Genomic DNA, 144179 nt, shown 5'->3' on the forward strand with positions numbered 1-144179 from the left:
ATGTCGAGGTTTTTTTGCTTGATATTAACACACAACAAAGTGTGGTTTGAATGAACTATATTTTTCAAAATCTGTAGCAAGAATGTCAAGTAGATTTTTCTGTAAGGAAGCTTAACAACTTCAGCAATAATATTTGCAGTATTATTAGCCAGTTTGGTCCAATGGTTCACCTACCGGTTCGGACTGGTTTGGACGAGTAAGGGTATGGCTAGCTGATGAGAGCTAAATAGCTTGAAATAGATCTATACTAGTCTCCCTTTATTTATTTATTTATCAGCACAAATGCAACACAAATGTAACAAAAAGGCAACATTAAAAATAATGGCTTTCTGTCGTGATGGTCTCTTGTGACGAGCCGATAGACAGAGAAAGGAAGCAGTATGCCTCCTCCCATATTTGGGCATACCAGGGGTTGTGACACAATACATACCTAATTCCCTGGCCTATCTGATAAAGGAAGAGAGGCTGTGGCTTAGTGGCTAATATAACTGCCTGATATATAATACAGCCCAGGTTCGAATCCCAGTAAGGGTATGGCTAGCTGATGAGAGCTAAATAGCTTGAAATAGATCTATACTAGTCTCCCTTTATTTATTTATTTATCAGCACAAATGCAACACAAATGTAACAAAAAGGCAACAGTAAAAATAATGGCTTTCTGTCGTGATGGTCTCTTGTGACGAGCCGATAGACAGAGAAAGGAAGCAGTCTGCTTCCTCCCATATTTGGGCATACCAGGGGTTGTGACACTAAATATATATATAAAATATTGTGCAGTGGAGTTGTTATTATCCACTAGCAATAAATCAGGGATGGTTACTCCTGTCCTGTGCTGGAAATTTCTTCCGTGAGCTTATAATTTCATTGGAATTGTTCCAAACAAGAATCAATAGGGAAGAAATAGCTGTAAGGCTGAAAGTAAATCCAGGCAGTCCTTGACTTACAACAGTTTGTTCAGTGACCATTTGAAGTAAAAAAGTGAGTTCTGACCACTTTTCACACTTAACAACCATTGCAGCACTCCCATGCGATGAAAATTTGAAATGCTTGCCAACTGACTCACATTATGAGGGTTGCAGTGTCCATGGGGGTCATGTGATCACCTTTTGTGAACTTCTGACCAGCAATGGGGAAAACCAGATTCACTGAACTGTATTACTAACTCAACAACCGCAGAGATTCACTTTACAACGCCGGCAAGAAAGGTCGTAAAATGGGGCAAACTCACGTAACAAACGTTTCACTTAGCAACATAAATTTTGGGTCCAATTGTGGTCATAAGTCAAAGACTGCCTGCGTCCGTAGCTTTTAAATTTTAAAAAACAAGGCAACGTTTTTTAAAAACAGGCTTTTGCATGATCAAAGCCACATCCAAACTAGGGATGCACTTATTTTGAAGAGGTTTGGCAAAAGCTGCAGAAATCTGCCACTCCTCACAGTTCATTGAAGCAGTCCGACTTTTTTCAAGCTTTGCCATGAACCTGGAAGAGAAAGAAAGACGAGAAGATAAGGCTCGAACTGCTGCTATATTCCAATTTGTTTCCGAATTTGCATCAACATCTGGATACTTGGCCTACAATTTAAGCTCAATTATGCCCCTGGGACAATAATAGCATTACCGTCTGGGCTGCCTTTTTCAGCTGCATCTATCTAGTTTGTGAAGTATGTAACATGGAAGAGCTGGAAGGAGAAGATTGGTAAATATATCCAGAACTGAATCCTATATCTACGTGAAAGTAGAATACATGGATTAATGCTAGGGGGAAAAAAAATATGAAAGGATATTAGTTCATTGCAAGGAACTAATTGTTCATTGCAGAGTTCATTGCATTGTTAGAGCTCTGTTGTGGCCCGGCAGGAACCGTTGGAGCTGCCACCAGACTCCGACAACGAGGGGCCCTATGAGTCGGCTCTGGAGGATGTGGAGGACCCTGGACAAGGTTCCGACTCCAAGCAGGGCGCAGAGAGACTGGTTGGCCACCAGGAGGCGCCTGAGCCTTGTACCAGTGGGGAGGAAACAAGGGAGAGTGAGCCGGAAACCAACAGTGAGTTGTTCTGGGATGCACGCCATCGAAGGGCTACTCGGCGTCAAGAACAACTACGTAATTACAGGAGGTAATTACACTCAGCTGATGGTCGTTAGGCTCCTCTCCAGACTATAAAAAAGACTGCTTGTGCCACGCCCTTCTTGCAGAAGTCAATGCTTTGACTAAAGAGAAACTAACTTGGCAGGCTGGATTGCTGCCAGAGTTTGTCTGAATTGCTGCCAAGGTTTGTCGGCCTTGCTGCCAAGGTCCTTATCTGTTTGTTTACTCGGCTTTCAGCCACCGAGAGTCTGGTCTTGTTATTAAAGGACATTCTCATTAAGCGTGTCTCGGCTTTCGTTACTGGACGGAGGAGGGGGTCAGAACAGAGCTCCATCATAAACAATTGTTAAAGCTGGAGAAATCTAGGTAGAAATAGAAATGACATGATGAAAATAGCAATAGCACTTGGACTTATATATTGCACAGCCTTTTCTGTGAAGACAGAGAGAGTCAGCCTATTGCCCCCAACAATCCGGGTCCTCATTTGACCAACCTCAGAAAGATGGAAGGCTGAGGTAACCTTGAGCCCGTGAAAATCGAACTTCTGGCAGTCGGCAGAATTAGCCTGCAATACTGCATTCTAACCAGTAGTGGGGTTCAGCCAGTTGGCACCACGTTGGGAGAACCGGTTGTTAACTTTCTGAGCAGTTTGGTGAACTGGTTGTTGGAAGAAATCATTAGGGCAGAGAACCGGTTGTTAAATTCTTTGAATCCCACCACTGATTCTAACCATTGTGCCACCACGGCTTAAAAAGCTTTTAAAGAGGTCGTTTTGCTAAGGAGTTTTATACAGCAGTTCCAAGGCTGCTTCTCTGATGAAGAAAGCCTCCTGTGGTGAGAAGGCAGAGTGAAGCATAAAGCCAAAAGATTATAATTGTGGCAATCTGCCAAGTGTTTTAAAGGCTTTGTCTGTATTATGACTTAAACTGGTTAAATAGTCATTAACCCTTCTACTCTTAGAATTGCATTTCAAGAGAGGAACTTGAGCTGTCTAAGTATCCAGTTTCAACCACAATTCTCAGCAGTTGTGTTTTGTTTATAAAAAAGCCAGCACCAAACATCCATCGATCCACCCACCCACTCTCTGGAGTGGGTATGAGGAGTGGGTGGAAGGGCAAGACTGGACAATATATACAGAGGTGAACCATATATATATATATATATATATATATATATATATATATATATATATATATATATATATATATATATATATATATATATATATATGTAGGTCTTTGGTTATTCGGGTTTTCTCCCGCGTAAAATTGGAGGTGTCTTGGCGACGTTTGGACGAAGTCTCATTCGTCATCTTCAGGCTTCGTGCTTCCAGGAGCAATGTGAGATCTCGGCTGTTTCTTCCTTTTAACTGCCAGTGGGGGTTTGAGCTGATTGGGTGGGAGCTTGGCTGTGTTCTGATTGGGTGGAGGTGTGTTCTGATTGGTTGGGGGTTTGTGTTTCATGTAAGGATAGGAGGGGTTTAAAGAGGCTAATTGTCCATTTGCAGTCTGGCTTCTGGTCCTTGGTCGTGCCTCCTCATCAGTGTGGGTTTTTGTCTGCTTTCTTTGTGGGTGTTTGGTGGTGACATCCTGTGTGGCTCTTGTGAGTGTGGGCCTGGTGTCATTCATCATGTTCGGGACTCGTTTATCAATAAGGGCAGGCTTCCAAATGGCTGGCAGGCGGGAGGTATCGTCCCGCCTGTTCATGCTGTGTTGATAAACGAAGCAGTGAACTTCCTCCCATATTTGGGCATACCAGGGGTTGTGACTTTAAATATATATAAAGTCACATACATACATACTACCTGTACCCGGCCACGCGTTGCTGTGGCCCAGTCTGGTTAAATGGAAAAGAAAGAAAAGAGAAAGTGTAAGTTTCTAATAAGTTTAATTTCACAATGCTTGTGGGTATACAATATTTTTTGTTGTTCCATTGTCTGTGCAGATATAGAGATTGTCTGGTTTGCCGACTCCAGAACACACAGCATATAATTGTCCATGTGAGAAACAATTTTCAATTGCTAGAAAGACGTTGGACCGGGCACATTTACCAACACTGTGCGAAGAAAGAAACATTCCCAGGGTGGTTCCCTCCAGGCAGGGTCATACCGTTTGCCAGCAGCAGCAAGGTTCATGAGGGTCTTGTCCACTCGCTGCACAGAAGTGAGCCACACATATGCATGTATATGTATGTATATAAGCAGGGGTTTGGACTAGAAGACCTCTAAGATCCCTTCCAACTCTGTTATTCTATTCTATTCTAAAATACAAAAATGCCTAGATCAATTCAGATTCATTTTCCCCCTTCGGATTAATCAAATGCATTCTACATTCTCTCTCTCTCTTTCTCTCTCTCTCTCTCTCTCTCTCACACACACACACGTTGGAAGGGACCTTGGAGGTCTTCTAGTCCAACCCCCTACTTAGGCAGGAAACCCCACATCACTTCAGACAAATGGCTATCCAACATCTTCTTAAAGACTTGCAGTGTTGGGGCATTCACAACTTCTGGAGGCAACTTCTGTTCCACTGATTAATTGTTCTTAACTGTCAGGAAATTTCTCCTCAGTTCTAAGTTGCTTCTCTCCTTCATTAATTTCCACCCATTGCTTCTTGTTCTGCCCTCAGGTGCCTTGGAGAATAGCTTGACTCCCTCTTCTTTGGGGCAACCCCTGAGATATCGGAAGACTTTTAAATATAGCTACTGATGCCGAAGACCAAAAACTGGCGATATTTCCATCTTTGCCCTGTCTACTTCCTTTTCGTACTCTCTCAGTAGTGTTAAGATCTGCCAAGATTGTTTTGACATTTATTATCACATCCCTCTTAACATGAAAGTGGGTCAGGAAATATTGCCATAAACTCCCAGAAATAGCTCCTTGTCAAGCCACAACTCCACTAGCATTAGGTAGGCACGCATGTTTGTGCACACTGAAACTATCTAAAAAAGGTAGCCATGGCATCGTAATTAGCGTTGCTCTTACCGTATTTACTGAGACAGACTGAGAAAATTAATTATTATGAAAGGGCAACGTAATGTCTCAGTGCTCTAATTGAAAGCAAAAGCAACTTCTTTTTATTTGGCTTCTATCTATTCATGTATACTTTACAAACACGCTCATCTTTAAATAACATTTATTCCTTCCCCTGAGGCATGCAAGTAAAAGCTTGACATGTTCTTGCTATTCTAGTGTTCTTTTGTTTCTCTCCATCTTATGCATAAATATGTCTTCTTTAGTGTCAATATTTTATTTTGGTAAGGCTGAGGAACTTTGCCGGAGATATTTTCTTTTCCCTTGTGGAACTCATCTCAAAGTTAATAAGAGTGAGTCTTTTTAGAAGTTTTGAACTTTGCTTTTTTTTTCTAAAAAGAAACTTATATTAGAGTTTACTGTGGGATGAAATGCAAATAGAAGCGAAAATAAAGGAAATTAAGGAGAGAATTTAGAATAACCAATTATTATTATTATTCTTCAATTGTATCACAGCGGCCAGTTGTTTCGCCGGATTTGGCACTGGTTACTAGTCGGGCCCCACCCAGGGGCCTAGGACTTCGTAACATATTTTCATAATGTGCGTGCAGATCCAAGCAGTGCGGCTTTTTGCATTTGACTGATGGTGATTTTGTCAATTTTTAACTGTTTTAAATGTAATTCCAGTGCTTTTGGAATAGCACCCAGTGTGCCAATTACCACTGGAATTACCACTGCTGGTTTGTGCCCATAATAGTTGAATTTCGATTTTTAAGTCCTGGTATTTTGCGATTTTTTCATGTTCCTTCTCAGCGACCCTGCTATCACCTGGTATTGCGATGTCTATGATTGTGACCTTGTTTTTCTCAACCAGTGTGATGTCTGGTGTGTTATGCGCCAGTATTTTGTCGGTTTGTATACGGAAATCCCACAAGATCTTGACCATCTGATTTTCGGTGACCTTTTCAGGCTGATGTTCCCACCAATTTGTTGCTGTTTTAATATTATATTTTTTGCACAAATTCCAATGGATCATTTGTGCTACTGAATTGTGCTGCAATTTATAATCAGTCTGCACGATTTTTTTTTACAGCAGCTGAGTATGTGATCCACAGTTTCATCAGCTTCTTTGCAAAGTCTGCAATTGGCATCATCAGAGGATTTTTCGATTTTGGCCTTAATGGCATTTGTGCGGATAGCTTGTTCTTGCGCAGCCAGGATTAGTGACTCTGTTTCTTTCTTTAATGTACCTGCTGTTAACCATAACCAAGTTTTTTCACTGTTCATTTTATCTTTTATTTTTTCCAGAAATTGGCCATGCAGTGCTTTGTTCTGCCAACTCTCCATTCTTGATTTTATCACATCTTTTCTGTATTCTTGTTTCGTTTGTTGGACCTTTAATAGATTTTTGCTCTTTACTTCGATTAATAGATGTTCTTGACTTTCTTTTAAATAATCAGCCAGTGCATGTTTTTCTTCTTCAACTATTTGCTTCACTTGTAATAATCCTCTGCCACCTGATTTTCGGGGCAGATATAGTCTATCAGTATCACCACGTGGATGTAAACTGTAGTGCATTGTCATTAGTTTCCTGGTTTTTCGGTCCAGAATGTCCAAATCAGCTTGTGTCCAGTTAACTATACCAGCTGTGTATCTTATAACTGGTATTGCCCAGGTATTTATGGCCTTGATTGTATTTCCACCATTCAATTTAGATTTCAAAATTTTCCTAACTCTCTTGGTGTACTCTCTCCTGACAATAGTTTTTACTTCTCCATGCTTGATGTTATCCAACTGCAGAATGCCCAAGTATTTGTAGGCTTCATTTTCGTTGCATTTAATTAGTTGGCCATTGGGCATTTCAATTCCCTCACATGCAGTGATTTTGCCCCTTTTTATGGATACAGTGGCGCATTTTTCCATGCCAAACTGCATTGAAATATCGGTGCTGAATACTCGGACTGTGTTTGTCAGTGATTGGATTTCTATTTCTGATTTTCCATAGAGCTTCAAATCATCCATATATAGTAAATGAGAAATTTTATCAGCTTCTTCATTGAATTTTATCAGTTTCTTCAGCATTGAACCTTCCGAGGTTCATAAAACCAGGACCTAGATAAGTGATCGCTAACCGTTTCCAGACCGAGTGCCCAAAGCACACACGAATGCGCCTGTGTGAGCCTGAACACCCAAAATGCAACGTGTGTGTGGCACCTGTGCAAGCACCCCACCCCCTGTGCATGTATGCACACATTGCCCCTGTGCATGTGCGTGCACCCCCTGCACGCAGCCCACCTCCGTGCATGCGTGGCAGAGACCCAACAACCAGCTGGCTGGTGGGAGGCACGCATGTGTGTATGGTGGAGCTGAACTAGGGCAACGGCTTGCAGGCCTACAGAAGGGGGCGCTGCATGCCACTTGTGGCACCCGTGCCATAGGTTCGCCATCATGGATTGTTGGGGGCGATATGCTGACTCTGTAAACTGCTTAGAGAGGGCTATAAAGTACTATGAAGCGGTATATAAGTCTAAGTGCTATTGCTATAAACTTAGATATACTGCTTCGCTGTAATAACTTGCCTATTGATCTGGGACAGATGGAATAACTGTTGCCACCCATATTGGTCAGTTCTTATGCATGGAATTTGGGAGAGAGATCTCACCCACATCATACAGCATGTTGCTGAACTGTGGGTTCAGATTTCCACATTTCAGGTAAATAGAATTTAAAGTCAAATTATCTGGTTCACCGATTAAGCGCGCCCGACAAAAGTGCACCCAACTAAACTGCGGTGCAAAATGGCGAGTTCTGAACCACGCCAATGAATGAGTGCTGAATCGCGCCGACAACAGCGCGCCGACAGAAGGGCGCTGTAACCCTAACCCTAACCCTAACCCTAACCCTTACCTTAACTTAAATTGCCCTTCTGCTGACGCGCTGTTGTAAATCGCCCTCCTGTCGACGTGCTGTTGTCGGCGTGTTGATGACGTCGCGGTTTTAGCGACGCGGTTTTGTCGGCACGCTTTTGTCGGGTCATGAAATTATCCGAGTGCTCATAACGGTTGAACTGACTTTCCAAAAGAATATCTCACCTGTTTTGCATCACTGGCTACAACGTATTTCTGCATAAAGTGTGCATAAGTCAGTTACTACCTGGATAACTTGCTGATGTGGGAGCTCCTGCGTGGTTATTACAAAATGAGCAATGCCAGGGGAGCCATAGAAGAAACTTGGATAGCATCTGAAGCTATTATCCAGAGGGGATGAAAGTAAGTAATTTGCAAAAGAGTCTTAACAATGTTTCAGCAAAGCTCATTTGCCCTTGGATCCATATGGAGGGATTTTAATTGTGGCCTCGGAAAGCAAGAGCGTTTTAAAGAAAATATGGGAAATGATTTGCACGATAAAATTGGCAAACCATTCGCAGCGAGCACCTTGAGTGAGAAACTTTCCAGAGAAGCTTGTTTGAGCATCTAATCTATGAAAGATAAATGTCATAAAGTTAGATTTGTGGATTTCGTGGAAATTGGGAAATATATATTATAAACCTATAATTGGAGGCACCCAGATTGCACCCGAGGACCAACAGAATTTCAGATTGTCAACGTTATATTTTGAAGGGCTGTAGAAAAGGAACATTGTTTTGCCTGCCAATAGACTAAAATTGATGTTTCCCCAATAAGAGCATGTTAAAAATTGGAGTGGTAAACAAGACAATGAAATAATTCATTTAAAACCATCAAAGGAGGGAGTCAGAACTGGATGTTTATTTCTGCTAGCCGAATAGAATGCATTAACCGAGCAAGCACTCTGCCATTAAGTAATTTGTTATTTTTATTAGAGCCTCAGTAAAGAAACATGTCTTCTTCCTACTTCCTTCACAGAAAATTTAAAAGCTCAGACTCACTAGTTTATATATATATTAATGAGGTTCTGAGGAAGAGAATAGAAATGTAATTCCAAAACAAACAACTCTCTTTTGGATAATAAAAATCTGAACTGGTAAATGGAAATTGTCTTGCTTCAAAACATCTTTTCTACCAGTGGTTTTTTTTAAAAAAAAAACACAACGAAACAAAACAGTAAGCACAACAAATAGATTTATAAAATCAGATCTCCCTTTAAAGTACAGAGCTTTCATAATTAATAACCTCAAACACTGTCCACTTATTTCAGTAAATAATTTTTATGCAGCTGACCTTTCTCTTTTCCATTGCTACATTATTAATGAAAACTAAAGCAATCAATCAGTTATTGTTTGAGCAAATCTGTCAGGGACTAAGGCTTCCCATTATTATGTTTTCTCATTTAATAATTCTAGCAAACAAGGTAATGTGCTAAGAGGGAAACTTATCATAAAAATTTCTGATGCTTTAGATATACAGTATGTATATATTTAAGGTAAATATTTGTTGAGGAAACTGGTAAAAATAAAATTAAGTAGTGATACCGTCCTATCAAACCTTCTAATATGAAAAGCTGAACTTCTATTGATTTGAATAAAAATCAAGACCACTTAACAATAAGATGCGGTGGTATTTCAGTATTCATTGTTAATTGTCTGTGGGAGGCGAGGTGAGTACCAAAAACAATGAGTACCAAACTACTTTTCCCCATAAGAAATGATGTGGTGAGTCACCAGGCAGCTGTCACCAACAAGTTGTAGCTTGTGTATTGAGTACCAAGCAAAGGCTGAGTACCAGGACAAAGTTTCACATCAAAATGCACTGAGTACCAAATTTGAGTTTCAAAGCAGCTGGGTACCAAGTAGAGGTGGTATTTAGCAGGTTCTGACCAGTTCTGGAGAACTGGTAGCGGAAATTTTGAGTAGTTCAGAGAACCAGTAAAAACCACTTCTGATTGGCCCCGCCCCCATCTATTCTCTGCCTCCCAAGTCCCAGCTGATCGGGAGGGAATGGGGATTTTGCAGAAACCTTCCCCTTGAGTGGGGAGGGAATGGAGATTTTACAATATCCTTCCCCTGGAGTAGGGAGAGAATGGAGATTTTGCAGTATCCTTCCCCTGGAGTGGGGAGACAATGGAGATTTTACAATATCCTTCCCCTGGAGTAGGGAGGGAATGGGGATTTTGCAGAAACCTTCCCCTTGAGTGGGGAGGGAATGGAGATTTTACAATATCCTTCCCCTGGAGTAGGGAGGGAATGGGGATTTTGCAGAAACCTTCCCCTTGAGTGGGGAGGGAATGGAGATTTTACAATATCCTTCCCCTGGAGTAGGGAGGGAATGGGGATTTTGCAGAAACCTTCCCCTGGAGTGGGGAGACAATGGAGATTTTACAATATCCTTCCCCTGGAGTAGGGAGGGAATGGGGATTTTGCAGAAACCTTCCCCTTGAGTGGGGAGGGAATGGAGATTTTACAATATCCTTCCCCTGGAGTAGGGAGAGAATGGAGATTTTGCAGTATCCTTCCCCTGGAGTAGGGAGAGAATGGAGATTTTGCAGTAACCTTCCCCTGGAATGGGGAGGGAATGGAGATTTTACAATATCCTTCCCCTGGAGTAGGGAGGGAATGGGGATTTTGCAGAAACCTTCCCCTGGAGTGGGGAGACAATGGAGATTTTACAATATCCTTCCCCTGGAGTAGGGAGGGAATGGGGATTTTGCAGAAACCTTCCCCTGGAGTGGGGAGACAATGGAGATTTTGCAGTATCCTTCCCCTGGAGTAGGGAGAGAATGGAGATTTTGCAGTATCCTTCCCCTGGAGTAGGGAGAGAATGGAGATTTTGCAGTATCCTTCCCCTGGAATGGGGAGGGAATGGAGATTTTACAGGGGAGGAAGATGGGCCAGTCCTGGAGTCTGGGGAAGGCTCGGATGAGGGCTCTGTGTCGGAGGCAGAGAGGGGGCAGAGGGCCATCTGACAGTTGTCAGCTGCCTTCAGAGTCAGACATCAGTGAGGCAGATGAACAGCGGGAGCCTGTTCCCAGTGTGTGCATGTGCAGAGTTGCCAGACGAAGGGAAGAGCTAAGGAACAAGGGTCGACTGGGGAGTAAAGCCACAAGTGGATGGCGAATGGCTCCACCCAGAGGAAATAAAAGAGGAGCAAAAGGGAAGGTGTGTTTGCAGGAGACAATTTAAGAGCCAAGGTGACGCAGTGGTTAGGGTGCAGTACTGCAGGCCACTTCAGCTGACTGTTATCTGCAGTTCGGCGGTTCTAATCTCACCGGCTCAAAGGTTGACTCAGCCTTCCATCCTTCCGAGGTGGGTGAAATGAGGACCCAGACTGTGGGGGCAATATGCTGACTCTGTAAACTGCTTAGAGAGGGCTGAAAGCCCTATGAAGTGGTATATAAGTCTAACTGCTATTGCTATCTCTCTCTCTCTCTTTCTCTCTCTCTCTCTCTCTCTCTCTCTCTCTATCTATCTATTCTATCTATATCTCTCTATATCTATCTCTCCCTCCCTCCATCTCTCTATATCTATCTATCTATCTATCTATCTATCTATCTATCTATCTATCTATCTATCTATTTATCTATCTATCTATCTATCTATCTATCTGGGTGAAATGAGGACCCAGACTGTGGGGGCGATGTGCTGACTCTGTAAACCACTTAGAGAGGGCTGAAAGCCCTATGAAGCGGTATATAAGTCTAACTGCTATTGCTAATTAGTTCAGTCCTGCATTCTTGCCAAGTATTGCAACGTCTGAAAGATATCGTTCTAGCCACTCTCCAAGCCAGATAAAGGTCGGTAATTGTGAACTATCTTGATAGACTGTGGGCCGGGACTTTGCCGGAGAGGAATTCACTGTAAATTAAATAAAAGGGATTTTTATTGGGATGAGGACTTGGCTTCGTGCTACTGGGGAAGCCTAGCTCAGAACAGAGAAATAGGCTTAGGTAGTAGCAGCTGAAATATTAAAAGACTCAGCTTATTTTCTCTCCCTCTGCTAAAAAACATCTTTGAAAGCGCGGGTGGAAGCAACCTTAAAAGTCTCATCTGACACATTCATTGTTTTTAAAATCCATACTCTCTTGGGATACGTAGTGCTTATTTCACCAGTAGTGTGTTCCTGCCTCCCCTTGTTCATTTTTCATATTCAAAAGTCATCATTCTAGATTGTCCATGTTGCCTTACCCCACTGCACAGGGCAATGCACCAGTTAGAAAATGTGCTGCCGAGCGTGAGAAAAATGTGCTGACTGTTATTTTCTATGTATGTAAATCCAGATAGATGTTTTAAGGTGAAAGAATGGATTATGGTACGCTCTTAACATTTCAGCTGAGCGTAGCTGGTGCCCAAACTGCATCAATATTCGGTGGAATGCGCATATCTGTTAGAGCTGCTCGACCCATCTCCTCTCCCCACACTTCTGACTTTCAGCATTGATTGGCACTCACAAAAAAATTTATGCATTCAGGAAGTTGCCATGATACCATTTGAAATGCTTGATTGGAAACGAATGCAATTTACGAGATCTGCCAAGGCAGCAAAAATAAAACGCCAGCCCTGTATTTTATGACTTCATATAAAACAGTGACAGATTGGCACGTTACATTTCATAAGCTTTAAGCTTTAAAGGCTTACAATATTGTGAATGGCTGCCAGGTACAGTTCTATTATTTACATGAACCTGTGGCTGGATTTCCAGCGAGTCAAAACTTAAGAACAGTGTTAGGTTTGGATAATAAAATATGGAATGGATTCCAGCGATAGGAAAAACTGCTTTGGAGATTTTCTTTAGCAACCAGATTTTACCTTTAACTGAAGCTGGACTTTCCTGCGTTAGAATACAATTATAGAATGCCATATGAACTATACACATTTCAGTCAACACTTCGTTCATTTGAGATTGGAGCGTCTGGCTTCCCTTGAGGAAACGTTTTCGCTTGAAGCTTGACAGCCCAATCAATTTCATGCCTCTTTACTTAAAAGTCAATCCCTCTGCATTTCATAGGGTTTACTTCTGGATGTCTGTGCGTAGAATTGCAAAGGAACAGAACAGTGTCCTACTTAACGTTATTGCACTCATTAACCAGCACAAGAGAACTGTGGTTTGACTATACAAGATACCCAAAACTAAATTGACAATGTCAGGATAAGAAAAAATACACACAGACAAAAATAAATAAATAGCCGAGAGCCGAGGTGGTGCAGTGGTTAGGGTGCAGTACTGCAGGCCACTTCAGCTGACTGTTATCTGCAGTTCAGCGGTTCTAATCTCACCGGCTCAAGGTTGACTCAGCCTTCCATCCTTCTGAGGTGGGTGAAATGAGGACCCGGATTGTTGTTGGGGACAATATGCTGACTCTGTAAACCGCTTAGAGAGGGCTGAAAGCCCTATGAAGCGGTATATAAGTCTAACTGCTATTGCTATTGCTATTGTATTTTAAAACAAATTAAAAGAGCACAGATTACAACTCAGATCTATGATATTAATCGTAGATCTAGATATAGATAATCCAAATCATACTTTAGAGCATAAAGAATTGCTAGAGGTTTTCTTGTTTGGAGACACACAGCTAGTGGCTGGTTGGAAAACAAGAAAGGTTTTGAATATTTTTCTATGGTAGCAAATATGTTTTTAAAAAATTTGTCTGCTGGAAATATTGACCAAACCCCTTTATCGATATTGCAATAATTTAGTCATTTAGATAGCTGGTTTACATCTATTATGCACAATAAAAGTATAATGGTACCCAGTTATAGGTTTCTGAGTAATTTGATTAAATAAGGTTATTTGTATTCTGCTTTCCTATTCCCTTCTTTGTATTCTAAATAGCATTAAATTAAGGAAATAAATATGAAAATAAAGATTGGGATAAGAAGATATGCCCTTGTTCTTCGCAATATTAAGTGATTCACTGCGTAGAAAGGACAATTATTTCTGGCAGAAAGGTTCATCTAATAGCTATAAGTCATAACCATCAATTAAATCTATGGCAGTGAGCTAGATTTTAACTTTCACAGCGGCTCCTGTCGGCAGGCATTTCTTAATTTCAATGGAAACAGAGGTGTCTGTGGGCTATGACACTTGCATCAAAATAACAAATGATATCACACTGCATGCACAAGAGAGGTGAAGGCTGTATCACGATGACATGATGTGACTTTCGTTGTTGCCCCCTTCAACAAAACCTTTCCCCGACACCTCTAAATGGTGGCTATTTCCAGCTTCGTGTGTGCACATCGGATTAGAGGCTAAATATAAACCCTCATATAAAGTACGGCATAAATAATCCAATTTACTTCAGCAGTAAATATATAACCTTGTGCATTTTAGGGTAGATTAACAGAAGCATACGGTGCGTTCTGAGAGTGAACAAATATGATATAAAGGACTGTTCTCATATTTCTGTTTTTTGTAAGGACTGTCTTCTGGTCATTGATCCCATGACATTTTAAGACGTGGCGCAGTGGTTAAATGCAGCACTGCAGGCTACTGCTAGATCAGCAGGTCAGCGGTTCAAATCTCACCGGCTCAGGGTTGACTCAGCCTTCCATCCTTCCGAGGTGGGTAAAATGAGGACCCAGATTGTTGGGGGCAATATGCTGACTCTCTGTAAACCGCTTAGAGAGGCCTGAAAGGCCTATGAAGCGGTATATAAGTCTACTGCTATTGCTATTGCTATTGTACTCTATGAATAGTATCTGAAATATAGGTTTTTAAAGTACAGTCTTTGAGTTAGGTCTAACATACCCATCCTGCATATCATATTCCAATTGAAACCTATCATTGCTGTATTTTTGAGATATTCTATTGAGTATATACCATTTTGGGAACATAGCAATAGCAATAGCAGTTAGACTTATATACCGCTTCATAGGGCTTCCAGCCCTCTCTAAGCGGTTTACAGAGTCAGCATATCGCCCCCAACAACAATCCGGGTCCTCATTTTACCCACCTCGGAAGGATGGAAGGCTGAGTCAACCTTGAACCGGTGAGATTTGAACAGCCGAACTGCAGAACTGCAGTCAGCTGAAGTAGCCCGCAGTGCTGCATTTAACCACTGCGCCACCTTGGCTCTATAAACTATGAATAGTAAATAAGGGGAATACTTGTGAATATTAAAGTCACGGTGCTTAATCTGCTTAATTTATAAAAGATCTGATTAGGGTTGAATATTTGCATCTAATTTCCTTCCACCCACCACCAGGAATTAAGTGACAAAGTGAAAGCTGAAACTTGTGTGATGAACATATTCTGAAATACTGCAGGAGGGTTTACTTTCAATTTACAGGGACTTTTTTTCCCCACATCTCCGGTTAATGCAAGCATTGAATGCCTTACCCACCTGAATTTTTGCTTTCTTTTCTCCTTCGCAAGGGAAAGAAGGATGACAAAGACATAGTATTTTACCTGGAAGCAAGCACAGAAATAGAAGAAGAGAATTTCCCCATTATGTAAGAGATGTGCACATTTCTGAATAATTTGCAAGTTTTGACAAATTATCACGCGCTATGAAAATAGTTTTTTTGAGCTCTTTCAACTTAATTTAATATAATAGGAGAGCGGGGACCCTCCCTCCAAATAATACTTTGCCAAATTCCCACTAAGTAAGGCAGGAATTTATTGAGTAATCCGTATTGAGTGATCCGTTTCATGTTGTATATTTGAGGCACTTTTGTATCTATTTAGATTTTCTGCTCGTCCTTTAAAACTTCTTTCACCACTTCAGAGAACACTTGGAAGATTCCCTCAAATCTTTAGCATGAATGGGCCCTGTAACAAGGTAGAAATTCCGGTCTCTGTGCATTTCAAGACATTATTTTGCAATGTGGTTAGTCAATTTATAAGAGTAGAGACCCAGTAATTGACACTTGTATTTAGATTTTGAAGTGTAAAATGAGCATCGTTATTGTTTGGGATTTGATGTTTATCTCTACTAAAAATGCTGACGGATAGAACAATAACAGAATTGGAAGGGATCTTGGAGGTCATCTAGTCCAACCCATGCTCGAGCAGGAGACCCCATACCATTTTTGACAAATGGCTCAACAATGTCTCCTTGAAAGCATCTAGTGTTGGGGCACCCACAACATCTGAAGGCAAGCTATTCCGCTGGTTGATCGTTCTCACTAATTTCTCCTTAGTTCTAGGGGAAGGAAGGAGGGAGGGAAGGAGGGAGGGAAGCAAGGAGGGAAGGAAGGAGAGAAGAAAGGAGGGAAGGAAGGAGAGAAGAAAGGAGGGAAGGAAGGAGGGAAGGAAGGAGGGAACGTAGGAGAGAAGGAAGGGGGGAAGGAAGGAGGAAAGGAAGGGGGAAAGGAAGGAGAGAAGGAGAAAAGAAAGGAGGGACGGAAGGAAGGAGGGAAGGAGAGAAGGAGGGAAGGGGAAGGAGGGAGGGAAGGAAGGGGAGTAGGAGAGAAGAAACGAGGGAAGGAAAGAGGGAGGGAGGGAAGAAAAAGTAGGACCGTTGTAAGATAAGATGGATCTATGGGATGATAAAAAGCAATCTTCAGGTATATTGTCAACAGTAGGGAAAAAATTGTTATAAATACATATTATTAATAACAGTTATGAGATTATATAATTGTGAATGTATATATGAAATTGATAAAATAAAAAAAATGAAAAAAAATTTTTCCTTAGTTCTAGGCTGCTTCTCTCCTCGATTAGTTTCCATCCATTGTTTCTTATCTTCCCTTCATGTGTTTTGGAAAATAGCTCAACCCCTTCATCTCTGTGGCAGCCCCTCAAATATTGGGACAGGATCTGCATAAATATATAGAATACTTATCCAGATGTAGAATCGGCATAAATTTCCTGTAAAACAATTATTGCCTTGTTGAAGACTCAGCCCCATTTTTTTCCCAAATATATCTTTTTAATAAAATACATGTTTTTTATTATGCTGCTTCAACTCGCTCTACGATAATGAGTAAAAATAAAACCAAATAATCACTTCTTTAAAGAAAGTGGCACATTTATGAGCTAATGGATGAAGAAAAGTTTGCCAGTAAAGTGCTGATACAATACGGTCCAATATCTCGAAAGGCAAAAGTAAGTCTTGCTTTTGGGAAACTACTAGCCAGGCAAGAAAGAAGGGTCAAGCGGGGAGTTAGCCTCGAATTGTTGCAGACCCACAAGAAAATTAGAACTGATCCCTCTTAAATTCTATGGGACTTTCCATCTTTGTTTCCAAGGAAGGGTGGAGCAGTTTGGGGACATTTAAGTATTATGGGTGGAATACAAACTGAATTAAATATCATCAATATGCGGACGATACACAGCTGTATCTGTCCGCCCCGTGCCAACTCAGTGAAGCACTAGAAGTGATGGGCCAGTGCCTGGAGGTTGTCAGGGTCTGGATGGGAACGAACAAGCTGGCGCTCAATCCCGACAAGACCGAGTGGTTCCCTCCGAAAGATGGTCCAGCTATTCCATCTCTCAGCCTGGGGGGGAGAAATTATACGCCCCTCAGAGAGGGCCCGCAATTTGAGAGTCCTCCTGGATCCGCAGCTGATTTTAGAACATCATCTGTCGGCTGTGACCAGGGGGACCTTTGCCCAGGTTCGCCTGGTGCACCAATTGCGTCCCTACCTGGACCGGGAGGCCCTTCGGATAGTCACTCACGCCCTCGTCACCTCAAGACTGGACTACTGTAACGCGCTCTACGTGGAGCAGCCCTTGAAGAGTGTTCGAACACTTCATCTTGTCCAGAACGCAGCCGCGCGAGCATTTGTGGGTGCACCTCGGTACACCCACGTTACACCTATCCTCCGCGAGCTGCACTGGCTGCCCATTGGTCTCCGGACACGCTTCAAGGTGCTAGTCGTTACTTTTAAAGCCCTACATGGTATCGGACCTGGGTACTTGAGAGACCGCCTCCTGCCAATTACCTACCATAGACCTATTAGATCCCACAGACTAGGCCTCCTCCGAATCCCATCTGCCGGCCAGTGTTGGCTGGCAACTCCCTGGGGGAGGGCCTTCTCTGTGGCTGCTCCGGCCCTCTGGAACGATCTCCCCGTTGAGATCCGGGCCCTCACCACCTTTCCGGCTTTCCGCAAAGCAATTAAGACCTGGCTGTTCCGGCAGGCCTGGGGCTGTTGAATCTCTCAGCCCCATTCGAGGGTATGACTGTTGTTGTTTTTTAAAATGTGTTTGTCTTTTTATTTTTTTATTCTGTACCCCCTTCCCTTTTTGATTGTTAGCCGCCCTGAGTCTCTCGGGAATAGGGCGGCATACAAACTTAATAAAATGAAATGAAATGAAATGCATGAAATCCATGGATCTGTTTGCTTGTGACGGAGACTTGCTGAGGTTCAGTGGGGTCCTTGGTAAAACAGTCATAGCAATTTCAGCCTTAGTCACAATAGGCCCATGCAGTTGAAAATGCAGTAGAGCTGTAAGTCCTATTCAAGGTGTTTCATATAACACTACATACATAACAAGGATGTTTACCTTTCACTATTTTTTTTTTTACTTGATTGCTGTTAATGAAAGCAGCTGTTAAATTGCAAAGCAGAAGGTCCTTTAAAGTGGCTGATTTATGTTGAGAATCAACATCTTTCTTCATATCTCATCATTTTGGAATATCATTTTGAATGGTATCCTTTCATATAAATCTCATTTTGATGCTTCTAAGAACTGGGGGGAGAAAAAAGGAACCAAGGAAGCATGGAATGAGACAGGAGATTTAGCTCATTTGGTAGCATTGGAGGATGAAGTTCTCCACTTGTTAGATTTTATCTTGTCTTCAGTTTGCGTGCATTTTGGTGGTCCTAATTTACTGGCATGTCTTCTTTGGTTACATGTCACACCAGCCAGTGAGCAAAGTGTAACTGTGTGTTTTATTTCTTCGATGGGGTCTGCTTAACTCCCAGAGGGATTAAACCCCAAAGAAGGGCCTAATAGCAATAGCAATTAGACTTATATACCGCTTCATAGGGTTTTCAGCCCTCTCTAAGCGGTTTACAGAGTCAGCATATTGCCCCCAACAATCTGGGTCCTCATTTCACCCACCTCGGAAGGATGGAAGGCTGAGGCAACCTTGAGCCGGTGAGATTAGAACTGCTGAACTGCAGATAACAGTCAGCTGAAGTGGCCTGCAGTACTGCACCCTAACCACTGCGCAACCTTGGCTCTATGACCAGCTGGGTAGGTGGTCATGTGACCATGTGGGCGTGGCCAACTCAACATCACTCAGGTCGATGGGCGCTTCGCCTTAGCTGTTATAATGTAATAAGGGTTAACCGGAGAGGCATTTTCTGTAAGCAGGGCAATAAAGATGAGGCTAGAAACAACACCAGAATGTTTCCTTCCTCCCTTCAGTAAAGGATGAGGCCTGTAGAGTGCAGTACTGCAGGCCACTTCAGCTGACTGTTATCTGCAGTTCAGCGGTTCAAATCTCACCGGCTCAAGGTTGACTCAGCCTTCCGTCCTTCCGAGGTGGGTGAAATGAGGACCCGGATTGTTGGGGGCAATAACAGTTCAGCGGTTCAGTCAGCTGAAGTGGCCTGCAGTACTACCACCCTAACCACTGCGCCACCTCGGCTCCTATTTAACAACTGCTTCACTCAACAACAGAAATTTGGGGGCTCCATTGTGGCCGTCAGTTGTATTAGCGGCACAATTCAGCTTTGCATCTCCAATGGGGAGGGGGAAAAAAGCCTTCTAAAAATAAGATGAAGGAAAAAAATTCAACATTCCCCCATTGCCCCAAAGGTGTATTGATCCACTTCAAGTTAGAGATAAAATACAGTACATCAAGCCTGTTTCGCAAGAAAGAGTGACAGGCAGGGAATAAGAAGAGCTCATCTGTCTCTGAAAACAGAGCCCGATTCCCACAGAAACCGTATGATTTTGTTCTTCCTTTTTTTCCCTAAACTTGTAATTGACAGGGGCAAGCAGACTGGACATGATGTAGACTTTCTGCTTACCGTTCCAGGATCAAGGCAGGAAGAGGAATTGTTACACACCGTGATTGATATCTGGAAGAAACAGGTAGGAAAAACTGTCCTGAGGTCACAGTGTTGACTAATTTTTGCTTGATGTATACCGTATATGTGAAGACAATATATTTGCCGGCTAAATACTTTATCTGCGCCAATCAACACCACAGCAGTTGTTTTTCAGTCTCACTTATTGGCTTCTGTTAATTTGTGAGTAGCTCTAGATAGGGGGGGGGGGAGAAAGGTGCTAATTACTTCCTTTTCATCTATTCCCAGGCCACAGACTCTTAATTGTCCTTTTGTTTGCTAGAATGACCGGGGGATTCTCCTTTGAGATTGACACATATTTATTATTCCTACCTGAAGTTAATTTTTCTGAACAAACTCCAGTTGTATATAACACTATGCCCTGATTCTGTTTTCCACGATTTAATGATTTCATGGATGGGTAGTCCTCAACTTATGACCCAAAAAATGTGAAGTGAGATATTCTTGAATTGAGTCTTGCCCCATTCAATGGCCTGGCTTCACGGGGTTGTTAAGTGAATCACTGCAGTTGTTACATTAGTAACACAGTTGTTAAGTGAATTTGGCTTCCCTGTTGACGTGGATTGTCAGAAGGTCGCAAAAGGAGGTCACGTGACCCCAGGTCACTGCAACCATCATAAATACGAGCCAGTTGCAAAACATTGGAATTTTGATCAGGTGACCATGGGGATGCTGCAAAAGTGGTAAGTATGGAAAATATTAAGTTAAATGCAGCACTGCAGGCTACTTTAGCTGACTGCAGTTCTGCAGTTCGGCTGTTCAAATCTCACCAGCTCAAGGTTGACTCAGCCTTCCATCCTTCCGAGGTGGGTAAAGTGAGGACCCAGACTGTGGGGGCGATATGCTGACTCTGTAAACCGCTTAGAGAGGGCTGAAAGCCCTATGAAGCAGTATATAAGTCGAACTGCTATTGCTATTGCTATAATTTTTTCACTACTGCACATGTGTGCATGGCACGCATCAAGCATGCATGTGCCCGAAGCACACATGTGCTCGAAGCACGTCCCTGAGCGAACTGGCAGTAACAGAAGCTGGAACTCACCCCTGACTCATACACATACTCACATCTGTGCACAATATGTTTATCTGTGCATGCATGGTAGGTCGAAGAAGAGTTACTCATAATATACTATTGGTTGAGTCTACGAAAGACTCAAGCAGCAGTAGTTCCTGAGAGAGAGGCAATAAATATAGAAATGAAAATTGCTATCGAAGTATATTTTCATTTACTGACCCATCGAATGAGGCTGCAGGATGCCTTGAATGTAAGTTGACCTGAACAGTTCCTGATCAGTGGCTAGTTGGCATCTTAGGTGAGGTCCCCCAGTCTTTGATTCTTTCACGGAAGAGAAAAATTCATTCATTTATAGGTCATTTCCGTCCTACATTTCATCCAGGTAGCGAACGTGATTCTTGCTTCCTGATTTATATCACGGCAAGCCTGTGAGATAGATGAGGCTGTGAAATGTATGATTGGCCCAAGTCAACTCAGTGAGCTTCAGGATAATAAGGGGATTTGAGCCCTAATACAGAGCTGTAACTCGGAGGAAAAAATAAATAAAGGTTGATGATAATCTGGTGCTTGTCAGCAAAAATATATTGCTCTTAGCAGTGGCCTGATATCATGGCATGGCTGCCTTTCTATTAGTGATAAATACTAAGTCAGCAGCGGTGGTATTCAGTCAGTTCTGACAGGTTCTGGAGAACCGATAGCAGAAATTTTGAGTAGTTTGGAGAACCAGCAAAGAGGCTGGCCCTGCCCCTGCTGCCTCCCAGCTGATCTTCTTTTGTTGCCCTGAACAGGAGAACGGAGCTGGAAAGCAGGTTAGTGGGGTGGGGAGGGAATGGGGATATTGCAGTATCCTTCCCCTGGAGTGGGGAAATCTCTATTCTCACCGCTCTCTGGGGCCAGCCAGAGGTGGTATCTGCCAGTTTTCTGAACTACTCAAAATTTCCACTCCAGAACCTGTGAAAATCTGCTGATTTGACTCCTGCACATGACCATGGAAATGGTTTTTGGACAATACTGGCTCCTTCAGCCAAGAAATGGAGATGAGCACCATGCTCTAGAGTCAGACATGACTGGATAGGGAAACCTTTACCTTTTTAAACCTTTTTATATGTTTAAACATATCCACAGGTGTTTGGAATCCTAGACTAACTGCACCTTTTACCAGCCAATGAAAACTAAACCATGCCATAATATCATGCATTAAAAATTCCAAAACCCTAAAGTAGTTAATTTCAAACTTCTGTTTATGCTAGATGTAATACATCCATTTCTCCTAGGGTTTTCTGGACTGCTATGAAAATGGCTGAGTCAACTTAATCATTTTGGACTATTGTTTCATAAAATTCTTCCCATTTTTCTTCAGCTTTGCTTCCCATTGTCTCTTAATTAATGGTTTATTTGATATAATTAACTGACACACTTTATCCTTCAAAATGAAAGTACAATGCCAAGCTGCTTTGAATGCAGGAAGAAAAGCAGGCTATATATTTTTTGAAGAGTGAACAAGGCACATGTGTTCAGATGAGTCAAATTATCTTTATGGCCTAAGAATGTATAGAATATTGTTGTAGTTGCTGTAAACCCCCACTTTTGTTGAGGATCCTGTATGCCTTATCAATAGTCAAGGATGTGTCTGTATGTATCATGTCACCTAACTAGAAGGAAATTCATATTGATAATTCTCCCTTCTCAAATACTTCCTTTTCTCAGTTTCCTGTTAGTGTCACTTTTTCCAATGTAGAGTATTTGGAGTACTGAAAGTTTCAACTTCCTTCAGAGACTTGGCTTCTCCATTTAAGGCTTACCACATCTGAGAAAAGCCAGCTACTTGTCTCAAGAGATGAAGCTGGCATTTCAGCTCTCTGGTCTCCAACTTTATCCTCACATTCCTTAATTTGAATCTGTCTACAGTGGATTCACTACTGGTGCTAAATCAACTCGCAAATCAGCCTTGTACTCCTTTAAAAAGTTGCTCGGAATTGTCATTATTCAGATCACTACAACTTTTTTTTGGGTATCTCAGCATCTTAGCTATCTTGGTGGTTTTTAACAAATTTCCCAACTGTTTTTTTTCCTGCTGAGCATGCACAGTTCCTGAGAAACAGAGAGAGCACTTAAGTAAGTCTCCCAAATTTTATTATGTCCTGAAGGTATCTTTCATTACCTAATATCACAGATCGATTTTTTTATTCTGAATCAGACTTTTTAGAACAGCTTGAATCCTGCTGTCCTCCTTGCTTCTTATTGCCAGTTTGGTCAAGTAGTTAAGGCACCCATTCGTCAATTTGTCAATCTTTAATAGATTTGTATGCCGCCCAATCCCGAAGGACTCCGGGCGGCCCACATAAAAGCAGTTTAAAAATATTTAAAAAGATTAAAACACAAGACAAAACGACTTAAAAACAGAAGCACAACATGCACTCAGTTGTAATGGGCCTGAAGATTAGTCAAGATCAACAGCCCCAGGCCTGCCGGAACAGCCAGGTCTTAACAGTGTGGCATGACAAAACCGCGCTCGACTAAGCCGCGCCTGATTAAACCGCGTCGCTGACGTCATCAACAGGGCGACAACAGCGAGCGCGGAGAAAGAAGGGCGCTTTAAATAGCGCTTTGAAAGCAAGCCGATTCAACTTAAGTTAAGGGTTAGGTTTAGGGTTAGCTTTAGGGTTAGGTTTAGGGTTAGGTTAAGGGTTAGGATTAGGGTTAGGTTTAGGGTTAGGTTAAGGGTTAGGGTTAGGTTTAGGGTTAGGTTTAGGGTTAGGTTAAGGGTTAGGTTTAGGGTTAGGTTTAGGATTAGGTTTAGGGGGGTTAGGTTTAGGGGGTAATTTTAGGTTTAGCGTTTACAGCGTGCTTCTGTCTCCGCGCTGTTGTCACGCTGTTGATGACGTCAGCTACGCGGTTTCGTCGAGCACGGTTTAGTCGAACGCGGTTTTGTGGTGGAACCCTTAACAGACTTACGGAAGGCCAAGAGAGTGGGGAGGGTCCGGATCTCAGGGGGTAGATCGTTCCAGAGGGCTGGGGCAGCTACAGAGATGGCTCTCCCCCGAGGAGCTGCCAGACGGCACTGCGTAGCCGACGCTACTCGGAGAAGGCCCACCCTGTGCGATCTTATTGGGCGCTGAGAGGTATATGGCAGGAGGCGGTCACGGAGATATCCAGGCTAGAAACGAAGCAGTTGTAGGTTCTAATGGACAGATGAGTGATCTTGGGCCAGTCAATTTCTCTCAAACCAGCTCACCTCACAGGGTGGGGACAATAAGAGGTGGAATTCAGCCAGTTCTCTCTGGTTCTGGCGAACCGGTAGCTGCGGGAGGCTCTGCCCACCCGCCATGATGTAATGTGTAATCTTCTGCTCATGCGCAGAAGGTGGTATGCATGGGCAGAAGGTGGCACACGCACACACATTTGTGAACTGGTAGGGAAGGTAAGTGAATCCCGCCACTGGGTGGAAGGTGTGTTGTATATGTTTGCCACCTTGAGTTATTTGTAAAAATAATATTGGCAAGGTATAAGGAAACAAATAAACACACCTGACTTCCTAGTGAGCATTATGGACATAATTTGTTTTCTTTTCAATCCTCATCCAGGGAAATGTTTTACATTTTTCAATATTAAAAAAAAAAAATGAACCATGCTGAAAAGTAATACTTAAGTCTTAGAGAACCGGTTTTTTTTTTATTTCCAACCTCAGCAAAAGAATCATTGTAATAAAATAGAAACGACAGATAGCTACAGCTACTCAAAATAAAGGAAAAGGCTAGTTGGAAAATGTAAGGGAACACTTTGGTAGAGGTGTATGAATGGAATAAATACCTGTGCCAGGTGGCAGGATGTTGGTGTTTTACAGAGGTGGTATTCAGCTGTTTCCAGTTCTGGAGAACCGGTAGCAGAAATTTGAGCCGAGGTAGCGCAGTGGTTAGGGGGCAGTACTGCAGCCACTTCAGCTGACTGTTATCTGCAGTTCAGCGGTTCTAATCTCACCGGCTCAAGGTTGACTCAGTCTTCCATACTTTCGAGGTGGGTAAAATGAGGACCCGGATTGTTGGGGGCGATAGGCTGACTCTGTAAACCGCTTAGAGAGGGCTGAAAGCCCTATGAAGCGGTATATAAGTCTAACTGCTATTGCTATTGCTATTTTGAGTAGTTCGGAGAACCGGTAAATGCCACCTCTGACTGGCCCCGCCTCTGGCTCCCAAGTCCCAGCTGATTGGGAGGGAATGGGGATTTTGCAGTTTCCTTCCCCTGGAGTGGGGAGGGAATGGAGATTTTACAATATCCTTCCCATGCCACGCCCACCAAGCCACTCCATGCCCACCAAGCCATGCCACGCCCACCAAAATCTCCATTCCCTCCCCACTCCAGGAGAAGGAAACTGCAAAATCTCCATTCCCTCCTCACTCCAGGGGAAGGAAACTGCAAAATCTCCATTCCCTCCTCACTCCAGGGGAAGGAAACTGCAAAATCTCCATTCCTTCCTCACTCCAGGGGAAGGAAACTGCAAAATCTCCATTCCCACCCCTCTCTGGGGCCAGTCAGATGAGGGTATTTACTGGTTCTCTGAACTACTCAAAATTTCTGCTACTGGTTTTCCAGAACTGGTCAGAACCTGCTGAATAACCACCTCTGAGTTAAAGGTGGTATAAAAACATCAATTAAAATGAGAGTAAATCAAGGTCTGTAACGAAGGTCTCTGAGTGAGATTGTTGTGAAAAACATATCCATTCAAAATCCATCTTGCAGTGATTCTACAGTTTGATCAGTCCTCAAAGGAAGAACCGTATATCTCCTGAACAACTAGGATACACACCAATTATACTGGAAGTGCATGCAAAACAACATTATAAGCTTCAAGGCCCATTTTCGGCATTCCCTAAGAGATAAACACACAACGATTGTTACATTTAATGTGACACAAGTGCACTACTTTCTCTACAATTCAGGTTTTTCTTCTTCCCATTGCATTGCCCACAAGTCTGCTGAGTTTGCCTTCTGAAAAACATGATCGAGTAACAGCCCATTATATGTTACCAGGAGAATAGCTCATTATGTTTTCAAACACAACAGAACAATAACAGAATAACAGAGTTGGAAGGGACTTGGGAGGTCTTCTAGTCCAATGATGGCTAACCTTTTTCTAAAAGTGTGCCAAAATTGTGTGCAGATGCACCATTGTGCATGCATGCATGCCCACCCACCTGTGCATGTGCACACAACCCCCCTGTGCATGCACGACCCCCCCCTGCATGTGTGTGCTCCCCCCTGCATGGGGGGAGTTTTCACCCTCCCCAGGATCTGGAGGCTTTCCTGAAGCCTGGGGAGGGCGAAAACTAGTGGTGGGTTTCAAATATTTTTAGAGCCTCTTCTGTAGGTGTGGCCTGCTTGGTGGGAGTGGCCTCCTGGCCATGTGACCGGGCGGGAGTGGCTTACCTGCCATGTGACTGAGTGGGAGTGGCTTGGAAGTCATGTGACTGGGTGGGCGTGGCTTGTAAACTTGTAAAATGTGGTGAAACTCACTTAACAACGCTTTTGCTTAGCAACCAAAATATTGGCTCAAAAAATCTGGCATTTGAAGCGTGCAAGTCTTAAAGCTGTCAAGTTACAAGACCCTCGCACCCCTAACCCTTTAGGAAAAAAAAACCCAGGGGTGTTCAAACTTGACAGATTTAAGACTTGTGGACTTCAACTCCCAGAATTCCTCCTCCACTCACCTTGGCTCAGGAACTCTGGCATTTGAAGCACGCAAGTCTTCAAGCTGTCAAGTTACAAGACCCTTGCACCCCTAACCCTTTAGAAAAAAAACCCCAGGGGTGTTCAAAGTTGACAGCTTTAAGACTTGTGGACTTCAACTCCCAGAATTCCTCTTCTCGCTCTTCATCTTGATGATATGCGGACGGGCAGGGGGAGGGAGCTGGAACCGGTTCTAAATGGCACTGTAGATTTGTGGAACCTCTTCTGTAGAAGAGGTTAGAACTGACAGGAACCCACCCCTGGTGAAAACGGCCGCCCACGGCCCTCCGTTTCCCCCCTCCCCAGTTTCCTGAACTCCTTGTTTGCCCATTGAGCCATTTTTGGCTTCAGGAAAGCCTCCAGGGCCTGGGGAGGAGAAAAACGACCCAATGGTCCAACCAGAACTTCGGGAAAGAACTTCAGGTGGCCTGTTGGGCCTGTTTTTCACTGTCCCTAGGCTCTGGAGGCTTTCTTGAAGCCTGGGGTGGGCGTAAACGGTCTTCTCTGGCCCTCCACAAGGCCGAAAATCAGCGGAGAGCTGCCATGACGGCAAACATGGCTCCACCTGTCACCTGTGGCATGTGTGTGCCATATGTTCGCCATCACAGTTCTAGTCCGACCCCCTGTTCAAGCAGGAAACTCTACATCCCTTCAGACAAATGTTTGCCCAATCTCTTATTAAAGATGGTTAAATTTTTTTCCACGGATAAATACGATCCAAAGGTGGAAATCCAGAATGTGCGATATCAAAACCAGATGGTAGACCATCCAAAACGGGGCATGAAAAAAAAATAAATAAGATGATACTCTTTTCACGTTGGGTTGTGATCTTCACAATTCCCATCATGTAATCCGGGGCCCAATTTTTAGTAACTTCATATGGATTTCTTTTTTTAAAAAAATCATCTCAGTCCTAAATAGCGTGGCTGAAAGTGTTTGCTTCGAGAACAATTTATTTAAAAAAAAACAAATCAAAAAGCGAAGCAAAGAAGAATACTTTTCTAGCCTTTTTGGGGAGCTGAAGAAAACAAAGCATCTTTCATGGAAAGCACTTTCATACTTTTGACAGCAAGCCTCTCTCTGTATTTAACTCTTCTTTTCTGCTTTTGTACAGCCGCTTCAAAGCCTAAAATGCATCAAAAAAAGTTCTGGCTGAGGTCACACGTTGACTTCCTTTCATCTGCTTTCTGGAGAAAGCATTCCACAGTATTTGATTTGTAAACGGCAGTTAAACCCCCCCCCAGCCCCCCCCCCCCCCACCTTCCCATGGGCCCAATAGTTTGGAAGAATTTATTCCTCTCAGTTGGAAGTTTAACATTACCAAACCCTCCTAAAGGCTGTTGAAAACAAATGGAGTAAGTCAACACTACGATGCATTTTGATGTAGCATCACTGGGGGAGAAGTGAGTCTGGGAAGACCCCCCCCCCTCCTTCTTTTAACTTAAAAGGGAAATAAATAAGATAAGTTGCATGGTAGTCCATAGAGTATTTTGTACAATAATCTTAAAGCCTGTTTCATGGGCCTTATCAGATGATTTTAATGTAGTTTGTAATGTTGAAATGAGACGTATGGATGTATGCATATATACAAACACACTCACACACACACACACACTCTCACACTCTCACACACTCACACACACTCTCTCTCTCTCACGCACACAGGGGGGAAAAAGAGATAGCACAGTTATTTATCTGATGTGATATTTCAATGTGCAGATGAAGATAGAATTAGAACGTTAGTGGAATCCTACTGCTGATAAATCACATCGCTTCCCTATTGGCTGTGCTGTTGTGCAATTTTTCCAACACATTGGAAATCTTCGAGGTGAAAAACTATACGTTTAAGAAAGACAGTGGACAGATCTTAGGTATATTCCAAAGGTGCTTTTACAAGAGGCAACTGGACTTTCTGGGTTTTTTTTTTTTGAAGGCGTTTTGCTTCTCATCCAAGAAGTTTCTTCAGCTCTGAGCTGGAAACTTCTTGGATGAGAAGTAAAACACCTTCAAAGAAAAAAACAGAAAGTCCAGTTGCCTCTTGTAAAAGCCTCTTTTGGGACAACCATGACCTGGATGACTGGGAATCTCCAAGGCAGCGAACAAACCTATTTCCCTTCCTCCTTCTGTTTTCCTCACTATAATAACTTGTGAGATGAATTGCGCTGAGAAACAGTGAATAGGAGAGGTGGGTTTCTGCTGGCATTACTGCCATTTCGGTGTGAGTGTGTGTGTATTTGCACATAATAGCAATAGCAGCTAGACTTATATACCGCTTCATAGGGCTTTCAGCCCTCTCTAAGCGGTTTACAGAGTCAGCATATCGCCCCCAACAACAATCCAGGTCCTCATTTTACCCACCTCGGAAGGATGGAAGGCTGAGTCAACCTTGAGCCCGTGAGATTAGAACCGCCGAACTGCAGATAACAGTCAGCTGAAGTGGCCTGCAGCACTGCACTCTAACCACTGCACCACCTTGGCTCTTGGAGGGGGGGCGGGTGGGCCAAACAAGCCACAGTTCCGGTACGGTGGCCGCTTCTCCCGGCTACTACCAGTACAGCCGTACTAGGCTGTACTTCCCAGAACCCACCACTACACCAAACTACTACTGGTTCAGCCGAACTGGTCCAAACCGGTAGGAACCCACCACTGGTGTCTAGTCTAAAATTAGGCAGTAGTCTTTCACACCTGTGGCAGGATTAGAACTCACAGTCTCTTGGTTTCTAGCTTGGTGCCTTAACCACTGGCCCAAACTGGCTACAGGTAGCCCTCAACTTATGACTACAGTTGAGCCAATATTTATGTTGCTAAATGAGAGATTTGTTATTGGCCCATTTTATAACCTTTCCGGCCACAGTTGTTAAGTCAATCACTGCAGTTGTTAAGCTAGTAACCTGGTTGTTAAGTGAATGTGGTATTCCCATTAACTTTGCTTGTCACAACAGTTGATCACAAGACTCCAAAACACCGCAACTGCCATACATATGAGCCAGTTGCCAAGTATCCAAATTTTGAACACGTGACCTTGGGGATGTTGCAATAATCGTCAGTGTGTGAAAAACAGCCATAAGTCACTTTTTTCAGCGCCATTGCAACTTTGAACTGTCATTAAATGAATGGTTGTAAGTCAAGGACTACCTGTATTTAGATCAAACTGGTTCTATGTATGAATGTTATTTATTCTAAGCCTAGTGGCAATATCATAATTTTAAATATATATTTTTTCCAAATATGTACAATATCATTTTAAAAAACCCAACACTCCTTTTTTTATTCAACTTTTCTTGCTGGTTTGGAATGGTTAGCAAATATATGAAAACAATCAAAACTATAGAACAATGCAAATGGTAATTTAACCTTTTGTTGTCAGAACATCTGAATACCTGCTATATTTAAACTGTTTTGTCCCAGGCCATCTGTGTTCTTCCAGTATTTTAATATTTCATATTAGATTAACTTGATTCTCAGTAAAAATGACTGCGTGGTTTTTTTAAAGCCACGAAAGGAAGAATAGATGTGGGCAAAATAAATTAACACACAGCTGCAACATAAAACACAACCACCATCACAAATATTATAATTTAACAGAGATATTTTCTCCGATCAATTGTTCAACTAGAACACTGTCTTTTTTGAATTGTGGGTTTGTATGCTAAAACATACAATATACTATATCTATATAGTAACCATCAAAAAGGTAGGCACTGTGTAAATAAACAATCATTCCAAAGTATCTGGCCAGGAAGGCCAATGATGGAAGGTCCAGAGCAATGAAATAACATTGAAATAAATCTCCAACTTTGAGCTTCTCCCATGACTAATTCAAGTTTTGGTCCTTAGGCTGAGCAACTTCCTTGTCAGAATCCCTGAATGATTCCCTTACCCTGCTTGTTTTGTTTTGTTCCCCCATTTCATCAACTGATCCCTAAATACTGGTTTAGCTTAATTAACACATTGCCTTGCTGCTTGTCAGCCCTGCTAAGCAAACCAGACAGAATAACAGAGTTGGAAGGAACTTTAGAGGTCCTCTAGACTGAGAGGACCTCTAGAATATCAGCATATCTTAAAGACCATTCAAACGAGAGATATAAACGAGACTGGAAAAAATGGATCGATTACATACAAAATAAATATGGGACTAAGAAATTCGAGATAGGACAGAACTTTACCTCCTCAGCAGTGGCTACGCTGTCTTGAGAACTTTAGCAATAGCAATAGCAATAGCAGTTAGACTTATATACCGCTTCATAGGGCTTTCAGCCCTCTCTAAGCGGTTTACAGAGTCAGCATATCGCCCCCCACAGTCTGGGTCCTCATTTCACCCACCTCGGAAGGATGGAAGGCTGAGTCAACCTTGAGCCGGTGAGATTTGAACAGCCGAACTGCAGAACTAGCAGTCAGCTGAAGTAGCCTGCAGTGCTGCATTTAACCACTGCGCCACCTCGGCTCTCTTAAAGTGGAAGTCCACACATTTGGAGACTTGGAAATTGTGGAAAGGAATGCCACGCAAAGGATCTACACATGGAAAAGGGGGCAGTTGATATAGCACAGGAGGAAAAAAAAAATGCACAATGAAATTACCCTATTGGCCTGTTTATCTGTATGGCTGTGCAATTAGCCTTTTCCTCCATTTCCCAGGCTTCATTTCTCAAAGGCAACATTGATTTGCATTCTTCAGCTGCATGCAAGCTTTTAGCTCTGAACAACAACAACAAAAAATATATGGAGCATAATATCAAATAATAGCCAATGAAAGTCAATGCCAGATCCAGATCTGCATAATGCCTTTCATTTTGTAAGCTCAGTCCTTGGCTCAGTCCAAATCAATATCCTGAATCCTATTGAAAAATCTATAGACTTTTAGCTATTGTCTTCAAAGTACTCCAGAACACAACATACACCCCCCCACTCCCCACCCCCACCCCCCACACCTCTTTAAGAGCTCTAAATTTCACCCTCCGAGTATCTTACATGAGAACACTACAGAAATGCAGGAAGGGTTTCTCTCATTCAAGGCAATTGTATTCAGTTGCAAAATATGTTATGTTCAGCAAGAAGGAAAGCTATTTTTTTTTTTTGCAATCCATTCATCCATCCATTATTTATTTATTAAAATCATGTTCATTACACCAATTCAAATGATCTACCTGGCTAATAAACTATACACATTGCAACACCCATAAAATCAACCAAATATTAAACTCTTTATTGAGTTTGCATTGTCTTCCATTAAATGCCCTGCATTAATCTGCTAGCTAGGCCTCGATGGGCAAATTGTAAATTCTCTCTTGGTTAAATTATATAGGTCAAGGCAGATTCGATTTGGAGAAGATAATAAGGACCCAGACAATATATCTCTTCATAGCTATATGAAATAGTACCTTGAACTGGACCACAACTCCTATAAGTAGACAATGAAGCTTTTGCAGAATAAGCCTCATTCTACTTTTCCTAGTTCCATCATAATAAAATAATTTCATTCGGTTGAGAGTATGTGGAATGTTGAGATCTAAGGTGTAATTCTGCACAATTCAATTCTTATTGTATTACGGTGGTCACCGATTGAAGTTGTTTTGTTCTTCTACGTAGTGGTGAGATTCGAATAATTTAACAACTGGTTCTCGGCCCTAATGACCAGTCGGGTAAGTGTGGCTCGGTGTTCATGTGACTGGGTGGGGGTGGCCAACTCAACATCACTCACGTCAATGGGAGCTTCGCTTAAGTTGTCACAATGTAATAAGGGTTAACCGGAGAGGCATTTTCTGTAATCAGGGCAATAAAGACCAGGCTAGAAACAACATTGTTTCTAACAATTGTAATGCGCTCTACATGGGGCTGCCCTTGAAGAGTGTTCGAAGACTCCAGTTAGTCCAGAATGCAGCCGCGCGAGCGATTGTGGGTGCACCAAGGTACACCCACGTTACACCTATCCTCCGCGAGCTGCACTGGCTACCTATTAGTCTCCGAATCCGCTTCAAGGTGCTGGTCGTTACCTATAAAGCCCTACATGGCATCGGACCTGGGTACCTGAGAGACCGCCTCCTGCCGATTACCGCTCTCAGACCAATTAGATCTCACAGGTTAGGTCTCCTCCGGATTCCATCCGCCAGCCAATGTCGGCTGGAGACTCCCCGGGGGAGAGCCTTCTCTGTTGCAGCTCCGGCCCTCTGGAACGATCTCCCTGTGGAGATCCGGACCCTTACTACCCTCCCGGCCTTCCGCAAAGCCACCAAGTCCTGGCTGTTCCAGCAGGCCGGGGGGTCTAAGAAACATCTACCTCCACGGAAATTGTGAATGTTGTCTTTGTTTTTAATATGTTGTCTTTGTCTCATTCCCCCCTTTCCCTTGTCTTTTGTGAGCCACCCGGAGTCCTCCGGGAGTGGGTGGCATACAAGATAGATAAATAAATAAATAAATAAATAAATAAATAAATAAATAAATAACACCAGAATGTTTCCTTCCTTCCTTCCTTCCTTCCTTCCTTCCTTACAGGATTAACCCTGTAAAGTGGGAAAAAAATGAAAATAGATTTCTTCCAACAACCAGTTCTCTGGATTGCTTAGAAAGTTAACAACCCATTCTCCTGAATAGGTGCGAACTGGCTGAATCCCACCACTAGGATAAGGATGGGCAATTATGGCAACTTTGCGACCTGTGGACTTCAACTCCCAGAATTCCCTAGGTTGTAAAGATGCCATACCTGCCCACTTCTCTTTGTAGGAAAAGATATATAAATTATTTTTATATACTTTACTAGAATGGAATCACACACACACACACATACACATCCTATCTGTATTATCGTGCTTCTGTCTCTCTGTCTCTCTCTCTCTCTCTCTCTCTTATCCATGTAGTTCACTACAACATATTTTAATTAGCCAAACAGGCTCCCAAACCACATTAGAAGTAAGACCGCCTCTACTTTCAAATTTATAGCCTGCATTAGAAAATTCCAAGGGAAGAAAAGGGGCTGAAAAAAAAGGAGGAAATACACTCAAGGGTCCGTTGTTAAAAGACAGAGCTCTTATGACCAATTGAAAGGTCAACAGTTCAGGTCACTGATGCTCTGCCTGCCAACTAGGTGGCAGTTGGAGAGAACTGGAGGCAGCCGATGATTTAGCAGAGGTAATGGCTTTTTTTCGTATTTCTTTCTGCTCTGCAGCCTGGTGGACTCACTGCCAGGGAGATCATATCTGCGGGGAGCCAAAGGCAGCTGATCAATCAGGAAAGTGATGAAATAGCTCGGCTGCCTCTGCAGCTGAAATGGTTGGTAGCCACAGGATGGTAATATGGAGCCTCAAGTAGGAGACGCTTCAGCTACCTTGCTGCGTTCCCACCAATCTGTAGCCAAAACACACAGACACACACACACTCACACACACACGACACATGCCTGCATTCAGCCTCACTGGAATCCCTGCACCCCCTTATTTGTGTTATAAATAGTTGTTCAGTTATTTGTCTGGAAACCTGCACTGCATATCGGACATTAATACAATCGAGAGAGTCCAGAGATATTTCACGAGAAGAGTCCTCCACTCCTCTGCTCACAACGGAATACCTTACGCCACCAAGCTTGAAATTTTGGGCTTGGACAACTTAGAACGATGCCACCTTCGGTCTGGCCTGAGCGTAGTACATAAAATTATCTGCTACAACGTCCTACCTGTCAATGACTACTTCAGCTTCAACCGCAACAATACACAAGCACACAATAGATACAAACTCAAGGTAAACCTCTCCAAACCTGATTGCAGAAAATACGACTTCAGCAACAGAGTGCTGGAATGCTCTACCTGACTCTGTGGTTTCATCCACAAACTCCCATAACTTTAGTTTGAGTTTGAGTTTCGTTTTATTTATATGCCGCCCTATTCCCTGCGGGACTCAGGGCGGTGCACAAACCCAAGGAGGGAAAGGGAAACACAAAAACTACAAATACAAGGCATTTAAAAACAACCAACAGCCACATGATTCGAGAGGGGAAGGGAACTCATCGACCCCAGGTCTGCCGACACAGCCAGGTTTTAACGGCTTTTTGGAAGGCCTGGAGAGAGGTGAGGGTCCGAATCTCTGCGGGGAGTTCGCTCCAAAGGGCCGGAGCTGCCACAGAGAAGGCCCTCCCCCGGGTAGTGGCCAGATGACATTGGCTGGTAGACGGAACCCGGAGGAGGCCAACCCTGTGTGATCTAATGGGTCTGTGGGAGGTAATTGGCAGCAGGCGGTCTCTCAGGTACCCAGGTCCAATACCATGAAGGGCTTTATAAGTTACAACTAGCACCTTGAAGTGTATCCGGAGACTGATCGGTAACCAGTGCAGCTCGCGGAGGATAGGTGTAACGTGGGTGTACCGAGGTGCACCCACAATTGCTTGCGTGGCTGCATTCTGGATGCGCTGAAGTCTCCGAATGCTCTTCAAGGGCTGCCCCATGTAGAGCGCATTGCAGTAGTCCAGTCTTCTTTAATCTTAGACTGTCTACTGTTGACCTCAACCCATTCCTAAGAGGTCTGTAAGGGGCGTGCACCAATGTGCCTACCTTCCCTGTCCTACTGTCCCCACTAATTCATATCCATTTCCTGTATTCATAATCACGTTTATACTTATATCTGTTATATTATACATGTTTGACAAAATAAAACAAACAAACAAATAAATAAATGGTAATACAGCCTCAAGTAGGAGATCCTTCAGTTAGTTACCTTGCTGCACTTTGTTCCCTCCAATCTGTAGCGCATACATGCACGCACATACACACACACACACACACAGACAGACACACACACACACATGACAGGAGACATGCCTGCATTCAGCCTCACTGGAATTCCTGCACCCCCTTATTTGTGCTATAAATAGTGGTTCAGTTATTGCTACATCAGAATTTTTAGCCTGGTGTGATTCCAATTGGGTTTCAAACCTTAACGTTTACAAAATTTGTGATAACCAAAACGTGGAATTTAGACAGATTTTTCTTAATTCTTCCTCTTCCTCACCTCAAATGAACATTGAGCCGAGGTGGCGCAGTGGGTAGAGTGCAAAAATGCAGGCTACTTCAGCTGACTGCTATCTGCAGTTCGGCGGTTCAAATCTCACCGGCTCAAGTTTGACTCAGCCTTCCATCCTTCCGAGGTGGGTAAAATGAGGACCCGGATTGTTGGGGCGATAAGCTGACTCTCTAAACCGCTTAGAGAGGGCTGAAAGCCCGATGAAGCGGTATATAAGTCTAACTGCTATTGCTATTGCTATCCTTGGAGATACTCAACATGAATACACATTAATCAGGCATTAACAAGAAGGAGGAGAAAATGTTTCCTGTCTGAAAAATCCAGCAATCACAAACATTGCTTTTCTAGTCATTTTAGTAGGATTGCTAATACCAACTGTAGTAGCCTTTCTCTTTTCTCTTTTCTTTTCTCTTTCTTTCCCCAATCTAAAAATGAAGTAACAGAAAATCAATTTTGAACAAGGCTGTGATTAGTCACTGAAAAAATATATATAATTGAAATGACATTTTTAAGCTTTTAAGATTTACACATTAGATGGACCCTGAAATTATGCCATTTGTAATTTTTCCAGCCTAATAATTTCCCCTTGTTCCTGTTGCTAGAACTGTAGTTTCCTGTTACATGTAACTAGTCTCACTCTTACCAACTGATTTAGCATCTGTCTAAAGATAAATACGTTTGTGCTCGTTAAGCTCAGCTAGAAGGCAGTTCTAGATTAGCTCTGCAGCTTGGCTTCAAAATAAGCAGAATTCAGACCTAAAAAATGGAAGCAAATCCAATTTGGATAGTGCAGGATAGCACACTAAAGTGTAGAATAGAATTGAATTGTTCAGAATCCTGGATAGAACAGAGTCTAAAATATTCTTCTCACCTGTTGCTTCAGTTAAGTATGCATTTTTTTTATTTTCTTGCATCAGCAAAATAGTATATATGTAGGAGATGATCAGGCTGAGCCTGAGGGAGGGGTTAAATGTGTCATCAGTCATGAGCCACTGCACACCCACAAGAGATTTAAGTCCAACCCACTTTGGATGCTTTCTTAATTCCCACTCATTTCCCTTGACTGCTAGTAGCTCAGGTTCTTGTAGAGAGCTTAAGTTCGCAATAAACCTTCATACTCATTTGCATTGCCTGAATCTCCTTGATTTCCCTGGCACTTGACATTATATAGGATATTGAGAATTAATCACAATCAGCCCAGAGACAAGAACTTTCGTTGCTAGAAGGTCAAGCGAAGTGCTCCGCCTGTTTGAATATACCACATACCTCCCAACGGCCAATAAGATCTCACAAGTTGGGCCTTCTCCGGGTGCCGTTGACCGGACAATGCCGGCTGGCGGCCCCTCAGCCCCCCCTGTAGCTGCTCCGGCCCTGTGGAACGATCTACCTGTAGAGATCCGGACCCTTCCCACTCTCTCGGCCTTCCGAAAAGCCACTAAAATCTGGCTGTTCCGGCAGGCCTGGGGCTGTTGACTTCATAGCAATAGCAATAGCAATAGCAGTTAGACTTATATACCGCTTCATAGGGCTTTCAGCCCTCTCTAAGCGGTTTACAGAGTCAGCATATTGCCCCCAACAGTCTGGGTGCTCATTTTACCCACCTCGGAAGGATGGAAGGCTGAGTCAACCTTGAGCCTGGTGAGATTTGAACCGCCGAACTGCAGATAACAGTCAGCTGAAGTAGCCTGCAGTACTGCACTCTACCCACTGCGCCACCTCGGCTTCATGAATGAGGTCCAGTCCCATCTAGACTGAATGTATGGTGTGTTATTTTAAACTTGTTCCTCTTTTCTATTCTTAACTTTTTATCTTTTATTTTGTTTTTGTAAGCCGCCCGGAGTCCTACGGGATAGGGCGGCACATAAATTTATTAAAATTCCAAAAAGTTCCAAGTTCAATCCCGACCTTCAGTGCATATATTCTCTACTATTGGAATAGCAAGTCCTTATCGACTCCCTGAATAGCAAAAGAAGAAAGGGCCATTCAAGTGTCCAAGGGTGTTAAACTTAAAGTTTGATGGCCAGATCTGGCCCACAGGGTGGGAACGCCCTGGAAACAGGAAATGACTGGCCCCTGGTTCCTCTGACAGTGAAAATGGAGCAGAAGGTTGCAGGAGGTCAGCCGTATGATCACATGCCTTCATGTAGAATGTCTGTCCAAATAATTTCTAGATTAAGGATGGCGCTAACTTGATGCTGGCAGGTGATTTTTTTTCTCTTCCATATATGACTTTGTTTTTACCATTGTGGACTGAATAACACCCAAGAATGCCGAATGAGAATGGCATGGTAACTTCATCGATACTGACCGATGAAGCCGAGGTGGTGCAGTGGTTAGAGTGCAGCACTGCAGGCTACTTTAGCTGACTGCTAGTTCGGCAGTTCGGCGGTTCAAATCTCACCGGCTCAGGGTTGACTCAGCCTTCCATCCTTCCGAGGTGGGTAAAATGAGGACCCGGATTGTTGTTGGGGGCGATATGCTGACTCTGTAAACTGCTTAGAGAGGGCTGAAACCCCTATGAAGCGGTATATAAGTCTAACTGCTATTGCTATTGCTATTGACTAATTTCTGTGTGTTCTGCTTTTCAAAGCATTCACTTTAGAAAGGCTTAACAGAAGGAAAAATAAGCATGTGCCGGAGGGGGGGGGGACACACTTCATATTTTCACTGTTCATTTTTAAATGCCTCAGACTGAAGGAACTTAAAATACTTGCATGAAATCAGAGGTGGAATTCAGCAGATTCTGACCAGTTCTGGAGAACCGGTAGCGGAAATTTTGAGTAGTTTGGAGAACCGGCAAATACCACCTCTGGCTGGCCCTGCCCTCATCTATTCTCTGCCTCCTGAGTCCCACCTGATCAGCAGGGAATGGGGATTTTGCAGTATCCTTCCCTTGCCGCGCCCACCAAGCCACGCCCACCAAGCCATGTCATGCCCACCAAGCCACGCCCACAGAACCGGCAGTAAAACTTTTTGAATCCTACCACTGCATGAAACCAAACTGAAGGAACGTTAGGTGATATAAATACAAAATTTAAATCCTTTAAACCAAAATAATTGTTATAAATAAGGAAAATGATTTCCCTTTCCCTCATAATGTTAAGAAGCAGTCTTAAGAGTCTAGGAAAAGACCTTTTGTCTTACAAAGAGCACTTGTATCTGACTCCTTCATCAACGCTGAAATAAATTAATAAATCCCTGCATGTTGCTTTATCCACCATCAAAAATAAGAGTTGATGCCTGCAAAATCAGCCGAGGGTGCTATTTATTTGATCCCCAGTAGCCTGCAACGTTCAGATTAGACCTTCTTACAATTTCCACAGCTAACTGCTTGGCTAAAAAGATCAAGAGTGCAGCTTGGGAATCGCCGTTTCAGCTGCATGAATGCAATACAAGGGACTTGTCCAGAGCCTCATCAAATCAGATTAATCAGAAAGGTTGTCCCAATGGATCTAGCCCTGGGCCTTGATTTCTATTTAAAAAACGGCATTTCAAGTTGGAGTCGAATTTTTATTACTTGCTGAAGTCAGCACCTGTGTCATTGCTGCTTAAGTGCAAAAAAGAAAACATTGATACCTCTGTCTGCAGTCTGCTGGTCTTTATGGGTCTCCCTACTTGCCTTCCCCAAGCTGCGGAGCCTTCTAATGGTGGGAAAGCTATAAAGAATAACTTAAGAGGTATTTTATTCCCGAAAATGGCCTCCCTCATCACATTTCCTACTTAGCACGAGCTGTTAATTCTGAAACCCTCCATGGGAGTCAGTGGTGAGTTTCAAAAAAATTTCGAACCTACTCTGTGGGTGTGGCCTCCTTTGTGGGAGTGGCTTGCTGGCCATGTGACCTGGTGGGAGTGGCTTGTCGGCCATGTGTGTTCTCTCTCTCTCTCTCTCTCTCTCTCTCTCCTTCGTTCCTTTTGTCTCTCTGTCCCTTTTTCCTTTTTTTCTTTCATCTCTCTCTCACTTTTTCCTTCTTTTTTCTTTTTTTTTCTTTCTTTCTTCCTTTCTTTCTCTTTCTCTGTGTGTGTGTGTGTTTGTGTGTGAGTGTGAGTGGTGGGTTTCAAAATTTTTTGGAACCTCTTCTGTAGGTGTGACCTGCTTTCCAGGTCCACTGGTGGAACCTCTTCTAACCGGTTCGGTAGATTTGACGAACCGGTTCTACTGAACTGGTGCGGACTGGTTGGAACCCACCTCTGATGGGAGTTGATCTTATTTAACCAGGAAGGGAAAGTTGAGTATTTCGTCTGAGCATTAATGCTAACTTACTTAATGGGCTATAATTACCTACAATGATCCAGCAGGAAAAGAATACTCTCTAGATAAACCCAAGTCACAAAACTAAAAGATTTGTGGAAAGAGCGAGCTCTATGTATGAAGGTTTTGATTTATCATTTTCTTGTGTGGATTGCATGATTTATACACCTCTAAGACACTGAGCTTGTTGATCAGAAAGGTTGGCAGTTTGGCGGTTCGAATCCCTAGGGCCACTTAATGGAGTGAGCTCCCATTATTTGTCCAACTTCTGCCAACCTAGCAGCTCCAAAGCATGTAAAAAATGCAAGTAGACAAATAGGAACCACCTTTGGTGGGAAGGTAACAGCGTTCCGTGCACCTTTGGCGTTTAGTCATGCCGGCCACATGACTACGGAGACGTCTTCGGACAGCGCTGGCTCTTCGGCTTTGATATTTCTGCACTGAAGACAAATGGAAAGAATTTGTTCAACCTTACACTGAGTTCTTATCTTTCTTTAATATCCATTTGCTTCTATTTTCATCCAATCATTTCTCTACTACTTCTGATACAATATTGTTCTTTGCTGAATTTAATAGTCTTAATGATATGCCTTTATGAAAATGATATGCCCTTATAAAAAATCCCCTTTTATATCACTATACCATTCAAGTAATATTTGTTCTTCTCCTTTCCATTATTTCAATAAAGCTTTCTTCTTTTTAATAGCTAGCTCCTTTAATGTAGCTTGTTCACCATTTTTAGTGACCTCTTGAAATTCACGCAAATGTGCATAAATTGTATTATTGTGGATTTAAATAATCTGAAGCATTCCGGAGAGATCTGACCTTGTTGATTTTCTCTTTCAACTTACATTTTACCAAACCTCTCGTTTGAAAGAAGATACCTCCTTCAAATCAAATAGAATTGCAATGGCTTCATTGCAGTTTTAATCCTGCGTATAAAATAAATTTGGTCGCTATAAAATAATTGCTTCTAATCAGTTTAACAATACTGATGTGGCCCACCAGCAAAGCTGGCAGCAGAATCAGACAGTGAGGAGGGTTGGGGAGGAACCTGGGCCAGTCCTGGAGTCTGGGGAAGGCTCGGATGAGGGCTCTGTGTCGGAGGCAGAGAGGGGGCCAGAGCCGTATGCCAGTTATCAGCTGCCTTGAGAGTCAGACATCAGTGAGGCAGACGAACAGCTGGAGCCTGTTCCCAGTGTGTGCATGTGCAGAGCTGCCAGATGAAGGGAACAGCTAAAGAACAGGGGTCAATTTGGGAGTAAGACCACAGGTGAATGAGGAATGGCCCCTCCCAGAGGAAATAAAAGAGGAGGGAAAGGGGAATGGAGTTTGCAGGAGACAATTAATTCACTTAATTGGTTTGTGACTCTCAGAGACTCCTTGCCAAGTTTTGCAGATCTCGGCCTGTCAGCTCTCCAAGCCAGATAAGGTCTGTGACTGTAAATGGTAAATGGTAAATGGTAAATTTATTTATAGGCCGCCCTTTTCCCTGGGGGGACTCAGGGCGGCTTACAACAGATAGGGCGGGAAGACACACAATGACATATATAAATAACATATAATTAAAATAAAAGCAACATTCATTCATCATTCGGGTGGGGACAGACTATAATCTTTAACCCCAGGCCTGACGGGATAGCCAGATCTTGAGGGCTGTGCGGAAGGTCTGGAGGGTGGTGAGAGTACGAATCTCCACAGGGAGATCGTTCCAAAGGGTCGGAGCTACTACTGAAAAGGCTCTCCTCCGCGTAGTTGCCAGTCGACACTGACTGGCAGATGGAACTCGGAGGAGGCCCAATCTGTGTGACCTAATAGGTCGCAGGGAGGTAATTGGTAAATCCTCCCTCGAAAGACTTTGCTGGATGTGAATGAGCAGAATGAGCAGTAAATTAATAAAAGGGATTTTTGTTGGGACAAGGAGTTGCTTCCTGCTCTTAGGAAGCCGAACAAATACTTATATATCAAAAAGGTATGGGTACCATTTACAGTTAAATCTAGGATTACCTGCTCGGTCAGTTTTATGACTAACCATTCTTAGGCAGAGTTGCTTACATATTTTTAATTTTACAACAAACGGAAAAAATAGGTATAAAGTATCTTTAAGTGTTAATGGACATTATAAATATCAACTTGAAATTCCTATGGTCATATCAGACCAACAGAATAGATTAGTGCTGTCATACTCGTGACCCACGGGCCGGGTGCGTCACACTCTGGCCATGCCGAGGTGGCGCAGTGGTTAGAGTGCAGTTCTGCAGGCCACTTCAGCTGATTGTTATCTGCAGTTCGGCTGTTCAAATCTCACCGGCTCAAGGTTGACTCAGCCTTCCATCCTTCCGAGGTGGGTGAAATGAGGACCCAGACTGTGGGGGCGATATGCTGACTCTGTAAACCGCTTAGAGAGGGCTGAAAGCCCTATGAAACGGTATATAAGTCTAACTGCTATTGCTATTGCTATTGCTATTGCTATTGCTATTGCTATTGCTATTGCTATTGCTATTGCTATTGCTATTGCTATCTATCTATCTATCTATCTATCTATCTATCTATCTATCTATCTATCTATCTATCTATCTATCATCTACCTATCTTCTATATCTATCTTATCTATTATCTATCCATCCAAGGCTCAAGGTTGACTCAGCCTTCCATCCTTCCGAGGTGGGTGAAATGAGGACCCAGACTGTGGGGGCGATATGCTGACTCTGTAAACCGCTTAGAGAGGGCTGAGAGATCTAGGAAGCGGTATATAAGTCTAACTGCTATTGCTATTGCTATGCCCACGTCCAGGGGGAAAAATCGTGAAACGTCATGTGATGCTGCTGTGATGCTGTGAGTTTGACACCACTGGAATAGATCCATTAAAATAGTAAAATACGTTGGCTTTCAACAGTTCTTTGCCTTTTGATTAATGAGATAAACAAACAGACAGACATATACACATACTGCGAATTCTTGCCTGCTTTTGCTCGATATCCCCAATTTTGCCAATTTTTAAAAATGTTTTCAACATTTTATGCTCGTGATATTGAGTTTCATGTATGCTTGCTCTGATCTGAACATAGTGATTGACTGGAAATGCACTTGTTACAAATTACACTGGAAATTACCTATAGTATTTTTCCCAACACCCTTAACACATTCATTCTTCCTTCATACAGTATATTGGGTTTGTGACTTGATCTTCATTCAAGTAACCTCTTTTGTCCTGAATCACTCATTGTTGTAATCAATCAACATACATTCAGAATCCAATCATTCTGGACTCTATCTCTGCTTTGTTTTATCGCATACTCTTCATAAGTATCATTTCTCATTATATACAACTGACTTTTATGTTTCTCTTGACTTATCCACCCCGATGTTTTTATATAACAGTAAGCAGAATGACATTTTTCCACCCACACATTTTCATCTATTTCGATAAACACTCATACCGTACAACCAATCGCCTACCGCCGAATCTCTTTTTTAATCACATTTACTGTGCATTTTTCCATTTTAATGATTTTTCCATCCACCTTTCCATTTTAATAAACGTTTTAGTAAAATATACAAAACCATCCACTGTTCTTGTTTTTCACCATCTGAATATAACTTTTCCCTGTCAAAAATATACAACCGCCTTGACTTTTGATACACCAACCTTCAAATTCATATTCCTAGTCACAGTAGGTACCTACCTATCTAATATTTGCAGCAAATCACCGAATCTCTCATCTAACAATGCAAATTATCTATATTCAAAAAGTAGACTCTTCCAACTTCACAAGTCCGTGATTCTCGCATCCATTTATTTCTCAATGGTCTGCTGAAGAGCAAAAATCTGGCTTGCAAATTTTCTGCCTGTCAGAAAAGCAGACTGCAATTCCAAATTTTGCACGCTGTCGCCTTCTGTAGCCTTTCAATCAGAAGTCTGGCTTGACCTTCCCAGGCACACTTAGCAAACTAATTCCTCTCACTTGTATATTCAATGTGTGTGTGTGTGTTATATGTGTGTGTATGTGTATATTTAGGCATGCATATGTCTGTGTGTGTATATGTTGTGAATGTATGTATAAAAGTAAAGGTTCCCCTCTCACATATGTGCTAGTCGTTCCTGACTCTAGGGGTGGTGCTCACCTCTGTTTGAAAGCCGAAGAGCCAGCGCTGTCCAAAGACATCTCCGTGGTCATGTGGCTGGTGTGACTAAATGCCAAAGGCACACGGAACACTGTTCCCTTCCCACCAAAGGTGGTCCTTATTTTTCTACTTGCATTTTTTTACATGCTTTTGAACTGCTAGGTTGGCAGAAGCTGTTACATGGCACTAGGGATTCGAACCGCTGAATTGCTGACCTTTCTAATCAATAAGCTCACCGCCTACATACATGTATGTACAGGGCGGGGCATAACCTTTTCCTAGGGGGTCACAGCAAGATCGACAGCAGTTTACAACTTCCGCGACACCTCATTTTAAAGCCCATAAAAAACTGAATTGAATGAGCTATTAAATGTTAAATTTGCTTTAAGAATGGCTGGAAAATTCGATTCGGAAGAACAAAGGATCATTGACAGAATAAAATGCATTGCCTTTCGAGAGGCTTGCGATGCTGGAGCCAGATCTCAATTCGCCAGATCTCAATCCGGCAGAGAACATTGGGGCCATAATTAAGGATGAAGTGGAAGCTCTGATGATTCAGGAGCAAGGTCAAAATCGATATTCGGTTGAAACTTTGAGAATGAATTTGGAAACTGTGTTGAAAAATCTGGAAAATCGAACGGAACTGTTTGAAGATTTGTTGTGTTCTTATCCACCTCGTTTGAATGCTGTTCGAAGGGCTAATGGTGGTCATACTGACTATTAAATCATGTCAATAAACTCAGTTTTTGATGGGCTTTCGAATGGTGTATGAATTATTTGTGTTGTTATTACAAGTGTTGCTGTGACCCCCTAGGAAAAGGTTATGCCCCGCCCTGTATGTATGTATATGTGTGTGTATGTATGTATATGTGTGTGTGTGTGTGTGTGTGTGTGTGTATGTATGTATGTATGTATGTATGTATATATATAGGATTTTTACAACCCCCGGTATGCCCAAATATGGGAGGAAGGTCACTACTTCCATTCTCTGTCCTTCGGCTCGTCATAAGAGACCATCCAGGCAGAAACCCAATATTTTTACTGTTGCCTTTTTGTTACATTTTGTTGTATTTGTGCTGATAAATAAATCTATTAAATCTAATAGATACCTTTCACCCTGGCCTGGCTGATAATGGATAAGAGCCTGTGGCCTAATGGCTAAGATGTCTGCCTAGTATGTAATATAGCCCAGGTTCAAATCCCAGTAAGGGTATGGCTAGCTGATGAGAGCTAAATAGCTTGAAATAGATCTATACTAGTCTCCCTTTATTTATTTATCAGCACAAATACAACAACATATATATATATATATATATATATATATATATATATATATATATATATATATATATATATATATACACACACACACACACACACACACACACACATATGTAGATAGATATATGTACATATAAATACATATATGTATGTGTGTGTGTGTATACACATACATACATGTATTGTGTCACAACCCCTGGTATGCCCAAATATGGGAGGAGGCATACTGCTTCCTTTCTCTGTCTATCGGCTCATCACAAGAGACCATCACGACAGAAAGCCAATATTTTTACTGTTGCCTTTTTTACATTTGTGTTGCATTTGTGCTGATAAATCAATAAAGGGAGACTAGTATAGATCTATTTCAAGCTATTTAGCTCTCATCAGCTAGCCATACCCTTACTGGGATTCGAACCTGGGCTGTATTATATATCAGGCAGTTATATTAGCCCTTAAGCCACAGCCTCTCCTCCTTTATCAGCTAGGCCAGGGAAATAGGTATGTATTGTGTCACAACCCCTGGTATGCCCAAACATGTATACACACACACAACCACACACACACAACCACAACCACACACACGCACACACACTGCATATCGTAGTGAGAGGAAATAGTTTTTTATATTTCTTGTTTTTATGTGTCTTTGAGTCGAAGTTGACTCCTGGTAACTGCCTGGATTCGTTCCCTGCGGTTCTTTTTCCATGGGGGGAAAAATTATCAGGCACAGATGCAGCCTTCAGAGATACATTAAACAAATTGCACAGCCACTCCATAAGCAAAACGTATTCATTTTCTTTTCTTTTTTTTTACTATTTCTCCAATTATTCTTTCTAAACCTGGAGCCCTATCATTTTTCAACGTTCTTGAGACTTTTATGACTTTATTTTCATAATTTTTTTTTCTTGGACACGAAGATTTATAGCATTCATTTCTGCTTCATTCCTCCACACATCCCGAGCATTCTCATACATATCTCCAAAATAGTCCTTCTAGCGTCCTCTTGCTTCAATTTTCATCCCCAATCATTCTGTCCTTTTTATTTTTTATTTTATTCATTCCGCTTAGAGGCTCCTGGCTTGTCTCTCTTCATCCACTTCCAAAATATTTCTTTTTTTTCCCCTCTCGCTTTTCATTGACATTGCTCTGCACTTTCTCTCTTTTAATTTTAACAGTCCCTTGCTCTTCTCTAACGACATTCTTTGCAATTATCTTCTTCCTTATATACACGTAGCGCAATATTGTTCTTTGATATTCATTTTTTTCCAGAAATCCTTCTTTTACGTGATTTTTTTCCCCCCATCCTCATTTACACCCATCTTTCATCCCCCTCCCACTATCAGTCTTCCAAGCATTCTTTTTCATATTTCACATCAGGGTAATTCCACACACTTCTTATTTTCCACTCTATTCTGGGTGTAATAGAGTACACATCTTCCCTTTATTCTATTGGAACTTTAACCTACCATCTACAATATCTGCATTTTTCCTCTATTTTTTCCAATTGTTCAGCATTCACTCTGTTTTTGTTAATTTCTTTCATATTTTTCCCCCCAAGTCTCATTCTTGACTCTACCAAAAATGATCTGTCCCAGATTCAGAATATCTCATCACCTTTGCAATCCTTCACTAATTCTCTCAGCCCTTTATCCTAAACTCTTAAATCAATCATGCCCTGTGTTCAATTCAGGGTGGTTGAAGGTTTTTCATCGTTGTTGTTGTGGTGGTATATGTATGAATAGATTGATGCTTAAACTATGGCATAAAACAAGCAGTCATTTTTTTTTAAATCACCATTCTCATTCATTCTTGGGTCTCTGCAAAATTCTTCTTTTCTTTTTCATCTAGCTCCAACTCATGCGTTTCTGTCAGCCTGCAAAATAATCTTTTCCCTAGATCTCATTCACTCAGAACGTTGCACCGTTTTCTGCAAAACTCACCCCCCTATTTTTCATTATTCATTAGAGTAAAACATGTAACTGATGTCAGCCTATGAATTCCGTCTTTCTTAATACAGGCAGTCCTCATTTTACAAGAGTTGATTTAGTGACTGTCCACAGTTAAAATGGCACTGAAAAACCATCTTTCACCCTTACAACCATTCCACTTTATGACGGTTGCAGTGTGCCAGGCTCATGTAGCAATAGCAATAGCAGTTAGACTTATATACCACTTCATAGGGCTTTCAGCCCTCTCTAAGCGGTTTACAGAGTCAGCAGATCGCCCCCCACAGTCTGGGTCCTCATTTCACCCACCTCGGAAGGATGGAAGGCTGAGACAACCTTGAGCCGGTGAGATTTGAACTGCCAAACTGCAGAACTGCAGTCAACTGAAATGGCTGCAGTACTGCACTCTAACCACTGCGCCACCTCGGCTCTTCTTCATGTGATCATCCTTTCTAACCTTCTGAAAAACAAAGTGAATGAGAAAAGCCAGAGTCATTTAATAACCGTGTTGCTAACTTAACAACTGCAGTGATTCATAACTTTGGCAAGGAAGGACATTAAATGTGGGAAAACTCACTTAACAATGGTGTCACTTAGGAACAGAGATTTTGGACACATTGTAAGTTAAGGACTACCTACACATGTTGTACCGACTCATACTTTGTGACATATGCTTTGGTTCTTTCATTTATAATCAAAACTTCACATCCACATCTGTTCTGACCCCCCTTCTTCGCTCATTAACAGACAACAGGCAGACAGACTTTATCAGTCTCGGCTCACGCTGGCTGTGAGCCCAAAATAAACATAAATAAAGTCTCTGGCAAAAAAAGGTTACGGAGCAGAATGCAAAAACAAAGAGCTCTTACAGCAAAACCAGGTTTACAGAAAGAAAGCAAATCACTTCTCCACGTGTCCCTTTGAATCAAGGTTACAGAAAGCAAATCACTTATCCAAGTGCCTCTCACAAACAAACCACGACCGATGAACGACAAACCACGAACGAACGAGTGAACATTGACTTCTGCAACCAGGGCGTGGCACCATCAGTCCTTTTGTCTCCAGAAGACGACACTAACAAGCCCCAGCTGCATTGTTACTCCTGCATCCCGACTCAACTCACAGCAAACTTCTGCTGAGTCACAACACACATCCATATTTTTATCATTAAATGCATCCCACAAATAAGGCTGCCTTTATTCAGATTTCTCCCCTTCTCCTACAATCAAATAAACAAGCTGATCTCCTTTCCTTTGTTAATTCGTATCTTCTCCTATATTCCTAGTTGGTTATCACAGACAATCCATAATATTGGCTTATCACCCATAAGTTAATCAACTCTGTCGCATAACACTTTTTAATGAAGTTGTAGTTTATAAACATGCTCATGCCACATTCAGCAGTCTCTGCTTTTGGTAAAAACAATTACTGTCATTTGCCGTAAAAGAATTAGGCTTAAGAAAAAAAGGAAGCCCAAATTTTGCCCCAAATATGTTCCTGCTATTCCATTCATGCTAGAATCTGTAACCTATACTCTCCTTTCAAGCCAACCCACTGTTGCCTGCAATCTAGCAACTAAACAGTTTGTGCAGTGTATTGACACACACTCAGGAAGTTCCAATGCAACAGAAGACAAGCATTAATTTTTAATTAATGTCCCCTGTCTAAGTATGACTACGTTTATACGGAAAGCTGTAAGTATTTGTAGAATGCAAACTTTGTAGGCCTTCTGTAACAGAATAGTGGCAAGCTATATTGTTTCTTCTAAATTTTAAATATGAAAAACATGGATAGAAGCTTTGGCTCAGGTATTAGAAAAATATACAGCTGCTTTTTGAATTGTGATATGTGGGAGTAACATGAATCTTAGCTATTAATATATAGTAACTTCACTTTCCACGTTTTTGCGTAAATAATCTTTGCCACCGTATTAAGGGCTTAAAACTCCAGGATGTCCTGCTTATAATCCCATAATGTGCTGGGTAACTTTGATGGTAAACTATGGACTTCATTTTTCGTCTTGTATATAAGCTCTACAAGATGATGTAGAAAAAAATACTGTATTTTCTTGACTGCTACATCAAAAGGTGTTCTCTTTTGTGATTGTAATGTTTGATCTGGAATGTGATCAGTTAGGATCACATCCCGCACCGTGAAGACATTTTCATATTTGCTCAAGTAGAAATCTTCTACTCATCAAAACATGAAAGGCGATACGTGAATAATTTCTGAAAAACCATTTTAGCATAGTTATAAACTCTCAAGTTACTAAAGCTCCAATCCTTACAATGATAGTGCAGAACTGCTGTTCACAAATCACATGATTGTCAAAAGCCTCCATTGGAAAGAGAGAACCCTATGGAGATCAATGTAATACTTTTGTCTCTAACTTCATATTTATTTAGGGAATGCTGACAATGTTAGAAGAACGTTTTCTTAGTAAGATTTTTTTTGCAATACATATTTTTGAAATTCTGTTGCATCCAAGCCTCCCAAATAAAAATGAATTAGTCTTAAGACTCTCTGCAAAAGATTTTTTTGAAATAGATAATAACGATATAATGAAAAACTGATTCATCTATGAATTGAATACTCTAGAATTTTTTGCTTAAAAAAGGATAAGGATAACAACGATTTTATGTATACTTGATAGAGGATTGGTGATATAATGTATAACCTTAAGAACATATTACAATGATATCTTGTTGTTGATAAATAATTTTAATAAGGGAAGAATTAAAAATATATATATGCAGTGACTATTTAGAATATTTTGTTGAAAAATGAAGGAATAACATTTCTGTTTGAAAGTATGAGGTACAAGGATAACAATGAATATAAGCATACCTGATAGTTGATTGGTGGAATTATGTATAATGGAAAATAGTGATGGTTGGTCAAAAAAATCTTTTCTTTCACATGGGGATTATATAAAGGTATATTGTTATCAAATAGATAATCAAGAATGTAAGGGAACTATGAATTATTGGGGAAAAAATAATACTAATCGTAATTGAACATATACCGTACAATGAAAGTGAGATATTTAGTTATACTAGATGAAAGATCTGAGATGGTAAATGTTATTCGAGAATATGGATGTTAAAATACCTGTAACCAAACGACATGCTCTATGTGATGATGCTTTTTTTGTGTGTTTGTGTATGTGTTGTCTGTGTAATAAAAATAAAAATGTATATATATAAAAAAACAAAAGATTTTTTCAACCCACATTGTTGCTGTGGCATATGTATGTGCTTTGAGACGTACGGGTTGAATACCGTCTTTTTTCGGAGTATAAGATGCACTTCTCCCCCAAAAGAGGGTGAAAATTTGGGTGCGTCTTATACGCTGAGTGTAGCCCCACCCACCACTGGCCCCCACCCTTTGGCCTCTGCCTCCCAGCAATTTGCCTCCTTGCAGCAAACAGCCTGTTCAGTTTCAGCCTGATTAGCACAAGCAGCTGATTGTTGGTTGGATCGGCCTCCCAACGATCAGCTGTTCAGGCTGCAGGGATTGCCATTGCCTATTGCCGCCTCTGCGCATCCTATTTTCGCCCCCCACATCCCATTTTTGTCCTGTGCATGCCCCATTTTCAGCCTCCACATGTCCCATTTTCCATCCATTCCGATCCCCGCTGCCCGCAACGGCGGAAAATGGGGCTTATGGCAAAGTGGAATATCATCTCCTCCTCCAATATTTCCACACAATTTCAGTCTTAGGAGGCAAGGGCTAAGATTGATCCAAAGTCACGTAATGTATCTTAGAGCCGGGGTGGCGCAGTGGTTAAATGCAGCACTGCAGGCTACTTCAGCTGACTGCAGTTCTGCAGTTCGGCGGTTCTAATCTCACCGGCTCAAGGTTGACTCATCCTTCCATCCTTCCGAGGTGGGTAAAATGAGGACCCGGATTGTTGTTGGGGGCGATATGCTGACTCTGTAAACCGCTTAGAGAGGGCTGAAAGCCCTGTGAAGCGGTATATAAGTCTAACTGCTATTGCTATTGCTATCTTCATGCTGAGGACAACTTAATGCAAACAGCAACAATCACCTCACATTGGCTCTCAGCATAAATAATGCTAAATGTGTTTCCTTCTAGGAATTGCTCTTATATTGTGATCTGATTGAGTCAACGTTTGAAAATACAAAGTTGCCAAGCAGAAACGTCGACGCTTTAGATCATTTCCAGAAGTGCTTTGCAATTTTAAAAGTCCACAAGGAAAGCGTGAACAGAGGAAGCACCATCCAATCAAAGCTTTTTGCTGACGAAGGAGCGAGAGACTGGAAAGCGATTCGTGTGGATCTGGTTGTTACTCCTTTTCAACATTATGCTTTTGCTCTCTTAGGATGGACGGGATCTAGGGTAAATAACTTCCTTTCCTCCTGTTTATATTCCTATCCTAGCTTGTATAAGACAATTGCAGTGCCATACACTTAAAAAAAAGGGTTCATTTCTTTGGCTTACCACGTGTATATTAATTTTTTTCTTGTTTCTTGTCTAAAGGGTCCAGTGGTACTTTATGTCCTGAATAAGGTGGAAAAGTACTTACTGAAATAGTGTAGGTTACCAAGTGAATTTTATAAACTGTTGTGGAAAAATACCTACTTTAAACAAGGAAACGAAGCATTTTTTTTGATTGATGCAATGAAGTATCTTTCATTGGTGAGAACAACTATCGTGATTACTGTGGTCCCAGCCACAATAGCAATAGCAGTTAGACTTATATACCGCTTCATAGGGCTTTCAGCCCTCTCTAAGCGGTTTACAGAGTCAGCTTATCGCCCCCCACAGTCTGGGTCCTCATTTCACCCACCTCGGAAGGATGGAAGGCTGAGTCAACCTTGAGCCGGTGAGATTAGAACCGCTGAACTGCAGATAGCAGTCAGCTGAAGTGGCCTGCAGTACTGCACCCTAACCACTGCGCCACCTCGACCACCTCAAGGTTGCAAAAGAGTCCTGAAATGCTGTAATCGGGGTTATGGGTTATAGTCTCCCAGAATTGTAACATAGAAATTATCCAGAATGCAATATAAATCATAACTGTGATCTTTACAGCTGAATGCAGCATCTAATAACAACATGGGATGACTTAAAGATGTTCTGGTCCAATCCATCTAAATTCTACATTCCTATAAGGGCTCCATGCTCACCCCTTTCTACTGATACTAGAACCTAAACAGTACCCTTTATTGCACCTATATAGCGTGTCCTTTCACACTTGAGACGGGATAACAAGATGGTTTTTGTAATCCATCCTGAAACAGTTACAGAGAACAACTCATCAACTCTTTCAGTCCTTCTGCTCTGCACTGTCTAATATATCTTTCAGACCCATCAATAGCAATAGCAATAGCAGTTAGACTTATATACCGCTTCATAGAGCTTTCAGCCCTCTCTAAGCGGTTTACAGAGTCAGCATATCGCCCCCACAGTCTGGGTCCTCATTTCACCCACCTTGGAAGGATGGAAGGCTGAGTCAACCTTGAGCCGGTGAGATTAGAACCGCTGAACTGCAGATTACAGTCAGCTGTAGTGGCCTGCAGTACTGCACCCTAACCACTGCACCACCTTTATCAAGAAATGATAAAATATTGTTTCTCCTCTCTGTAAGTCTTATCTGGTCTTCCCAATCCAGATTCAGTATTTCAGAGAAGCTATAAATACAAAATTCACTGGAGGAAAAACAACAATTTTGCACACAGGAAAATTCAAGTTTGACACTAGTTACCTATGATGACAACTTACTTTCTTTTTTAGAATTTGAATTTCTTGAGCATATGAAGACTCATTAGGTCATCCATCAATCTGTTCCGCTTGTTTAGGATACTTTACTTGAGTATTTCAAAATCTTTCTCCTTGGTTATGGGAACTAGTGCTACACTTCTTTAAAATAACAGTTATGTTTAAGAGAAAACTTGCTTGAAAACACACCACGTCTTTTCTGTTAGAGTTTGTTGGAGAAATCACATTCAGAAAGCACACAAAGATAACTCTTTCAGCAGGATTCATTAACTTCTTTATATACATAACATGAATAATAAATATACAATATCAACAGTTGATTCTCCAACCTGGTAGTAATTACAGATAAACACAGGCAGAGGAGAGATCAGCAGAGAACTGTTTAAGTTTGATTCAGACTAAATTAGTTCTCTTTCACAGACTCAGAGCCGCATAGTTAAGCCATGCCCAGGTTGCTAGCTGTTTGGCATGGCTCTCATAGAGTTCCTATTGGCTGACCCAGTTGCCATGCCTATACATTGCTATGTCTCTGCCAGTTCATGAATATTCTGACATTTTCATTTTCTGTTTTCTGTTTTTTAAACTACCGTATTTATCGGCGTATAACACGCACCGGCGTATAACACGCACCCCCCATTTTAACACAAAAATTTGAGTAAAAATTTTTTTCATTAAAAATAAATGACTTGGAAGCTCGGAACTTAATGTTGGATTAAAATTTATAACATTAGAACATGAATTATAACATTAACTCCTCTTAAAAGGCAAATATGAAATGAAAAAACACCTCTTTGAGCAAAAAAACTTAATCAGAATCACTGCTTTTTGGAAAACCAAAAACCTCTTCCTCATCTTCACTCTCTCCCTCTTTTTTCCCTTCCTTCCCCCTTCCTCTTGCCTATCAACTTCATCCTCTTTGTCTTTCTGCTCTTTCCCTCTCTTCCCCTTTTCTTCCTACCTCCTTCCTTCTCCCTCCCTTCTTCTTTTTCTTCCTTTCTTCTTCCATCTTCCTCCTTCTCCTTCCATTCTTTCTCCTTCCATCCATCTTTTCTCCTTCCATCTTCTCCCCCCCTCCCTTCTTCTTTTCCTCCCCCCTCCCTCCTTCCTTCCTCTCCTTCCCTTTCTCACACACAGGAAGGGGAGGGGGGCTATCTAGTCGCTTTCACAGCATAATTTCTTTATCTAACTTTTAAAAAACAGTGTGCAAATCAAACGAGATTTTCGTAACCTGCGAAGCACCAAGTTATATTATGTTGTTACAAATTCGCAGCTACTCCATTCTTTCTGATAGGGAACTACATTTCCCAAGATGCCTCAGGTCCTCAAAGCGCTGAACGCAGCTTTGCAATTGACTCCAGCGAGGCCTGGCAGCCGCCGGCTGGGGTGGTTGTCAGGGCGATGCGGAGCGGACGCGCCGTTTGTTACTGCTTCCAGCAATCAAGACGGAGAAGGGAAGCGACTGAAACGGACGCTGGCCTCGCTCTCCTGCTGCGGCTTCTGTTTCAGTAGGGAAGAAAACTTCCTTTCGCTTCCCGAATTTGACTGGGTCCCGGGGCTTCTGCCGGGCGGCAGAAGCCCGGGAAGCGAAAGGAAGTTTTCTTCCCTATTGAAACAGAAGCCGCAGCAGGAGAGCAGGGCTGCTGCCGGCCGTTTCACCTTGCGCAGCGAATTTGACTGGGTCCCGGGGCTTCTGCCACCCGGAGTATCGGCGTATAACACGCAGGCAGGGTTTAAGCTTGCAATTTTAGTTTTAAAACTGCGTGTTATACGCCGATAAATACGGTAGTTTCTAAAGACAGGGAATAGAAGTGTAAAAACTCTAGAGTAAATGTGAAGGAAGGAAATATAATTTTAATAAGCAGAAGGCTTCAGGGATTAAAAAAATGTAAATAAACGAAGCAAAACCCAAATATTAATTCACATATTTTGTAGACAACTGTACAACATTTGAATTAAAAAATGTATTGCAGTCTGATTTTATAGAAATTTGATTTTATGGGATAAATATGGAAATCAGAATATTTTTTTTAAATAACCTTTAGTTCATGTCTTCCTGTCTCCCTAAAATGATAACACTGAAATGGTCAGAAGAATGGGAAGCATGCTTTCAGGAAAGAATCAGCCAAGTTTGTTGAATACAATTTAGGAAGTCTAGACTATAACTGTAATTTATATATTAACTCTAGAGTAAGTATTTAACCCAATGCAATTTATTTCTGAATATTGCTGGAGGCTTCACTGATTCCCTTAATATTGTATGTATTTTGTGTTTCTTTTGACAGTTGCTTCTAATCTCTAGGCAGCTACCAACAAACACATTATAAACTGTAATGTTTCCTGAAAAAGTGCAAACACCTAAAGGTTTTTGTTTTACTCAGGCATCTTCTGTGAGTCAGAAGCAAATGGAATCCACTGTGTGTTTCAATTAAACTTCAACCATCTCTTCTTACAAAGTTATAATTATTAAGGAGACAGTATTAGCTAATGTGATATAGTATTGTACATGCAGCAGAGTCGCTCTGGGTGAACATCCATTACAAAGCTTGTAATGTAATATCACAATATCACATTACTTATGGTTATGTGTGCAGTAATGAGGACCTGGCAGGCTTCCTCATGATTAGTCTATAATATTAGCTCTGAGGAATGTCTTTACTTTAGGATTTTAAAAGTCATTGCAGGACGATATCAATTTATCTTAAATTTATCCTAAATTTATATCGACAGTACATTCATTAAAGTTTATAACAAAGAGTGCTACAATAGATTAAAATAGATAGATGATAGATAGATAGATAGATAGATAGATAGATAGATAGATAGATAGACGATAGACGATAGATAGATAGATAGATAGATAGATAGATAGATAGATAGATAGATAGATAGATAGACGATAGATAGATAGATAGATAGATAGATAGATGATAGACGATAGACGATAGACATAGATAGATAGACAGACAGACAGACAGACAGACAGACACATACAGGGATGGAGGGATGGAGGGATGGATATAAATGATAGATAGACAGACAGACAGACAGACAGACACAGACAGGGATGGAGGGATGGATATAGATGATAGATAGACAGATAGATAGACAGACAGAGATGGATGGATGGATGGATGGATGGATAGATGGATGGATGGATGGACATAGATGATGGATGATAGATTATAGATTGATCTGGAGAGAGAAAGAGAGAGATACAAAGATGGAGACAGACAGACAGACAGACAGACGGATATACATATATATATATATATGATAGATATAGATAGATCAAGAGAGATACAGAGATGGAGAGAAAGATATGTAAAAAGATAGATGATAGATAGATAGATAGATAGATAGATAGATAGATAGATAGATAGATAGATAGATAATAGATAGATAAATAGCTAGATAGATGATAGATAGATAGATAGATAGATAGATAGATAGATAGATAGATAGGATAGATTGATGAGAGATAGATAGATAGATAGATAGATAGATAATTTGGTTTTGCTGTAATAACACTATTTTATATGCATGCAGCAATTTGAACGTGATCTGCGGAGATATGCCAGCCATGAGAAGAAAATGATGTTGGATAATCATGCCTTATACGATAAAACCAAGGTAATGTCTTTTCCTTTCTACCGTCATTACTGAATTCATCAATCATTCCCCTGTTCACTGCCTTTTTCATCCCCCGATCTGTTAAGCAGAAATTAGACCTCTGATTGTCAAATAAATTGAAGGTCAAATAATTGCAATTACCTTGAAATATTTCACATGAGTAGCTTTGTACAGAAAGAGAAAAAAAAAATTAAATAAAGTTTAAAATGTAGAAGTGAGGCTATTTTTTCCTTCCTTTCTAAAGATTAGTAGAAGAGAAGGTTCCTGCCTACTTATTCAATATTTATATGATTTCCTGTTGGCAAATGATGTCCACAGTGAGAAACATGGTATCGACCATGGTATCCTTCTGCGACGACTGCGGGAGGTGGGAGTGGGAGGCACCGTACTGCGGTGGTTCTCTTCCTACCTCTCGGACAGGTCGCAGTCGGTGTTAGTGGGGGGGCAGAGATCGTCCCCTAGGCCCCTAACATATGGGGTGCCTCAGGGCTCGGTCTTATCCCCCCTACTATTTAACATCTACATGAAACCGCTGGGAGAGATCATCCGCAGGCACGGGATCAGATACCATCAATATGCGGACGATACTCAACTGTATCTGTCCGCCCCGTGCCAACTCAATGAAGCGGCAGACGTGATGAACCGAGGCCTGGAGGCTGTTATGGACTGGATGCGGGCTAACAAGCTTGTGCTCAACCCAGAAAAGACCGAGTGGCTGCTGTGTTTCCCTCCCAAAGATTCCACCAATATTCCATCTCTCAGGCTGGGGGGTCAAATTCTATACCCCTCAGAGAGGGTTCGCAACTTGGGAGTCCTCCTAGATCCACAGCTATCGTTTGACCACCACCTAACGGCTGTGGCTAGGGGGGCATTCGCCCAGGTTCGCCTGGTGCGCCAGTTGCGACCCTACCTGAATCGGGAGGCACTCACAACAGTCACTCGGGCCCTTGTGACCTCTAGGCTGGAATACTGCAATGTGCTCTACATGGGGCTGCCCTTGAAGAGCGTCCGGCGTCTTCAGCTGGTACAGAACGCGGCCGCGCGAGCGATTGTGGGTGCACCGCGGTTCACCCACGTTACACCTATCCTCCGCGAGCTGCGCTGGCTACCTGTCGATTTCCGGATGCGCTTCAAGGTGCTATTAGTCACCCATAAAGCCCTGCATGGTAGTGGATCTGGATACTTGAGAGACCGCCTTCTGCCAATTACCTCCCTGCGACCAATTAGATCACACAGATTGGGCCTCCTCCGTATTCCATCGGCCAGCCAGTGTCGGCTGGCAACCACAAGGAGGAGGGCCTACTCAGTAGTAGCCCCGACCCTTTGGAACGAACTCCCCGTGGAGATTCGTACCCTCACCACCGTCCAGGCCTTCCGCACAGCCTTGAAGAACTGGCTAGCCCGTCAGGCCTGGGGACAGAGATAGTTGCCCCTCCCGAATGATGAATGCATGTTGCCTATTGTTTTTTACTACATGTGTCTATGTTATTGTTTGCATTTCCCCCTCCCTGATTTTATGTGAGCCGCCCTGAGTCCCCTCAGGGAAAAGGGCGGCCTACAAATGTCAATAAAATAAAAAAAAAATCAAAAATCAAACACAAATTGTTAACTATGTAGCTTCTACCACCAGGTAACATTCTAGCATTCTGTTTAAATTCAGGTTTCTTGCATATTTATACACAAACAATTAATGGATTTGGATTTGAGCCTAATCCCTTCCTTTTTCCAGCCCCTAGCCTCTTTTCCTTTATTTTATTTCTCTTATTACTATGCGACTCTCACTTGCTTCCTATTGTTACAAGGGCCACGAGACTTAACCTTGAAGGACGGTAGTGAGTGTTAAGTAATTAAATGAACTCGCATAGTCATTCAAACAATTTCGTATTACAGAGAAAATTGCACATATGAAATAAAACATCACTTAGAGAAACACTTCAGAAAGAATATTAATGGAAGAGAATTTCCAGTTAAAGTCAAAGTAGCAATTTAATTTTAAATTCCAATTATATTCTCCGGAACGTAAAATGTGGGTGTTTGAAATCATCGTTAAAATTTACTTCGTCAACCTATAGAATGCTTTTAATTTGATTTAGCTAAATGACTGAGAGAAAGGAAAACTTGTCTCTCAAGTGCTCAGATTAGTAAGTTTTGAATAGAAGCTAAGATCTCAGAGAGTATATAAAAAAAGAAAGGCTTAATTTCTCGTCTTCCTTGTTTCTTAATCCCCCAAAGGAATAAAATAAATAAGATTCAGTTAGCCTTGAAAACAAAGCCTAGCTGAGACGAAAATAATTTTACGCATACTTCATCCAAAGGAAAGAAATGTATTCCTCTGGTAATAGTCCAAAGACTATGGGATGTTTTGGAAACTCGTGGGAACGTTTTCTTCTGAAGCTATACTGATCTGAAAATAGGCCACCTGAGAAGCTGAGAAACACCCAAGTATAATTGTATGATCCTTGCAGCTAGTATTCTGCCCAGCTCGGTGAACCTCCAAACAGACTGGAAACATGAATTAATTCTATTTTATTGTAAGGCTACATTAACAGAATCTTAGCAATAGCAATAGCAATAGCAGTTAGACTTATATACCGCTTCCTAGGGCTTCCAGCCCTCTCTAAGCGATTTAAAGAGTCAGCATATCGCCCCCACAGTCTGGGTCCTCATTTCACCCACCTCGGAAGGATGGAAGGCTGAGTCAACCCTGAGCCAGTGAGATTAGAACCGCTGAACTGCAGATAACAGTCAGCTGAAGTAGCCTGCAGTACTGCACCCTAACCACTGCGCCACCTCGGCTCTACGCATGTAATGATTATAATCTCCTTTCTCAGAATTGAAACACCTTTCCAAAGGTTGGTTATTAAAGTATACATAGGAGTTCATTCCTTAATTTTAGATTTTATCTGGGAAGTAAGGGTAAAAAAGAGATACGGAATTTAGCAGCATACTAAGCAGAATTAAATAAGAATGTCAAATGCGGAAAGCAATGAAAAACGAATAAAAATTTTAAACATTTCCCCATTCTCTTTTCTCTTCTTTCCAATTCCCAAAATGTTGTTACATGATAAGAGTGAAATTTACTCTCCTTTAAAAAAAAAAAATGAAGGCTTCATTTTTTTTTATTAGCTGGGTTCAACTGAGACCCCAATATAACTTAATCATTTCTGATAGAATTATTTCATTTCCTTCACCATTCTGAATGTCCTGCTGTGAACATGCTCCAATTTATCTCCTTTCTTGAAAGAAGTAAACACAACTCTCCAGATATGGCCAGACTAGAGCAGAATAAAGAGCAGTTATTATTTTTTTTATGATCACAATGCTGTATTCCCATAAATACAGCATAAGATAATCCTCAAATGACTTGCACAATTAGCCTATCGCTAGCAATTACCAATCAAGGCCGATTAAATCAAATGTATTTAGCTATAGCCATTGACCAGCAAGATAACCAAATAACAATAATAAGAAGAAAAGTAATGACCAAATGCAATAAAATAATGTAATGGCCATATAAACTCCCCAAGATAGAATATTAAAAACCAGAGAAAAAAGAGAATAAGAATAGAATAAGGGAGAATAAAACAATATCAAATATGATGAGATAGAAATCGAATAACTTACAAATGCTAGAAGAAAAAAGGGCATTTCACAGTGTCATCATCAATGCTTTCATGATGTTTTTTTTTTTAATGTAATTACTATGGATAGAAGCTTAGCAACTCTTTTGAGGTGGCGCAGTGGTTAGGGTGCAGTACTGCAGGCCACTTCAGCTGACTGCTATCTGCAGTTCGGCGGTTCAAATCTCACCGTCGTCGTCAATGTTTCTGTTTTATTCTTATCGAGGACTTATTTTCACTTTGCTTCTTGTTGTACTGATGTTTTAATAGTCTTCTCTGCTCAGAACTGCATATAAGAGATGGGCAGCCATAAAAATTGAACAATCAATCAAATATAATTAGGGAAGCCCGTCCTGTATGAAGCATCCCTCTGGGGTTTTGGACTGTGTATGTACGGAATGGAACAACTCACCATGGCCATGGGACAACTTACCACAGGACAATTCAGTAATTCAATTATTTAAAATAAATAAAAATATTTTAATTTTTGTCATTCACATTTCATTTTGTCCCTGCTTTTGTATCCTTTCTTTAATGATTCTATTTCACAATTCTTTAATATTAGTGAAACTCTTGTTCTGAAGAGAGTTGTCCTACTGCAAATTTGCCATGGTAAGTTTTTCTCTGGTGTGTTGGCCATGGAAAGTTGACCGTGGTGAGTTGGCCATGATGAGTTGACCGTGTTGAGTTGGCCATGATGAGTTGACCGTGGTGAGTTGGCCATGATGAGTTGACCGTGGTGAGTTGGCCATGATGAGTTGACCGTGGTGAGTTGGCCATGATGAGTTGACCGTGGTGAGTTGGCCATGATGAGTTGACTGTGGTGAGTTGGCCATGATGAGTTGACCGTGGTGAGTTGGCCATGATAAGTTGACTGTGGTGAGTTGGCCATGATGAGTTGACCATGGTGAGTTGGCCATGGGATGAGTTGGCCATGGGAGGTTGGCCATTGGGAGTGGTCCTAGCCCATGTATATAGGCTATGACCAGCTTTCTGCAACCTGCTGGCCTCCAAATGTGTTCAAGATGAATACAGTGGTGGGATTCAGCCAGCTCACACCACTTTGGGAGAACCGGTTGTTAACTTTCTGAGCAGTTTGGTGAACTGGTTGTTGGAAGAAATCATTAGGGCAGAGAACCGGTTGTTAAATTATTTGAATCTGACCGCTGGATGAATGCTTTCTATCTGAAGATAAATACATGGTTGAAGCTCAACACATCTGGATAGCAACAAGTTACAGAAAGCGGGTCAAAATTGCCAATAAAAGCATCCTAATTTGTCAAATCTTTTGCTAGCAACTGAGAATGTTTGTGTTGATTTGTTTGTTTTCATACTCTGTTTTATCATCAAAAAAACCAGAAGTGGCTTTACTTGCCAATCTAAAAAAAGGATCTTCAATAGTTCTTTACAAACCTGGAACGCTGCAGACTGGAGTTTGGCAGATGCTAAAATTATGTAGTGCTAACAGAGAAGCAGTCAGTCTTGAGCGAACATATTGATGAATTAAACATGGTACAGCTGCAGTGTTTGGTTTAGATGTCTGCCGTAATGACTGGATTAGCCATAAAGTAAACATAAAGATTCCAAGTTTGTAATATTGATTTCCAATGTGATCAGTGTTGCTCACATAGTCATTACTTCAATTAAACACTGAGTCATTTAAACAGATGTACATTTCCCTCCCTTTAAGTGCTCCCCTTATTTTTATTTCCCTGGGCAGAACAGCAATTACGCTTTCCAAGTCTGGGGATTTATGTTTCTCTGCACCTGGCCTGCTTTAGAAATCAAGAGTTGAAATCATCTTGGTATTTATCCACAATAAAAAGGAATGGCCGTTTGCTGCAATTCACATCAAAGCTTTCTGCAGAAGGATTCAGTTTGATGGCTGGCAATTCGTAACGCAGAGTCACTTTTTATGCAACCAATGTGCATATCCTCTAAATATATATAACATAGCATGGTTAGATGCTTTGGTTTGCTTTTAATGAAACATCAAGAAATCACATGTTCAAGACAATGCACTGGGCAGAACCACCAAAGGCATCAATTCAGCATGTCAGTATAATTGGTACTCTTCAACTATTTTCTTTAACTTCTTATTAAAGCCCCTGCGTCCATTTTTTTTTTACTTTAACTCTGCCAAGATATTTTTAGAAGCTTAGTTCCTAAGATAGCAATAGCAATAGCAGTTAGACATATACCGCTTCATATGGCTTTCAGCCCTCTCTAAGCGGTTTACAGAGTCAGCATATCGCCCCCACAGTCTGGGTCCTCATTTCACCCACCTGGGAAGGATGGAAGGCTGAGTCAACCCTGAGCCGGTGAGATTTGAACCGCCGAACTGCAGATAACAGCTGAAGTGGCCTGCAGTACTGCACCCTAACCACTGCACCACCTTGGCTCTTATCTATCTATCTATCTATCTATCTATCTATCTATCTATCTATCTATCTATCTATTATCTATCTATCTATCTATCTATCTATCTATCTATCTATCTATCTATCTATCTATAGCAATAGCAATAGCAATAGCAATAGCAATAGCAATAGCAATAGCAATAGCAATAGCAATAGCAATAGCAGTTCGACTTATATACTGCTTCATAGGGCTTTCAGCCCTCTCTAAGCGGTTTACAGAGTCAGCATATCGCCCCCAACAACAATCCGGGTCCTCATTTCACCCACCTCGGAAGGATGGAAGGCTGAGTCAACCTTGAGCCGGTGAGATTAGAACCGCTGAACTGCAGATAACAGCTGAAGTGGCCTGCAGTACTGTACCCTAACCACTGCGCCACCTCGGCTCCTCCAATAGACATATTTAGATGAATCTTCATTATTCTTATGAGTAGATGAGTTGTCACTCTCATTGGTTCAAGTACTAGATATGTTATTTGAACCAGAGGCTACGGAGCTGGCTGTAAGGAGGCAGCAGTATATTCTACATTTGACCCTAAACTTTGATGGAGTCAAATTGACTCAGTTTTGGGGAAAAAAAGACATTTTCCAATGATATCAGACCAGAAACAAAACTCGAGGAATTTGCAGCAAGAGCAGGAGTAACAGGACACGTTCGAAAGAGAGGCATGCCAAATTTAAGCGAGAATGGTTTCCCTGGCTCTCATAGATCACACAAGGCAAATTTAGACACTGTTTTTAAAGGCAAGATAACTTACTATAGTCGGAAATAACTCCAATGCTTCTAAATATGTCTATTGGAAGTTTTAGTTGGAGTACAATGGAAGGGAATTTGAAATTGAACAGTTTTCTAGTAATGCTTTGATTGATTTTTTTCTAAGAGTGTTTCTCTTTTTCTTCTTTTTTTCCAGTTGGTTTCTTTCTTTTTTCCTATATATCATATGCATTTGTCTTTTGGACAATTATAAATGGTGGATAATATTAAAATCAGTCAAGATTAGCATGGGTAGCATCCTCTGTAACCCAAATATCTCTTCTCGTAGCAATAGCAATAGCAGTTAGACTTATATACCGCTTCATAGGGCTTTCAGGCCTCTCTAAGCGGTTTACAGAGTCAGCATATCGCCCCCAACAACAATCCGAGTCCTCATTTTACCCACCTCGGAAGGATGGAAGGCTGAGTCAACCTTTGAGCCGGTGAGATTTGAACAGCCGAACTGCAGAACTGCAGTCAGCTGAAGTAGCCTGCAGTGCTGCCTTTAACCACTGCGCCACCTCGGCTCCTCTCTCTCTTTTTTTTTTTCATCCTCTCCCCTCCTCTCTCTTTTATCTTTATTTGTATCATATCTTTGAGAATAATAATACTTTCCCTAAAGTGGCCTACAAGTATTTTGAATACTTGTAAATGAAAATAATAGAATAACATGGCAGAGTTGAAAGGGACCCCAGAGGTCTTCTAGTCCAGCACCCACTCACAGTTACTACTGTTGAGCCAGGTACCATCTATTCTATAATTGCGCATTTGGTTTTTCATGCCTAAATGTAAAACCTTACTTTTCTGTACATTGAATTTCATTTAATTAGATAGAGCCCAGTGTTCAGGTCTGTCAAGATCCTTCTGTATCTTAAGCCTATCTTCTGGAGTCTGTCTGCTGCCAGCTTGGTGTTGTCTGTAAATTTGATGAGTTCTCCTTCTAGCCCCTCCTCCCCATTGGTGAAGATTTTGAAGCGTAATGGGCCTAAGACAGAGCCTTGGGATACCCCACCATTCACTTCCCTCCCTGTAGAGGCATTTCCATTAAGGACTACATGTTGAGTGAGGTTGGTCAGCCAATTACAAATCCATCTGGTGGTGATGCTGTCTAACCCATATTTTTCCATCATTCCAGAGGTGGGTTCCTACCAGTTCGCACCAGTTCGGTGGAACCGGTTCGTCAAATCTACCGAACCGGTTAGAAGAGGTTCCACCAGTGGACCCGGAAAGCAGGCCACGCCTACAGAAGAGGCTCCAACATTTTTTGAAACCCACCACTCACACAAACACGCACACAGAGAGAGAGAGAGAAAGAGAAAGAAAGGAAGAAAGGGAAAAAAAGAAAAAAAGAAAAAAGAAAAAAAGAAAGAAAAAGTGTGTGAGAGAGAGATGAAAGAAAAAAAGGAAAAAGGGACAGAGAGACAAAAGAAAGGAAAGAGAGAGAGAGAATGAGAGAGAGAGAGAGAGAGAAAGAGAGAAAGAAAGAGAAAGAGAGAGAAGGCCTTCTGCCCACACACACTCACAGACAGACAGACAGACAGACAGACAGACTGACACAGAGAGAGAGAGAGAAAGAAAGAAAGGAAGAAATAAATAAATAAATAAATAAAGAAAAAAGAAAGAAAAAGAGTGAGAGAGAGATGAAAGAAAAAAGGAAAAAAGGGACAGAGAGACAAAAGGAAGGAAAGAGAGAGAGAGAATGAGAGAGAGAGGGAGAAAGAGAGAGAGAAAGAAAGAAAGGTAGAAAGAAAGAAAGAAAGAAAGAAAGAAAGAAAGAAAGAAAGAAAACACATGGCCGGCAAGCCACTCCCACAAAGGAGGCCACACCCACAGAGTAGGTTCAAATTTTTTTTGAAACTCACCACTGCATCATTCCTACATAAACAATTAGCTATGGCGGTGGACATAATGGCCCAACTTTAAAGAAGGAAGAGTCTGGTTGATTCATCTTCCTCTGTGACTCTTCCATTTTGCCATAAGAGAAAGTTCTGGTCAATGTGAGCCATTCAAGCCTTGTCTAGAAATTTATACTGACTCCACAAGAAGACTAAAACTATATTGCGATAGACTCTATTCATAGGATTTTGTAGGTTTGCCTTGTGTTTTAAATTTCCTCCCTACCCTACAACTCAAGAAGCCAGGGAGGAGTCAGCCTTGGCCCTTTCCTATCTATTTCCCCAAAGCTTAAGCTTTGTTCTGCCCTTGATGCTTTTGTAGTGGCTTCTGGCCACAGCTGGGTTGCTGCCGGTTCAGCCCGGATTGAGCCGAGGTGGCGCAGTGGTTAGGGTGCAGTACTGCAGGCCACTTCAGCTGACTGCTATCTCCCCACCCCTGCTTCTGACTACTGGTCTCAAGGTCATCCCCATATAGCCTTAGACCAAGTACTTCCAAGAATCTTGTCCTCAACAACGTGGGAATCCATTACAAGTTCATACTTAAAATTGATTCGTTGGATATTGCCATTCTACATGGGGCTGCCCTTGAAGAGTGTTCGAAGACTTCAGCTAGTCCAGAATGCAGCCGTGTGAATGATTGTGGGTGCACCCAGGTACACCCATGTTACACCTATCCTCCGCAAGCTGCACTGGCTACCCATTGGTCTCCGGACACGCTTCAAGGTGCTAGTCGTTACTTATAAAGCCCTGCATGGCATCGGACCTGGGTACCTGAGAGACCGCCTCCTGCCAATTACCTCCCAAAGACCAATTCGATCGCACAGGCTTGGCCATCTCCGGGTTCCATCTACCAGCCAATGCCGGCTGGCGACCCCCCCGGGGGAGGGCCTTCTCTGTTGTTGCTCTGGCCCTCTGGAACGAGCTCCCCGTGGAGATCCGGACCCTTACTACCCTCCCGGCCTTCCGTAAAGCTACTAAGTCCTGGCTGTTCCGACAGGCTGGGGGCTGTTGAAATATCCAGCCCCGCCTCAATTGTGAATGTTGTGCATTTTTAAATTCTTTGTATTGTCTTATTTATTTCCCTTTCCCTGTTTATTGTGAGCCGCCCGGAGTCCTTCGGGAGTGGGCGGCATACAAAACTAATAAACAACAAACAAACAAACAAACAAACAGCAACATTTTAAGTTCTTTTTGCATATGGTTTGAAACTGCAATTCGAAATGGCAATAACATATTTTAAAATCGGGATCAACGTGGAGCTCCACTACAGACCAAATGCTTTTATTCTAAACATGCTAGAAATGCAATTGTCTTTGTTTTATTCCCAGATTTATTTATTTTTTTTAAAAAAAAGCTAATTGCTTTGTTTTCTTCCTTCGGTTGGGTTTTGACGGGGAAAGAAGACTCAATAGGTGGCCTTCATTTCTATGCACAGTTCCACAGTCAAGTGAGCAAATCTGCTTGTGCATAGTTTAAGGGATTTTCTACATGAGTTGTACTTCATTATGCAAACTGAACGTAGAACTCTTGACAGACAAATTAATTTACAGTTAGTATTTTTCAAACCAGGTTCTGCATTCCCCCACTCCTCATATTTATTTATTTATTTAGCGTATGGCGTATCATATATGGATTTAGCAATATATATTAACATTTCATCTAGATTAGTAGAACCCAGTAAAATATAAATGTTAAAATGATCTATGTTCCAATACCAAGGCCTACGCCATCCAGCCACCGAAGCGCAGCATTGTTTATATATATCAAAAATCAGACTCTGGACCAGTATATGCCCTCGGCTTACAGCTGGTCACGATATGATCTAGAGTTTGATGTGGGACCTCCATCAAACGCCCCATAAGCTTATGAGTAAAATATGTTTTTTTTTAAACCATAAAACAATTTTAAAGAAAACCACTTGTGATTTGCAGCCCAGATGAAAATGATAGATCAACACAAACATTGCACAGGTTAAACCACACGCCAAAATTCCTAGGTCTTGGGATGAAAGGCCAACAGGGTCAGGGACCATCAAGTTCTTAGGAAAGGATGTTGAAAAGAACATGTGCCATGACAGAAAAGGCTCTTTAATGAAATGGGGACTCAGGTAAAATAGCATTAAAACATGGTGAGCATATAAATATTTTGGAAGCGAGTGAGAATCATCCAGATGGATATATTTTTTTATTAACCTGGATTTCAGGATTTCCAGAAATTTGTCAATCTACTGTTGTACTTCTTTTTAATAATGGCTTAATAAATTAGGATACCTATTCCTAAATTGTTGTTGTTGGTTGCGAAGTCATGTCCAACCCATCGCAACCCCATGGACAACATTCCTCCAGGCCTTCCTGTCCTCTACCATCCTCTGGAGTCCATTTAAGTTGACACAGACTGCTTCAGTGACTCCATCCAGCCACCTCATTCTCTGACATCCCCTTCTTCTTTTGCCCTCCATCGTTCCCAGCATTAGGCTCTTCTCTACCGAGTCCTTCCTTCTCATTAGGTGGCCAAAGTATTTGAATTTCCTCTTCAGGATCTGGCCTCCTAAAGAGCAGCCTGGGTTGATCTCCTCTAGGACTGAACGATTTGATCACCTTGCAGTCCAAGGGACTCACAGGAGTCTTCTCCAGCACCAGAGTTCAAAGGCCTCAATTCTTTGGCGCTCAGCCTTCCTTATGGTCCAACTTTCATAGCAATACATTGCAACTGGGAAAACCATCGCCTTGACTATTTTCAAATTCCTTGTTCAGAGTTTGCGATAATCTTATTTGAAAGAGTGATGGCTTTCCTTCCGATACATTTGTCAATATATTTTCTTGCTGGATTTGGGGTAGATTAGATTTCAGAGCTGGAGCTATGCGTGCGTATTTGTATGAAATAATGCTAGTTAAATATAAAATTTACATTTGCTGCGTAGTGTAATGCCGGAGGCAAATTCAATTGTTTACTCATGCAGACTATTTTATCGAAGTGAAAAACATACAAATATTACAATCCAACACATGATTGCTTTTTCCCCATTTTGATACAACACATTAAAAAAAACAAAACCATGCTGTCATCCCATTTTCCTTTTTGGATTTTACCTTTTATTTCATCTCTGCTATAGCTCTGATGACCTGCAGTTGCCCTGCCTCCCATACGTTCAGTGAAGATGCTTTCCTTGTCAGCCAATTATCCATCTACATATTTCATCTCTAATAAAAGCCATAACTGCAATGCTATTGGATTTGCTCTGCCGCTTTATGACCCTTTTATTACTGTGTGTGCTTTTTTCTCTTTATTTTCCCATTTGAAATCATTTTTAGGAGAAGCTGTAATGTCTGTCCTTTCAGAAAAGTTTTGGGTACCAAATATGATCGGGACACGTATTAGGTCTTTTCAGAGGTTCCTGGTAGAACTCATCGGAGACGAGTCTCAACTTGATTTATTGCTGTTGCATAGATTGATAATCAAATTAATTTTATCTTGCGTTCACATCCAGAGTGTGAACTGTGCAAAAACCTGGACAAAATTTTTAAAAGGAAGCCTGAGGGCAATGAATTTTATCCCCCTTTAGGTAATAGCAAATAGTCCAGAGCAGTGTTTCACAGAACCTCAGCAGCTTTAAGATTTGTGGACTTCAACTCCCAGAAGTCCACACTTCTTAAAGTTGCTGAGGTTGAGAAATGTTGGGCTAGAGAATTTTGCTGCCCGCAGAGCCGATACCTACTTGTGCTGGATAAGTTTGACGGAGCAATGGGACATAGTCATATACTTGCTCCCATATAAAGTCCCTCAATCCCATTTGAAGAAGAGATTGGACAACCATTTGTCTGAAATGGTATAGGGCTTCCTGCCTGAGCAGGGGGTTAGGCTAGCCCAGTGGTTCCCAAACTTGGCAACTTTAAGACTTGTGGACTTCAATTCCCAGAATTCTCCAGCCAGCTCTGGCTGGAGAATTCTGGGAGTTGAAGTCCACAAGTCTTAAAGTTGCCAAGATTGGGAACCACTGGGCTAGAAGATCCCCGGGGTCCCTTCCAACTCTGCCATTCTGTTATTGTATTATTTTTATCTACAGTTACTCATAATACTTACAGGCCACTTATTATTCTCAAAGATATGATACAAATGATCGTAAGAAAGATAAGATGATAGATAAGATAAAAGATAAAGGTATTTGGATTACAGAGGATGCTACCCATAGCAATAGCAATAGCAGTTAGACTTATATACCGCTTCATAGAACTTTCAGCCCTCTCTAAGCGGTTTACAGAGTCAGCATATCGCCCTCACAGTCTGGGTCCTCATTTCACCCACCTTGGAAGGATGGAAGGCTGAGTCAACCTTGAGCCGGTGAGATTTGAACCGCTGAACTGCAGATAGCAGTCAGCTGAAGTGGCCTGCAGTGCTGCACCATAACCACTGATGGATGGATGGATGGATGGATGGATGGATGGATGGATGGATGGATAGATAGATAGATAGATAGATAGATAGATAGATAGGAGATATGAATAGATAGACAGACAGATAGATAGATAGACAGACAGAGATATAGAGATAGATAGATAGATAGATAGATAGATAGATAGATAGATAGATAGATAGCAATAGCAATAGCAATAGCAATAGCAATAGCAATAGCAATAGCAATAGCAATAGCAATAGCAATAGCAATAGCAGTTAGACTTATATTCCGCTTCATAGGGCTTTCAGCCCTCTCTAAGCGGTTTACAGAGTCAGCATATCGCCCCCAACAACAATCCGGGTCCTCATTTTACCCACCTCGGAAGGATGGAAGGCTGAGTCAACCTTGAGCCAGTGAGATTAGAACCGCTGAACTGCAGATAACAGTCAGCTGAAGTGGCCTGCAGTGCTGCACCATAACCACTGATGGATGGATGGATGGATGGATGGATGGATGGATAGATAGATAGATAGATAGATAGATAGATAGATAGATAGATAGGAGATATGAATAGATAGACAGACAGATAGATAGATAGACAGACAGAGATATAGAGATAGATAGATAGATAGATAGATAGATAGATAGATAGATAGATAGATAGATAGATAGATAGCAATAGCAATAGCAATAGCAATAGCAATAGCAATAGCAATAGCAGTTAGACTTATATTCCGCTTCATAGGGCTTTCAGCCCTCTCTAAGCGGTTTACAGAGTCAGCATATTGCCCCCAACAACAATCCGGGTCCTCATTTCACCCACCTCGGAAGGATGGAAGGCTGAGTCAACCTTGAGCCAGTGAGATTAGAACCGCTGAACTGCAGATAACAGTCAGCTGAAGTGGCCTGCAGTACTGCACCCTAACCACTGCGCCACCTCGGCTCTAATGCTAATTGTGCATTAGACCCATGCTAATTGTGACTAATTAGCATTAACCCATGCTAATTGTGACTAATTTTAATATCATCACCCATTTATAGTTGTGCAAAGAATAAATGTATATGATAAATAGGAAAAAAAGATAGCAAGGGAAAAAGAAGAATTCTGTTCTGTTCTGCTCTATTCTAATTCTAATTCTATTCTATTTCTATGTACTATTTCTATTTTAGACAGCATGGGGGGCTAAAGCACAGTCTTGCAGAACCTCACCACAAAAATGCCATGTAGTTGACCAGAAATTGTTGAGTATCATCTGGAGAAAGAACTACTACAAGGTTCTAAGGTTATCAGATCTTCTTTTAGCGATAGCACTTAGATTTATATTCTGCTTCACAATGCTTTACAGTCTTCTGTAAGCAGATTACAGAGTCGGCATTTCCCCACCAACAAACTGGGTCCTGGGAAGGATGGAAGGTTGAGTCAATCTTGAACCGGTGAGAATTGAACTGCTGGCAGCTGGCAGAATTAGCCTGCAATACTGCGTTCTAGCCACCGTGGCTTTATTACAATATCCTGGCAGCAGGTTTTGAAGAAGCCCGGGCCAGAAGAATAAATATAACGTCACTTTCAGCGGTTCAAAGAGCCGAGGTGGCGCAGTGGTTAAATGCAGCACTGCAGGCTACTGCTAGATCAGCAGTTCAGCAGTTCAAATCTCACCGGCTCAGGGTTGACTCAGCCTTCCATCCTTCCGAGGTGGGTAAAATGAGGACCCAGATTGTTGGGGGCAATATGCTGACTCTCTGTAAACCGCTTAGAGAGGGCTGAAAGCCCTATGAAGCGGTATATAAGTCTACTGCTATTGCTATTGCTATTTCCCTTCTCAGCAAAGATCATGCCATGGGCCATCAAGGCAATTTCAGTGCCAAAAACCAGCCCAAACTCTTGATGGAAATGAATCAAGCAAATTATTCTTGAGCGAAGAGACTTTCGGGCTTCTCTCCAATTGATCATTTAGCGATCTTCACCCCAGGCTTGTAAGTTGCCACATTACGATCTCCCTTTTAAATGTTTCTGCTCGGTATTATTCATTCTTCAGTGCTTTAGGAGATATACTGCCAAATTTTGCAGACTCAGAGGATTGAAATGAGTATGAGAACAAGGGGTAAAAATCCTCTCGAAGTGCTATTTTGGGAGTTGCAGGAAAGTGAATGTCAATAAAGATATTTCTGCAATAGGGTGTGATTTGATCATTCCATCTACTCAAAGTGCATCTCTACAAGCTTAATTTATGTGTGCAAAAGATATCAAAAGTACACGGACGGAATTGTGCTCCTTGATTAATTCCCAGCTCTCCCAGGTTTCTCCATGCACCAGTGCATACCTACCCAGAACTTCCAAAATTTCTACCAAGGCTCAACAGAGACTATACTCTTATTCTGTGTCAGAGAGAGAAGCAAGGGTGTCTTCAGTGGGGAGAAGGGAGTTTAAAAAAGGGAATATGAGCCAAGGTGGCACAGTGGTTAAATGCAGCACTGCAGGCTACTGCTAGATCGGCAGTTCAGCGGTTCAAATCTCACCGGCTCAGGGTTGACTCAGCCTTCCATCCTTCCGAGGTGGGTAAAATGAGGACCCGGATTGTTGGGGGCAATATGCTGACTCTCTGTAAACCGCTTAGAGAGGGCTGAAAGCCCTATGAAGCGGTATATAAGTCTACTGCTATTGCTATTGCTAATATGAATGGAGACCTATCTCCTTTTTAAACCCCCATTCTCACAGATATTTCTGACCCAAACCTTGCTGTGATTTGCTGAATTTTCCCCCCTGTTTTCTGCAACATGGAATTGACTTTCCTTGTCAGTGAACAAAAAGATCTGCTTCTGAGGACATGAGCCTTTTTAGAAGAGTATGAAACAACATAACAAGAGTTTATTTCAAGAGGAGGTTTAGTAAACTTCCATGTTTGCTTAGATGCAGTAGTCTTAGCCATTTTCTCGTATCACAGAGATTGTCTTTACTTTTTTCTTACTTTACTTTTCTCTCTTGGTTTGTGAGTATAATGAATGCTTTCAGATCTGTGATCCAGAAGGGTTGCATTTAGCTCATGTAACAAGCCAATGGCTTCTGGCCAAAGTCTATAAATGGTCCATACTATTAATAGGAATCATTAAACAAGAACCTTCCATTACATTCGTTTTTAAATTTTTAGGAGAAATAAATCCAGCATAGTAGCAAACTGTCTGGGTTTTTACTTTTTATTAAATACTATCTGATAACCTGGCGTTGCCCAGATATTTATTTATCCTAATCCATACATTTGTCCTCATAAATAATCCCAAACCAAATGTAATTTCTTATGTTGGAATTTCCCCCTTACCAGAGGGAGCCCCTTGGGGAGTACTGTGAAGCCGTTACCATGGCAACTCCACTGCACTACAGTAGAAGCCATTTCACGGCAGTACGGTAGAAGACTGTATCTTAACAGAACACACACCCAGAGGGGTGTTAGAGGTGTCTTACCCCCCACAGTATTTATTTCCAGAGAGTAAAGTCATCTGTGTACCAAGTTTGGTTGAAATTGCTCAAGGGGTTCTAGAGTTATGCTGAAACACACACACACACACAGAGCACCATTTATATATAGATAGATTTATAATCTAATACATTCCTGAATCCACAAATACTGAACTGCTATATCTTTTCCATTTTTATTTCAATTTATTTCCTGATAAATGTTTTAATTGTTATCCCAATGGATCATGGTAGAATGTTACAGTAGGGAGGGGAGTGAAGAAATTGGCATGATTGGCAGTCTTGCAGGGGAGGAAGTCTTGGAGACTTGTCCTCCCCGCCCCGCCCCCCCCAAAAACCCCTGAAACATTTATCTGGCAGTCCCCAAATAAATGCAGCCAATCTGGCAAGACTCTTGTAAATAGGCAGGCAACCCTGATCAGCTCAGAGAATTATTATGGTTCTTTGCGCCTGAGCGGGATAGATTTCCCCCCCCTAAACTCTTCAATCCCATTTTTAAATATATAACTTGACTGTCGTGTAACTTACGTGTATGAAACAAAGTTCAATTCTTTTTTCTTGCCAGGCCTTAGCTGGACTACCACTTAGTTGGACTGGTGAGATATTGTTGTTGTGACATTTATAATCCTTCATTGTCTAATGCAGTGTTTCTCAACCTTGGCAACTTGAAGATGTCTGGACTTCAACTCCCAGAATTCCCCAGCCAGTGTTTCTCAACCTTGGCCACTTGAAGATGTCCGGATTCGCTGGCTGGGGAATTCTGAGAGTTGAAGTCCGGACATCTTCAAGTGGCCAAGGTTGAGAAACACTGGTCTAATATTTATGTTGCCATGACTGCTGATCAATAACATATATTTGGTGTATTCTGATAAAGAAGAAATCAAAGCACCTTTTCATTCTTAAGGGGAGACCTGAAGCTTTGTGTTTATGATTTGGAGGAACAGAACCTAGATGTTCTAGCAATTAATGAGAAAGTCTTTATTTCTTCTAAAAGTCTCACTGTCATCTTTGGTTTCGATTACGCGCCTACCAATAATTGCATTATTTTCCCATTCTCTCTTATTCATTAAAAACCTAGTTAATGCCTGACATATATATTCTCATTAGTGATTATTACCACCTGGAAGTTGATAATTTACAAGCCAGTTGGATTATACGGCTTCATAGGCACTGCGTTTTTATGAACTTCTGCTAGAACACTGAGTGGTCTCCATGGCTCATAAATCATGTAGTCAATGTTGTTTTAGATATTTCAACATGTTGGGCTTCCGGGGGGAGGAGCCTGCCGTCGCCGGTGGCTCAACGGAGCTGCCCTCAGAGTTCTGGTTCGTATATCTACAAGATCGATAGATATCTCTTCTTTCAGGCAAGAAAGAAGCAGGGAGGAATTCAGTCGTTAGAATCCTCTTTGTAGTTCACAGCTTTTTTTTCTTTTTGGCTGTGAACGGAGAAGAGGTTCAACAAAAGCTGAGTTTTTTTTATTTTTTACTCCGGCCAGATCTTCTCAGCTGTTTTTTTTTCCAGCTCAAGGCAGGTCGCCCCCCCCCCTCAGGACAAAACTAAGTTACTTAAAATCAATCCGAGCAGCGACCATTCCTGAGAACCCTTTCTATTATTATTCAAGATATTTCAACATGTTGAACTTTGCATAATCAACATAGGGTATCCGTTAACCCCCCTTTTTATATCAGAAGAAAATGTCATTGAGTCATAAGCAGGTTAAGTAGTTGATGTGCACACTTGGTGGTTGTGTAGTCTTTTGATACAATGCTCTCCAAAATTGTCAACCACTCCATTGGCATATGCAGCAAAAGAAAACCCTGGGATGTTATTTTGCCAAGAGTATAACTTTACTGATAATTCCACACAGGCACAGAAGAACGTTGATGGCCAGGTGGCTAAGCCGAAGGCGGGCCGGTGCCTGTGGCGTAGTGGGGACTCCTGTCTTCCGGGTGAGATCCTTCGCCCACCACACAGGTTCCCCTGCTGGCTGAGCAGAGCTTCTTCGTGAATTGCATCCTATAGCCCGCCTTTTCTATAGGGCTTAGCCAGCTATGGATCCTGTTGGATTCCACAAACCCTGCTTCCCGTAATACAGGAGCCAGTCAGGGTTTTCCTGGGCAAAATCGGGGGAGAGGGCTGCCTCACCAGCCATCAACCTCACCGCACGTCACTGTCTATGAGCTGGCGGAAAAGGAATGTATTGTACTGTACAATACATTGCTTTTCTGCCAACTCATAAACAATAGGAATGTATGCAAATGCAACATATGGAAGTCAGCTGGATGGATTTTTTTTTTAATAGTGCTGCTACAGTTATTGCATATCCATTCTTCCAAAGAGCTCGGTTCATTGGCCCAGTTGGCCTCCATACTTCCCTGTGTCTGTTTTAGACTTTTATCCTCACTCTTTGCAACTGTTTCACAGCTCATGGTTATTCCATTTTCTGTGGCTCGTTTCCACTGACTTATGAATGCCTCCCTTTCCTACTTCCTGGATTCAAATTATTTTGAATGGGAATTAACATTTGCTGACTTGATTCCTACATTTCCAGGGATTGGTTCAGACAGAACCCACCACTTATGTGATCCTTCCGTTTGGTGAAAGTGTGGACATCTATGCTTCTCTGAACGTCAATCATGAGGACGCATTCCCCCTTCTGTCATGGGGAATGCATCCGTATTTTGACACCGAACCAACTGGAAATGAATGAATCAGAAGTTTGAATAAAATGCATCCAAATCTCAGATTCCATGCTGTTGACATTGCAGTCCATGGAGCTTAATATATATATAAAAAACCCTCCTCTTTGAGATTGATTTTCATTATAGACACTTCATTTAACGACACATCAAATCTCTAGCCAGGATGGAACAGCCATGGTAGTAATTTCCAGCTATGAACTCACAGAGATTATTGCAGTTTTAACTTGTGTGTGTAATTTGAAACGGTGACTTTAAAGTAATTCATGATGATAGCTTTGTGGCTTGAAAAACATTTAGACTTGATTGGGCTAAAGTTGGGCTAAAAAACCTGCAGAAAGCAACGTCCTATTGAAACATGACAGGAAACAAAAAATCTGTAATGACTTTCTTGCTTGAAGGATCAATCCATATTTTGTTAATTCAGTTTGAAAATGCTCTTTTTGTGTTCTTTAATTTGCACATTATTCTGGATTCTCTAAACCCAGGGCTGGATCTACCTGAGCTAGTGATAAATGGAAATGGAAGGAAAGGATTGGAAATCTATTTGTTCTTGTCTCTTTAATGGTAGAGAGTTCTGTGGTAGTTAAATGTCATATATTTCAAATGATAATTTGAAGAGCCGAGGTGGCGCAGTGGTTAAATGCAGCACTGCAGGATACTTCAGCTGACTGCAGTTCTGCAGTTCGGCTGTTCAAATCTCACCGGCTCAAGGTTGACTCAGCCTTCCATCCTTCCGAGGTGGGTAAAATGAGGACCCGGATTGTTGTTGGGGGCGATATGCTGACTATGTAAACCGCTTAGAGAGGGCTGAAAGCCCTATGAAGCGGTATATAAGTCTGACTGCCATTGCTATTGCTATTGCTAATTTGGGCAGGGCTGGTTAAAACTATTGGTTATGAAAAGGAAGTCAAAAAAGTGTCCATAGGGGTGAAATGGCTCAGTCTGATAAAAACAGCATCACTCGCACATGATATAAGCCCTACTCCTAACCCTAGGAGCCGAGGTGGCGCAGTGGTTAGGGTGCAGCACTGCAGGCCACTTCAGCTGACTGTTATCTGCAGTTTGGCCGTTCAAATCTCACCGGCTCAGGGTTGACTCAGCCTTCCATCCTTCCGAGGTGGGTGAAATGAGAATCCAGATTGTTGGGGGTGATATGCTGACTCTGTAAACCGCTTAGAGAGGGCTGAAAGCCCTATGAAGCGGTATATTTAAGGTGGCTCAGTGGTTAAATGCAGCACTGCAGGCTACTGCTAGATCAGCAGGTCAGCGGTTCAAATCTCACCGGCTCAGGGTTGACTCAGCCTTCCATCCTTCCGAGGTGGGTAAAACGAGGACCCAGATTGTTGGGGGCAATATGCTGACTCTCTGTAAACCGCTTAGAGAGACCTGAAAGGCCTATGAAGCGGTATATAAGTCTACTGCTATTGCTATATAAGTCTAACTGCTATTGCTATTGCTATTGCTACTCATTTGTAAGAGGCATTGTGATGTTGTAGTAGTGGAAAGCATAAACGGACTGATAAATATGTGTCCATGTGACTCCATACAGCCTTGTAAGTCCAATGGGTCAGAGATGAAGTCTATACTTTCTACACACATATAGTCTATACCACAGAGGGTGAATCTTTTTGGCACCGAGTACCCAAACCGAAATGTATGTACATGTGTGTGTGTGTGTGGGTGTACGCACACCAGAGCATCAGAAACCCAAAGAGCAGCTAGCCGGTGCATGCATGCCTGTTTTTTGGGCATTTTTGGCCTGAAAATGGCACAAAAAACAGCCTGAAAATTGCCCGGAAGATGATCTGGGGTTTGGCCATTTTTTTTGGCTGTTTTCAGGCCATTTTCTGGTGCTCCGGCACCTGTGAAGAACAGCTAGCAAGTTCAATCCTAGGTAACAGCAGTTATTTCTCTCTCTGGGGCAATGAGTAATTGTTTGCTGTGAACTCCACATAGGCATCAGGAAGAGCATCCGGCCAATAAATGCTCAACCACATTCAGTTGCCTGATTCTACCCCGCTGCAAGGGATTACAGGGTTAAAAGAAAAAAAAATGAATGCATTCTTATTTATAACTAATTAATATTATTAATGTATTCAGCTTACTCAGATGTCAACTTTACACTCAGTTTAAGGATTATTATGTCTATTTATCCCCCTTCCCTTGTCTGTTGTGAGCTGCCCGGAGTCCTCCGGGAGTGGGCGGCATACAAGACAAATAAAATGAATAAAATGAAAGAAATTGGACACATTTAAAAAAATGGCAAAGATACTGGAAAATCCTATTTTGCATTCAGGAATTGCTTCTTGGGTAATTATGGAAAACTACATTTGTGTGCTATTTGAACATTTAAGCCACATTTGTAGGTTATATTTAAAAAAGCAAGTTGTGCTTCAATACAGTATGAAATTTGGGCTTGGTGAAATTGCAATCACATATTGATTAAAATGTTAATTAAAATTGTTCACTTCATGCTTCTTGTTCCTTATTGATCAGTGAAGCTATAATGAGAACTACAGAAATGGAATTCGTAGTCTGAAATCGTTTGCCAAACAGGCATTTTGTATTAAGTGTACTTAAAGGTCAATGAAAATATATGTTACCTAAATGCAATATTTATGAAATAATTGATTGAAACGAAGCAAGAGTTCTGCAGAGACCTAATTGATGCCGTATTAAAAATATGACATCTTAGGAGGAAAAAAACCCCAATCCTGTTGATTTGCTTTTCTGTATTCATGTACTTTGCAGAATAAAAACACATTTTTCATTTGGAATGTTGACAGTCAGATTATCAAATTTTTGCCAAGATCAAGGGAAATGCTAAGTACATTAATTATGGGGTAGTTATTTCAGAAATGGTCTCCTTTTATTTAAACTGAACTTTTCTCTCCTTCCAGAGAATTTTTCTGAGTGCTGAAAATGAGGAAGAAATATTTTCACACCTTGGCTTGGAGTACCTTGAACCCTGGGAAAGAAATGCCTAAAGAAAATAAGATTTTATCATTTCACTGTTTCAAAGCAAAGTTTTCTTTACCTGCAGAGCATATCTTTATTATTATTACTTAGAAAGAAGAAAGAGCTTAAATACACCATGGATATTTGTTGTAGGTGTGGATTTCCTTAGAATAGTTGGCAATTGATATTTTGAAATGTTTTCTTTGTTCTAATTTCCTGCTCCTGTGATAACCATGCAATCAAATGGAAAGGACTGGCAGGAAGTCATGATGAGATTGCTAAATCATGCATATTTTAAAATGAATGTCTGTGGAGTGACTTTCAACTTGGTGTCCTCCAGATGTACTTCCAGATGCAGCTTTTAGAATTCCTGCCCTCTAACAGACCGAAATAATAGAACGCTATCCTACTGCTTTTTCAGCTTATTAATGTTTAATGCTTCCTTGTTTTTAGTTTTAATAACTACTTGAATAAGAAATAAATAGCTAACTATGCAAAAATAATTAATACCCCCCAAAATACTCTAATTTCAACTGTTCCAAATAACTTTATGCAAACAATATACAAAAAAGAACTCATGGTTTGCAAACATGATATAAATGTTAGTAAAGAATTTTTTAGTAAAGAAATTAGTTTGGCTAATGGAACTTTTACTAATTTGAAAGTTATACACTAACTTTTCTATTAATGCAGTGGTCCAAATTCTCTCTCTCTCTCTCCCTCTCTCTCTCTCCCTCTCTCTCTCTCTCTTTCTTTCTATCTGCAATTCTTATATTACAGAACTCTCTCTCTCTCTCTCTCTCTTTCTTTCTTTCTTTCTTTCTGCAATTCTTATATTACAGAACTCTCTCTCTCTCTCTCTCTCTCTCTTTCTTTCTTTCTTTCTTTCTGCCATTCTTATATTACAGAACTCTCTCTCTCTCTTTCTTTCTTTCTTTCTTTCTTTCTTTCTTTCTGCCATTCTTATATTACAGAACTCTCTCTCTCTCTTTCTTTCTTTCTTTCTTTCTGCAATTCTTATATTACAGAACTCTCTCTCTCTCTCTCTCTCTCTTTCTTTCTATCTGCAATTCTTATATTACAGAACTCTCTCTCTCTCTTTCTTTCTTTCTTTCTTTCTTTCTTTCTTTCTTTCTTTCTTTCTTTCTATCTGCAATTCTTATATTACAGAATTGATATTTGAACTTATTTATTTCAGAAAGCTGAGTACAGTAGGAGAACTTTTGTTATAGTGAAATATGATAAATGCAGGTGATTTTATTCAGAGGGTCCGTTTTAAATTTTAAATCTAATTGATCATATTGATTAGTTCAAACATGCAACAAATTGATTGATTTCTATTCCTAGTACAGTATTGTCCTTTTCCAGCCCTTGCTTATGGATCTGTCCCAGGGGCATCATCATGGAGAGTCAAACAAAGTGGCATCTGCAACCACATTATCAAACCTGTAACCATTCAAACCTCTTAACCTTCTTGCACATGTTGATGTCACATGCGTGGGCAAAAGGAGCATGCTGACCACATGGTCCTGGCTATCATTTAAGTTCTATGACTCTTCTGCAAACATACTGTAGCTGTTGCCAAATTACTTTCATTCTTCCCCCCCCCCCCCCCCGTCCCTGCTTCATTGACATTCATGCCCAAGGTAGAAACATAATTTTGGACCACAATTCAAGATGATGCCTGCGGCCAGGCAACTTGCATCTGGCATTTCATGTGTAAAAAAAAAAAAGGTTGAGAATGTTTATTTTGTGGGGATGTGATTACTGTCCCAAAGTTTTGAGTCATTCCTTTGCTCAATCTTCCATATAACCCAACCGAGGAACCTGTGGCTGGCTGGGGAATTGTGGGAGTTGAAGTCCATGTGCCTTAAGGTTGCTGAGGTTGGGAAAACTCTGATATATACCAACAGAAAATTATAATAAGTGATGATCTGGATCATAATGCTAAAAGTTTTAGAATCTAACTTTGAATGCAAGTCAGATTTTAAAATTAGGAATAAGTCCACCACAGATCAACAACAATAAGAAGCTCACAATTTACTGAAATACATGTTGGCAGTCTTGAAGGTAAACTTAGCACAATTTTGGAAAAGAGAGGTGTTACCATTGGGAGCTTAAATTTGGAAACTAAGCAGCAATGGCAAAATTAACACCATATATTCATAAAAGAAGTTTGGCCAAATTTAAGCAAGAATGATGTCCATGTATATCTTAGCAGCATGGCAAACTGAAACATTTGCAGCATGGTTTTAGGGGGAAAAGAATTGGCTAAAGAAGTAAAATGAGAAAAATTTGAATATTTTTAAATATTGAATATCAGGAAAACAACAAAGAGCAAGTTAGATATTATTCACTCAATAGTACTTTTACTAGCTTTTTTCCCTGTTCTTTCTCTCTTTTTTTGTTAAGAGATTTATCTTTAAATAATAAAATAGTGGACACATTGGTATTCAGCTCAGACATTTAAAAACACTTTTAAATCCTTTCCCCTTTTTGTTAAAAAGAACTTAATATATTCTGCTTTTTATAGTTAATCCTTCATCTATGATATGCTGAGTACTAACAGTACAACTTTTCAATTTCTCTGTCCCCCTACTGATATTGTATATTTGTATTTTTTTTTCCTTTTATAAGATTATAGCTCTGAGAAGTAAAGATTATGTTTAACCTGATGCCAAAGATTCTTGTTTGTATATTCTGTTGGATCAGGCCCTAAAGGATTAGCATAAAATAGTAAGTGGTTTTATGAAATAAGGCAACAAAATGATATTTGATATCAAGATTTGAATAAGCTTCGTTTAAGCATAGTATCCACATCTGTATTTTGAGTCATTACTTTTGATTATTTCAGCTCTGAAGAAGTTGAGGTTTTTTTTACAGAATTAAAAATATGAAATTATTTTTTTGAAATGGTGTTCAACTTAAGAATTTGTTATTTAATTTATCTGCCCTACATGAAATTGTTCCTTCTGATGTTTCACAAAGTTTTACGTTTTGGCAATCCTTAAACCAATATTTTTTTTTTTAGAGAAAGCTGGATCAATTGATATTCTTTATAATGGCCCTTGATATAACAAGCTTGAATATCCTGTTTTGGTAAATCAAATGATGGTTGCTTCCAATAAACCTGCTGAAGTTGATATAATTCAGGACTTGGAACATCAACAACATATGGCTTAGTCTTATCCTGTTATATATATTTGCATTTTATGCTGATGTTGAGATATAACTCTGGATCAATCCTTGTTTGTTGATGGCATATATATTATTTTTAGCTGTATTGGAATCCCAATATTGGAATCTATAACTAGATATTAAGGATTATGAATTTTTCAGGACAGAATGTTGTCTAACAACATTATTTAAACATCAGACAGAAAGTGAGATGCACAGCTGATTCACAGCTGTAGATTGTCACTACGCATTGTGTATCAAGGTTTGAGTTAATCTGTTTTCAAACGAGAGAAAAATATATATGGTCAATTTGGGAACCGTTGAGTTTATAAAGAGTTTTTCTTAAAACCATTTGCATTGCTACAATTGATTTTGTAGCTTTGTTGATCCTGTGATGCTGCTCTATGAATGCAGATTTAAAATAATAGGTTGCATAATAGAGGTAAGGTAAAGATTCTCCTTGCACATATGTGCTAGTCGTTCCCAACTCTAGGGGGCAATGCTCATCTTCGTTTCAAAGCCGAAGAGCCAACGTTGCCCGAAGACATCTCCATGGTCCTGTGGACACCATGACGAAATGCTGAAGGCGCATGGAACGCTGTTCCCTTCCCACCAAAGGTGGTTCCTATATTTTCTACTTGCATTTTTACATGCTTTAGAACTGCTACGTTGGCAGTAGCTGGGATAAGTAACAGGAGCTCACTCCGTTACGCGGTGCTAGGGATTCGAATCTTCGAACTGCTGACCTTTCTGATGGATAAGCTCAGCATCTTAGCCACTGAGCCACCGCGTCCCGTAATACAGGTAGTCTTCATTTATTGTCTGTCTCATTTAGTGACCATTTGCAATTGCAAGGATGATGATGAAACGTAATTTTGGGAGCACTCCTTCCACTCGGGACAGCTGAAGTAAGATCTTAAACACAGACATAGTGCTTAAGAGAGGAGGGGGTCAAGCTGTTTCCCATAGCAATAGCAATAGCAATAGCAATAGCAATAGCAATAGCAATAGCAATAGCAGTTAGACTTATATACCGCTTCATAGGGCTTTCAGCCCTCTCTAAGCAGTTTACAGAGTCAGCATATCGCCCCCACAGTCTGGGTCCTCATTTCACCCACCTCGGAAGGATGGAAGGCTGAGTCAACCTTGAGCCGGTGAGATTTGAACAGCTGAACTGCAGATAACAGTCAGCTGAAGTGGCCTGCAGTACTGCACCCTAACCACTGCGCCACCTCGGCTCTTCCAAAGCACCAGAAGGCCAGACAAGGAATAATGGATGGAAACTGATCAAGGAGAGATTCAACCTAGAAATAAGGAGAAATTTCTTGACAGTGAGAACAATCAACCCATGGAACAGAAGTTGCCTTCGGAAGTTATGGGAGCTTCATCCCTGGAAGCTTTCAAGAAGAAACTAGGCTGTCATTTGTCAGAAATGCTGTAGGGTCTCCTGCTTGGGTGCGGGGGTGGGTGGGGGTTCAACTAGATCACCTATAAGGCCCCTTCCATCTCTGTGATTCTGTGACATCCTTTAAAAAAAATGGAACAAAGGCTTTATTTTATCTTCCGAAACATCACGTGACTCACCAGTTCCTATAATATCATTCAAAATGATGGACCACAGAGCTTCCAATGAGCTATCCAAGCCTATTAGGAGCCAAGGTGGTGCAGTGGTTAGAATGCAGCACTGCAGGCTACTTCAGCTGACTGCTAGCTGCAGTTTGGCAGTTCAAATCTCACCGGCTCAAGGTTGACTCAGCCTTCCATCTTTCCGAGGTGGGTAAAATGAGGATCAGGATTGCTGGGGGCAATAGGCTGGTTCTGGAAGCCACTTAGAGCAGGCTATAAAAGTTCTATGAAGCGGTATATAAGTTTGTTCTGTCCCCCCTTCACAGCTCTTAACAAACGGCAAGACGAATAAACTTAAAAGGAACTTTCTTTATCAGTTCTCAGTTCAAACTGGCTTCGAGCCCAAAAATAACAGAAATACAGTCTCTAACGAGATAACAGAATACAAAACAACTCTTACAAGCAATGCACTTCTCCAGTGTAGCCTTGAATCAGGGTTACAAGAAACAGAAAGCACTTATCCAAGTGTATCTTCCATAAATCACGATTGATGATCAAGCAATGTTGTACCAAACAAGGAACACATGAAGGAACGTTGACTCCTGCAACTAGGGCGTGGCAGCATCTGTCCTTTTATCCCCAAACCTGCCCCTAACAAGCCTCAGCTGCATAATGAATCTTATATCCCGAAAAGACTCACAGCAGACATCTGCTGAGTCACAACATAAGTTTAAGTGCTATTTGTATTGAAGTTGATCCAGGAGATGGTCTCCTACTGCATATTTTCTTATTACCTAGTTGCAGTTATTGTCTGGTGACTATTACAGGACATATGGGCCTCTACCCACTGATTTATTCCCAGTACTAACAACATCCATATTTAACAATTCCATGGCAACCCCACTTGTTCAGAGATTTCACATATGCAGAACATCAAAAAAAAAAACAAACAGCTCGAACAAAAGAACGTTTTGGAGGATGACTTTGAAAGGTAATTTTGAACAGCCCTAAAAAAGAAATGTCTGTTAGTAAACATGACTGTCAAAAACGCCTCCCCGTACACATTTCTTTATGCCAACATCAGACTTTAATGTATTAAAAGAGATAAGGAAAACCTGGTGTACTTTCATGAAATGGAACCCCATTTCATGAATAAAATGTTCCCGAAGATCTGTCGTAACAATGAAAAATATGCCAGTTAAAATATGGCAAATGCAAAGCGAGGTTTGCCCGATACACTCGTCCATGAACGTGATCGAGAAATTGAATTGAGAAGAGCAGTGATTCAATCAATGTGTTGCATAAATAAAGGAACCGGTAATGGTTTGGGTAAATATAAGCTTCTATGTTCAGATTCATCTGAATTATTCAGATTGAGGATGTAAAGAATTACGGCCGTGTCTTAAGTCAAGTTTTATCTCCATGTACTACAGTGTTCAATTTTGAACTTGACACTGGAACATAATTATGTCCTGTTGAATTAGATTAATTAGAGCTGGGTATCAAAATGCCACTTTTGATTGTGAAAATGTATCCATAATTAATTTATGCAAATGCAATTAAGCTAAACTATTGTAAGCTGTTTACTCCAGAGAAGCTTGATTTTTTTTTCTTTCCAAAATTGGAATATCTCACCTGCAGGCTGCCTCAGGTTAGCAATCTCGGGGGGAAAAGGAGGCTGTAGAGGAACTGACATCTTCAGTGGGAATCACAAAGAGGCAGCCTTATGCTTTCTTCCTTTATTAACTCACCCCGGACTACACAATAGATAAAGACACCCATTGTTGTTCAAGATTAACAGCCATTATTAGTTGCATAGATTCATTGCTCCGAATGATCTGGGTTGTTGCAAGAAGTTTCCTTGGTGGAGCCAAGAGGCAATGATTAAACCAAGCTTTGTAGCATCACAACACTTTGTGGACTACTGTAACGCTCTCTACATGGGGCTGCCCTTGAAGAGCACCCAGAAGCTTCAACTGGTCCAGAATGCGGCTGCGCGGGTTATCATGGGGGATATCTAGGTGCTCCCATGTTGCTCCCCTTTTAGGCGGCCTGCACTGGTTACCAGTTGTCTTCTGGGTGAGATTCAAGGTACTAATTATGACCTTTAAAGCGCTCCATGGCTTAGGCCCAGGGTACCTGCGAGACCACCTACTGCCACCGGTAGCCTCCCACCGTCCAGTGCGATCCCACAGAGTTGGCCTCCTCAGGGTGCCATCGGCCAGACAGTGTCGGCTAGCGACCCCCAGGGGGAGAGCCTTCTCTGTGGGAGCCCCTTCCCTCTGGAATGAGCTGCCCCAGGAGCTTCGTATAATCCCCGACCTCCGGTCCTTCCGATGCGCCCTAAAAAGTTGGCTTTTCCAGCAAGCCAGCCTGGCCTGAACAAAACAAAATACATTATTGATTATTGTTAATTTTAATTTGAATTTTTTAAAAAAAATGTGTCATTGTTAATTTTAATTGGGTTTGGGGATATCCTATGTAATTTCTTTTTAACTTTTGTAGTATGTGTTTCTTTTAATGTTGTACGCCGCCCTGAGTCCTTGGGAGAAGGGCGGCATATGAATCGAATAAACCTCAAACCTCAAACCTTTTAGTAAGGGTCTCATGATGTCATGCCCATGTGAAATGAGGGTGGGATTTACACTGTGATGGTGCAAAGCTGCTTTCAGATTCTCTGGATCTAGTCTGTTACTTTTCAGGTAATCCCGAAACTTATTATTTCCTCCCCCATCTAATAATAAGAGGGAGGAAAGAGCCACATGCGGCTCCAGAGCCGCAGTTTGCTGACCCCTGACCTAGGTAGTAGTTGAATATGTAATGTAGAATGGAGCATTTACTTTACTTACTAAAAGGTTATACTGTGTCCTGTCTTGTACTTGATATGGACACCTGGGCCTAGAGGGATGATCTTTCTCATCTTCAATACATACTACCTAGAACAGGGGTGTCAGCCTGGATTACTTCGACAGACCCTGTCTGTCTGTTATTTTTGGCTCGGAGTGTGTGTTGGTGTGGAACGAGGAGGGTCAGAACAGATCTTCCTGGTGAAAATATATGTAGTTGTAAAGAATCAAGAGCAACTCGATTGCACATCATTAAATCAAACAATACCTGGTTTACAGTTTACTATATTCATAACTTTCATATGGAATCAGTTGGTATGCTAGTGAATAAATTCATTTACATCACTTTCTTTGAGTATAGCATATGCCAGATTCGGATGACTTATTTGCTGTGCTGCTGTTCCTCAGTAGGAATGCTTTCTTCCCATCCCAGCTTCAACACAGATGAAATGTCATTTGACAAGTTCCTGGATTGCAAGGATAATTTTTGGTCCAGTTGCAGACAAAGCACAACGTTTGGCTAGGAATGTCCACAGCATTATCTCCCTTGCTTTCTGCACTTCCACTTTCCCTTCCTTGTTCCAGCATTTCATATCTGCAAGAAAAAGGGCCTTTCTAGTGCGGGGTTGAACTTTGCAAGTCTGAAGAACATTCTGCACAGAATCCTCAAGTATCTCCAGGAGTGCAGACAGCTGCACGATACCTAAATCCAAAGTACTTGTATCTTCAAATAAGTTATTATGTAAATTGATGCATGTAGTAAAGTGGCACATCTTAAGACTATATACCGTAGAGGGGGATATCTGCAGCTCAGGGTTGAACTGTGGGGTCTCTGAGCTGGGTGGCTTTCTTGCAGTCATTTCATTACCAAACTCAGTAATATAATCAGTGCAGTGATGATGTTAATGAAACATCTGCAAAAAATGCGCATTAAGCTCAGAGAGCACCAAGGATCCCAAACTATGTACCATATGCAGAAGAACTATGGGACCAATCCAGAGGTGGGTTCCTAGCAGTTCGCACCAGTTCGGTAGAACCGGTTCATCAAATCTACCGAACCGGTTAGAAGAGGTTCCACCAGTGGACCCGGAAAGCAGGCCACACCTACAGAAGAGCTTCCAACAATTTTTTGAAACCCACCACTGACACACACACACACACAGAGACAGACAGACAGACAGACTGACTGACTGACTGACTGACTCACACAGAGAGAGAAAGAGAAAGAAAAAGGAAGAAAGGAAGAAAGAACGAAAAAATAAAAAAAGAAAGAAAAAGTGAAAGATGAAAGAAAAAAAGGAAAAAGGGACAGAGAGACAAAACGAAGGAGAGAGAGAGAGAGAAAGAAAGAAAGAAAAAAAGAAAGAAAAAGTGAGAGAGCTTTTTTCCAGCTTTGGAAATTATTCCCCCCGTTATTTTATTTTTTAAAAAAATTCTTGCTGCAATTTCTCTGGGATTCTTTTCTTTTCTTCTTTTCTTTTCTTCTTCTTCTTCTTCTTCTTCTTCTTCTTCTTCTTCTTCTTCTTCTTCTTCTTCTTCTTCTCCTTCTCCTTCTCCTTCTCCTTCTCCTTCTCCTTCTTCTTCTTTTTTTCCTTCAGCTTATTTCATTGAAAACAGGACATGATTGAATTCTGGGCAACCCTGGCCTTAAGATCTGAAAAAATTTGATTTGAGTAAACTGACTATAGAACAGAGACGACATGGTATCGGTCAAAATCTAATCTGGATTACCAGGAGATCCATTCAAGTATTAGTAAACGCAGCAAGTTATTTTATAAATTACTAAAATAAACACACAAATGCAATCTGAAATTGCTGTCTTGTGTCGTTTCCCCACTAAACACGCTTTGTATACATCTTTTCCTAATATATGCGTGTTTTTTGCAATATCTCCTAAAATACATTTACTTCACTCTCTCAAATCTGTCCTTTTTATATATATTTATATATTCCTCTGGCAAATATGCATTTTGTGTATGCAGCTTCTTCAAATGTGCATATTTTGTATTCTTTCCAATATATGTTTTTCATGTACGATTTCCCCACAGACCTCATTTCGAGCCAAGAAACATTTTGAAGTGGATACTAATGAAAATTAGCTGTGCCTTGACAAGATTCTATTTTGGGCAAATCACACATTTCTCTTGAAAATAAATACGTGAAACATTTAAATTTCCCAAAAAGCATATATCGACTTCCTAATTCTTAGAACGGCTAAATGAATGGACAGTTAGGTAGGATCCAGTCCAAGATGAGTATTCCGCATTCAAATCACCCCCAGAGTTCAAACTAGATGTGACATTTTTTTTTATACGTGTTGCTTCATACCATATGGTCAGCTATTATGTAGTTTATGCATGTAAACTGAAGAAATAAATTGGCACCATGCCACAGCTTTTTCTCAGAGAAATGTTTTTAGAAGTTAGTGCTGCATCAGATCTAAATTACTGAAATAGTCAAGGAACACCAGCCTCTTAATCAGTGTAAAGAATGATTAAAAATGGATGGTGAATAAATATGTTCTTTTATTTTAGCAAGAGAAACGCTAGTGTTATCCACCCAACTTGAGGAAAAGTTGACTTTTACTGACTAAACTAACACAACAGTTTTGGGGAAGATGCTAAAAACTGCTGTGGCTACTAAATATATCTTAGCTCAACACAAAAAATGCAGTTGCCTCCAACACATTAGCATTTGTGACTGATAACGCAAATGTGAATTATGTCACGGAACATTCAACGCACCATCTGCTCCAGGAAAGGAAAAACCAGCTGTTGCTAAATGCAAGTTGCAGAGTTGACTTGGTGCGCAATATGCTCAAATACTGTATGGAATAAATCAGTCAGATGTTGAAGATATATTATGCTCCAGAAATTATTCATCTCTTCATTTGTTTTGGAGGTGTTTTTTTTTTTAAAAAAAAAAGTGCGCAGAAAGGAAGCACTCAGTACAATCCACATTTACATGGCAAAGAAATGAGATTCCGAGTGGCGGGTTAGAGAAATAAAAATAGCTGTCCACGGGGTATGATCAAGAAAGAGCACAGCTATGAAAATTCAGCCCCAACATGGTGTTTATATGTGTTCCATGTGCATGTTCGTCAGTGGTGGGTTTCAAAAATTGTTCGAACCTACTCTGTGGGTGTGGCCTCCTTTGTGGGAGTGGCTTGCCACCCATGTGACCGGATGGGAGTGGCTTGCCGCCCATGTGAATGGATATGAAGATGCCGACGACACTTGTCAGAACCACCTTAAATGACCTCACACACAGCACTGGCATGCATAAGAATAGGATGCAAACTTGTTTTTTAAAAGACATCTTTGGTTTGCATTAAAACAACGTCAACACACGCAATGTTCTGATTGCACCACAAACGCAGTGGTCATCCTTACCTTTCACAGAGGCACTGAGTTTTATAAATATGAGCATGATAGTGTAGAATAATCATATCCAAGGACCAGTGGTGGGTTTCAAAAATTTTTGGAACCTCTTCTGTAGGTGTGGCCTGCTTTCTGGGTCCACTGGTGGAACCTCTTCTAACCGGTTCGGTAGATTTGACGAACCGGTTCTACCGAATAGGTGCGAACTGGTAGGAACCCACCTCTGATGTTCGTTGCTTGTGCATGAACAATGCACATAAAAGCCAGGCAGAGCTTCGTTTGTCACATAACTTGCAGACATTCCTGGAAAACATGATGCAGCTCAATGGCAGCATTAGTGGATTTTTGAATCCAGATTTATTTACTACTTTGCGAAGTGTTTTTGTCTCTACCCAGGAGAGAGGGATAACAGGATCAAAAATAGAACCGGTTAACAGAACCTTTAGCTCTTTATATCTTGCCTTCGAATTTAATTAAAACTGTGGGAAGCCGCGGAGGTTGCACAGCCCGGATGAAATGATTGTGCAGTGGAATTGAGCATATTCACACACACACACTCTTTAGCTGCCTCACAACTGGATAATTGGAATTTATTGCATTTATATGCCGCCCTTTTCCCCGAAGGGGACTCAGGGCGGCTCACAATCCAAGTCAGGGAAGGGGGTACAGACAAGGGATAAAAAAGACGAACATAACAATACACAATTTTGGATAAGTACAAACACACACCCTAGCCTGCCCAGACGCACCTCAACTGTCCAATTCTCTCTCTTTTTTCTGAAAGAATTTCTAAAGCCCATTTTCATTCATCGAATGGAATAAAAACAGGCAAAAAAAAAAATACTGATGAATTCTTTGTTTTATGATGACTGAAGAAATGAGACTAATCTGTGCCTGGGGCCCCGTGGCAGCCACAGCGAAATGAATGGGTAACACGTTGTACCCTAAAGTAACTTCCAGGAGTTTTGAAGGAGCTGGTATGGTGACATTTCCTTTTCTGACAGATGACATGCCACCTTTTGAAGCAATCATGTCACACTCTTACTTTATGGAAAACATTGCCAACACGCACGAATGTTATGCTCCAGTTTGTCACAGCTGCAAACAACAATATTCCTCTGCTAGTATATATGCATGCTTCTAAAGCAGTGGTGTCAAACTCAAGGCCCACGGGCTGGAGCCGAGGTGGCACAGTGGTTAAATGCAGCACTGCAGGCTACTTCAGCTGACGGCTATCTGCAGTTCGACGGTTCAAATCTCACCGGCTCAGGGTTGACTCAGCCTTCCATCCTTCCGAGGTGGGTGAAATGAGGACCCAGACTGTGGGGGCAATATGCTGACTCTGTAAACCGCTTAGAGAGGGCTGAAAGCCCTATGAAGTGGTATATAAGTCTAACTGCTATTGCTATATAAATCTAAATGCTATTATTGCTATTGCTAAATGCCAGTGTTTATTTAGATCTAGCTTTGGGTGGGTCTTTTCATCATCAGAAAAGAATGTTGAGATAGTCATAATAAGGTCATCCCATGACAGTAGTATTAAGCTGTTACATTCCTATTGTAAAGGTCATAGTTTGAGTGACACTTCTTTCTTTATCTTTCCCATATAATGGAGATAACATATAATGTTAATGGAGATTCTCAGTCATCCAGGTCATGGTTGTCTCAAAGGTGCTTTTTCAAAAGGCAACCAGACTTTGTTTTTCTTTGAAGATGTCTTGCTTCTCATCCAAGAAGCTTCTTCAGCTCAGTTAGAGCCGAGGTGGTGCAGTGGTTAGGGTGCAGCACTGCAGGCTACTTCAGCTGACTGCAGTTCAGCAGTTCGGCTGTTCAAATCTCACCGGCTCAAGGTTGACTCAGCCTTCCATCCTTCCGAGGTGGGTGAAATGAGGACCCGGATTGTTGTTGGGGGCGATATGCTGACTCTGTAAACCGCTTAGAGAGGGCTGAAAGCCCTATGAAGCGGTATATAAGTCTAACTCCTATTGCTATTGCTATAACTGAAGAAACTTCTTGAATAAGAAGCAAAACATCTTCAAGGGGGAAAAAACGCCCGGTTGCCTTTTGAAAAAGCTCCTTTTGTCTGAAAACCTCCCGACAGCAGTTTGTCCGGCTGGATTTCTGCGAGGCTCAGCAAAGCCCCTTTTCCCCAGCTGGTCTCGCTGCGACGCCTCCGGCTTCTCTTCTGGGATTTCCTACGTAACATTTCTTGGGTACTTAACTCATAACCTTCCCCAGTTCTAGCTCCTTTTGCATTGGGGGAGGGGGAGCAGGGGCCCAGTGAACATTGTAGTTGTGCATGCCAACAAAAGATATTTGGTTTCATCTCTCTCTCTAATTGTTTTGGTCCCATATTTAAAGTGGGCATTTCCCCCCCCCACACACGCACACAACTCAATTTTACAATCCGTTTAGTAGAAGTGATCAGATGAGCAAAGTGCATCACCAAGAATGCCTGTGGGACGGAATCTGTTGGAGAAAGATAGAGCAGAGTATCAGCCTCTGTGGGAGAGATGTGTAATCCCAGCAAATGAATGCCAGCAAATATATCAGGAAAAAAAATCCTGGACCTAGATAGGAACTCTCCAGGGATTATCAAAGCAAATTTTACCACTTAACAAGCGAGGAAAAAATCCAGCCCAAGGTCACAAAGGATTGGACAACTTCAGTTCAAAACTAAACACAACTAGGGGAAGCTTTATTGGCAAGCAATACTTTATTGGCAAAACTCTTACCGAGTGCGGAAGAGTTTAGCCTTCAAAAGTTTCAGTGGTCTTTAGGAAAGGTAGACAGCATAGCACGGGTGGGTTCCTACCAGTTCGCACCTATTCGGTAGAACCGGTTCGTCAAATCTACCGAATCGGTTAGAAGAGGTTCCACCAGTGGACCCGGAAAGCAGGCCACACCTACAGAAGAGGTTCCAAAATTTTTTGAAACCCACCACTGGTCCTTGGATATGATTATTCCACACTATCATGCTCCTATTTATAAAACTCAGGGCCTCTGTGAAAGGTAAGGATGGCTACTGCGTTTGTGGTGCAATCGGAACATTGCGTGTCTTGAAGTTGTTTTAACGCAAACCAAAGATGCCTTTTCAAAAACAAGTTTGCATCCTATTCTTATGCATGCCAGTGCTGTGTGCGAGGTCATTTAAGGTGGTTCTGACAAGTGTCGTCGGCATCTTCATATCTGGTCACATGGGTGACAAGCCACTCCCATCCGGTCACATGGGCAGCAAGCCACTCCCACAAAGGAGGCCACACCCACAGAGTAGGTTCGAACAATTGTTGAAACCCACCACTGCAGCATAGATACCAAAGTTATTGCTACATCTTGGGTTCAGTATTTCTATTGGGATCCCTTAAGGTTTGAGTTCCTAAACTTGGGGGGGCGGGGGAGAAGCTTACAGCAAGCAAAAACCATTTGATAAGTATTTCAAATGCTAGTGGGGGGTGGGGGAGGAAGTCACACGTCTCTTAATCTTGCATCTTATGCACCCTACATACAATTCATCACATTTATTTCTATCTGTAATGAAGAGTCTACGTAGCAAAATATCGCTGTCACTGTGTTGCAAACCTCACTTCCACTGTCACTTGTCTTCTTCTAACAGTCATTAGTAGGAATCTGTATACCATGTTCCATATGATGATAATTATGAGAGCTACTATTTATTGTGATTAAGAAGACTATCGCACTGAAGATATCTCTGGTGGCCTGCATTTTAAACCTGAACGAAAACAACAATTAGAATGCAGGAAGTGCAACCTGTTAAATAATGCTCTGGGGAGGTGCTTTATTTAAAAGCCATCTCAAATAATCTGTCGTCACCCTGCAGGATCACAAAACACCTTGGCCCAGGGCCTGTTCAAAGGAGAAAAAAAAGCCAGGTGTTCGCTGTCTTTCCAAAACAGAGAAGGGACAAAGCCAAATAGACCACTGGAGAATGATATTCTGGAGGGCAGGAATGGTGATAGAAAAAATATAGTGTTCAAATAATTGTTCAGGGCTAAGCATTTCTCTGCGATAAAGAGTCAGAACAGCTAAAGTTTGTTTTGGAACTGGCATCAAGGTGTTAACAAATCCCTTTTGTAAATCCAATATGCGAAGGTTGCTCTTCTGGATTGTAACTTTTATGTCCCTTTTAATTATTAAGAACAAAGATTTGTTAAAGTTTCGAAGAATTTGGTGAGAAAAACTGAAAAGCAATCAAGTTCCAGGACATTATTTGAAGGGATTAAGATCGAGAGAGTTAAAAGTAAAAGGAAGGAATATGAAGTAGGTTTATTTGTTCAAGACTAATATAAATATGCTTTATTTCTGATGACCTTTAATTAACTTTTGCTGACTAGAAATAAACAAGAGTTTAAGGAGTTGTTACTAAATCAGAGTTGAGATGGGAAGAAGAGATAGTTTGTCGTATTTTAAGATGATAAGTAACTAAAATTGTTTATAACGATGAAGAGAGAAATCATTTTTTAATGTTTCTTTTCCTTTTTGTCACTCTTATTTTTTCTTTCTTTTATATTTTTTTCCTATTTTTCCTGCACTTTCTCTTTTTTCTTTGTATTATTTTCTTTTTCTTAGATTTTATCTTTTTAATTATAATGTTTTCCAAAAATACTGCAAAAAGAGGAAATGACATAACAGTGAAGTTCAAGGTCATATCACTGTCATGAAAAAGAAGACTTCCTCAATATTGATGTATCTGGTATCCTTCTTTGTTTAATGAAACGTATTCCCTATTTTCTCATTTATGCAATGAACTACTAGTGGCACAATATGGAGAAAATGACTTTGGGAAAGCAGCTCCCCCCCAAAAATTCCAGGTATAGATTCATTTGAATATTAAAGAGTGAAGGAGGATTGCGTTGCAGATTTAATTAGCAGATCTTGAGGCATGGAACTGAACTGGTGCCAATGAAGTATGTTTGGCTGGGGAGATGGACCCATTGTCCATCCTTGCCTTGTAATCAGTATCAAGCCGAGGTGGCGTAGTGGGTAGAGTGCAGTACTGCAGCCACTTCAGCTGACTGCTAGTTCAGCGGTTCAAATCTCACCGGCTCAGGGTTGACTCAGCCTTTCATCCTTCCGAGGTGGGTGAAATGAGGACCCGGATTGTTGTTGGGGGCGATATGCTGACTCTGTAAACCGCTTAGAGAGGGCTGAAAGCCCTATGAAGCGGTATATAAGTCTAACTGCTATTGCTATTGCTATAGTGTGAATCCATGGCAGCTTCCTGGACAAGTCCCTGCAGTTACTTTGGCAATATTTTAGAAGTGGTTTGTCATGGCTACCTTCCTAGGGCTGAGGGAGAATGACCCATGGTCATCCAATGGCTTCATGACCAAGATGGAACTAGAGTCCATGGTCTCCTTTTTCTAGCCTGATGCTTTTACCACTATACTAGACTTGGTCTCTGGTATTTTTTGGAAATCTTCAAGAATGGTTTTGAGACAATGTACTCCAAAGGTGCTTTTTCAAGAGGCAACTGGACTTTCTGGCTCTTCTTTGAAGACGTTTTGCTTCTCATCCAAGAAGCTTCTTCAGTTCTGGGGTGATAACCATGACCTGGATGACTGAGAATCTCCTAGACATTTAGAGTCAGTATATTGTTCATTCTCATTCTCATTCTTTTGAGATAGCTCTGTCTGTGAACAGCTTTAAGGAAATCTGGTGACATAATTCCAGAGTTGTAGCTCTAGCATATTTGGAAGAAACATGATGGAGACATTTGTGTTATTCGTTAATAGAACTGAGACTTCTAAATAGATAACTTGGAGTAAGGCAGAATCAAATCAAATCAAATCAAATCAAATCAAATCAAATCAAACCAAACCAAACCAAACCAAACCAAATCAAATCAAATCAAATCAAACCAAACCAAATCAAATCAAATCAAAACAAAAGGTTGTGTGTTCTGACAGTAGTTACATTTGGACAATTCTTCACAATTCTGACAGTTGAATTGGCATGCCAATATGTTGCTGCTCAATCGCTTCCACTTAGTTCCTCTTGCCATCAGAAACAACTAAACAAATTATGAAAAGCCCACTTGGGGGTTTCTCACGAAGATAAGAAAGCTACGGGCCTAAGCCCCGTATCCCAAACAGTCAAATCAGAGAGGCCTAGTTGCTGTTTGAGAGGATTCAAATCGGTAAATAAAAAAAGGGAGATCATTTAAATGGGATGGATTTATATAAATGAAATGGTAAAACTATCCCCTACCCCACCATTGCTATTTATGTCCTTAGCTTACAGAAAAGTGCAGTCTCTATTTATGAAAAAGTTGATTGTCACTAATTTTGGATATCTGTTTGGGGGCAGGGCAGAGGTGGGTTCCTACCGGTTCGCACCTATTCGGTAGAACCGGTTCGTCAAATCTACCGAACCGGTTAGAAGAGGTTCCCCCAGTGGACCCAGAAAGCAGGCCACACCTACAGAAGAGGTTCCAAAAAATTTTGAAACCCACCACTGCCCCCCCCCCACACAGACAGACAGACAGACAGACACAGAGAGAGAGAGAAAGAGAAAGAAAGGAAGAAAGAAAGAAAACACATGGTCGGCAAGCCACTCCCACCAGGTCACATGGCTGGAAAGCCACTCCCACAAAGGAGGCCGCACCCACAGAGTAGGTTCCAAATTTTTTTGAAACCCACCACTGGGGCAGGGAGACTGAGACTGATTCTGTTTCCCTTAAAAGCATGTTTCTCCATTTCTCCCTTTGGGAAAATATAATATCCTGCATTTTTTTAAAATAAAATTTTTATTTTCAAACAAACGCAAACACCCAAGACAGATAACATCAAAACTTCTTCAACAGCATACAGTGTGTCCATTGGTTAAAAGTCTTTCTGCATCCTTTCCATATTATCACTTGAGCTTCATCAAAATTCACATATTGTCAATCAAAGATCTTTGTATACATTATTATTATACTTCATTTGTCTGCTTATCACTATTGTTTCTCCATTTTAAACAAGGTATTCTAAATATGTATCCATTTATATTATAATGATTCATTATATCATATCCTGCATTTTTAATATTCCCCAAATATTTCATTCTTCTGAGGGGGGGAAGCTTTCCTTCCTTCCTTCCTTCCTTCCTTCCTTCCTTCCTTCCTTCCTTCCTTCCTTCCTTCCTTCCTTCCTTCCTTCCTTTCTTAGTTTATGGGGGAAATTGTGAATTGAGAAAGAAGAATGCTTGAACATCTGATGTGTTTTAACAATTCTACCTGGTGTTCCTGGCTGTTTCTGTTTTGATATATTGACTTTTACAAACTTACAACCACTTCCATGGCTCATGGGAAACTTAGATTTCTTGAACAATAATCCAACCTGCCACAGGGCAACTTTCTTTTTGAAAGAGAGAGGATCTTCAAAAGCAGCTTGTGATGTGTCAGTGGGAGTTTCTGTTTAACAGCAAAGAAAAAATAAACCCCCACTCAGGAAGCACAAATCTTAGGTATTGGCCAGATCTAAAATAGCTTTGGATCTTGGTAAATGAAATTTAGTAACTTTCATGAAATAAAGTTAGTTCTTCTAATGAATCTACTTTGAGATGTGTTTGCTTTTGCAATATTATTAGATTTAAACATTGGATTTATTAAGGAATCAGCCAGTTTCTCTCATTTAATCTTTTTTTTTTAAAAAAAATCTTTTCTGGATTGAGAAGGTGGCGCAGTGGTTAAATGCAGCACTGCAGGCTACTGCTAGATCAGCAGGTCAGCGGTTCAAATCTCACCGGCTCAGGGTTGACTCAGCCTTCCATCCTTCCGAGGTGGGTAAAATGAGGACCCAGATTGTTGGGGGCAATATGCTGACTCTCTGTAAACCGCTTAGAGAGGCCTGAAAGGCCTATGAAGCGGTATATAAGTCTACTGCTATTGCTATTGATTGTGTACCCAAAGTGAAATGTTTTAAGAAGTTTGGGTTTTGGTGAAATGTGTTGGATTTGAAAATCTTCTAGCACAAAACTTAGTGCATTTAATGGACTTTATTTGTGAGTGGCTGATGAATTCAGAAACCAAACCATTATATATATATATATATATATATATATATATATATATATATATATATATATATATATATATATATATATAATGTTGTATCTGTGCTGATAAATAAATAAAGGGAGACTAGTATAGATCTATTTCAAGCTATTTAGCTCTCATCAGCTAGCCATACCCTTACTGGGATTCGATATTGGGCTTTCTGTCTGTCTGGATGGATGGATGGATGGATAGATGGATAGATAGATAGAGATAGATAGATAGATAGATAGATAGATAGATAGATAGATAGATAGATAGGGAGAGAAAATAGGTAAATTTTGATTGTTTGAAAAATGGATACTGTAAGTACAACTTTAAACTGAGGACTGAATTTAAGCTTCATTTATATTTTTCGTAAAATAAGATGGAAATACGTTTCTTGTTGTAATTTTGTTACTTCCTATACTTTTTGTTTTTTGCACCCTTATCTTTCCTCGTTCTCCTCTTTCACTTTCAAACTATCTCTCTTTCTGTGTATGTATATATGTATGTACAGTATGTATGTATGTATGTAGGGAGGGAGGGAGGGAGAGAGAGAGGGGGGAGAGAATGAATAAATTTATGTCAATCTTAATGACCAACATTGTCCACCTATTTTCTAAAATCTGTTGGAAAAGTAACAATTAAGTTATAATTTTTCCCCATATTAGGTATAATATCATAAAATCCATCAATTTGAGTTTAATAGAATGAAACAAATTCGAAAAGTTGCATTCTCTTTCCAACTTCTCATCTTTCTAATCCACAGTACTAAGAAATTTGGCTTTTTCCACTTGAAAATTTCTGCTGGATCCCTTTATGCCTCTTCCATGGGTGAAAACCAGCAGAAATTTTGAGTAGATCGGAGAACCAGCAAATGCCACCTCTGGCTGGACCCAGAGTAGGGTGGGAATGGAGATTTTGCAGTACCTTTCCCCTGCCACTCCCACCAGGCCACGCCCACCAAGCCACGCCCACAGAACCAGTAGTAAAGCAATTGAATTCAACCACTGGCCTCTTCCCCTTTATCAGGCATTATATTTCTTTAATGGTTATTTTGCAGCATGTTCTCCTGATTCTCACCCACAACGTTTTCATAAAGAGTCAAACAAAATGCAGTATAATTAGCTTCATGCGGGGTAAAAGGTGTCATTTAAGAAAGAAGACAGACTAAATAAAACTTTCTATGTGAAAAGAAAGAAGACACAGTGTCATCTCGGACAGAGTCTAAACATTTGCATAGAACAGTTGCCCTGGAAAGATGTTTCAGTTGTTGGAGGAAATAGGTCACTGCAAACAGAGCTGTAAAACAAAGCTAGTTCCTTCTAAAAAATTTTGGGGGGAAAAAATCTGTTATAAAACTTGCCTGACAGCCTTTAGGATGAAAGACAAGGAGATTTGAGAAGTCAGGCACGGAAATGGAAATTGGAGAAGCGAGGTGGGGGCAGGAGGAAAGGAAATGCAGGGGGAAGGAAATAACAGAGTGTAGGAAAAGAGGAGCCGGCTTCTCTGGGGAGACCACAGAGGCATCGACAACTGACAGACTGAGAGAAGAGCCTGGCTCACGTGCCCAAGAGCTGCACACTCAAAAACTTAAAAGAGCCAGAAGCCTCAGCATCTGCAAATGAGTGTTTTGGTAAAGACAAAAAAAGGACGCGTCTTGTCAGATCTCGTTTCGTGTTTATAGAAAACCAGCTAACTTCCTTAGTAAATGGTGGAAGTGCTGATGCACAATATGTCTGATTTTGGTTAAAGTGTTTGCAAAAGTACTCTAGGAGATGCTGTTAGCAAGCTAGCTAAGGATGGGCTGGGTGATCAGGAAAGGCAGGTCCTTAAGTGGCTTGAAGATTATACTTAAAAGAGCTTCTCGTCAAACTGGAGTTATGCATCATGAGGAATGGCAAAGCATTCTGCTCTGGGTCTGAAGCTGTTCTACTATATTTTCAATATTTTCATTAATGGCTAGCTGGAAAAGCTGAAGGAAACTTTCCGACGGCACGGAACTGTGTGTGGCATGGCGAATATAACTAGAACATCGAACCAAAATTGAAAATGTCCTCATAGGTTACAGATGAAGGCTAGAAATAACAGAATGAACTTTAATGGAAAGTTTTTTCACTGCAAGGGGAAAAGATCAAATTCACAGGTATTGTGTACAGATATAAAATTGGGAATATGGGGTCTAGTAATGATAGAGTATGTCTGAGAAGGATCTTGAAATTGTGGTCAGAAACGGAGGAGGTGACAGCAGTATCCATGATATTCTGTGATGGTCGGACCTCAAGTGTTCTGTCCAGTTTTGAGAACCAAAGTCAAACAATTAAAAAATTAGGCTGAGACAACATTGCTTGCCCTTGTCAGTGACATATGATGGAACGATGCATCAATTCAGGTCCTCTTTGATCTTTCAGTAGCACTCAGTATCATCAACCATGGTGTCTTCTGGACTAGCTCAGGAAGTTGGGTGTGGGAAGGACCATGATATTGTGGATCCCCTTTCTCCAAGGCTGGCTCCAGCCACTGTTGGTACGTGGTGGTAGTGGAGAGGTCAAAACTGAGGTCCCTATTTTGTGGGGTGCCTCAGGTTCAACTCTTTCCACACTCCCATTTAACAACTCCATGAAGCCATTGGGTGAGGTCATCCAGTTGTACTTCCCTGGCTGATCAAGCAATAGTAACAAAGCCCTTTCCCAGTGCCTGGAATCTGTGAGGATTTGGATCGGGGAGAATGGAATTGTTGTGAGTTCTAAGACTCTTGGGTTCTAGGGATTTTCCATCTTTTACTCTGTGGGTGCACTTCCCAATTCAGAGTTGTGCACAATTTTGGGGTCCTCCTGGATTCTTGGCTCCTCCTTCTTCCCATTTTTGGGTAGACGAGGTTGACCTGATAGAGAAAAAAAACACTTAGTCTCTGCCTTGGTACAGCTGACAAAGGGAGGAGAACCTGTGACTTAGAGATTAATACATCTACCTAATATGCAAACAGCCCAGGTTTGAATCCCAGAAGGGTATGGCTAGCGGATGAGGGCTAAATGTATATCTATACTAGTCTCCCTTTTTTTCTTTGTTGGCAAATATAAATTTAACACTCTTTTGCCATTGTTTCTGCCAGCGCCACCAGATCTAGCAGAGAGGGCATATTCTGGCTCTCTCCTATTAAAGAATTTTGTTAGCCCAGATGTGTCCAACCTGCAGGCTGCATGCAGCCCTGGACAGCTGGTAATGCAATCCCACAAATCATAAACTTTCAACATGATTGTATGATTCATACAATATATTAACTGTACTGTATCTTTTATACGTGACCCAAGACAATTCTCCTTCCCTTCGTCTGGCAACTCTGTGCATGCGCACACTGGGAACAGGCTCCAGCTTTTCATCTGCCTCACTAATGTTTGCAGTGGTGAAATTCAAATTGTTTTTACTACCGGTTCTGTGGGTGTGGCTTGGTGGGTGCGGCAGAGGAAGAATACTGCAAAATCTCTATTCCCAATCCACTCCAGGGGAAGGATGTTGCAAAATCTCCATTCTCTCTTTACTCTGGGGCCAGCCAGAGGTGGGATTTTTCCGGTTCTCTGAACTACTCATAATTTCTGCTACCGGTTCTGCAGAACCTGTTAGAACCTGCTGAATTTCAGCTCTGGATATCTGACTCTGAAGGCAGCTGATAACTGGCATACAGCTGTGGCCCTCTCTCTGCCTCTGACACAGAGCCCTCATCCGAGCCTTCCCCAGACTCCAGGACTGGCCCAGGTTCCTCCCCAACCCTCCTCACTGTCCGAATCTGCTGCCCGCTCTGTTGCTCGCTGGTGGACCACAACAGTAGCTTTCTTTTGTCTTCTGGAGTTTTGGCTATTCCTGCCAGCTTGGTGTCATCTGCAAATTTGATGAGTTCCCCTCTCCATTTATTCCCTCATCCAAATCATTGATGAAGTCAATTGGACTTTCTTAGCCCCCCCCCCAAATGTTTCTCTTCTCATCCAAAAGCTTCTTCAGTCAACTGCAGGGGTGGGTTTCAACCGGTTCGCGGCGGTCCCTGCGATCCGGTCGGTTGCCGAACCCGGAAGTAAGTAACTTCCGGGAATGGCGAAGGCCCCCCCCCGCGCCCGCGCGCCCGCGCCCGCTCCTTACCCGGTTTTGCCAAATTCTGTGCTTCCACGCATGCGCAGGACGCATACAGCTCCTGTGCGATCCTCCAGGAGCAGCTGGAGCATCGCACAGATGCTAGTACGCATGTGCGCGCGAGGACGCCACCGGCCTCGTTCCAACTGAACCGGTTGGAACGGGGCGAGAAACCCACCCCTGGTCAACTGGGTCATCATCTGGGCCCTCAGCGTCATCTGGGTAGTGCAAATGGGTATGGAGTCTCCTTGGAATTGCTGAAAGGACTGTGTTGTAAACTGGAGACAGATGATGTCACACCATTTGCATTAGTCAGGTGACCCTGAGGACAGAGATAAACCTCCAAGGGGGCCTCAATGACCTTCTAAAAGGATGCAAATGACCAGCTGTCTGCAAGGAACATAAATCCTTCCATTCCGCACCATCCAGTCAGAGCTGAAGAAACTTCTTGGATGAGAAGTGAAACTTTCAAAGAAAAACCAGAAAGTCCAGTTGCCTCTTGAAAAAAGCACCTTTGGGACAACCATGACCTGGATGGCTGAGAATCTCCAAAGACACTTTTTAAAACATTTCTTTTCTTGAAGAATTAGAAGGTTGGATTATCTCCAATACCCTTTTTCATTTCTGGAGTTTGTTTTGTTTTGGTCAAATAAGATGGGATGAGTGTTGTTCGTATTCTCTGTTTTTTGCATATTCTTTGTCAATGGGAGAAATATAGAGTGAATTTCCAGCATTTCATAAGCTCATTGGCCTCAGGCCTCTTCCAGGATTTGTATGGCATTCCAGTTGTGATACTCTTTGTCTCAGCTGACACATTGTCCTCCTTCCACTTGGCAGGTAATTTTAAAAGCCTGCCACATGCAACTGTTTTGAAACAGACTCTGAACAGGATGTATAAAATAATCCAGTGGGAACACAATCAGATTTAGATTCCCTATGGTCTCCTGTTATGTTTCCTGCCAAAAAGAAAGGAAGGAAGGAAGGAAGGAAGGAAGAAAGAAAGAAAGAAAGAAAGAAAGAAAGAAAGAAAGAAAGAAAGAAAGAAAGAAAGAAAGAAAGAAAGAAAGAAAGAGAAAGCACCCTGGCAATCATATATATTATCCCCTCCTCCCTATTTTCAAATTTCCCCGACTCTTTGGGGTTCCTTATATATAGAATGGTGATTCCTTAATTAATGCAGTTGCCTTTTGAAAAGTAGTCAGGATTGCATATTCTCAGGCAGAAACACCCGTTATCCCGATCTTGAATTTTGACAGAAGGTTTTTTCCCCCCTTAAATTAAAATAGCTGGGTTAGCTTTTTTTTCCCCCTTCTTTAGCTCCGAGTGACTCTTCAGAAGTATGAAAGCTTCTGCTTTTGTGTGTAGTTCTAATCCCTAGCGTGAGCTCACTAGAAGAGGGTAGATTGGAGAGGAAGACCTTCAGGCTACATATTTCTTGGTCTGCCCCAACAGAGAACCTGCAGGGAGTTATGCCTCTGGAAAAAAAATTCGGTCCACAGGTGGCAGAAAACCCTGAAAGGAGACATTAGCAAGAGGGGGTGCGAGGAGTTTCCCATTTACTGGTTCTAATCTCTTATCTATCTCCCAAAGGGTTTCCTCTTTCCCCAGACTTCGCAGCTTGGAGTTGACATTGTGAAAAAGGAAATATGTGTGCACACTTCAGACTTACACAGGGCTTCCCTCCTGGCCAGGGCAAGCTGGGAGAGATTGGGACACAGTCTGAGAGTTAGTTGTTCTCTACAAGGCTTTTCAACCTTTTCACAGATTGCACCACTTTGAGGACATGGCAATATTGGAGGACCACAAGTGGCTTAGCAAGGTGTCGAAAACTTGATGACAAAAAAAAAAAGGAAAACCGTGATAAAGAGAGCCGAGGTGGCACAGTGGTTAGAGTGCAGCACTGCAGGCCACTTCAGCTGACTGCTGTCTGCAGTTTGGCTGTTCAAATCTCACCGGCTCAGGGTTGACTCAGCCTTCCATCCTTCCGAGGTGGGTAAAATGAGGACCCGGATTGTTGTTGGGGGCAATATGCTGACTCTGTAAACCGCTTAGAGAGGGCTGAGAGACCTATGAAGCGGTATATAAGTCTAACTGCTATTGCTATTGCTATAAAGTACACCCCACTTACCTCCCTTTTAATGGGAAACTTGTTCCTGTTTCTCTGACATTAATCTTTGCCCCCGTGGCTGCATTTACTGATAGCATTAAACTGGATTCCAGCTGAAGACAATTCCTATCCTCAATTTTTATACAGGTTTGTGCAACATTGCTACCTCTTCACCTCATTCCCCTGCTACTGTGTTTCCCTGAAAATAAGACAGGGTCTTATTTTCTCTCCCCCCAAAATAATAAGCGCTTGGCCTCATTTTTGGGGAGGTCTTATTATTTTTGGGGTGCAGGACAGAGGTGGGTTCCTACCAGTTCGCACCTGTTCAGTAGAACCGGTTCGTCAAATCCACCAAACCGGTTAGAAGAGGTTCCACCCGTGGACCCGGAAAGCAGGCCACACCTACAGAAGAGGTACCAAACTTCTTTGAAACCCACCACTGGTCCTTGGATAGGATTATTCTACACTATCATGCTCCTATTTATAAAACTCAGTGCCTCTGTGAAAGGTAAGGATGACTTCTGCGTTTGTGGTACAGTCAGAACATTGCGTGTGTTGAAGTTGTTTTAACGCAAACCAAAGATGCCTTTTAAAAAACAAGTTTACATCCTATTCTCATGCATGCCAGTGCTGTGTGTGGGGTCATTTAAGGTGGTTCTGACAAGTGTCGTCGGCATCTTCATATCCGGTCACATGGGCGGAAAGCCACTCCCATCCGGTCACATGGGCGGCCAGCCACTCCCACAAAGGAGGCCACACCCACAAAGTAGGTCCGAACAATTTTTGAAACCCACCACTGGTTCAAGAGGCGGCAAGCATGGTCACCTCATGGCTGCTGCTATGTTGCAATATTTTCAGGGGAGGGCTTATTTTCATGCATGCGCTCAAAATCCCAATTGGGCTTATTATCCGGGGAGGTGTTATTTTCAGGGAAACAGGGTACACTTGACTAAGAGGTGTCACGTACCACCTTCCAGGTGCTGAATTGCCACCAGTGGTGTACGTACTACGGGTTGAAAAGCACTGTTCTCTAAGACCAGCGTTTCCCAATCTTACAAACTTTAAGGTGTGTGGACCTCAACTCTCAGCTGGCTGTGGAATTCTGAGAGTTGAAGTCCACACATCTCAAAGTTTGTAAGGTTGACCCTGCAAACATCATGAATGGCCAAGCATCTGAATTTTGGTCACATGACCATGGGAGTGCTGTAACGGTCATAAGTGTGAAAAACAGTCATACATCACTTTTTTCCAGTGCCGTTGTGACTTCAAACAATTACTAAATGAACTATTAAAAGTCCAGGATTACCTGTTCTAGATTACGAAAGTAAAATCTGATGGTGATAAAACATCTATTAAAACCAGCGCCAGGAAATCTTGTAGCAGCACACTTATTATATGTGCTTTTTCCTCTTTCAAATAATTGCCTCAACATAAGAAACTGAGTCACAGTAGCGCAGTGGTTAGAGTGCAGGATACTTCTGCTGATCACCGGCTGCCGGCAATTTGGCAGTTCAAATCTCACCAGGCTCAAGGTTGACTCAGCCTTCCATCCTTCCGAGGTGGGTGAAATGAGGACCCTGACTGTGGGGGCGATATGCTGACTCTGTAAACCGCTTAGAGAGGGCTGAAAGCCCTATGAAGCGGTATATAAGTCTAACTGCTATTGCTATTGCTATTGACTGCAGCTCTGCAGTTCGGCTGTTCAAATCTCACCGGCTCAGGGTTGACTCAGCCTTCCATCCTTCCGAGGTGGGTGAAATGAGGACCCAGACTGTGGGGGCGATATGCTGACTCTGTAAACCGCTTAGAGAGGGCTGAAAGCCCTATGAAGCGGTATATAAGTCTCACTGCTATTGCTATTGCTATAAAGTACACCCACTTACCTCCCTTTTAATGGGAAGGGGACTACCAAGTGGTGAGCCGAGGTGGCGCAGTGGTTAGAATGCAGTACTGCAGGCTACTTCAGCTGACTGCTAGCTGCAGTTCGGCAGTTCAAATCTCACCTTCTCAAGGTTGACTCAGCCTTCCATCCTTCCGAGGTGGGTAAAATGAGGACCCCGATTTTTGGGGAGCAATAGGCTGACTCTGTAAAACTGCTTAGAGAGGGCTGTGAAAGCACTATGAAGTGGTATAGAAGTCTAAGTGCTAATGCTATTTCTGCCGGCTATCTACCTCCTCTGGGAATCAACAAATTGTTAGAAAGGTTTGGTCATGATCCTGGCAACCTTTCCAAATGACAGGGAGCAATATATGCATTGCTGGCTTGGAAACTGCCATCCTGGCTTGGATACTGCAGTGAATCAAACTTTGGGTAGTAGTTGGTGTAACTAATTCTTGGGCATTTTGCAATGAAGAGGTTTGCTATTTTCTATTGCCACTCCTTTTCTTGGAGGGCTGATTGGATGAATTTTAGACACTGTGACTGCCCAATAGTTTATGCAGGTTTAAGTTTTTATAGGTTAGAATATACTGGAAAAGCGTGTTTAACGCGGTCAAAATGCCGCGTAAACTCAGTTATCGTTTCTTTTCCATTTCTTTTGCAAACTTTTCAAGATCAAGTCACCCCAATTGAACCCACTGAAATTATAAACCTCAACTGTATGAATAAAGATATGAATGCAGCTGTATATTGAATGGATTAGCTTCAGTTAAATGAATTATTGAGTGAATTTTTAAATTGATCTGCTTGTTAACAAAGAAAAAAATAAAAAACCCCAACCTGACAAATGTATAAGAACACAGAGAAGACGATTTCAAAGTAGTAGAGGATATACAACATCTGATTTCAGTGAGGCGAGAAAAATAATTATTATAAAATATAATCCAAGGGCCAGATAATATAAAATACTGGATTAACAAATTGGCTGGGTTTACAAGCCCAATTTTATTTTAATCTGACTTGCTTGGCTGATAAGTTCCAATCAATTGTTTCTCCCTGTTTTCTCCTGCTAGCAGAAATAAAAAAAATTAGGGACTGTGAACAAGGCTTTTTAGTGCTATTTTTCAAAGATCCCTTAGTGTTTTCTTCCATAAGAAGACGGACCTTACAACCAAAGTTTTACTTTCTGATTTTTTGGTGTGCTTGGATAATCTTGAGACCTTGAGCCACTTAGTATATTAAAGTATACTTGTTTAAGGGAAGGTGGTGACTTAGTGGCTAAGACTCTGAGTTTTTCGATCAGAAAGGTTGGCAGTTCGGCGGTTCGAATCCCTAGCGCCGCGTAACGGAGGGAGCTCCCGTTACTTGTCCCAGCTTCTGCCAATCCAGCAGTTCGAAAGCATGTAAAAAAGGGCAAGTAGAAAAATAGGGATCACCTTTGGTGGGAAGGTAATTGCGTTCCGTGCGCCTTTGGCGTTCAGCCATGCCGGCCACATGACCACGGAGACGTCTTCGGACAGCGCTGGCTCTTCGGCTTTGAAACGGAGATGAGCACCACCCCCTAGAGTCGGGAACGACTAGCACATATGTGCGAGGGGAACCTTCATCTTTACCTTATGCGCCTTTATCCTCTCTACTAGCAAGAAGAATCCAAACTAGCCACCATCTAAAGAATAATTCTAACATTTTAACAGGAAGACTACCCTTATGAGCAATCTCATTTGACTTTTTCAGACAACATCCAGGGTGGTGGTTGTTGGGTTTTGTGTGTGTGTGTGTGTGTGTGTGTGTGTGTGTGTGTGTGTGTGTGTTTTGAAATCTAGTCTGTTTCCTTGCAATTTTTTTTGCCGTAAGAATTCATTGGCTCCATGGAAGCAAGAAGGGAAATTTATAAAACCTTGGGTTACAATATATCCGAGATCATACTATGTTATGACTTAAGCTCTTGAAAAGCCGTGCAAGTGAGGCTGAATGAGCACATCATAAAACTATCAATTTATATTAATTGAGCTTCAACAGTTTCCTTTGTAAATCATATGGGGATTGCCTTCCAGCATTTGTACACATGACAAAAGGTTAATTGCTTTGTAAAAGACATGAAAAAGGGCACCTTGACGGCGCTGGATAGAAAGAAAGCCATAAATCTTAACTGTGGAAATTCACCTGTTTCAGTTTGGAGGTGGCATATATGTATATGTATTACTTCTTTCTTATGGAGGTTTTTGAAGTCTTCTTTTTTCCCAACCAACCAATAATAAGTCATTGCCTGCTTATTTCGGAGAGTTAGATTTTGGGTGTCTAGTTTGTTTAGCAATAGCAATAGCAATAGCAGTTAGACTTATATACTGCTTCATAGGGCTTTCAGCCCTCACTAAGCGGTTTACAGAGTCAGCAACTTGCCCCCACAGTCTGGGTCCTCATTTCACCCACCTCGGAAGGATGGAAGGCTGAGTCAACCTTGAGCCGGTGAGATTTGAACCGCCGAACTGCAGATAACAGTCAGCTGAAGTGGCCTGCAGTGCTGCACCCTAACCACTGCACCACCTCGGTTCTTCTGCAAAACATCCCTTTTGTGGCAGATCCAAGCTCTTTTTAATTAATGCCTGATTAATGTGTATTCATGTTGAGTATCTCCAAGGATCCATTTTTGTTTTCCCCAGCAGTCAGAACTCTCATGCCTGGGTTTATGACCACTGTGAGCTTGTGACCTCCATACGTGACTGAATTCAACTCCCCAAATTCATGGCAGGAATCGTGAATTCCTAAGAATAAGACCGACGTCTCTTGAGGCTGTCAGAGTGAAGAACTCCACCATGTTTACAACAAAACATTTTTCAACAATTAGGTTCAGGAAGCAAAATGTAAACTGATAAACAGAACAATGATTAATTTCAAGAACATTGCCTAGTTCTAATTTATTACCTGCTTTCTTTTGGCTAAATAAAGGTGACCTTTTTGTCTGAGAATTTTATCTTGGCATATGGAGAAAATTAAGTCTAGTCAGAAATGAGAAGTTGGCATAAATGTTACTAGTCAGTATAAAACAGTGGCACAGTAGAAAGGTGGGAATGACTTCACCAAATTTCTGACTGTGTATGACTGCGCAGTCGATAACCAGAGAGGTTAGAATCACCACGGAGAGATCACTTTGGGAATATATCCTTTGCAGATTAAGATAATTATGTTATGAAAAACTGGCAAAATGCATATGATCGCAGCAGACGCTTCTATATTTGCCTAACAGCACGTAACTGTCAAAAATATTTTCTTTTCACTTAAACTGGAGGGAAATGAAAATCTAATGGAGGAAATGATAATGAAAGAAAAGTTGAGAACTTTGCAGAGACATGCTCAATAGACTTTAATGTTTACAAGCTTTATGCTAATCTGCATACATTTTAATTTTGAAGGGAAGTTTGCTGGTACCATCAATTTTGGTGACCAGTGGAGAAAAATAGCATTTACATGTCTACAATAGCTGAAGTTTTGTTATATATGATTTTGTTCCCTGGTTAAAGTCTTTGGAGGGGGGGGGGGGTTCATGTCTCACCATTGAGTAGATACCATGGACAGAACCTGTGTGGTCCTGGCATTAGATTAAATTTTTCAGAAGGGCCTTAAAGAAAGTTAATTCAGTACTTGCTCTCTTTTAGTGATGAATAAATAACGCCCCTTTTAATGCATTTTGCTCTGAGTTGGAAAGCATTACGGAAATAAAGATTGCATACCACTGTTGCATTTGGTCTGATGAGCCAGTTTGATCTAATGATTGAGAAACCAGGCTGGAAAGCAGGAGATCATCTGTTCAAGTCCCACCATAGCCATGAAAGAGCCGAGGTGGCACAGTGGTTAGGGTGCAGTACTGCAGGCCACTTCAGCTGACTGTTATCTGCAATTCGGCGGTTCAAATCCCACCAGGCTCAGGGTTGACTCAGCCTTCCACCCTTCCGATGTGGGTGAAATGAGGACCCGGATTGTGGGGGTGATATATGCTGACTCTGTAAACCGCTTAGAGAGAGCTGAAAGCCCTATGAAGCGGTATATAAGTCTAACTGCTATTGCTATTGCTATGAAAGTGAGCTGCGATGACTTTGGGCCAGGCACTCTCTGCCAGCCCAACTCAACATAGGATTGTGTTTGTGAGGGAGGAAGGTGTTCTCAGCTTTGAGTTATTTGTAAAAATAATACAGGTGGATATAAACAAAATGAATGAATGATGAATGAATGAATGAATGAAGGAAGAAAGGAAGGAAGGAAGGAAGGAAGGAAGGAAGAAAGGAAGGAAGGAAGGAAGGAAGATGATCAGAAGTGGTATTCAGCAGGTTCTCACCAGTTCTGGAGAACTGGTAGCAGAAGTTTTGAGTAGTTCCGAGAACTGGTAAATACCACCTCTGATTGGTCCCTGCCCCCATCTATTCTCTGCTTCATGAGTCCCAGCTGATCGGGAGGGAATGGGGATTTTGCACTAACCTTCCCCTGGAGTGGGGAGGAATGGAGATTGTACAGTATCCTTCCCCTACACCCACCGAGCCACCCCCAGAGAACCAGTAGTAAAAAAAATTGAATCCCACCACTGATATGATCAATTGTAACAGTAGAGTAAAGCATGTATTTCTTCCTCTATGGAATGGAGCAGGGGTGAGTTCCTGCCAGTTCTAACCTCTTCTACAGAAGAGGTTCCACAAATTTACAGTGCCGTTTAGAACCGGTTCCAGCTCGCCCCCTCCCCCGCCTGTCCCCACATCATCAAGATGAAGAGCGAGAGGAGGAATTCTGGGAGTTGAAGTCCACAAGTCTTAAAGCTGTCAAGTTTGAACACCCCTGGGTTTTTTTTTCTCTAAAGGGTTAGGGGTGCAAGGGTCTTGTAACTTGACAGCTTTAAGACTTGCACACTTCAATGCCAGAGTTCCTGAGCCAACATGACTGGAGGAGGAATTCTGGGAGTTGAAGTCCACAAGTCTTAAAGCTGTCAAGTTTGAACACCCCTGGTTTTTTTTTCTAAAGGGTTAGGAGTGCAAGGGTCTTGTAACTTGACAGCTTTAAGACTTGCACACTTCAATGCCAGAGTTCCTGAGCCAACATGACTGGAGGAGGAATTCTGGGAGTTGAAGTACACAAGTCTTAAAGCTGTCAAGTTTGAACACCCCTGGTTTTTTTTTCTAAAGGGTTAGGAGTGCGAGGGTCTTGTAACTTGACAGCTTTAAGACTTGCACACTTCAATGCCAGAGTTCCTGAGCCAACATGACTGGAGGAGGAATTCTGGGAGTTGAAGTCCACAAGTCTTAAAGCTGTCAAGTTTGAACACCCCTGGTTTTTTTTCTAAAGGGTTAGGAGTGCAAGGGTCTTGTAACTTGACAGCTTTAAGACTTGCACACTTCAATGCCAGAGTTCCTGAGCCAACATGACTGGAGGAGGAATTCTGGGAGTTGAAGTCCACAAGTCTTAAAGCTGTCAAGTTTGAACACCCCTGGGTTTTTTTTTTAAAGGGTTAGGGATGCAAGGGTCTTGTAACTTGACAGCTTTAAGACTTGCGTGCTTCAAATGCCAGAGTTTCTGAGCCAACATTTTGGTTGCTAAGCAAGAGCGTTGTTAAGTGAGTTTCACCACATTTTACAAGTTGGCCATGCCCACCCAGTCACATGACTGGCAAGCCACTCCCACCCAGTCACATGGCCGGCAAGCCACTCCCACAAAGCAGGCCACACCTACAGAAGAGGTTCTAAAATTTTTTGAAACCCACCACTGGAATGGAGATACCTGTAATGTGGCAAATGAATTGCTAGGAAATGGAAACATTATACCAGGGGTGTCAAGCTCATGTCATGGCATCGTCACATGACATATTGTTACTTCCCCCCCCCCTTTGCTAAACCAGACATGGCCGTGGCCAGCTAATGACACATCCGGCCCGGTTTGGCAGTCCTGAAGTATACACTACACGGGAAGTTATCGTTTAAGAACCATAATCAGTGTAGGCAACTCAGTTATTAAGTGAAGCAATTACTAAATGAAGCTGCAAGTGTACTTACGATCTTACTTCAACTTTCTTTTGCTTCACATATCTGAATAAATTCTCAATGTGAGAATTCAGCACAAGATAACATTTTCATTACTGTTGTAACTGCAAACGGTTACTGTGGAAAGCAGTTTGTTTAAGTCTTTGTCTATGAAATTAAGTACCACTGATTTTAAGAGGTGGCACTAAGATGTATTTAAATCTTTTCCAATACTGAGATGATGTTTTATTTTTATTTATTTGTATTCAACATTTGCACTTCAGGGCTTTCAATCTTTGACCTTTTTTTTGCAGTCTCCTTCTCTGTAAACATAACTTTATGGATTTCCTTCCTTTAATTTTCACCAAAGTATCTGCTTATTACTCATTCAGGTCACTTCATTTTAATGATTTTTTAAAAAATAAATCCCTTCATAAGAAATGACATTAAATTATATCCTGTTTAAGCTCCCTTCTAGGGCTGTGAAAAGCTTTAAATGGGTCCTTTGCTTTGGCAAAACTTTGATTGAAGCAGGTTCCTTAATCAAAATGGGGATGTTTTTCAAAGCAGTGACTCAAAACTGGTGGCTTAGAAACGCCTTTCAAAGCACTTTGCAGATTTCTCCTTGCTCATTTCTGAGAAATTGAAATTTCTCATTTCAACCAATGAACAACGATGCAATCAGTGCCATATATGGCAAATGCTATGGAGTGGTGGGGGAGGGATGAGCTGTCTGGCGTGAGCACCCAATGACTTTTATCAACTCCTTCAACTCAAATTCTGTTGTGGCCCACCAGTGGCCAGTGGAGCTGGGAACAGTGAGGAGGTTGGGAAGGAACATGGGCCAGTCCTGGAGTCTGGGGAAGGCTCTGAGTCACAGGCAGAGATGTTATCTGATAGTTATCACTGCCTTTGAATAGCAATAGCAATAGCAGTTCGACTTATATACCGCTTCATAGGGCTTTCAGCCCTCTCTAAGCGGTTTACAGAGTCAGCATATCACCCCCAACAACAATCCGGGTCCTCATTTCACCCACCTCGGAAGGATGGAAGGCTGAGTTAACCTTGAGCCGGTGAGATTAGAACCGCTGAACTGCAGATAACAGTCAGCTGTAATGGCCTTCAGTACTGCACCCTAACCACTGCGCCACCTCGGCTCCCTCGGCTCCTGAAGTCAGCCATCAATGAGGCAGATGAATAGTTGAAGTCTGTTCCCAGTGTGCGCATGTGCGGAGTTCCCAGACGAAGGGAACAGCTAAGGAACAAGGGTCGACTTGGGAGTGAGGCCACAGGTGGACGGTGAATGGCCCCTCCCAGAGGGAATAAAAGAGGAACGAAAGGGGTGGGCTATTTGCAGGAGACAGTTCATTCCTGCATTCTTGCCAAGTATTGCAACGTCTGAAAGATATCGGCCTGGCCACTCTCCAAGCCTGATAAAGGTCAGTAATTGTGAAATAACTTGAAAGACTGTGGGAGAGGAAAGCTGGTTTGTGTGCACGCACGGGGATCACACGTGAATACGCAGGGGGCGGCACATGCATTGCATTATGGGGGTGCACATCCATGCGTGCACGCTGTCAGCACTCTGACGTGAAAAGGTTAGCCATCACTGGTATGGGGTCTCCTGCTTGAGCAGGGGGTTGGACTAGAAGACCTCCAAGGTCCCTTCCAACTCCGTTGATCTGAAAAGTCATGCTGAGCCCAACACTACCGAAAGCAAATTAAAAAAAAATATTTTGAAAGTTTTGATTTTAAAGATGGATTAGGGCACTTTCTCCTCTGCTTCAAGTCAACATAGAATGGTTTGGACAGGTGTTCTGCTATTGTTTCCTCATCCCTGCTTCTACGTAGTATGACAACATTTTTGCTCAAAGATCTATCGTAGTGAAAATCTTGATAATTTCCAGGTGTAACTCGGCTCTACATGGGGCTGCCCTTGAAAAGTGTTCGGAGACTACAACTGGTCCAGAATGCGGCCGCGCGAGCGATACTGGGTGTACCTAGATACACCCATGTTACACCTATCCTCCGCGAGCTGCACTGGCTCCCTATTGGTCTCCGAACGCACTTCAAGGTGCTGGTCATCACCTTTAAAGCCCTACATGGCCTTGGACCTGGATATCTCCGTGACCGCCTCCTGCCACACACCTCCCAGCACCCAATAAGATCTCACAGGATGGGCCTTCTCCTGGTGCCGTCGACGACACAATGTCGCCTGGCGGCTCCTCGGGGGAGAGCCTTCTCTGTAGCTGCCCCGGCTCTATGGAACGATCTTCCCCCTGAGATCCAGACCCTCCCCACTCTCTCGGCCCTTCCGAAAGTCTATTAAGACCTGGCTGTTCCGGCAGGCCTGGGGCTGTTGACCTCTTGATTGATCTCCAGCCCCACTAAGATTGAGTGCATGTTGTGTTTTTAAATCACTTTGTCTTGTATTTTAAATTCTTTAATATTTTTTAAATTGTTTTTATGTAAGCCGCCCGGAGTCCTTCGGGATTGGGCAGCAAACAAATCTATTAAAACCTTAAACCTTAAACATTGCTATCATATCACCCCAGTTCTTCTTTTCATTCTCCTTGTGAATGACCTTAAAAGGGCGTGCTGTCTCCCCCATTTTTATCCTTTTTTGTAAAAAAACACCCCCACATCTCTATGCAATAAAAACCATGATTTGACAGGAAACATTGTGACATAGTTTATGGATCAATGTTTGTTTGTTTTTTAAAATAAATGGAATTTCAAAAGAGTTTGAATTGAACTGATGCGTCCTTGGATGAGAAATCCGATCCGACTCCTGCCTTTTATGAACCTGGAATCTCTCATTCAAATTCAATCAGGTTTGAGTTATACAGGTCTCATCCCTACCTCAAAGAATTGATTGTTCCTTTTAATTGCTAATTATAAATAATTCTCTTCCCGGATCTTTTGCTGCTGCCGAAGAATTATGTGCAAAAAGGGTTGCTTCCTTGGCACAGCCTGTCTCCTTGGCAAACAAATGCGAGCCACGTAGCTATTTTCAAGCTTTTTATAAACTAATCTGACCAGGAAAAGCGTTCCATAGCCAGCTGCGTATGGTTTACCCAATGCTACAACTATTGGTGTGAAAGGCAATAAATGTAACTATCAAGGACATATAATTCCTGTGGATAGTGCACTGTTTGGATTGCTGGCACCTTGTGTCAACAGAACTCAGACAAGAGCCAACACACAACCAACAACACCAGCGCTCCAGAAAAATAAAATGCCTTAGACTTTATTTAGAAAGAGGAAACTGTGAAGTGAGGCTCTGCATACTGAGAACTTCCAGTCAAGCGCTGGCTCTACAACAGACGCACACCGTGGCAATTAATCCAAATGAACAACAAAAGTGTGATTAATACTTTAACTCGTTGCAGTGACTAATGCAGGTGACTTCTCTAATGTGCTGCTGTCAGCCTCTGTTTTGCTGCTTGCTTTCGGCTGCCATTGAAGTGGGGAGGGAGGGGGAGGCGTGGTATTTGGGTGGGGAAGTGTCAGGGCAGGAGTGACGGTAAAAAGGGAGTTTGTTCTCACCATCTCCTGCGCATGCTGCAGATAGAGGATTTGCCGCCAAGGCCAACTGTACGGCATACCATCCTGATGATGCTTTTTGAAGATGTCTCCCACATGACACTTGTCCGGTGTATGGATTGGACTATGGGTTGGGGTTACCAAGGAAGTTGGGTCACATATTGATATCTGTTCTGACCCCCCTTCTTCGCTCGTTCACAGACGACAGTCAGACAGACTTAAAAGGAAATAACTTTATCAGTCCTGGCTCACGCTGGTTGCGAGCCCAAAATAAACATAAATAATGTCTCTGGCAAAAAGGTTACGCAGCAGAATGCAAAAACAAAAAGCTAATTACAGCAACACCAGGTTTACAGAAAGAAAGCAAATCACTTCTCCAAGTGTCTCTTAGAATCAGGGTTACAGAAAACAAATCACTTATCCAAGTGCCTCTCACAAACAAACCACGACCGATGAACGACAAACCACGAACGAACGAGTGAACGTTGACTCCTGCAACCAGGGTGTGGCACCATCAGTCCTTTTATCTCCAGAAAACGACACTAACCAGCCCCAGCTGCATTGTTATTCCTGCATCCCGACTCAACTCACAGCAAACTTCTGCTGAGTCACAACAGATATCTATGATTACGCGCGCTTTTTTCTCAGATCTTGCTTTGCCTAGCTGCTATCTACTCATGACCAGTAAAAGTACTCTTAATTTTGCAAAATGGAGTTGAGTGGTTTCTTTCTTGGTTACTGTGGGAAGCAGCCGTGACAGCTGCCCTGAATCTGAAAAGGGATCGGTTGCTTCAAAATGTTCTGGTACCAATAGCAATAGCAATAGCACTTATATACCGCTTTACAGTGCTTTACAGCCCTCTCTAAGCTGTTTACAGAGTCAGCCTATTGCCCCCAATAATTTGGGTGCTCATTTTACCCACCTCTGAAAGATGGAAGGCTGAGTTTAACCTTGAGCCTGGTGGGATTTGAACTGCCAAATTGCAGGCAGTTGGCAGACAGCAGAAGTAGCCTGCAGTAGATGAGGCCACAGGAGCTGATGTATCCTTCACAGCTAATTTTAGCTGAGCATCCTTTGCAAGGGGCCTGGTCATGAATTTGTAGAGCTTTGTCCATGAAACTGATGTAAATTTCATGAAACTATCTGCTGCGCTCATATTTTGGCAAGAATGAGCTAATGTACGACTTCTTTGTTGCCACAAAGAAGGAGGTGTCAAGCTATTGTCCAAAGCACCTGAGGGCAGGACAAGAAGCAACGGATGGAAAATAATCAAGGAGAGAACCAACTTGGAACTAAGGAGACCTTTCCTGGCAGAACAATTAATCAGTGGAACAACTTGCCTCCAGAAGTTGTGAATGCTCCAATACTGGACCTTTTAAAGAAAATGTTGGATATCCATTTGTCTGAAGTGGAACTCCATGAGACCTCTAAGGTAATAGTTAGACTTATATACCGCTTCATAGGGCTTTCAGCCCTCTCTAAGCGGTTTACAGAGTCAGCATATTTGCCCCCACAGTCTGGGTCCTCATTTCACCCACCTCGGAAGGATGGAAGGCTGAGTCGACCTTGAGCCGGTGAGATTTGAACAGCCGAACTGCTGAACTGCAGTCAGCTGAAGTAGCCTGCAGTGCTGCATTTAACCACTGCGCCACCTCGGCTCAAGGTCCCTTCCAACTCTTGTTATTCTAATTCTAATTCTACCATATTGAGAAAGGAAAACAATAAGGCAGAAAAATATTGTCCCCCTGTTTGTTAAAAAAAAAAAGATTAAAAAAAATCTTCACGTAATCTATTTTTTTGAAATCTCTGTGACAATCTGTAAATTTTTATTTTCGTGATTTGGAGAACACCCACACAATTTCTGAAAACTTGATTCTTTTGACTTTCCCTTTCCCTTTTTTTTACATCTTTTCTTAAAAATACACGTTAAAACCCCCAAATATAATTGAGTTGGGGGTAATTATTCCTATAAATATACATTAATAAACTTGACAGCACAGTTGTGGTTGATTCAGTTCTGTCAACAAGATTCTAGAACAGATGGGGTTAAATATAGTTTTATTAGACTTACTAAAATGTATTTTAAAGTCATATAAATATTAAGGTTGGAGAGATACGTTTTAAGTAGTTCCTAGGTTGTCAATCCTTTGTAAGTGCATCATGACAAACTATTCTTCCCTTAGTTCAAAATGAAGTTGAAAACACTCTTAATTTTTTTCAGTATGATCATTGTATGATTTGTTTTAATATTAAGACTAGGTTGGAAAAAGATAAATTATAAAACTATTATCTAGCTCCAGGGGTGGGTTTCTCGCCCCGTTCCAACCGGTTCGGTTGGAACGAGGCCGGCGGCGTCCTCGCGCATGTGCGCAGCGCACGCGTGCACACACGCAGTGCGCGCATGTGTACTAGCGTCTGTGCGATGCTCCAGCTGCTCCTGGAGGATCGCGCAGGCGCTGTATGCGTCCTGCACATGCGTGGAAGCGCAGAATTTGGCAAAACCGGGTAAGGAGCGGGTGTGGGCGTGCGCGGGCGCGCGGGCGCAGGGGGGGGGCCTTCGCCGTTCCCGGAAGTTACTTACTTCCGGGTTCGGCGACCAACCGGATCGCAGGGACTGCCGCGAACCGGTTGAAACCCACCCCTGTCTAGCTCCATACATACAATGTTCATTGATTTTGAGGTTACTTACAAGCGTACTGTTTGAAATGGATTGATTTGAGAGATGGATTATCAATACTCAAACATTAAATGCTGTGTTGTATATCTTACCCCGGTTTATGTTTTATCGTTACCTTCTGTAACAATGTTGAAGTTAATCAGACATACACTATTCCAGTGTTTCTCAACCTTGGCAACTTGAAGATGTCCGGACTTCAAATCCCAGAATTCCCCAGCCAGCATTCTGGGAGTTGAAGTCCGGACATCTTCAAGTTGCCAAGGTTGAGAAACACTGCACTATGCAGTGATTGGAGCAGCAAAGAAGCGATAGCTGTTCATTAACACAGTAATGATTAAATATAAAGTGTCTGTGTTAGATAGAATTAAAATATGATGTACAATACCAATTGAGGGCCATCCAGTATAAGGAAGAGCTGATGTACAAGGTATACTCTTCTTTACAATGATTTTGCATTGGGGAATTAGCAATAGCAATAGCAGTTAGACTTATATACCGCTTCATAGGCCTTTCAGCCCTCTCTAAGCGGTTTACAGAGTCAGCATATATCACCCCCCCAGTCTGGCTCCTCATTTCACCCACCTCGGAAGGATGGAAGGCTGAGTCAACCTTGAGCCAGTGAGATTTGAACCACCGAACTGCAGATAACAGTCAGCCGAAGTGGCCTGCAGTACTGCACCCTAACCACTGCGCCACCTCGGCTCTTTTACAAAACAAATGAAATGGCTACTGGTAAGACTCTTGAGTTGAAATTAAGATTATTATTACCGTAGCAATACCCAGGGTTAAAATATACTTTATTTATTTCTTCATCTTCATCCTGCTACCTGATTTCCTCCACCTTCCCCCCCAATTTGGCTTGGGATTGGCAGAGCTCAGTCCTCTGGTCAAACCCGGAGGCCAAAATTGCTCTTTTGAAACAGCTTCCTCTTGTATTGAAACTGGCACCTGATTCGCTAAAAGCAAGCAAGTCTGATTGGCTGGCAGAGAACCTGGTAGAAAAGCTGGATGCCTTGAGAGCCTCGGGGAGCCTCAGGGGATGAATTAAAATTAAAATGATTCAGTGTTAACCTTTCCAAAACGGCAATATGATTAAGCCTCTTCCCATTTATGTTGCTGATTGCTGGATCTTGGTGAAACAGTGACAGGTTTAGCAGCTGCCTTGAATGACATGTCAACCTCCTTGTCAATCCCTTGTTCCTGCTTGCAGGAAAGCCATTAGCCAAACTGTTTAAATGTTTAACTGTTTATTAAATTTATAGGCCGCCCAATCCCGGAGCGGCTTACAGAAACAGAAATGAAAAGAAATTAAAAACAGATAAAACACGACAAATTTTAAAAAGACACAACATGCACCCAGTCTAAGCGGGGCTGGACCTCAATCCAGAGGTCAACAGCCCCAGGCCTGCCGGAATAGCCAGGTCTTAATAGCTTTTCGGAAGGCCATGAGAGTGGGTAGGGTCCGGATCTCTGGGGGTAGCTCGTTCCATGGGGCCATTCCAAACAAGCCAATGAAACTCTGCTAATAATAGTTTTTATAACATTAGCGTCATACCATCTGGCTTTCTAATAAACCAGTTGGCCGATACAACACAGGAAAGTTGTTGTTTATTTGGCAATACTGCTAGGAGAATAAGGAACCGAGGCAGTAATAGAACACGGACCTACTCCTGAAGTCAATAATCAGTTATATTTAGCCAAATCAGAAACAACAATGCTTCCTTTTCAATGGGCATACTTCTTGGCAGATCCCAAAATCCTGGCTTTCTCCATTGCGTTCTACCCATTGTCATAATTTTGGCCACGCCTGTCCCTAGAGGAGTGGAAGATTTTCTTTGCATTTTTCTTTTATCTCACTAAATTTATTTATTTTTTAAATTGAACATTTAACAAGCTTTTACAAATATTTCCCTCCCTTCCCCCACCCGAGCCCATCTCCCCTCCCAATCTCCCCTCCCCACTTCCCAGAGCAAATACAGGGTATAAATCTTTAACGATCATATTCTAAAATAAACTAAAAGAAACTTGGCTTCATCTTTCATTTGTGCTTTAACTCCTCTTTTGTTAAACTAACTATAAACAAATTATATCATTCCTTGCTTTTTCAGTCGTAAGCTATCTGGAATTTCTTAGTCCCGTATTTGTTTTGAGTATAGTCAATCCATCTTCTCCACTCCAGTTTATATCTCTCATCTGAGTGATCCTTAAGATATGCTGATATTTTAGCCATCTCTGCTAAGTTTGTTACTTTTAATGTCCATTCTTGAATAGTAGGCAAATCTTCCTTCTTCCAGTATTGCACCACCAACAATCTCGCTGGTGTTGTTAGGTTCAAAATGAAATTAGTCTCTATAACAGTACAATCAGCAGTTATACCTAACAAGAATAACTGAGGGGTAAACTTTACCCTCTTTTTAAAAATATTTTGCATAATCCACCATATTTTTATCCAAAATGCTTTAACCTTTTTGCAAGTCCACCTTTAAGACTGATGATCAGAATGTGTGAGTGAATGTCAAATGTTTATTTGGTTTTTTTGCCAACGACTTCAGTTTTATTTAATACGACGTCTTATTGATTGGATATTACCTACAGCTTCATTTTGGAAGGCAAAAGCTTTTAAAATGTCCCTTAATGTCTGTTTCCAACAGAACGATACTAGGGTAGCCCCAATTTCCCACAGTAGCCATAAGTGAATGAGGCCGTTTTCACAAACTATAATCAGGGTTCAGGACCGCAACATTACAATGGGGATAATTTTACTTCTAGGCTCCCCATTCTGGAAGTCTTCCATGATTAAAATTTGTCTATGATGTATCCTTGAAATGAATAATCTTCGTTTTGTTTAGCAATCAAAATCATAATCGTAGATTGAAGATGTGGCAGAGCAAATGACTGAAAGCAACAGCTTAGTACTTAAAGGCCAGAATGTAACAAAATGATTGGGATGTAATTGCAAATTGTTATTTCCTCATTAATGACAAAGTGCCTTCAAAGCATCTTGCGCAGTTGCTGAAGTGATAAAAAAAAGTGTATCTTTTTTTTATTTTGGCAAATCAGCAGCTGGTTGAGAAGTCTCCATAATTTGCTATTGTGGGAAAATGACCATGGATTCTGTGTCAACTTCCTAGAGAGGCTCTAATACCTTTGTAGCAGCAGACTGAGGTTTGGTTTAGCAATCTACTTACGAAAGACCAGGACTCGAGACCACGAAGGTGCAAGACAAACAGCTTTATTGGCGCATCAGGAGTTCAGAGTGTTGCACACCAAAAACTGAACTGCCTGGGCTACGCCCTGGGCAGTGATTTTATACCTTTTAATCAAACTTCGTAAATCAGTAGGTGTTACAATAGGCGTATACATATTGATGGTCCAAGCCCCCTGCTTAGGACAGGGAAATACATTTTGGAAAAATACAATGCAGAAGTGAATCCTGTAAGTCATAAAAACAAGACACAAAAAATGCTGGCGATGCCCACATTATTCTGTCATTGGGCTATTCTCAGTTATTCTACACCCACATTACTTCCTTGTGCCATCCTTGTGCAGAAGCTTGTTCCCGTAATATTTGTAATACTTATGAGGAAGTTAGAACCCAAGTGCACTAGAGTGAAATGTCAAGCTAATATGAATTTATAGTTTTCAGCCTATTAGGACCACCTAACCTGTCCAGCCACTGGTGGGTTTACCTGTGCACCCCTTCCTCCCTCACCTTTAGCGCAACCTGTACTACCAAGTGATATCGTGGGCATTGGTACAATAGTACCAGGGGTGAGTTGCTGCCGATTTTACTACTGGTTTGCTTCGCACATTCTTTACTCGCATGCACGCCAGATGTGTACTGTGCACAAATGCACAATTCAGTGTAAATTGTTCTTCGCGCATGCGCAGAACAATTTACAGTGAACTGCGCCCACACAGTCACTACAAAACAACATAGTGGCGACATCAGCGGGAGGGAACCGGTTCGGGGGGCATGGCAAGCGTGTGTTGCTGCCGGTTCTGCGACCCAGACAAAAAAACCACTACCGGTTTAGCCGAACCGGGAGCAATCCACCTCTGAATAGTACTATAGTAGTAACCTCTCCAGCAAAACGGGACAATTTAGAAATGGCCATTTCGTTCTTTCTTTCCCCAATGCTTTGTTCTTTTTTCCCCCCCTTCCAAATGTAGTTACTCCATGAGCCATGCATCTTCCGGCAATGAATTTATTAGGTCTAGGTTTGTGTGTGAGAAACATTTCCGTTTGATTAAGTGCTCTGTTTCTTCCTTCTGTTGTGTGACCTTGAATGAGATTACCGTGCAAAAGTGTTACAAGCCATCCTTATTTTTTTTTGCAGCCTTGATCAAGTTTGTTTAATCGCCTTGATTAAACAGATGTAATGATAATGCTGATTAACCCACTTCTGTTTATAGAGCTATAACATTTATGGGGGCAAAGCAGTTTTGCATTGGGGGTGGTGGTGTCCCCGTTAATAGGAACATTCATCATCAGCCATTTCATTATCAAGGTAATATTCCTGGCAATATTTCATGCTTAACAAGTGCAGCCTAATATTATTCGGGCTAAAGCTTGATTTTGGGTAAAGAACACAAAGGCATATTTTAACACTCAAAGGCAGCTCTCTGAGTTGAACAATACTGGCATTAATTTCGAAAGCAAAGCGGTCTGCTGCTTGAGGTCACGAGGAAAAGTCTGCCCCAAAAAATGGATTAGGTGAGACCAAAATATTTACCTCCTAGCTTCCAGTGACGGAGTCGATGGCTTTGGTGGCTCTGCAGATGTTTTTATCAACTGTCAGTGGTGCCCTTCAGCTCTTTACCCCAGCTTTGCAGAAGACAATTCTTGCATTTAAAAAAAGAGTTTCTAGTACAGGAATCTTTCAGAACCAGTGAATGGATTATTCAGTTTCACTCTTCCTAAACTTATTTCATCTGCCACATCGTTCCCCAGCAGGCAAGAAATAGCACTGGGGACCATTTTACAGCTACATTCTCAAGTTGTCAATTCTACACACCTCCCAATGTCCGATAAGAACCCACAAGGCTAGGCCTCCTCCGGGTGCCGTCGACCGGACAATGCCGGCTGGCGACCACTCGGGGGAGAGCCTTTTCTGTAGCTGCTCCGGCTCTGTGGAACGAGTTACCAGCAGAGATCCGGACCCTCCCCACTCTCGTGGCCTTCCAAAAAGCCACCAAAACCTGGCTGTTCCGACAGGCCTGGGGTTGCTGATTTTAAATAGCAATAACAGTAAGACTTATAAACCGCTTCCTAGGGCTTTCAGCCCCTCTCTAAGCGGTTTACAGAGTCAGCATATCGCCCCCAGAGTCTGGGTCCTCATTTCACCCACCTCGGAAGGATGGAAGGCTGAGTCGACCTTGAGCCGGTGAGATTTGAACCGCTGAACTGCAGATAGCAGTCAGCTGAAGTAGCCTGCAGTACTGCACCCTAACCACTGCGTCACCTCGGTTCTTCAGGTCCAACCCCGCAGATAAGCCAAATGTATGTTGTGTTTTTAAAACTGTTTTTGTTCTTTCCCTCTATGTGTTATTTTATTTCATTTCGTATTTGTAAGCCGCCCGGAGTCCTTCGGGATTGGGCGGCATATAAACTCATTAAATTGCGAAATTTATACCTTGTTCCTCTTGCCCCTGTGGGAGTTGCACCTCTTACCTAGCATTGATACACAACCCATGCTGCACCTCTTTCTAAAAACCATGTGTGAAGTTACATAGGTAGATAGCATATCGAGGATCCATACGGAAGAAAGAAGTTATTGACAAGTTATTGTCATTTTTATGAAAGTAGGCCAAAAGGATTAAAGAGTTGGGGGATCCAAATTGTAAAAGGCCAGAGAAGAGAGGAGAGGAACTTAAAAATTAGGAAGAGCGAATGGTTTGGGAACAGTGACTCATGTCTCATGATTTGAAAGGGGCATTGTAGTTGAATGGATTTGAAGATGTTTGCTTGAAGAGTTCTCCAGACTTTGCAGTCCAATTATATAACTACATCGTTCTCAATTCACTTCTAAGAACATTTAAAAGGCTGGAGCACTGGAGAACACTTTAGGTAATGGGTGGGTTATATGCCTTGTGCAATAAAAAAACCAATTTAAATAATTTTAGGTGCATAACCACCAAAAGAAACTGTTGATTTTTCTGTAATCAATGGCCTTAATGAGATGGATGATGATAATTACAGAGAAAGAAGTAGAAATGTGTGGTTGTGCACACACACAGCCCCAACATACAAAGAAAATTGGGTGTCCACATGCATTTGTTTAGTTGATTCATTCTTTATCACTTCTACTTGGCCAATTATGACAATGCAATTCCTGTTCTTTTCCTTGGCAATTTTTTTAAAAGCTTCAGTTAGAAAAAAATGCTTTCTTATTTCTTTAAAGGCTTTACACTTTGGGAAGAGGGTAACATCATAAATGGGATGTTTTGCTGTTTCCACTGTTATGCAGAGTACAGTAGGGGGATCATAATAAGCACCTTCAGTTCCTCTATTGAAAATGTTAAATGCATTTGTCAGTTTCTGCATCTGAAGGAAAGTGGAAACGCGACAGTCGGAGTCAGGATGCCAGCATGAATCTCTGGAAAGAAAATACATCTTGCAAAAGCTTCTGGAGAAATCTCTTCTGTGCAACGCCCGTGTTAAGATACTAACATATTTCATCGGCTAGGATACATTTCTACATTTACAGTAAGCTTGACAAAGAACTGCAGCTAGTCAGAAGAGACAACGCATTGACTGAGGGAGGAGAGAAATGTATCTTGTGCTTTAAATTTCCCTTTCTATCAAAGATAGATATGAACCTAGCTAGTGAGTTCAAGGCTGACTAGTTCACTTTCAATCATGCAAGGCTCTTGAAGGGATTATTCAACAGCTTGTAATAGGTGATGGGTCAGCACAAATGCACACACACACACACACACGTGCGGGCGTGCGCGCACACACACATACACACACACACACAAACAAGTGTCCTGCCTCTCTATTGCTTGTGTACTATTTAGGTTGCAATATAAAAATTTGGTCAGGGATGCGATGGCTCAGTGGCTAAGACGCTGAGCTTGTTGATCAGAAAGGTCAGCAGTTTGGCGGTTCGAATCCCTAGCGCCGAGTAACGGAGTGAGCTCCCATTACTTGTCCCAGCTTCTGCCAACTCAGAAGCTTGTAAAAATGCAAGTAGAAAAATAGAAACCATCTTTGGTGGGAAGGTAATAGCATTCTCTGTGCCTTTGGCTTTGAGTCATGCCGGCCACTTGACCACGGAGACGTCTTCGGACAGCGCTGGATCTTCGGCTTTGAAACGGAGATAAACACCACCCCCTAGAGTGAGGAATGACTAGCACATATGTGCGAGGGGAACCTTCACCTTTTAAAAATTTGAGGGGAGAAGATGCATACATTTTCCATTTCATGCCCCCCCCTTTTTTTTGTCTTGAACAGCAAATTTATTTATCGTCCCTGAGAAAAGATAAAACATGTCCCTACGTAGCACTTTAATTTACTTTACTGTAAATTAGAGCAAATGATTTCAGTAGAGTCATATATTGTTAAAATATAGGCGACTACGGAAGGACATTATTATGCATTATGCTGTGTTCCAGATATCAACCTGGTGATTTTGCATGATTAGAAAAGTAGAATTCTGTTGATCTTGTTTCACATTGCAGAAATAAATGGGATTTGGTTGCATTATGTCTGTGATTTATTTCATAAAAACCACATGGTTTACCATGTCTTTAAGACTCCAGTCTGTTGCAGATTTTGATTCAATTCTTAGGGGAAAGCTGACATCTATCAGCATTACCTATTTTCCTCCTACTAGCGAATAACTATCCTGACAGCCGAAGAAAGAGAACAAATGATTTATCAGCGTAATGCAGAGAATAAGACTTCTTAAAGGAGGAAAAAAAAATCGTATTTGATCCTGAACAAAAGAACCAACACAGCTACTGATGAAAGTGTCTTTGATCTCCCAGGAGACATTTTATTCTTAAATCTTCGGTTACACATAAGCATGAACCATAAATGGTCGACGCTCCCAAAGTACAGCATATTTTCTACTCAAATTGGAGTTGTAGCCCAATCACACTTGCAGAATATCAGAGTGAAGAATGTAGAACAAGAATCCTGCCACAATTTTCGGGGGTCTGGTGAGTTCCTTTAGTATTTCAAGAACAAGGTCCTTCTCTATGTTTTACAATAATAAAGGAGATTGTTAGGAAATTGAATCGGTCTGAAGTATGTTGCTTGGATAATGGAATTTGGAGTAGGCTACAATAGTCCTTTCTACTTTCAGAGGCCATTACGAATAGCCATTAGATGATTTCCTTAATTACAGCCACAACTCTCTAATAGAGCCCAGATGGCGCAGTGGTTAGAGTGCTGTACTGCAGCCACTTCAGCTGAACTGTTAGCTGCAGTTCGCCTGTTCAAATCTCACCGGCTCAGGGTTGACTCAGCCTTCCATCCTTCCGAGGTGGGTGAAATGAGGACCCAGACTGTGGGGGCGATATGCTGACTCTGTAAACCGCTTAGAGAGGGCTGAAAGCCCTATGAAGCGGTATATAAGTCTAACTGCTATTGCTATTGCTATTGCTATCTATCATCTATCTATCTATCTATCTATCTATCTATCTATCTATCTATCTATCTATCTATCTATCTATCTCTATATCTCTATCCGTCTGTCTGTCTGTCTGTCTGTCTGTCTGTCTGTCTGTCTGTCTGTCTGTCTGTCTGTCTGTCTATCTATCTATCTATCTATCTATCTATCTATCTATCTATCTATCTATCTATCTATCCATATCTCTTAACTATCTATCTATCTATCTTATCAGTGGTTAGGGTGCAGTACTGCAGGCCACTTCAGCTGACTGTTATCTGCAGTTCAGCGGTTCTAATCTCACCGGCTCAGGGTTGACTCAGCCTTCCATCCTTCCGAGGTGGGTGAAATGAGGACCCAGACTGTGGGGGCAATATGCTGACTCTGTAAACCGCTTAGAGAGGGCTGAAAGCCCTATGAAGCGGTATATAAGTTGAACTGCTATTGCTATTGCTATTGAAGATCTATACTCAGATTTTTAATGTATTTTGGGGGGATATAGCACTTGGTATACGCTCATAGGTAAAGCTGAATTTGCTGCATTCCAGGATTTATAAGAACAATGTCCTGTCGCATGAAAATACAAATTTTTTTTTTTAAAAAAAACATACCCTATTATGCCAACTGCAAATGTTTTGATTTGCTTTACTCATGCCTGGACAGGTTGCTCCAAAGTTGAGCTGTTGCTATGCAATTACATTGTACAACGAGTCACCTCAGACTGAGAGAAATAATGTAAATCGGAGCTGTGAATTATGATCAGCTACTTGTCATTTGGTTTAATGCCCCTGAGTATCAAATAGTTAGGGATTATGTTAACGGTTCCTATACTTTAGAGCAGTGTTTCTCAACCTTGGCAACTTGAAGATGTCCAGACTTCAACTCCCAGAATTCCCCAGCCAGCGAATGCTGGCTGGGGAATTCTGGGAGTTGAAGTCAGGACATCTTCAAGTTGTCAAGATTGAGAAACACTGCTTTAGAGTGATGAGTCCACTAATCAAAACCTGATTTTCTCCAAGATGTAACTTGCTGCGTTTTGAAGCAGATGCCAAGACTCTGATACAGTCAATAAGTATATTATGCGATAAGATGTGCCACTTTCGTTGTTCCCTTTTATCGCAGGTAGAAAGAAAGGGGAAGTAGAGTAGAAAAGGATGGAGGGAAGACAGGATGTAGAAAGGGGGAGAAGAGAAGGGGAAGAAAGTGTCGGATAAGGTATAAATACGGTGTATGGAGAGCAGAAGAGCCAATAACTGTTTTTTCCCCCCTTTGGTAGTTGATGGCAAGATGAATTGATGTAATTACTTAATAATACAACATGATATTGACTATCTAATAGTATACATGTGATTATATGCTATGAAAATGGAAAATAAAAACTTTTTATGATGATAAAAAAAAAATACGGATTAAAAAAAAGTGGCATGACTATTTTTCACACTGACGACGATTGCATTATCCCCAAGGTCACATTATCAGAATTCGTATGCTTGGCAACTGACTCATATTTATGACGGTTGCAGTGTCCCAGGGTCACGTGATCAACTTTGGTGGCCTTCTGACAAGCGAAGTCAATGGGGAGGCCAGGTTCATTCAACAACCGTGCTACTAATTTATCAACTTCTGTGATTCGCTTAACAACGGTGGGAAGAAAGGTCGTAAAATGAGGTGAAACTCACTGTACAAATGTTTCACTTAGCAACAGACATTTCGGGCTCAATTGTGGGCATCAGTCAAGGACTACCTGTACACTGAAAATGTGGTGGTATCATAGTCAGAGGTATTTGGGGTTGTTCTTTTCAATAGTAGCCCTTAGTTTTCAAGGTGAATTGTTCCTAAATTTTAATGCCGAGTTGGTTTACTTTCAGAGGAAGATCAATCTTCCCCATTTCTCATATGAATTAGAATTCCCATTTCATGATTAAATGTGAACTTAAACAGTGGATGATTTACTAGAATGCTGTTTCCTAATTATGAGTATTTTAAAATGATCGATGACCTTTAAGACAAATTAAACAATGCTAAGTAGCCACATGCACATCTTTACCATGGTGCAAAAAGGGCTGGAAGAATTTGTCATTATTTTTTTTTAGTTTTTAGGATTTTTCTTACATTTATTTTAGGGTGCTTCTGCACCAATTCGCAACTACTGTTTTGTTCACAAAAGAAAAAAAATACATTTTCTTGCATATTTCTCCTAGCATATATGTATATTTTTTCGTGCTCTTCCACATGCCTGCATACATATACATACATGTCGAGGCATTGGTTAGGTTTTAAATGGCATCGGCAAATGCCGAGGTGGCGCAGTGGTTAGGGTGCAGTACTCCAGGCCACTTCAGCTGACTGCTAGCTGCAGTTCAGCGGTTCAAATCTCACCGGCTCAAGGTTGACTCAGCCTTCCATCCTTCCGAGGTGGGTGAAATGAGGACCCAGACTGTGGGGGCGATATACTGACTCTGTAAACTGCTTAGAGAGGGCTGAAAGCCCTATGAAGTGGTATATAAGTCTAACTGCTATTGCTATTGCTATATAAATTTAATAAATAAACAAACTTGGGGCAGATACCACTTCTAGATAATACGCAGAGCAAATGCATCAGGAACACTTACTTTCCACATGTTATTCTACAGTGATTTCCTGCCACGTTCCCTTGCTTTTAAGTAAATTAATGACGAAGTTGACAAGAGTGGCAGACTTAAAGGGGAAATCACTTATTCTGGGCTGCTCTGTGTCTTTCCAATTTAACACAATACAAATGAGAGCATAATCCTCTCATCTTTGAGTAGCCACACAAATTAGGGAATGGAGAGTACGGTGTGCAGCTTTGCCGTCCCGAGGAAAGGTGATTTTACAGTTGTTAAGACAACTTCTCCATTCAAAGATGAAATGACACCTTTCCCTCTTATCTGTCCTGAAGGCATTAAATCTTTCCGGCGAATTGCTTGGCAGGTTTCGAAGGATAACTTTTTCAGCATCATAAAATGGAAATGGTGAAGGGTTTAGATTCGGAATGCTCTACTGGTGCACCAATGCTTTGATAGCACTGCCATCATTCCTCCGCAATGGCCCGGAGATTAAATCTTACCATTCTTTTGCAGCAGCTCACCGGTGCAAGTCGATTCCACCAAATGGCCTTGAAATTTATCGGTGGTTCTTGACATGTTAGTTAGCAGTTAGCTAGCAGTTAGCAGTTAGACTTATATACCGCTTCATAGGGCTTTCAGCCCTCTCTAAGCGGTTTACAGAGTCAGCATATCGCCCCCAATAACAATCCGGGTCCTCATTTTTTACCCACCTCGGAAGGATGGAAGGCTGAGTCAACCTTGAGCCGGTGAGATTTGAACCGCCGAAGTGCAGAACTGCAGTCAGCTGAAGTAGCCTGCAGTGCTGCATTTAACCACTGCACCACCTCGGCTCTTTTTTGTATTCTGTATTCTGCTCATCTAGGACTTTGCTGACTCTGCCACTTCTAGCTGGCCTTTGACATCTACCTCCCACTGCTAACAAGGGGTGACAAGCCCTCTGAAGCCCGAGAATGGCATATGATTATTGGGGAACTGGACAAAAAGGGCTGGCATGGTCAGCAGCTGCTTCACACAGGGCCAGGCCAGGCACTTATCGTCAGCAGCAGGAGGAGGTTGGTGAAACTCAAGTGGGAGAATCAGTTAGAACAGGATAGCAATAGCAATAGCAGTTAGACTTATATACCGCTTCATAGGGCTTTCAGCCCTCTCTAAGCGGTTTACAGAGTCAGCATATCGCCCCCACAGTCTGGGTCCTCATTTCACCCACCTCGGAAGGATGGAAGGCTGAGTCAACCCTGAGCCTTGGATGGATAGATAATAGATAAGATAGATACAGAAGATAGATAGATAGATAGATAGATAGATAGATAGATAGATAGATAGATAGATAGATAGATAGATAGATAGATATAGCATAGCAATAGCAGTTAGACTTATATACCGCTTCATAGGGCTTTCAGCCCTCTCTAAGCGGTTTACAGAGAGTCAGCATATTGCCCCCAACAATCCGGGTCCTCATTTCACCCACCTCGGAAGGATGGAAGGCTGAGTCAACCTTGAGCCGGTGAGATTAGAACCGCTGAACTGCAGATAACAGTCAGCTGAAGTGGCCTGCAGTACTGCACCCTAACCACTGCGCCACCTCGGCTCTTATATGTTCCTTGTTGCATTCTCCATCGTGATCACCCTGAGTTTTGAGAGTGGTGCAGCTCTTCTGTTTTATCCCTTAAAAATATCCCTGTGAATTTTGCTTGAGGCAGTTGACTGTTGCAACTTGGAGATGGCTGGCCCTTGAGGGCTCTTCTCCCACCTTCTTCCCAGGCATTCATGTCAACAAACCGAAGCCATGATGTGATAGGAAATTGCTTCCAGCCCCTCTAAAATTGCTTGCTTGCCTTGAATTAATCTTAATCGAATTTCTGTCTGAGATGTTTAAAAACGCCACAGAATCTCATTGCTGGAGCGGCGCTCTGCTAATTTGATTCCATACAGAACATTCTGAAAAGCGACAACAGCTTTTGTGGTGCGGGCAGGGCTTCCTTTGCCGATAATGCTCCGAGGCTGGTGGCAAAACCCTGCTGTACATTTGTGTGACATTTATTTGCAAATGTCCGCTTAGCAGATCGAAAGGCCCATTTCTTGGCTTTTTAACTAGTTGCTGACACCTTGAAGAACAAAGAATTCTTGTTTGGGGAAAGTGAGCCCCGTCGTTTGTTTTGGATCCTGAAATAAGCTTCCAAGATACTTTCTTTCTTCATATCATTAACATTTAATCACTGCAGAAATGAGAAGATCCTGGCCAGGTCACCCCAAAGAGCTATGCTAACATGAGCAATTTAGCAATTTTAGCAATTTAATAAATTTGTATGCCGCCCAATCCCGTAGGACTTTGGGCGGCTTACAGAAACAAGATAAAAATAAGAATTTAAAAAAAATAACATGAGATATAATTTAAAAAACAACACACCATACATTCCGTTTAAGTGGGGCTGGACCTTGTTCAACAGCCCCAGGCCAGTCGGAACAGCCAGGTTTTAGTGGCTTTTCGGAAGGCCGGGAGAGTGGGAAGGGTCCGGATCTCTACGGGTAGATCATTCCACAGGGCCAGAGCAGCTACAGAGAAGGCCCTCCCTCGAGGAGCCGCCAGCCGGCATTGTCCGGTCGACGGCACCTGGGGAAGGCCCAACCTGTGAGATGTAATTGGTCATTGGGAGGTATGCGGCAGGAGGCGGTTTCACAGATATCCAGGTCCTAGGCTATATAGGGCTTTAAAAGTAATAACTAGCACCTTGAAGTACATTCGGAGACCAATAGGAAGCCAGTGCAGCTCGCGGAGGATAGGTGTAACATGGGTGTACCTAGGTACACCCGATATCGCTCGCGCGGCTGCATTCTGGACCAACTGTAGTCTCCGAACACTCTTCAAGGGCAGCCCCATGTAGAGCGCATTACAGTAATCCAGCCTTGAGGTGATGAGGGCGTGAGTGACCATGAGCCCACATCCTTTTAAGTCGGATGAGCTGTTGCATTCCCTTTTGTAGAAAGAGAGGGATCACAGTTTTCTAATTATGTTACATTTGATATTTCAGCTGAAAAAGATGGCATTTTCATTCTTCTGGCCCATATAAAACTGCATATTAATTCTAAAGTCATAATCCTATCCTCATTTTCGTATGGAGAGTTACATATATGAGATCAAAGATTTCTATTTCCAAGAGTCCTTTCTTAAGCAGTGATGTTTGTGTTCATGGTTTACTTTTAAATCGAGATTCCCAGGTCTATGCAGTTATTTATTTAAGAATGCAGTGGATGATAATATATTGAAAGTTAAACAAAAACAATAACAGGAGGAGGAAGGGAGGAAGGAAGGAAGGAGAGAAAGAGGGGAGGGAGTGGAGGGGAAGGGAAGGGAAGAGAAGGGAGGGGAGAGAGGGGAGGGGATGAGAGGGGAAGGGAAGGGAAGAGAAGGGAGGGGAGAGAGAGGGGAAGGGAGGGGAGGGGAAGGGAAGGGAAGGGAGGGGAGAGAGGGGAGGGGATGAGAGGGGAGGCAAAGAGAGGCGAGAAAGAAAAAATTGGGAGCATGTATTTCTTCTAAATTCTAGTTCTTATTCTTATTTTCTCTCATCAAGTTTATAAAATGTTATATTCAAATTTTCCCCCTCGTTTGATAAGACCAAATCAATGCATATAAAAATCCTCTTATCAGACTGCATTAAAACAAGATTATCTGCTTAGATTTGTCTCCCCGACTTCTTGTGATGAAGGAAGCACAAAGAAAAACCTCTCTGTTTGGATACGTTCTTTCCATTCAAACGGCAAGCAAGGGGGAATCTGTTCACTAACCTATTATAAGTTGGATGGGTTATATTACAGGAGGAGTTCTGAATTGGATCCAGATCTGGGTCTTTTAAACTAGTTAAAGGATTGCAACATCCATTAAGGTTGCAAAATGTCCTGGGCTAATATTGCCTAGCAGAGGAATATAAAATATGAAAGTCAGCCAATGTGTTCCACTATAAACCTTTAAGGCTTTTTTGAGACTCAGCTATCAGGTTCTTACTGGGGCTCTTCATCCATACACTTTTGGATGTGCCCCAAAGCTTCATCAATCCAAAGGCTCAAAAATTACTTTCTTCAAAATAGCCTCGAGAACATTGAGAAATAATTCAGCAGAAGTCCCTGCAATGAGCTCTCAATACTTCTCAGGATGAAACTCTCCAGGCAGTGCAATATCCCGGGTATATGCAATATTTCCAGTTAATTGTGACTTGCTCACATTATTCTAAGTCAGAAATGATCCTTAAAATAGTCATTATTGCAATAAATAACAAATACAATCCCATTCACAAACCATTACCCTGGACTAATAGAGAGGTTATGTGTCTCAGCTACATTGCAAATATGAATTCTCTCAGAAGGGTTACCCCTGAAGGGCAAATCATCTGACATTATTACATTGTTTTAATAATATTGATTAAGATTATTAATTAATCTTGCGGTACGTAACCCTGAGTCTTACTGACTGGGGCACTTTACAAATATTTTAAAATAAATAATAAATACAATGAGTAGAGAGAAAGCCAAGGAAAGATGATCTGTTGAAAAAAAAAATGGAATGGGGTGATCCACTCCGATATTATGTCAAGAAAATCTAGTGACCATCCACAGCCAGGATAATCTTGAAGTTTGTCCATCCTGTTAGCAATAGCAATAGCAGTTAGACTTATATACCGCTTCATAGGGCTTTCAGCCCTCTCTAAGCGGTTTACAGAGTCAGCATATCGCCCCCAACAACAATCCGGGTCCTCATTTTACGCACCTCGGAAGGATGGAAGGCTGAGTCAACCTTGAGCGGGTGAGATTTGAACCGCTGAACTGCAGATAACAGTAAGCTGAAGTGGCCTGCAGTACTGCACCCTAACCACATTTTTAAATGTTCAGTTGACTGAGTTTCATGTTTTACAAATAAAGTATATAATAATGATGATGATGATGATGATGATAATAATAATAATAATATTTGTGATACATTTTTAAATGTTTGGTTGACTGAGTTTCATGTTTTACAAATAAAGTATATAATAATAATGATGATGATGATGATGATGATGATGATGATGATGATAATAATAATAATATTTGTGATACATTTTTAAATGTTCGGTTGACTGAATTTCATGTTTTACGAATAAAGTATATAATAATAATGATGATGATGATGATGATGATGATGATAATATTTGTGATACATTTTTAAATGTTCAGTTGACTGAGTTTCATGTTTTACGAATAAAGTATATAATAATAATAATGATGGTGATGATAATAATAATATTTGTGATACATTTTTAAATGTTCGGTTGACTGAATTTCATGATTTACGAATAAAAGATTATAATAATGATGATAATGATAGTAACTATTTCATCCAGTTAAGTTCTATTTGCAAATACATGTTTATGTTCGCTGGGAAAAGTGCCTATATCTTCAAATACAAAAGTAATGTATTCGTTTATATTCCACACAATGGCCGGACATCATCTCATGCTAAGAAACTGACGAGAACTTTATAAGCAAACATTCATATTCTAGAATGGCATCTCTGATATTGAAATGGCATGTGAGTAGGGACTGAGCAAAGAGACGCTGCCATGGGAACGGTCAGATAAGAGACCAGTCTAGCCCGCAGCTAGATAGTGGGTGGGGCAGGAGGCTCAGAAGGGACCCTTCTAGGGTTTCATAGACTACAGAGGAGACAGGTCGGGGAGGGAGAATTGTATTTTCATACTTGCAAGATTCTGTCAACGTAGCTTTACCCTAAAGTAGAATTAACTCCATTGGTGAAGATTCCTATCTGGTTTACAACGTGAGGCCGACAGATATAGTGTGCATTAAACATGATTTGTTTTAATTGCAAGCTTACAAATCAATTACTTTTGGCAGCTGCATAACATTAGAAGCCTTGCCCAAGAATGCTACAGGAACTTCTCTTTCGAAATAATGCCCACTTCTTATGTGCTCTGTGGGGAATATCTGTAATTTTGATGAATTCATGGTGTGGCGTTCTATTCCTTTGTGGAATATATATTGAATCAGCAACAGTATACCTGTCTGTACAATGGATGTACATTGATACGAGCCCTATTGTTGACGTATCTGAACTGTCAACTCACTACAAGGTTTTTAGCTACTTGATCATGAATCATTTAGATATATGGCTATGTGTTTTCCATAAATTTTCATATAGCTATTTTTCTTCAGATAGCTGGGAAAGTGTTGCTGAAAAAAAGACAATATAATATGTAAATGATCTGTTTTATGGTTTTAACTCAGGAAAAAAGAAGAAGCAAATCCCCTTTAAGGGCCAAAATCAAGCACGTTGATTTCATTTAATATTTTGCTTTACTGTGTAAATGCCTATTAAAGAATGGTCCAACCAAAATTTTAGAAGAGTGAAAAAGACAAAAATTATGTAGATATGGACAATTTTCTGCAATAATTGGCCTCCTAGGAGTTATGAGTGGTCTGGCACAGTGAAGATACAGTGTAAATCTGGCCACTACATTAAGCCACACTTTTGGTTGTCTTGCTAATTAGGGTTTAGTTCAGTGGTGAAATCTAATTTTTTTTGCCACCAGTTCTGTGGGTGTGGCTTGGTGGTGGTGGGGGGTCATGTGACTTTGCTGGGCATGGCCAACTTTCCCCCCACCAATGCACATACCATATTTTTTAAACCAGTGTTTCATCTAAGTTTGTTATTTTGTTTAGATAAATTTAGTTTAAAAGACTTTTTTAGAGAAGGAGAGGAGGGAGGAAGAGAGAAAAAGAGAAGGAGAGAGGGTAGGAAGGAGAAGACAGAGGGTAGGAGTAGGGGAGAAGTAAGGGAAGGAAGAAGGGGAAGGAGAGGAGGAAGGAAGGAAGTAGAGAAGGAAGGGAGGGAGAAAAGAAAGAGAAAATAAGGTGAGTTGTGGAGGAGAGGTAGGGGAAGAAGAAAGAAGTAAGGAGAGGTGGGTGGGAGGGAGAGAAAGAGAAGGAGAGGAGGGAGAAAGAGAGAGAAAGAAGGAGAGAGGATAGGAAAGAGAAGACAGAGGGTAGGAGTAGGGGAGGAGTAAGGGAAGGAAGAAGGGGAAGGAGAGGAGGAAGGAAGGAAGTAGAGAAGGAAGGGAGGGAGAAAAGAAAAGAAAGAGAAAATAAGGCGGTGTCATAGCAGGTGTGAAGGATGGTAAACAAAACACTCCAAACTATACCTTATATCCTTTTAAATGGAATAATAATAATATAAGAATGGCAAAGAAAAAAGAATAACTATGTGAATGTATACCTAGAACTGTATGTAAGAGAATAAATGACAGTAAAAATATAAAGCACAATATAGGTAAATAATACTTGATCATAAGTAGCTAAGTATAAATAAATAAAGAATTATACATAAAAATGGATAACGAATAAGGAGATTATGAATGCAAGATAGAAACGTATAGAAGGGAAAACACTAACTGCAAAGAAACCGATTCGGAACTGCGGTATGATATACGATGGAACTTCTTGTTCCTATGTTGTTTTTAAGTTATGTGGTTATTTTTGTTAATGTGTTTATGTGTTCTGTTGATGTGCTTATATGTATAAAATAAAAATAAAAAAAAGACTTTTTTAGGTTCTTTCTGCACCTTTCTGTGGTACTCCGAGTGATCATCTCCAAATCTGTAATTTAAAGCACCCAACTTCTTTGCCTTTGCATTCCTCTCTGACCTATTTTTCCAGCCATCCATTATATGAGAAAGAACATTTCTTAAGAACAGTGATCTCTGTTGTCATTAAATTCTCCTGTTTAAAACTGCCACTGCTTTCCTCCCTAAGATTAATTCTTCAGAGCTCAACCCATTTTTATCTCTGTCTGAAACAAAGAAAACAATATCTTCATTTTTTATTTTTACCAACATCTCTCTCCAATAAGCATGTAGGTTGTCATTAACTTTGTCAACTTAACATTGACCTAATTTTTTTCTTCCGTTACTTCTTTCTTATGGAGGTTTTTGAAGTCTTCTTTTTTCCCAACCAACCAATAATAAGTCATTGCCTGCTTATTTCGGAGAGTTAGATTTTGGGTGTCTAATTTGTCTGCACTTACTATGCCACCCGTTCCGGTTGGGTGCAGTTTACTTGCAGTTTAAGTTAAACAAATTTTTATTTTTATTTTATTTATTTTGTCTAGCATGTATTAGACAACATATATAAGTGTTGCGACTCAGCAGAAGTTTGCTGTGAGTTGAGTCGGGATGCAGGAATAACAATGCAGCTGGAGCTCGTTCGTGTCGTCTTCTGGAGATAAAAGGACGGATGGTGCCACGCCCTGGTTGCAGAAGTCAACGTTGTTCATCGTTTGTTCGTTCGTGGTTCGTCGTTCATTTATGGAGAATTCAGTTCCGTTCCTGTTTGAGTTTGTGAGACACTTGGATAAGTGATTTTGCTTCCTGAAAACCTGGTGCTGTAAGAGTTTTGTTTCTGCACTCTGCTGTGTAACGCTTGTTTGCAAGAGACTTTATCTTTGTTTATTTTGGGCTCGCAGCCAGCGTGAGCCAAGGACTGATAAAGTTATTTCCTTTTAAGTCTGTCTGACTGTCGTCTGTGAATGAGCGAAGAAGGGGGGTCAGAACATATAAGTATAAGCATGATTTTGGATACATGAAATGGATACGAATAAAAACATTATCAAACTTTATTTCTCCAACCATGAAGATTTCATCAAGGCTTTAGAAATTTTCTTTTGTAAATCCCAAAATATGTCCTGCTTCAAGTCATTTTTTTAAATCTTTTGGTTTATCATTTTTATTTCTACTTGGACTGTCAGCTCTGTATTATAGTCCACAAATTCTTTATTTTCCAATATTTCTACCTCAGCTAGGATTTATTCCTCTCTGTCCATAAATTCTTCCATATTATTGTCTGCTTCACATTTTACTTTTTCTTTAAAGATTCTTCAAAAAAAATGCATTTATATGTGCAGAAATGGTTGCTGACAGTTATATTTCTCTCCCAGTTCTTCAAAAATCCTTTGAAATTTTCCCATCTCCATTTTACTTACTTATTTTATTTATTAAACAATTTTTATAGTTTCCAAACTTACATACCATGACTCTGTGACTCCATACTTTTGGCACCAATTTTGTAAATTTAACTTTTCTTTTCCTGCTTGGAATTTTAAGGTGTCCCATTTCTGTATTCATGAAATCTCAAGTTTCTTTGTTTCAAACGTTCAACAAATAATCTAAATGATAGGGGTTCTTATCTTTTTCCTTGAATCCCACAGCTCAAAATCTCAAGATCACATTATTCATCACCATAAGCTTGTCCAACTGGCATGTAGTTCAGAGCAGAGATAAACAACTTTATCTGCAAAGAAACCTGAAAATTCACCTGCAGGCATTTCATTCCACCCATCTTTTTCCAAAAGGACACAGGTAAATTTGAATACAGGTAGGCCTCAATTTACAACCAGGGATGCCCTCAATCTGGACACAGAAGCCCTTTGAAATGTTTTCTTTCAGATCTTCTATAATATTTCCAGTTGCTGTAGTAATTGCTTACACCAAGGGTTGGCAACCTTAAACACTCAAAAAGCCACAGGAGTCCTAATCAGAAGCCCTCTGTTCAATTCTGGAGCTGACTGAAAATCTGGTTCCCCCACCATAGAGTCTCCTCCTAGTCCGGCGTCCTTTTTCCTTTTTCTGACTGGTGACAGGGAGCCACAGCAGAGGGATGAAAGAGCCACATGCGGCTCCAGAGCCGTGGGTTGTTGGCCCCTGGCTTACACAATAGTGATTTGCACACTGTCATTTTAAATGTTTATCTCACCAGCCAACATCCTCATTCTTCTGGAACCTGTTTTTCCTAATCTCATAAGTTTAGTATGCCAATTATCTGATAATATGGAGACCTATCCCCACCCCCCACCCCATAATGGCTTCATGAACTTCTCTGTGGCAGCTCCGGCCCTCTGGAATGAACTCCCCGCAGGGATTTGGACCCTCACCTCTCTCCAGGCCTTCCGAAAAGCCGTCAAAACCTGGCTTTGCCGGCAGGCCTGGGGGTGATGAGTTCCCTCCCCTCTCGACATGTATGGTTGTGCGACTGTTGTCTATTTTTATTATCTGTATTTTGTCTTTTATGTTCCCCTTTTTTTCCCCCTTGAATTGTTCGCCGCCCTGAGTCCTCCCGGAGAAGGGCGGCATACAAATAATAAAATACAAATACAAACTCTTTTGTTGACACTCTTAACTCAAATTGTGTAACATTTGTGCTTGATACTTACTTATATTATTCTCAGATGAAATTTAATATTTTTGGACAACCATATTCTTTTGAAATGCATACTTGTTATTGGAAACTGATGCAGAGGTGGTATTCAGCCATTTCTGACAGGTTCTGGAGAACCGGTAGCAGAAATTTTGAGTAGTTTGGAGAACCAGAAAATAGGCTGGCCTCGCCCCTTCTGCCTTCCAGCCTCCCAGCTGATCTTCTTTTGTTGCCCTGAACAGGAGAAGGGAGCTGGAAAGCAGGTTAGTTGGGTGGGGAGGGAATGGGGATTTTGCAGTATCCTTTCCTTGCCACACCCACAAAGCCACGCCCACAGAACTGGTAGCAAAAAAATTTGAATCTCACCACTGAACTGATAGCTTGTCCATAGAAATGGGATTCTTATTGCTAAGAGATGAATCCTTTGATGTGGGAAGGATACAATTTATGGTCCCAGCAGCAGATAATACATTTCCGTGACATTTGGACTAAAGACTTGATGTTACTTGCAACTTATGAATGATTTGCTTACAAATGTAGATTATTTATGAGCCATTACAATGAAATATGATCTTCCTTTATTGAAACAATACACGAGAAGCTCTGAGATATATAATTGTTCTTAACATTGCTGTGCTGCTTTTATTTTCTTTTAATCTTTTTGTTATTTTAATTTTTTTCCTCTTTGTTCTGTTTAACTGGATAAATGTATGATTGGTTCGTGTATTGAATAAATAATTTTTTAAAAACTCTCACATTCCGGTGTGATCTATGGAGCCTTTCTGTAGTTAGTGAAGCAGCAGGTAAAACTGCATTTTCATTCTCACTACATGATCCATTTTTCTGTCCGATCTCATGCCACACAGTCTTTTTTTTTCAAAACCTGTCTTATTTATTTGGCAGTTCTGTCTCCATGTATCATTATATTCCTTGTAAAAAAAATAAATAAAGCAAAATTTTCAGGAGGAATTAATGCAGTGCAGTGCTTTCTCCATTCCTATGAATTTCTCATCTGTGCTATAAATCATGTCCTCTTTATTTTTAGGTTTACACAATTTTGTTCCATTCTTGTTACCCTTAACATTTTGCCTATCTCTTCACCTGCATTTTCAGCAATGAAGAGTTGTGCAATCTGCATCTGATTTTTCGTATTTTATAGCTTGTCCATTACCTATAATACCTCTCTTTCTAACTTACTCAATTCCTGACAATATTCTCTCTCTACGATATCTCTGTCATTCCATATCCCCAGGTATGAAGTCTTTCAGTGTAGTCAATTTACCTTCAATGACACGTCTTCCATGATTTCTGTTGAATATTCTTATTGAAACTATAAATTGTCCTGTGGTTTCTCTAATCTTTTCTACAAAAAAATCTTTTTCCTGTGATAAAGGTGATAAAGGACCTGGCAGGATGGCAAAACTGATAGCTCTTATTGACAACATGTAATATTAATTGGACCTTTTCTGTCTGTTGGTAAAAACAGTTGTCTCTGACAGATTTATTACCTTGTATATTTTACTTCTTCCCAGTAAAATGTCTACTTGCATTTGCATCAGAGATGAGTAGGTCCCAGTTCGGCCATACCGGTAGTGGAATTCAGGCCTGGGTCGCAGAACCGGCCGTGACCCAGGCCTGCCACACCCCCAAACCAGTTCCCTCGCTGCCACTGGGCTGCCACCATTTTGGTTTTTGCGTGTACCAGTGGTGGGTTTCAAAAATTTTGGGAACCTCTTCTTCTGTAGGTATGGCCTGCTTTCCGGGACCACTGGTGGAACCTCTTCTAACCGGTTCGGTAGATTTGACGGACCGGTTCTACGGAATGACAAGAGGAACTGATGTAATTACTACTTAATACAATAGGATATTGGCTATGTAATAGTATACATGTGATTTATATGTTATGAAAATGGAAAATAAAAAAGTATATTTTAAAAAAAAGATCCTTTAAAAAAAAAGAATGTGTATTTGTGAATGAAAGGAAGAAATAAAACTTTATAAGCACCCACACAGAGACAGCACTCACCCTCAACCAATCCATTCAACCCCACTCACCAGCAGCTCGCCTCCCAATGACCCATACTTGATGTAACCTTCCCTATCACTCATCACAAGACTCCTACTGATGACTCACACCTGACCCATCCCGAGTCCCTCACTTGACGCACCCACACCTGAAGCCCTTACAAACAGAAGAACTCTTGACATGCCCTAAACTCCGCTGAAGATGCTACCTAGCCTGCTAACGAAACATTCGGAAACCATCCCACAAGCTCGGAAGACAAACCTTCATTCCCTACTTCTCTATCTCTAGTACAGACAGGTAAAAACACCTGGTTAAAAAGATGGTGGAAAGGCCTTTGTTTGTAATTCTGAAAAGTGCCTGATTTTTCTTTTTCCCTCAATGAAAGAGAATTTCAGCCTGGACATCATTCTGCATCATTTGCTTATGAAAGTTTATAATTGGGGGTTTCCTCCTCAGGAGAATGAAGACATTCCAAATATTTATGGTTGGTTGCTCAGCCAGACAGATGTTTAGATTGTATCTGGCATTTTTATGCACTTATTGAGTCCTTGCCAAGGACCTGGGATTGGCAGATGTTGTTCTTCAACGGTGTTAAAGGTTACTGTTATTATTGTATGATTACAAATTCATTGGCTGGCAAACTTCAGGGAACTCTGGGCAGTGCATACATTTTTAAAAAGAAATAAAGAAAGAAAACAGTTAAAGATATTAAATCAGCAAGCCACCCAGACTAAAATGCCGTAATAACAAAACCCACAAATACAAAACAGGGTCTGTTAAACAAATAACAACTATCCATCCCAGGCCTGGGACCAAAGCCAATTTTTCGAAGCTCATTCCCCATTACACAACAATAAACATTTTCTTGCAGCTTCATTCTAGGTCACGTTGAGATTTTTTTTTTAAAAAAAATGCAATTATCACGCAACTGGTTTGAACTTGAAATGTCAGTCTGAAAGTTCAGATTTCTGAGCTTCGTTCCGGGTGGATAATTTGCTTTAGTGCAGCCTCCAGCTATTTTGCTCTCGAGTGTCTGATTTTAAGATGGTTTCGTGGGGCACAGCAGCAAATCTTAAGTTAGTTAACTCCCTTAAAGCTTCCCGCGACTCCGTTTCACGTTCTCAGCCAGTGAAGAACGGGAGGAAAACCCCTCGAGGAGTCAGGCACTTCCCTCTCTGCTTTCTGTCTTTTTCATCTTATGAATTATTTTTTAGCAAGGATGATTTTTTTTGCCTGGGAAAGAAAACAGGAGTGTAAACCGCACAATAGTATTTGGCCTCAGAGGTAAGGTTCCAGTATTTCATGTAGGGCAGTGGGTACAGGACACATGTGCCTTCAGATGGCCCGTTACATTTTATTTTATTTTTTAAATGGCAGTATCTGTCTCAATGTGTCTCAAACGTACAGCAGCAGCCAAAAAAAAAACCCCCGACACAATCCTAGCAGAGGTAGGTTGCTCCCAGCCGAGGTGGCGCAGTGGTTAGGGTGCAGTACTGCAGGCCACTTCAGCTGACTGCTATCTGCAGTTCGGCGGTTCAAATCTCACCGGCTCAAGGTTGACTCAGCTTTCCATCCTTCCGAGGTGGGTGAAATGAGGACCCAGACTGTGGGGGTGATATGCTGACTCTGTAAACCGCTTAGAGAGGGCTGAAAGCCCTATGAAGCGGTATATAAGTCTAACTGCTATTGCTATTGACTGCAGCTCTGCAGTTCGGCTGTTCTAATCTCACCTGCTCAAGGTTGACTCAGCCTTCCATCCTTCCGAGGTGGGTGAAATGAGGACCCGGATTGTGGGGGGCGATATGCTGACTCTGTAAACCGCTTAGAGAGGGCTGAAAGCCCTATGAAGCGGTATATAAGTCTAACTGCTATTGCTATTGCTATTGTGTCCAGCCATAGACGTCCTTCCTCCCAATCCTGGATCCTTGCCTGTCAGGATCAAATGGAATCCTACAGTTTGCTTCCCTTTGTCAGGTAGGAGTGAATGCAAAGTGATCTTTTTCTTCCCTTTTAATACATATTTTGCAGCAGAATACGAAGATATCAGATGAGTCAAGATCTATCTGGGGATTCTGCTACTGTCTAAAGTGTTTTGACAGCTAAGCTGTGACTCCCACCAGATTTGAATGCCAAGTGAACCGTTGTGCAGAAATTTCCTTTTCTAATTTCACAGCGGGGATTTATTACTAAGTCTGAGTGGGCCCTTCTGGCCTTGTGGGTTTGCTATACTGATGAGCCCAAGACAGTCGGCGTCTGATCCTGTCATCTTCTTCTCCAAGTGTGAAAGAACTGAGGCGCTCTGGGTTCAGACTGAGGAAGACGGATATGTCTTCCAAAATCATCCATCCGCTCTTGTGTTGATAGAACAATTCTTTGCTGCCCCTAGATCAGGGGTTGGCAACCTTAAACACTCAAAGTGCCACAAAGGTCCTAACCGGAAGCTCCCCATTCAATTCTGGAGCCAACTGGAAGTCCGGTTTCCCCATC

The 144179-nt window shown here is 41.5% G+C and overlaps 1 protein-coding gene across 1 annotated transcript; it reads left to right on the forward strand.

Annotated features, from left to right (window-relative positions):
- Positions 1–16955: 16955 nt before the first annotated feature.
- LOC116518368 (DNA nucleotidylexotransferase-like) lies at positions 16956–78918 on the forward strand. Its single transcript, XM_032231701.1, has 6 exons — positions 16956–17021; positions 18725–18801; positions 19865–19967; positions 51405–51668; positions 56595–56678; positions 78832–78918. The coding sequence occupies exons 1-6, from the start codon at positions 16956–16958 to the stop codon at positions 78916–78918; spliced, it is 681 nt and encodes a 226-aa protein (XP_032087592.1).
- Positions 78919–144179: the final 65261 nt, after the last annotated feature.

The sequence above is a fragment of the Thamnophis elegans genome, chromosome 15, assembly GCF_009769535.1.
Source record: "Thamnophis elegans isolate rThaEle1 chromosome 15, rThaEle1.pri, whole genome shotgun sequence".
Classification (NCBI taxonomy): Eukaryota; Metazoa; Chordata; class Lepidosauria; order Squamata; family Colubridae; genus Thamnophis; species Thamnophis elegans.

What these genes read in the sequence shown, in the direction of transcription:
- LOC116518368 (XM_032231701.1), top strand. Translation starts at nt 16,956, where the DNA reads ATGGATGAAGAAAAGTTTGCCAGTAAAGTGCTGATACAATACGGTCCA. An exon ending in CACCAGCCAGTGAGCAAAGT is followed by an intron (nt 18,802 to 19,864) that starts GTAACTGTGTGT and finishes TGTAATTGACAG; the next exon opens with GGGCAAGCAGACTGGACATG. An exon ending in TTGATATCTGGAAGAAACAG is followed by an intron (nt 19,968 to 51,404) that starts GTAGGAAAAACT and finishes GTTTCCTTCTAG; the next exon opens with GAATTGCTCTTATATTGTGA.